The sequence below is a fragment of the Aristolochia californica genome, unplaced genomic scaffold (genome assembly GCF_029961685.1).
Source record: "Aristolochia californica isolate CCGP_79_NKW_82.1479 unplaced genomic scaffold, dmAriCali1.0.hap1 SCAF_2, whole genome shotgun sequence".
Lineage (NCBI taxonomy): Eukaryota > Viridiplantae > Streptophyta > Magnoliopsida > Piperales > Aristolochiaceae > Aristolochia > Aristolochia californica.
In genome coordinates, this window is record NW_027181881.1 from 43,025,965 (window position 1) to 43,148,839 (window position 122,875).

At 38.5% G+C, this 122,875-nt stretch overlaps 9 protein-coding genes and 1 non-coding gene across 13 annotated transcripts; 4 read left to right on the forward strand and 6 right to left on the reverse strand.

Annotated features, from left to right (window-relative positions):
- Nucleotides 1-2,715: 2,715 nt before the first annotated feature.
- On the reverse strand, nt 2,716-4,227 carry LOC137956567 (glutathione S-transferase F13-like). Its single transcript, XM_068804110.1, has 3 exons — nt 3,923-4,227; nt 3,704-3,752; nt 2,716-3,358 (listed from the first exon to the last, which is right to left on the reverse strand). Exons 1-3 carry the CDS (start codon nt 4,070-4,072, stop codon nt 2,907-2,909), a joined length of 651 nt encoding a protein of 216 aa, XP_068660211.1. The 5' UTR covers nt 4,073-4,227; the 3' UTR covers nt 2,716-2,906.
- Nucleotides 4,228-7,313: 3,086 nt separating this feature from the next.
- On the reverse strand, nt 7,314-9,032 carry LOC137955658 (glutathione S-transferase F13-like). Its single transcript, XM_068802698.1, has 3 exons — nt 8,793-9,032; nt 8,593-8,641; nt 7,314-7,907 (listed from the first exon to the last, which is right to left on the reverse strand). The coding sequence occupies exons 1-3, from the start codon at nt 8,940-8,942 to the stop codon at nt 7,456-7,458; spliced, it is 651 nt and encodes a 216-aa protein (XP_068658799.1). The 5' UTR covers nt 8,943-9,032; the 3' UTR covers nt 7,314-7,455.
- A 449-nt stretch (nt 9,033-9,481) lies between these two features.
- Nucleotides 9,482-9,553, forward strand: TRNAD-GUC (transfer RNA aspartic acid (anticodon GUC)). Its single transcript has one exon. It is a non-coding gene; the product is annotated as a tRNA-Asp (tRNA).
- Nucleotides 9,554-13,000: 3,447 nt separating this feature from the next.
- LOC137955427 (uncharacterized) lies at nt 13,001-32,545 on the forward strand. 2 transcript variants are annotated; one of them, XM_068802360.1, is made up of 26 exons: nt 13,001-13,485; nt 14,738-14,797; nt 14,903-14,995; nt 15,191-15,419; nt 15,671-15,777; nt 15,955-16,017; nt 17,626-17,726; nt 19,063-19,157; nt 23,343-23,363; nt 25,711-25,806; nt 25,900-26,020; nt 26,111-26,293; nt 26,423-26,616; nt 27,673-27,944; nt 28,067-28,168; nt 28,832-29,008; nt 29,131-29,319; nt 29,456-29,697; nt 29,789-29,935; nt 30,151-30,364; nt 30,758-30,886; nt 30,989-31,132; nt 31,358-31,444; nt 31,606-31,788; nt 32,055-32,114; nt 32,219-32,545. In XM_068802360.1, the coding sequence occupies exons 1-26, from the start codon at nt 13,243-13,245 to the stop codon at nt 32,291-32,293; spliced, it is 3,627 nt and encodes a 1,208-aa protein (XP_068658461.1). In that variant the 5' UTR covers nt 13,001-13,242; the 3' UTR covers nt 32,294-32,545. The 2 variants fall into 2 exon arrangements, with proteins under 2 accessions (XP_068658461.1, XP_068658462.1); XM_068802361.1 differs by lacking the exon at nt 31,358-31,444.
- Nucleotides 32,546-33,041: 496 nt separating this feature from the next.
- Nucleotides 33,042-36,568, forward strand: LOC137956771 (serine/arginine-rich splicing factor SR45a-like). 3 transcript variants are annotated; one of them, XM_068804390.1, is made up of 7 exons: nt 33,049-33,141; nt 33,638-33,660; nt 33,744-33,839; nt 33,918-34,023; nt 35,096-35,245; nt 35,695-35,758; nt 35,848-36,568. In XM_068804390.1, the coding sequence occupies exons 1-7, from the start codon at nt 33,139-33,141 to the stop codon at nt 36,318-36,320; spliced, it is 915 nt and encodes a 304-aa protein (XP_068660491.1). In that variant the 5' UTR covers nt 33,049-33,138; the 3' UTR covers nt 36,321-36,568. The 3 variants fall into 3 exon arrangements, with proteins under 3 accessions (XP_068660492.1, XP_068660493.1, XP_068660491.1); XM_068804391.1 differs by lacking the exon at nt 35,848-36,568 and having other exon boundaries at nt 33,042-33,141; nt 35,396-35,752; XM_068804392.1 differs by lacking the exon at nt 35,848-36,568 and having other exon boundaries at nt 33,043-33,141; nt 35,360-35,752.
- Nucleotides 36,569-36,854: 286 nt separating this feature from the next.
- LOC137955752 (autophagy-related protein 18a-like) lies at nt 36,855-44,572 on the reverse strand. The gene is made up of 4 exons (XM_068802862.1): nt 43,590-44,572; nt 37,820-38,027; nt 37,449-37,575; nt 36,855-37,353 (listed from the first exon to the last, which is right to left on the reverse strand). The coding sequence occupies exons 1-4, from the start codon at nt 44,502-44,504 to the stop codon at nt 37,263-37,265; spliced, it is 1,341 nt and encodes a 446-aa protein (XP_068658963.1). The 5' UTR covers nt 44,505-44,572; the 3' UTR covers nt 36,855-37,262.
- A 1,341-nt stretch (nt 44,573-45,913) lies between these two features.
- LOC137956718 (protein SRC2-like) lies at nt 45,914-47,071 on the reverse strand. The gene has a single exon (XM_068804310.1). It carries the CDS (start codon nt 46,913-46,915, stop codon nt 46,097-46,099), a length of 819 nt encoding a protein of 272 aa, XP_068660411.1. The 5' UTR covers nt 46,916-47,071; the 3' UTR covers nt 45,914-46,096.
- Nucleotides 47,072-47,893: 822 nt separating this feature from the next.
- LOC137955829 (PWWP domain-containing protein 1-like) lies at nt 47,894-60,376 on the reverse strand. The gene is made up of 3 exons (XM_068802995.1): nt 60,234-60,376; nt 58,863-60,112; nt 47,894-50,402 (listed from the first exon to the last, which is right to left on the reverse strand). The coding sequence occupies exons 2-3, from the start codon at nt 59,947-59,949 to the stop codon at nt 48,181-48,183; spliced, it is 3,309 nt and encodes a 1,102-aa protein (XP_068659096.1). The 5' UTR covers nt 59,950-60,112; nt 60,234-60,376; the 3' UTR covers nt 47,894-48,180.
- An 11,727-nt stretch (nt 60,377-72,103) lies between these two features.
- On the reverse strand, nt 72,104-95,809 carry LOC137955531 (acyl-CoA-binding domain-containing protein 4-like). Its single transcript, XM_068802515.1, has 18 exons — nt 95,533-95,809; nt 95,061-95,131; nt 93,589-93,652; nt 93,390-93,461; nt 92,953-93,141; nt 92,781-92,858; nt 92,402-92,512; nt 92,182-92,248; nt 91,815-91,876; nt 87,904-88,043; nt 78,948-79,074; nt 78,715-78,829; nt 78,332-78,420; nt 77,476-77,559; nt 77,221-77,406; nt 76,776-76,931; nt 75,747-75,806; nt 72,104-72,588 (listed from the first exon to the last, which is right to left on the reverse strand). The coding sequence occupies exons 1-18, from the start codon at nt 95,707-95,709 to the stop codon at nt 72,418-72,420; spliced, it is 2,019 nt and encodes a 672-aa protein (XP_068658616.1). The 5' UTR covers nt 95,710-95,809; the 3' UTR covers nt 72,104-72,417.
- Nucleotides 95,810-100,679: 4,870 nt separating this feature from the next.
- LOC137955626 (E3 ubiquitin-protein ligase JMJ24-like) lies at nt 100,680-113,646 on the forward strand. The gene is made up of 13 exons (XM_068802646.1): nt 100,680-101,384; nt 101,540-101,682; nt 101,781-101,880; nt 101,984-102,116; nt 102,254-102,308; nt 102,414-103,155; nt 109,530-109,859; nt 111,136-111,609; nt 111,698-111,770; nt 112,748-112,833; nt 112,938-113,057; nt 113,146-113,216; nt 113,395-113,646. Exons 1-13 carry the CDS (start codon nt 100,857-100,859, stop codon nt 113,486-113,488), a joined length of 2,949 nt encoding a protein of 982 aa, XP_068658747.1. The 5' UTR covers nt 100,680-100,856; the 3' UTR covers nt 113,489-113,646.
- The last annotated feature ends 9,229 nt before the right edge of the window (nt 113,647-122,875 follow it).

Here is a 122,875-nt window from a genome sequence, read left to right on the forward strand (position 1 = left end):
CCAACTTGATCTTGAACCTACTTCCATGACTCAAACCCTCAAAGATCATAATTAGCGTCAAGTTATGTTTAAAGAATATGATGCACTTGCTCGTAATGGGATGTGAGAGCTAGTTCCTCGTGATGGTATCACTAATCTTATTGGTTGTAAGTGGATTTTTTGAATCAAAAGACAATCTTATGGGTTTATTAACAGATTCAAAGCTCGTCTTGTGGCCAAAGGATTTCATCAACGACCAGGTGTGGATTACCATGAGACTTTTAGTTCAGTTGTTAAGCCCGCCATCGTGAGATTTGTACTTAATATTGTAGTTAGCAATGGTTGGTCCCTTCGTATACTTGATATTAACAATGTCTTTTTTCAAGGCTAGCTCTCATAAAATGTTTATATGGCACAATCTCCAAGCTTTGTTGATTCAGATCATCCAACTTATGTATGCAAACTTCATAAATCTATCTATGGTTTTAAACAAGCTCCACGAGCTTGGTATCATGAATCGCTTCAATTTCTTGTGGGTTCAGGTTTTCAGAATTCTCACTCTGATACTTCCCTAGTTACTCACAATACTAGCAAGCATGTTCTATTTCTACTTGGTTTATGTCGATGATATTATTATTACTGGTAATAGAAATTACTTTATTTCTCAATTTGTTGATTGTTTGCTCAACATTTGTCTTTGAAATATCTTGGCTTTCCTTCCTACTTCCTTGGAGTTGAGGTTGATCTGCATCGCAATGACATATTACTCTCTCAATGTAAATACATCCAAGACCTGCTCAAATCACTCATATGGAAAATGTTAAACCTATTCTCACCCCATTTCCGATGAACTCTTCATCACTCACCATGACGTCAAGTTTTCCTCTTTCTAATCCATCCTAGTTTCGTGAAATAGTTGGTAGCTTGCAATATCTCTCTCTCACTCAGCCTGATATTTTCTTTGCTGTTAATAAGTTGTCCCAGTTTATACATCAACCGACTGACGAGCATTGGGTACTTCTTAAAAGAAATTTATGGTAGTTGTGTGGCACATTGGATAAAGGGTTTCCTCTACATCGTAAGTCTCTTATATCTATACATGGGTTCTCGGATGTCGATTGGGCTGGCAATAAAGACGATTACTCTTCCACTAGTGCCTACCTTATCTATCTTGGGCATAATCTCATTACTTGGAGTTCAAAGAAGCAACACATTGTTGCTCGTTCTTCTACTGAGACTGAGTATCGATTAGTTGTTGCTACTACTGCTGAACTTCGATGGGTGTACACTTTACTTACTAAACTTCTATAACTTTGTAGTGTTCTCTTGTTGTCTATTGTGATAATATTGGTACCTCTCAGTTAAGCTCCAATCACGTGTTTCACTCCATAAGAAAACATGTAGCAATTGATTATCACTTCATCCCTGATTAGGTTCAATTTGGCTTACGTTGTGTTGCTCATGTTGCTTCTATTGACCAACTTGTTGATCTCCTTACCAAGTCATTGACACGTTTACAGTTTCAGTTGCTAAGAGACAAGATTAGCCTCTATAACCATGGTCTATCTTGAGGAGGCATAAAGAACAAAATACTTTTGACTCTATAAATATTGATCTACTAATTAGTTGAGTCATCCATAAGCATAAGATTTTTTTGACTCCTCCAAATCACCCTAATCACCCTGTTGCTTAGGTGATTTTTGTTGTAAAATTGTATATAAATATCACTCTAAATCAATACAAAATTGTGGTTCAATTCAATCTCTCATAGCTTCCTCCCCGGACTCCTCATTCTATTTTGGGAGGTAGCTCCATTTGACGACCTTTGTTAAATTGGGTAATTATCATTTTCATAAGTTTCATCCATAAAAAGTTTTAATTAGACCGATCAAAACCTCATAAAGAAATCTTAAACGACGTATATGCAGATCAGAATCTAAACAATATGACTTAACATGGGATTGCAAAATCTAATCCAATTAAAGAATAAGAAATGCTTATTCGTAGTCTTTTCTCGACCTTGAAGTCACCCGAAACCTATATAATATGGCCTCCAACGGTGAATCAAACTCACCAAAAAGAGTGAAATCACAGTCTTCGATGACGGGGAACTGACGGAATGGCTGCAAACACAAAAACTGAAGAAATAAAAGTGAAAAATCTCTCTTACAGCACAATTTACTGGCAAATATAGCTAAAGCGTTTACATTTTTGGTGGCGAGGTAGAGAGGCTGCTTATGTTCTTGAGCCTGGACGTTAAGTTGGATGAACTCATAATGTGCAGCCAACTCGCGGAGGCAGACGAGCACCTGCGCCGTGCACGTCGACATGGGAAGGCCATACACCTTCAATCCCATGACTCGGGTAGGTATAGCGGAAAGACATCCGCTGCCAGTGAATTCTTAACTGAGAAAACCTTCATTGGAGAATTCATCGTAATGTGCCAGCCGTAGTTGCTTCTTTGAACTGTAGTAGGTGGAGACTAGTCTAGAACCGAAGCAGGCAGCTCTGATGACTTGGCCTTTTCGACTGGACAATTCATCCGCGAGAAAATTCGCTGCTTCTCGTTCGCCGAACTTGCGCTTAGAATGTTTCGCCGGAAAATTTACACAGAGTAAAAAGAAAAGGGCGGAGATTTAAGAAAAACTAATAACAATATGTTAAATACCCCTTCACTTGATGATAATAAAACGATTGTTCAGTACGCGTAGATACTTCGTAGAACAGCAATTTAATTAAGTAACAACGGAAGCACCGGTATATTTATTTAAATTTTTCCATGCAAAAACAAGTACACGAGCTATAATACAAGCAAATCACTCCTCCAGTCCTTCCCCCTCGACTATCTCCGCCCTCAAAGTTCTCAACTATAGTATATAGAAATATAGATAGAATTTTTTTTTAAGGAAAACCCATTGAAGACTAGTCTAGCCGAGTATCATGCCGGCGACGGCCTTCTGGACGGCAGGCCTGGAGGAGATATCCTCCCACCATGCCTTAACATGGGGGCGAGAGTTGAAGACATGCGCCTTGGATGTCTTCAAGAAGTAGTTGGTGTAGCCCACATGGTGGAGATCCGCCAAGCTGATGAAGTTCCCGGCCAAGTACTTGTACTTGGACAGCCTCGCCTCGTACACGTCCAGCACCTTCTCCAGCTTCTCCGTTTGGGCTTTCACCACCTCCTCGTCGGGGGATCCCCCGTACAAAGGCTTGAACAGCAGCTCGTTCACCAAAGCACCAATCGGCGGGTTGTAGTTCTGGCTTTCCACTTCCGTCCACACCCCAACAACCGCTGCTTCCTTGATGTTATCTTTCCTCAGCAGATCGGTGCCCTGTCCCTTGTATTTGGTCGCTATGTACCTTGTAATCGCCCGGGATTCTGCTCAGTCCATTCGTTTCATAAATCCATGTTAATTTCCCAGTGATTGATAAATAAAAGTAGTTTAACAGTAGACTTCATAGATTTTAAAGAAGGATTTTTGCGTAAAAAGACTTTTTTTAGAAGGCGAAGCAAGTTCCGCCATGGATTTGAGCTGATTCTCTGCACTGGACCACAGAAGACGATGGTGCTATGAAGAAAAGTGGGTTGACAGTCTTGACTTCTAAAGAGGTAAATGGAGTCCAGTGGTCGAAGCACATCAATGGGGATGTCAGCTCAAGTCACTAACCTAACAACTGGTAAAAGATGAAAAGCAAAGAGAAAAGTTAGGTGAGAGATTCCAACCAAAGAGAGATAAATCTCCGTCCTCGAGCACTGGGATCAGACCAAACGGCTGTAAGAAAACAACAAAGAGGGGAATATCAGTGGGACAAAATCAAGATGATTGAGTGGCCGGACAAAAATCAACAAACGGAATAAAGGAGAAGCAAAATCCAGAAAACCAAGATCCAAGAAAACAACCAAATGAACGTAATCGAGAAGGAGCGCTCAAGATGTTATTACATTCTTAGTGGCGAGATAAGCGGGGCTCTTGTGCTCGCCGGCTTGGAGGTCGACGGGGACGACCTCGATATCAGCGGCCTTCTCGTAGGCACAAGCCAGAACACGAGATGTGCAGGTGGATATGGGACTACCGTGCAATTTCAAAGCCATTTTGCTTGGACAAAAGTATGACAAAACTTGATTCTACAGTGGAATCTCTCGCTCTGAGCAGGTCGACTGAAAGGATGATGTTCGGATAAGAAGAGGTGGAGGGTATTAATAGGAGGAGCTCTTCCTTCTCTGTAGATTCTAAAATTGCGAAAAATATTTGGTTGCCATTATTGACCTGTCGGTTCTGCCTCAAGAACAAGCGTCTCTTTTACATCAAATTCTTCGCACGAGAAGGTTCTAGCGAGATCTAAGGAGCCGACGCGTGCCATACTTTTTGCCCGTTGAAAGAAGGGTAGGCGGAGGAGCCAATTGTATGGGATTCATCTCAACTTGCTTTATTTGGAACAGATCATGGGGTGGCTTCGAACCACCGGCTCGCGAGTGGCTCGACCGAATTAAGGTTACGGCCGAGTCACGGGATGGGGGAGGGGGAACGCCAAGCCTCTGGCGCCGCGCCTTAGCTCCCCGTCGTCACGATGGAAAATCGGAGAATAATTAGAGTTTCATAAATCGAAAAAACTCACCCCCCCCTGTCGATTACGCATGTGTGAGAATTTCACAAGTGCGAAACCATAAATAAATAAAAATATATATTTTATCCATTCCTCGTGACTATTGAAAAAATTGAAAAGATATTTTAATATAAATACGTTTCTAAAGACTATTAGTGGTTTTGTCAATAAATGTTGAAAATACATTTTTAGTAGAAATATAGAGACCATTAGTGCCTCATGTTTTTTAAAAATATTTTTCTAAGTATAATTTTTTGTTAAAAAATCATATAATTTTCTAAGTAAAATTTTCTTGCCAAGATGGGCTAGAAAACCGTATAGAAAAATTTTGAATAAGTATTTGACAGTTGATGATATAATACTTTTAGCATGAGGCACTTTTGTGTTTGATATTTTATTTGATTAAAATTTTATCGATAAGTATAGTAATATATTAGATTAATTATTATTTTTTATTTATTTCCTTAGAAGAGGCAATAAATTAAAATATTTCTTGTAATTTTCTAGTAAGTCTCTAATAGTAATAAGATTTTATTTAAAGGATTTATAGTTTTTATTTGGGTGATTGTAAATTGATAGTGATATTTCATTTAATTTTGTTGTGTTTGATTATTGTATAGAGTTTATTCATAATGTTATGTAGTGTATGGAGTGTTTAGACTATTTTATGTAGTATTTATGCAAGTATTATATATATAGAGTATGCCCAATTTTAAGTAGATATCATGCCGAATTTTATATAGGTATTATATACATAGATTATGCTCAATTTTAAGTAGAGGTTATGTCCAATTTTATACATGTATTATATATATAGGTTATGCCCAAATTTATGTAAAATGTATACATAATTTTATATATAATTTATTTTATATATATTTTTTGAAAAGTTTTAAATATATGTTGAAGCTCGAACTCGATTAAAATTTTTAGGCTAAAACTCGGTTCAGCTTGATGTCACCCCTAAATTGGTTACTATGGAACGCTTATGTGGTGAAATGTGAAGAAAATTATTTTTATTTAGTCCAATCAAAGCTCAAAATCTACTTTATGTCATGTTTCTAATAACATTTGAACACAAGGGTAGCATATGAATGTTGGGGTTTCTTGGTAGTTTATGTTTTCACCATTCATCAATTAAAATGGATTTTAATTTGAAACAGAATATAAATTGCTCTTCAAACAATCAAAATTCAACAAAAGAACCGAAAAACCTCTCGACTCACAGGGAAGAATGAAAGATAATCACAAAATAAAGTCATTAATTGCATAATCACAAAATTTACCCTAGGGGGTTAGTCAACAAACTTAAAATTTAAACTTCGCCTTTATCTCCTATTTCAAATTCATTTAATTCATCTACATAAAATTCAACTTCAAACTTGGTGATAGCGTGGATGTTACTACATGAATAAGTAATTTAATATATAATTAAAATATATTAATGAATTAAATTAGATATTATATTATTAAATTATTACAATTTATTATACATTAATATAGTAATTACATGAGCCAATTAACTGTGCACATGATTAGTTAAAAAAAATAACGTCAAAAATAACATAGATAAATATAATAAATTAATTAATTTATTAATAACATATGATATACTTTAACATAAAAATTTGATTAAACAAAAAAAATTGATCAAATACTACTTTTAACACATTATATATTTTTACGTATTATTATATTATTCGGAGGAAAAACAATACTAGAGGCGACTGGGGTAGACGAAATTGCATAGTCGGAAAGAAAAACAGTCGTTGAGAATAAGATATGTAAGTTTTTTTTTTTAATAAAAAACCACACGTATGAAAGTTGCATGTGTGAACTGCACGTGCGACGAGTTATTTCCCCCCCTCAATTTAGGTGTCCAGGGGTGGTTATGTGTGGCCCTGGCGAGAGCGATGGCTGGCAGATCTGACAACGGCAGCAGGCAGTGGTAGGGGGTGACGACGACGGGAGAGGGTTTGAAGCAACTGCTGGTTGGGCTACGACGAGGCGAGGGTTAGGCTCGGGGAGTCTATTGAAACCAGTTGCACTAAAACCTTGAGTCAATAGTGAAAGCGCAATATGAATATAAAAGGGATCGGACCGATCGATATTAAATTTTCTAACACTCTCCCGTACGTTGCCATTTGTGGCTCGTGGGAGCGAGAGTCAATGGCGACAACGATGGGCAATAGAGAAGGCGATGTGAGGCATTGCCATTTGTGGCTCGTGGGAGCGAGAGTCAATGGCGACAATGATGGGCAATAGAGAAGGCGATGTGAGGGGAAAAGGATTAGGTGCAGCAGCTGCAGGGATAGTGGTGGCGATGGCGCTGTACTGATGTGTGGCGTCGGGCGATGGGAACAGAACGATGGAAGAGGGGCACATCGAGCGTTGGTGAGGGAGAAGCAAAGGCTGTGAGGGGCAAAGAGATGAGCACGAGAAGGAAAAACAAAAATTAGTGGAAGAAAAACGAGAGAAGAAGGAGACCGAGACAGCGAAGACAGTGGGAGAGAGCCAAAAAAAAATTTAAAATCTACACAGATTTAATGGGCGGTGCCCCTCGTTGATTCCCAAAATTAAAACGTAAAAGATAATTTTTAGATTTATCTTATTCATCTAAAAGTTGGTGCTCCACCTGAACTGAATAATAGGGCATCATTTCGTTGATTGCTTTATAGATTAACATTGACTTTAAAAGAATACAGACAAGGGAAAAAAAAGTACAAATGTGATCGCAAACCAGCTGATTCATCAAATTCTATTCTAGAGTTACAAAATAACTCCTTTTATTCGTCTCTCTCGACTCTCCAGTTTCAGATTCTCAACGATGGATAGAAAAGTAAAATAAGGAAAACCCATTAAAGAGTTGGCCTAAACGAGTGTCATGCCGGCGAGGCCCTCCTGGACAGCAGGCCTGGAGGTGATATCCTCCCACCATGCCTTGACGTGGGGGCGAGAGTTGATGAGCTCAGCTTTGGGTGTCTTCAAGAGGTACTTAGTGTAGGGCAGGTGGTGGAGATCGGCCAAGCTGAAGAAATCCCCGGCCAAGTACTTGCTCTTCGACAGCCTCTGCTCGTACACGTCCAGCACCTTCTCCAGCTTCTCCGAATGGGTTTTCACCATCTCCTCTCTAGGGGAATCGCCGTGCAGGGGCCTGATCACCAGTTCGTACACCAAAGCAGAGATCGCAGGGTTGTAGTTCTGGGACTCCACCTCCAGCCACACCCCAACGAGAGCTGCTTCCTTCAGGTTGCCTTCCCTCAGCAGATCGGTTCCCTGTCCCTTGTATTTGGTCGCTATGTACCTGTTGATGGCCCTCGACTCTGCCCATCCAAGGCAATTTCTCAGTGATTGATAAACACTTTGACAGTAAGGCTTAACAGTTTCATAGAATCTACCACTACTCTTTGCTTAATAGCAGAAAAGTCCCATCAGATTTCTAAGAAAGATTTGAAAATGAGAATACGGTAAAGTTTAGCCATGGATTTGGACTGAACCACCGAAGATGTTGATGGGCTGAAGAAAATGGTTTCTGAACCTGACTTCCACAAAATGAAAGGTACCCAAGTGGTTGAACCACATCAATGGGGTCTCACTTGTCAGTTGCCACCAGACTCGGAGATTCAGTAATAAGCGCCGCGTCATCTGGTTAGGTGAGATAGTTTATTATTTTCCTCCCAGGAAGCCAAGTCGCCAACAACTGATATGCAGTAGATCAAACGAAGGAAGATACTTTGCTTCATCGTTTCAGCTTGTAGTATCAGATAATAGAAACGTTGAACAAATGCAAACCGGAACTATTCAGTAACCGATATGAGATGGGCTGATGAGTGAAGAACAAACAGAATTACTTGTAAACCGTCGAGAGTATGGATTTCATGTAATAATTATCTTAGAAGACAAACTCAAAATTCTCGATTAGGAGGATTTTGAGTGAGCCCATCGTCACCCAGAAAGAATGGGAAAGACATACAAGAAAAAAAGGAAACGCAGGTGAGAGTTACTAACCAAAGAGAGTAAGATCTCCGTCCTCCAGTACTGGGATCTCAGCAAACGGCTGCGAATCAACAAAGAGGGAAACACTAGTGCCTCAGTGGAAGAACAAAATCAAGATAAGTGGACATAGAAACGAGAAGCTAAATACTAAAATCCAAGTAAACAAACAAATAAGCATATTAATCGAGAGGCGGTGCTGAAGAAGAAATTACATTTTTGGTGGCGAGATACTCAGGGGTCTTGTGCTCGCCGGCCAGTAGATTAACGGGGATGATCTCGACATCAGCACCCTTCTCGTAGGCACAAGCCAGGACACGCGATGTGCAGGTGGAGATGGGAATACCGTACAATTTCAACGCCATCTTCCTCAACAGAAAGAAGTACGATAAAACCAAATATGTTAAAGAAATCTCTCGCTCCGAGCAGAGAGACAGAGACTAGGATGCTGTTTGGAGAAGAACAGGAGGAGGTATTAATAGGAGGAAGGAGGTTAGTTGCCATTATTGACCCGTCTTGTAGAACCCAAAAGCAAGGATCAAATTTCTTGCTTTTATTCTTCATACGAGAAGGTTCTAGGCTTCCAGCGATATCTACGGAGCCTACGAGTTCGGTGGACTTTGTGCCATTGATTTTTCTGCTGAAAGAGTAGTAAGCGGCATGGATGCTGGAGAAGGGTCGCCATTTGCTTATCATATTTTGTAAGGAGATGTGATAAATTTTGTATGGTTTTATTTTATTGTGACGATGCCAACAGTCTATAGAAAGAGAAATGTACCTAAAACGAATTAAAAATTATACATAACCCTGTCATTATTTTTCTCTGTATTTAAATTACTTATTTTCATGTTTATTAATATTAAATAGGAAATAAAATTAAAGAGGTTTTAAAAAATAACAAGAGGTCGTTGTAGTATAGTGGTAAGTATTCCCGCCTGTCACGCGGGTGACCCGGGTTCGATCCCCGGCAACGGCGATTTTTTTAGACTCTTACATTTTCCCTTCGAGAAGGGAGCTGCAGACGATTTCTAAGGCCACTGGACGGGAAAATTCTAATTCGTAGAGGAAATTTTATGCTTTGAAGATTGAATTTTGCACTTTACGACTGGGGAAGAGCAACTTGTTCGATGATTTGGCCGTTCTAAATTCAGAATGTAAACGCCAAGACGATTCCAAGTCCACTGGACGGAAAATTCTACATTTTCATCTTTTTCCCAATCGAGAGGAATTTCCGCAGCAACAGGTAGTCTGGATAACGCGTCTAGCGAACCCCGTTCAGACCTCTCACAATGTCTAAAAGAGATAGCTTTAGAAGAAAGCGGAAAATGGAAACTGAACCGAAGACAAACGCCATTGAGCTTGCAGAAATTAAATTTCATTCGATAGGGAAATGGGTAGTGCAATTTGCGAGACGATTGACGAATTTTACACCAGAAAATCGAAGGAGGGTGCTAGATCGCCAAGCTCTTCAATGGTCATTTACGGAAAGAGAATGATAAAAACAAATGGTGGCCAGAATAAAAAACCTCAGTCCTCGATGGACACAAAGGGATGGTTGGTCTTTTAAACTTCACAATCGAAAACAAACTAGAAACCCTTCTTATAGAGGTCTAACTGAACTAAATCCTCCTGGTGGCTCCAAACTCCTTGCAATAAGCTAGTGATGACACAGCTCAGCACCGTCGCGAGCAGTACGAGGATGTAACTCACTCATTCTTGTATTCATGTATCTGAAGTTTAACACATCTCGGATGCATCCCACTAACAGAAAATACTTGTCATTAACGGAACCCTCCTCTTGCCCGTCTTATTGAAGATCCCCGGTTCGCCGGAAACGCAACCTGGAGGTCTTAGAAAGCAGGGTAGGAATACGAAGTGGATAGCGGCTTAAGCGAAGCAGTAATTTTCCAATTAACAAATATGGCTCAAGGGAAGTAGGACATTTATGGCTACTCTCCCTTGTCACAGAAAACAAAAACGAACGGAGAAAAGGATAGGCAAGGAAAGGGTGGCCTCGAACCGCTGGTTTGCGAGTAGCTCGAACTTAGCTTACTGCGAGCTCAGTTCGGTTCGAATAAACCTGATCTTGAATCGAATTTAAGATTGGGTTTCTGCGAGGCTCATGAGCTTGTGAACTGGCTCATTTACTTAAAACTCAAGGAGTCGACAGTCGAGAGTGGGGATTCAGGACCAAATGAGGAAAGGTGAACGCCGAAACCTCTCCAGTCGGGACCGAAGGAGGACAGGCGAATGCCGAAACCTCTCCATCTCCAGGAATTAGAGGGGCCGAGAAGCCCGGGCCAATGGGACAATTGTGCGTGTCTTCTCCGGTTACGGGTACTCTCTCCGCTCTTCCCTACCTCTATCTCTTTTTCTTTCTTCCTATACTCGCTTATTGGAGCATCGCCGACTTTTTCATTGTTTTCTGGCTCATACAACGTCTCTGTTTTAGAGAAAATCGCCATCATTTTTCTTGAAGTCTCTTCAATGTATCTCACTCACCTAAAAAAAATCATATTTGAGATCTTACTTTCATGTTTTGTTCTGGTTGGCAAAATTTATTTATTTAAAATGATGTATGAAGTTCTGCTTGGGAGCTTGTTCCTACTCAAACTAAATTTTGAACGGTAAGGAGGAAACCCATTTCCATATTATGGTTGATTATGTATCACAGGCATTCAAAAAGCAATAACTAATAAGTCGTATGACGATATTGCAATTTCTTCGGCCTGTTTTTCCACCCTGAGAAAGCATCACTGATTGACCTTCATTTTTTTATCTCTTGTTTTTCCCTCAAGCTACCACCTTCTCCGTTACTTTAATTTTCACCTTGATTTTCAAGCAGCAAACTTTGTTTCTGGAGATACAAAGAAAAAAGAGAAGTAATACAGAACTTTAGACGTTTGTTGACAAGACAATCTTCTTGTTCTCTTCTTCTTCCTCATCTGAGAAATCTTTTCGCCGTTTCGAACAACACCATAAACGACGATCTAAAAAATTAAGCCATGTACTAAAATGCCAACCTTTTCAGTGTTCTTAATTGACCTTCGACAAGACTATGTCTATTGATCGTATTTTCTTCATTTCAAGTGTTAGTCGAAGTAAAACTACTTCGAGAACTACAATTCTCAATAGGACTTATGTTCAAAATGCTTTCACTACTGTTATGGCAAGTCTTTTTTGCATACTTTTATCTCTTCTTCCTATTTTTATTTATCATAATTCTTTTCTATTTCTTCATATTGGGAATTGATTATTTTGGAAAATGATGTAGGGTGCTCTGTTGAAGAAGCTATATGAATCATGGGAAGTATATCCTCTCTCTAAGTACTGCAATTTAGTATAACAAATAGTATTGCCTACTCACGCCAGTAAACTAGCTTCACCCCATCCTACTGCAAGAAGGTCTTTAAGACATAAATGTATACTGGATTTATAGTTTTTGTTTGGTGATTGTAAATTTGATATTAATATTTTATTTTAATTTTGTATGTTTGATTATTGAATAAAGTTTATGCATACTATTATACAGTGTTTATGAACAATTTTATGCAGAATGTATGTATAGAGGTCATGCCCAATTTTAAGTAAAATTTATATACAATTTATTTGATATGTATTTTATGCAAAATTTTAAATGTATGTTGAAGCTCAAATTCAGGTCGAACTCAAGCTTGAACTCGGTTAAAATTCTTGGGCTCGACTCGAGCTTGAGTTCAAAATATTTAAATAAAACCCAACTCGAACATATGCAAGTTTGACACGACTCGATGCCACCCCTACGCAAGGTGACTAAGCTAAACAATCATCAAGAGCCTATCTTAGCTAATCAATTCAAACAAGGTTACGAAACTAACAAATAAGATATTTTTAGACTCATTGAACAACTTGAAATGGTTATTCAACTAACCATTGCTAGAAGATGAGGAAAATGTAAAATTCATAATTTTTTTAAAATATAAATAATATATTTAGACATATATAAAAATTATTATATTACAAATATTTATGTCATTTTCGACATTATGTTAACTATCACTAATAGTGTGTCTATTAGATCTTAAAAAATATGATAATTATAATGTTATAGTCTTGGAGTTAAGTACCCATGCCTTCCGTTCCTAACAGGTCAGTCTTTTGGATATTATTAACTAGGTACTTAACATTTGGTAAGGCGTCCATGTCGCAAGTTTGAATCCCGGCCTGAGCAAACTTAGTTGGAGGAGGTGATTAAGCACGTATAAATAATAAATACAGTTCATATGGAAACTATCAATCTAATATGACCTTTATAGCAAGGTGTTACAAATACGTATCGGATATAAGAAACCCGATACGGCACGGTTATTTTTCGGAATTGGGATTGCAGCGAACACAAGAATTAGACCGCTGAATCGAGAGATGCCTGGCTGCTTACATTTCTCTCTTGTTGCCGGATCCATGCGGAGCTTGCTGTTGCGACTGACAGATTACAGGAACATTACGAAAAAGAGTCAACTCTGAAGCACGACTCAAAGAGAAAAACTTCGTTCTCTCCGTCAGCTCCTCCCTCTCCATCTCGTTCCTTCTCTGTACCCGCTGTTCTCTGGATCAGTAACGCGAAAAAATCTCAATTCAGCCGCTGTTAGACTACCATCAATTAAACCTTGGTGTTTCCTTTGCACCATGGCGTCGGGTCCAGATTCCGCCGGCATAACGCTCATGGATCTAATCACCTCTGATCCTCCTTCAACTGTCCCTCAATCAACTCCTCCTCAATCATCTACTTCAACGTTGGGACAGCCTGTACAGGCAGAACGGAAGTCGAGAAAAACGACATTGATGCAGATCCAAAACGACACCATTGCTGTAGCAAAAGCCCTTAATCCTGTCAGGACAAACATCATACAACAGAGGCAGAAGAGAAAGGTTTTCCTTTACCGATTACTGGTTCTACTTGCTGTGAATTATTTCATTTCTATTAAATATATTTAACTAGTTTCAGGGCTCTCCGCTGTCGAATATTTGTAACCAAGCGCATGTTGCTTTTTGAGTTTTTAGTTATTTGAATACGCTGAAGTTAGATGCCGAGGTCGTGTATTAAATTTTCAGTTCTCTGTTTTTCTTTCGAATAGCAATTTAGTTCTGTTCTGGTTTTGTCTAAACTCCAAATTTGGTTGAGGGTCGTTACAGTAACGTAAAGAAGAACCATGATTCATCAAATGTTATACTCATTGAACCGGAAGTAGGTCAAAATGTTAAACTTAATGCTGAAGTGTAATCGTTAGGTTCTTCGAGAACTTTGTTGCATGGATGTGAGCTCTTCAATATTTGACAATGCATAGCATACACTGTTTTATGTTATTTTGAGCCTCTTAATTGTCTTCCTTTTATTGGAAAGTTTATTCATCATCATGAATGAATTGAAAGAATACTCACTTTTTTATCTCGAGGTGCTTAATTCTGACTTGTCATTCTCAATCGCATGGTTTTTGAAAAAGAGGATAATTAATGGCTGATGGAAATGCTTACGTTGCTTATCAGTATCCACTATGTAGAAGTACTTTAAACAGTTTCCTACTGAATCTTTGACACCATTATGAAACTAAGCTATATGAAGTTTCTTGAAACTTCTGTTCCTCCTGTATGTCACTCTTAACGTTATTTTACTTTTTTATAGTGTTCCTTTCTGGATCTTTTTTTGGTTGACTCCTCTAAAGTTCACACAAAAAAATCATAAATTAAATTTTCTCAAAAAAAAAGAAGCAAAATCATAAATAGAGATTCTCTGGATTCAACCATCTTGGCCATATTAAATTCAAAATAATCCTAAATTATTCTATCATAATTTTTTTATGGGCCTTAGAAGCTGCATTCTTTTGTCTAGGAGTTCTTGCACTTTTCTTTTACCTGCTTTGCATTGTTCTCCGTCTTCTGGATCTGGCAGCAATATTTAATTTGATTGGAGAGCTGAATGGAACAATTTTTTTTTAAAAGAACGATCATCAAGATTACTTAGTCCATTTCTCTCTTTTGATGTGCTTGTTGGTACTAGTGGTAAACACAGCTCTTTTCATTTCAGTGAACTATAAGGATTCATGTGCTTCTGAGTTACATTATGGTCCTTTTGCAGACTCCATTCAACAAGTCTAATGTTCTTTTCTTCACTCAATGTATGCAGCCTATTTCATACTCACAACTTGCGCGAAGCATCCATGAACTGGCAGCAGCCTCCGATCAGGTTTTTCATTTTTGAATTTCAAGTCTAATTCTGTTGTGAAAGAAATTGACCATAGTTCATATATTTAATGAAAACCTAAAGCCTGTCCTTTTTGTGTGTGTGTAGAAAAGTTCCCAGAAACAGTTGGTGCATCATGTCTTCCCGAAACTTGCTGTTTACAATTCGGTCGATCCTTCTTTGGCTCCATCCCTTATCATGGTATTTTAATTGCAGTTTCGCCTCTTTTCTTCATATTACTATCGTATTATTTTTCTTGTTTGAATCTTCCAGTTGAAGTTGACATTTTAATGATGTTATGCAACATTTTGATAACTATAGAAGTTTTTAAATTTTAGCTAGATATTGGGAGCATAAATTCAATATTGTCTGACACTAGTGTTTTGACTTTTACAGCTTCATCAACAATGTGAAGATAGGAGTGTCCTACGATATGTTTACTATTACTTAGCTAGGATCCTTGCAGATAGTGGTGGTCAAGGTGTTGGTGCTGGTGGTGGGATACCCACACCAAACTGGGATGCGCTTGCTGACATTGATGCTGTTGGTGGTGTGACAAGAGCAGATGTAGTTCCCCGTATAGTAGAGAGACTTAATTCAGAGGCTTCTGACGCTAGTATTGAAGGTATATGTCCTGGATTTTATTATTTATCAAGGCAGAGTGTTTTCACGTGTTCCGGTCCTTTTTTTTTTTTTTGAGAATGGCTAGATTTTATTAAAGGGTGAGGCAAAAAACTACAAATAGGAAGGGTCCCTAACAATGAGAGATTGGAGGGAGACCCCTTCCAATGTTGTTGTTGCTCTTCAAGCATTTGATTTTATCTTCTTAAACAACAAGAGATGGTGTTTGACTTTTGTTTTGTTTATCTTCTCAAGTTCATGCGAGAAGACTGGCTGCTTTGAAGGCCCTTACTTTTGCTCCAACAAGCAACTCTGAAATGTTAGCTAAGTTATATGAAATAGTGTTTGGTATTCTTGACAAGGTTTGTGCTCTATCAGATGCTTTCCTTTTGTGATATACCTTTGCTACTTTCCACAATAGTATGGATCAAGTTCAGGATATTTTTCCTCTCATCTTTGTTACTTTTTATTTTTGAAATCCTTCTTGGGGAACAAAAAAGCTGAAGGATTATTTTCTTCCCATATTTTATGCACCTTAGGTTGCTGACAACAAACAAAAACGCAAGAAGGGCATTTTTGGTAAATCGGGTGGTGATAAAGAGGTGAGTCCATAAAACTCCATCTTGGTTTTTAATACATTATCTATGCAATTTAAATCATATGGGTTTATCTTATAAAGCATACTTATTCACTATAGAAAATTTGTCAGCCTTTGAGTATATCATTGCATTGATCAAAAGGAGGAACATGAAGCTATTATCAAAAGAATAAACTAATGTATACATGTTATAAAAGATTTCTATTCACTCTAGTTAGATCTAATTACATACCTCACAATACTTTAATCTATTGTTTAGGGAGATCTTGGATTCAGGAGTAATCAATTGATTTAATTGATCTGGGAAGTTGTGGTGTGTAGTTGTTGACTTTAAAACATCATGTGGATGTAGATAATTAAGGTGGGATTGGCCTTATTATCTCTATGAGTCTCACTTGATAAAGAAGCAGATTTGGGAGCAAACTTGTATTGAATTAGGACCTTGTGGATAGGGGTGGGCACCTGGTCGAGTTTTGTGGGGAACCTGACCCTATCCAATTTGGGGACGGGTTTTAAGCTTCACCCTGCAGGTCGGGATGGGGTTGAGGAAAAAAACTGTGGGTTTGGTGCGTGGACATGTTTTACCAAATCCCATCCGAACCACACTATATTGTTACCTAATTAACTTATATATTCTTTTTCAAAGTGGTAGATTATATATATAAATAAAAATAAATGCTTTAATTTTTTAGTATAATTAACTTTTATATAGATCAATTTTTTAGAATTTTTATAATAGTAAATGAATGGTAGATTGGACCATGGGCTGAAGCGGGGATGGGTTGAGGATATAGGGTCGGGGATACAGGAATGGGGTAGGGATGGGTCAAGGATGGGGTTGCAGGGTTAGGTTTTTTTAGGGTTTTTCACGTTTTAGGGGTAGGGGTTCAGGGTCAGTTTCAGGTTTTCAATACCCGAACCCAATCAGACTTGTGCCAATCCCTACTTGTGGATAAATGAATATCCATGATCAAGCTGTCTTGCTTACTCGATTGCTTTGTATCTGCATTATTTCAACGAATCATGCACCATTCGAGGAAAAAAAGGTATGTAGAAATCTTCTGTATAATCTCTAAGTCAAGAACGAAAATAATTGAACGTAGCTTGAGAGGTTCTTTATTTGTTTTAGTCCGACTCATTAACTTTTTTTTTTTGAAAAGTAATTGTATTCTCTTTTATTAGAGAGAAAAAGAGAGGGGGAGGAACCCCCTACAGGCTGGTGAGTCCTCTAATATACAACAATAATGCCAAAATAAACTTAGGAGGATCGGGTAACTTTAAGTGGGGGAGGACAGTTCCCTCTTCTGCTAACTTGCCCTGCCGCCGGATTTCTCTGATCCAGGAAAGTGGGTCCATGAGAGAGAGATTATCTAACCAATTCCATTCAATTCTTTCCTTGGTTGTGTTTTATAAGCCAGTTGTTTGGCGCAAGCGTCACTTAGTTCTCCAAAAGATTTCATTATATTCTCACAGTTAATCTGTGTTCCAACTGTCACAACCACATATCTAATTATGTTCCTAATCATGTTCTGAAAGAGATTCAGGCAGTTATTCTCTATCTTTAATTTTGTTCCTTTCGTACTACTTTACTTGTTATTATAATATTTGGCAGTCTATTATACGGAGCAATTTACAATATGCAGCACTAAGTGCTTTGCAAAGACTTCCATTAGATCCTGGGAATCCGGCATTTCTTCATCGATCAATACAGGGGTAAGTGATATTTTTTGCTTTGTCCAAATAATGACTCCCAAGAATTAGTCATAAAAATTTAATCTACTTGATCATTTTCTGGAAAGAAAAATAAACCTAATCTGTCTGATGATTCACTTAGAGACTTGTTACGGGGTTTCTCTCATTCTATCTGCTGCAAACTGAGAAAAGATATCTGCAACTTAAATGGTTGCAGATTGTTTTTGAAAAATTAAGATAATGGAAGCTATAGAAGTAATAATAAAATGAACTAGGAGTTTTTTCCAACTATTTGGAGTCATGTAATAATCATGTGACACATATGTAGTCTATTTTGTCATGTTCTGATCTTTGCCTCATTTTCTTCTGTGCCACCTGCACTCAGTCTGCACTCAATCAGGTCTTCTCAATTTTTGTAGTGTATCTTCATAGCAGAGTAGTTCCTTTGCTAGTTTTTAGCTCTTGTAGCTTGCAGCCTCCTCTCTCTTGTCAGGGACAGTCACATACCCCATTTTTATAAAATCACTTTTGCTTTTCAAAAAAATGTTCGTAGTAGAGTAGCATGCCATTTCAAGTGCCATCTTATTTCTTATGCAAATAATCCTAATTTTTCTGGGACTAGTTTTCCAATTTGTATTTCAATTTTATTTTTTATTTTTTTGTATTCCAAATATTTTTATTATTTTTTCGTATTTACAACTTCTGGAAGGAACATGGGTTCTTAACTTCTGGCATGCTGATGCATTTTATTTATTTATTATTGCATGTTCTTTCTAAGCCCTTAATTTTGCCCCATAAAATATGTCTGTTATTATTATCTTTTAAAGAAGAAAAGTATATTATTGTTTTTAAGACTTTTTCTTAAGTTGAAGTGCTAATATACGAAACACATGGCACAGAGCACTTATCATTATCCCCTTTGTACAGCTTGCCAGCTTTGATTAAAGAATTTTCTTTTATATTCTGTCCTTCATAGAGAGAAGAATGTATTTCAAAAAGGAAGAGACGTTAACTAAATAGTTTTCCTACTCCTGCAGTTTGTGTTCATTATGGTAATCTGCTGTCAAGTATGAGTTTTATGTCATATCCAAGTGATTTTGTTTTGGCCTCACCCTTTCTGGACATTCTTGTGGTATATTAATTTGAAATAAAAATGTCTTATGTCAAAATAAAAATGGCTTCACCTATTTGGTTTCTTGGTTCTAAGGTGGTTTCATGTCATGCTATAAAACCTGTTATCTACTATTGTATTTGAGTTAAACGTCTAGGAATTATTAATGTCAGTTATTTGTTCCTGTCATGACATTTTACGGTAGCTTTTGAGTAATTCAACTTAAAAACTTATTTGTGGCTGCAGCATTTCCTTTGCTGATCCGGTAGCTGTGAGGCATGCACTGGCTATCCTTTCTGAATTAGCTACAAAGGATCCCTATTCTGTTGCAATGGCCTTAGGTTAGTTTGTAGCTTAAAAACATTTACACTTCAGTGGCTTCTATCTGCTAAAAAAGTTCCTTTCCAGAATCTATGCAGTCATAGCATTCACTAGAAAAAAGAGTTAATTACTCTCAAGCCCTGAGAAATGATCAAATTATTTTCACCCCCCTGAGAATTGGTAAATTACTTTCACTCCTTGCTTTCAATTTTTTTTCTCTTACACCCTTTTCTTCTTCTTCTTCTTCTCTTCTTCTTCTTCTTTTTTATTGTTTCATGTGAAAAGGTTTATTTATTTTTAATATGGGACCGACCACAGGTAGGCCCTACCCCTGATTTGCTGGGGGGAGGAGCCACCGGGGGTCTCCTTCCTGGTCACACGGTAGTTGAAGGTGGTCTTCTTCTCTTGCTCTCTTCTAAAGTAAGAGGGATGGGAGTCTCTTCTCTTCACTCGGCGACAGGGGTGGAGGTGCCCAACTGGGTCCTTCCTCCCTTTAGTGAGGTGCCACTCCCCTTTACAGGATCTGCCCTTCACTGAAAGGCAGGCCCTACCTCTTACTTTAGATGGGTAAACAGAAGAATAATTAGAGGGTGATTAATGGGTCAGGGGCATTTTGGGAATTTGATAATGTTACGTGGTTTCGGGAGGGAATTTAGAGAGGGAGCCGAGGGAGAGGAAGGGTCGTCGTTTTGAGTATTCAGAGGAGCATGGCTCAGGGAGAGTACTGGTCTCTCGAATACCAGGGTTATCAGTGACTATTTCCGGCGAGTCTTATATCGATTTCGACAGAGGAGTTCCCGTTTCTTGTCGTGGGTTGTATTCGCATCAGGAGTCATATCTATCGGGGGGTCTTCTCGTCGATTTGGGTGATTTCGGCAAGGAAGGGAAGGTTCGTTGTTCCTTCTTTTATTTTCTTTTGCTTCAAAATCTTTATTTCTGTTTTGGGGTATATCATTTGGTATCAGAGCGAGGTTGGGTTCGCATCTAGAGTTTGGTAGTGAAACGGAGTTTCCGTTTTTCGATTTCGGTTGCATTCAAGGCATTGTCTTATTGAATCGGAAGTATATCAGAGGTTTCGGGAGCGTCATCTGCTCGAAGGTGGTTTCTGTACGATTTTGGTAGTAAGGATATTGGAGCGTCGTCTGTCGGGAGTTGAGGGTGAGTCAAGGGTGAGTTTGGACTTCGACGATTGGTAGAAAAGAAGAAGAGTAAAAAAAAAAAAAAAATCTCATGGCGACTACTAGAATGAAGTCGAGGGTGGAATCGGTGGAAGGAATTGTGAGCTCTGTAAGGGAGGAGGTGAACTCGATGAAGGAAGAGGTTCGGAAGATTCCGGCCATGGAACAAGGGTTGACGACACTGATTGGGCGGGTTGAACAACTCTTGCGTACCCAGGAGGAACTCAACCGAAATCTGAATGTACAGAGTAGGACGGTGACGGCGAGACAGGGGCTGGACTCGGCAGTGGGCGATAACTCGATCTAGAGAGGTATCGGACATGAAAGAGACGGTGGCGAGGTTGATCGGAATAGGCAGAGTCGATATGAAGTGTGACCCAGAAAGTTAGAGTTGCCAATTTTTGAGGGAGAAGACCCAGATGACTGGATTTACAGAGCTGAACGCTATTTCTCCCTTAACCGGGTATCTAACGGTGAAAAACTGGAAGCCGCCGTAGTATGTCTGGAAGGGGAGGCATTAAAATGGTTCAAGTAGGAAAATAACAGGAGGGAGATCATGAACTGGGAAGAATTTCAGTCCTTATTGCTAAAACGATTCCAAAGTTCCGAGGACGGCTCTCCTTATGAGAAATTTCTAGCGTTGCAGCAAGAGACCACCGTGAGATATTACAAAAGGTGATTTGAGGATTTGGCTTCCACGTTGGAAGATATTCCAAAAAAGGTGTTGGAGTCCACCTTTGTTAATGGGCTCAAGCCTGAAATTCGGGCCGAGGTGAGGGTGTTGGAGCCCAATGGGTTGCGAAGGACCATGGAGTTGGCCCAAAAGTTGGAAGAAAAAAATAAAGTTATTAAGCAGACTTGGTTTGGGCTAGGTACTCCTAACCCAGCGGGGACCACTAGTTGAGAGTAATGGCAACACTACGGCCATGGCAAAAATGACGAAACATGGGAGGAGAAGAGCATGCCATTCAGGAAACTCACGGAAGCCGAAATTCAACACCGGAGAGAGCGGGGTTTGTGCTACTGTTGTGATGAAAAATTCTCAGCTGGGCATAGATGTAAAAACAAGGACCTACAAGTGCTGGAAGATGAAGTTCTGGAGGATAGTGATGACGGCAAGTGTGAACAGTAGGAGGACGAGGTTCGAGCGGCTGCTCAAATAGTGGAGGTGTCGTTGAATACGGTAGTTGGATTAACACTTCCGCAGACTATCAAGATTACGGGAAGCATCGGAGAACAGCCACTCGTCGTACTTATTGATGGAGGAGCAACTCATAATTTCATTTCCACCACAATGGTCACGAAACTGCACTTGCCTTTATCTCCAACAACAAAGTATGGAGTTCAATTGGGTACAAGTGCGGCACTGCCCCGGGAAAGAATTTGTAAGGGGGTTCGATTAACTCTTCAAGGAATAGAGATTGTAGACCATTTTTTGCCTTTGGAATTGGGAAACACCGATGTAATTTTAGGTGTACAATGGTTGGCGACCTTAGGCGGAACATATACGAATTGGAAAACACAGATTATGAAGTTTCGATTGGGTAATGAGACGGTGGTGTTACAGGGAGATCCCTCCTTGCACAAAACTTTGGTTTCACTCAAAGCGATGATGCGAACTATCACGCATGAGGGACATGGGGTTCTTGTGGAGTTGGGCAGTACCATAGTGGCAACATCACAACCTGATGCTATTCTGAATATCCGAAGAGTGAAAAAAAAAAGGAGCCGTGGCAATTGGAGGTTTTGGTGCAATGGAAAGACCTCCCGAGTTTGAATCCACTTGGGAGGCTTTTGAGGCCATGAGGCTCCAGTTTCCAGCTTTTCACCTTGTTCGAGCGGGGGGTAATGATAGACCCCAAATTAGGCATTAGGCTACTTACTTTAGACGGGTAAACAGAAGGATAATTAGAGGGTGATCAATGGGTCAAGGTCATTTTTGGAATTTAACAATGTTACGTGATTTCGGGAGGGAATTTAGAGAGGGAGCCGATGGAGAGGAAGGGTCGTCGTTTTGAGTATTCAGAGGAGCGTGGTTCAGGGAAAGTATTGGTCTCTCGAATACCAGGGTTATCGGTGACTATTTCCGGCGAGTCTTACATCGATTTCGACAGAGGAGTTCCTATTTCTTGTCGTGGATCGTATTCGCATCAGGAGTCGTATCTATCGGGGGGTCTTCTCGTCGATTTGGGTGATTTCGGCAAGGAAGGGAAGGTTCGTCGTTCCTTCTTTTATTTTGTTTTGCTTGAGAATCTTTATTTCTGTTTTGGGGTATATCAGGGCCATAGGGAGCCTCCTCCCTGTCAAACAGCAGTGGAAGGTGGCCCTCTTCTCTTGCTCTCTTCTAGAGGTAAGAGGGATGGGGACATCTTCTCTTCACTAGGTGACAGGGGGTGGAGGTGCCCAACTGCCACCTTCCTCCCTTCAATGAGGTGCCACTCCCATGTACTCTTCACTGGATCTGCCTGCCAGTGAAGCACTTGTAGGACAGGATCCGACCCCCCCACCCCAACCAAACAAAAGTTGCTGAGAGAGATTTCAGCTGGAGGCGGGGAAGGCAGGGGGCAGAGTCCCCATACCCATGTGGGGTTCAGAAGAGGTAAACTCCTTGTTCCCCTCCTTTCCTTCTCTAGTGAAGGCTGGGAGGGGGGGCTGGGGGCTCCCATCCCTTGCTGGTTCCCTGACAGGGGGAGGAAAAAAGGGTGTGGTGGGCCTCACATGAAAATCAATTCAATTAAGTTTTAAAAATTAAGGCCAAGTTTGTTTTTTGTGTTTTTGTTGCTTTAAAAAGAAGCGGGGTGAGAGTAACTCTCCTCTTTCTCAGAAAAAAAAAAGAAATCTGTTTCTTGGGGGTTGAGAGAAATTTAGCATTCCTTGAGAGGTGAGAATACAGGGGTGAACCTAACTTACCTGGACTTGAGTCAATGTTTCCATGTTTCTTCAGTTTCTGTCCCTCTCCTCTGCTCGCTCCATATATATTCCATATATTTTACTAATGGTTATTTTTGTTAACCTTCTCTTTTTCAGGAAAACACGCGCTTCCTGGAGGTATGGTTGTTTATGAGCACAATTGGCTTTTTGGATCAACTTCTTGCTGTATTAGTATTAGAAAACATATTCTTTCTCAAGTTTGGTCATGTCTCTGGTTTTTTGGTTTACCATCTAGTGGTTGCATGCTTTTAGACCTTGTCACTTACACGCAAGCTTGAATTTATAAATGGGAAAACATTGTAGAGGGCAAAAATTTTGTGATGTCACTATTCCCCCATCTTGCTGCGATGAGGAATTCAAATTTATTATTTAATGAACTTTGATCTTCTAGCCTATGGACTTCTAGGGCAAGGATCAAGAATTGGTCCTAATATTTTGTTGGAAAAGAGGAAAGAAGACTGTGACCTTGTATGTGCATTTTATAGCATATTGTTTTGAACAATACTTGGAAGTTAGTTTCTTCTTTGGGCCTCCTCTTGTTACTGAAATCGTTATTATATTTTAGCATTTGTAAGGGTGAAATAATGATTATCCTTGCATTTAATGTGTCTAATCTGTACATGATAATCAATACCCATCATGTTATCCTTTTCCTTTACTTACCCGAAACTTACTTGGTACTCTTTAACAACCTTGTAAGGAACTCTCTTTCAACTTTTATGATGCTTAAGGGGCCTATTAGTAACCTTTCTAGGAAAACATGGACATCTTCAAGCATGTGGCATTTTTTTTCTAAAAGAAAATGCAAGCTTGTCAAGAGGGAGATTTTTCAAGGAGCAGCAATACTTTTCCCCCATTCTTATGCCAAAATGCTGTGCCTGCCAATGTCGTCTTCCAGGGAGATGCCTTCTCTAGATTAGGTACTCAAAAGGATTTGCAATGATTGTGGATCTATTCAGGAGAATAAAAATTCATCACGACTGTATCAGAGTTCTACTATTGTTAGAGCTCATTTAATCTTTCTTTAAAATAATATAATTTTTTTCTAGTACTTACTCTTTCCATTTTGCATCCTTTCTATGTGATACAATTGTGAAGTTTTTTGTTTGTCATTTGTGCCTATAATATATGCTTTTACCATCAGTGCGTGAGTTGTTCAGTGATTGCATGTACCTTATTGACTCAGCACTGATGATCCAGAACCTGTCTTGGCAACCTTTTTTTCTTTTCTTTTTTCTGTCTTTGTCGTTTCTTATAACAAAGAGAACTTCATTGAAAAGAAAAGAAGGAGATTACAATGAATGAGAGAGCCAAGAAAGAATCATCTGAAAGAAAAATGCATAAAACCATGAATTAAAGAAATATAATAAATGGACATCAAAGGGGAGAGTCTCCTGTAGTAAGATCATGCAAAGAAACATTGTTGAGCTAATGAATCCACCATGGAGTTAGCACTGTAAAATGTGAATCCATTGGTACTGGATATGTTAACATATTCCAACAATCTCATCATAAATGGGAAAAAACCGCAAGTGATGAATTTTGTCAAAAGAGATGGGTCTTGGACCCAACTTTACATTGCTAGTGTCCCTTCCAATCACTTGGTGACAAGAGTAGCTTTGTCAAAAAAAATAGACCACAGAGAAGAGCATGAAGCTCTGCCTCAAATGACTCACATTGCTCACATGCAGTAGCGTAAACCCGATTGATCTGTCTTGAATGGTCTTGTATGACAACCCTACCTGCAATGGGTCTAGGACTCCCACTAGAGCTCCCACCAAATTCAGATTAGGCCAGCCCTTGGAAAGGAATTCCTTAGGAACCACATTAGGAATCTTTGAGTCATAGGAGCAGCTAAATCTTTCCAGTGCACTTTGAAGACAAAACTGGATAAAAATGCAAGGTATTTTTTTTTTCTTTAACACCTCTTCCACATTGAGACTTGAACCCAAAAGCTCACACTAAAACTCCCCTATTGAGCCAAAGGCCTAATCCACTGGCAGTTCTTTTTTTAGTTATATTTAAGGTGCATATATTCAATTTTTGCTGTACTACCTAGATATTTTGACAAAGTTATAGAAGGAATGGACAATCAATGCAATTAATGTCATAGTGCTGGACATATGCATATGTTAGAAGATATTCTGCAGTGTTGACTGGATTTCCTATTCCATGTTAACATTAAAAAATACCAGATTTACTGTTGGCTTTAATTCCAACTTAAGTGTAACACGTATTATGGCAGCATGTCCGACTCCTGGAATTTTGATATGACATGTATGATCTCATTAATGGTTCAGGATTTAATTGATCTCTGTCTTGTTTTGGTATCTGTTAATTCTTCTTGTTGAGGACATTTTATATAACTGCATTATAAGAGTTTCTATTGTCTAGAGCTATTGCTAAAAGAGTCAATGTGTAGTACTATTACTAAGCAAAAGAAGTTTTTCCTCAAATGGATCAGGTGCTTTACAGGATGTTCTCCATTTGCATGATGTTCTTGCCAGGGTTTCTCTAGCTAGATTATGCTATTCTTTATCAACAGCTCGTGCATTAGATGGTATTGTGTGCATTTACTCCGTTTTATCTTTATAAACAACTGATATGATTGAACCTTATTATTGGATTCTGACTTAAGTTTTGGCCAATGCAGAAAGGCCTGATATTAAAGCTCAGTTCAACTCTGTGCTCTACCATCTTCTTCTTGATCCTAGTGAAAGAGTTTGTTTTGAAGCAATATTGTGTGTTTTGGGAAAATTTGATAACACAGAGAGGTTATTTTGTTCCTTTGTGGTGATGATTTATTTATTACAAATGAGTTTATATCATTCTGAATTGGTTTGTCTTATATGCATTTATTATAGGACTGAAGAACGAGCTTATGGATGGGTTAGATTGACAAGGGAAATTCTGAAATTGCCAGAAGCTCCATCTGTAGTGCTGAAGGAAGCACAATCGAAAGATGGCCTCTCACCTAAAGCTGCTAATGACAAACCATCTTCAAAAATAAGGCGTCCTCAACCTCTTATTAAACTAGTAATGAGAAGGTCCACTATGTTTATTGCTTGTCATTATTGTTTCTTCACTGTTTTATTTTAATTTGTTCTGTCTCTAATGTGCTATACAGTACTCTATCTTTATGTTAATTTAATATTTTATTTGTCATTTGTTCTTAGGTTGGAAAGTTCCTTCCGTAGTTTCTCTAGACCTGTACTTCATGCAGCTGCTCGAGTTGTTCAGGAGATGGGAAAAAGCAGGGCTGCTGTGTATTCACTAGGTTATGATGTTGATGAAGGAATACAACTTCAACCATACTCTGAAAATGTTGAGTCAGTGGATCAAGATCTCAATGAGTCCTCACAGTCCGAAGGTACGTTTTCCAGATACATAAATGCCATACAGATTAATCTGTTCAGCAACTTCTAAATCTTTAAACCACTCATAATTGAGGAAGGGAACAAATGGATTTGGAGTTTGATTAGTAGAAGCCACCAGGTTCTTGATAATAATCCTTATGTTAAGGAATAATCCCATATGGATTAGTGAGTACAAAAATCTTGAGTTTATTAGTTGGGAAAGAGGTTTCCTAAGTTAGCTAGTCATTTTGGGATGGGCCTTGCACCCAACTTCACATGGTATTAGACAAGGTACTCATATGTGGGCCTACACCTAAACTATCCACTTATAGAGCCACAAAAGGGGGCCTACACCTAAACTATCCACTTGTAGAGCCACAAAAGAGGGCCTACCCCTAAAATTATCCACTTGTAGAGCCATGAAAGAGGGCCTACACCTAAATTATCCACTTGTAAAGCCACAAAAAAGGGCCTACATGTGAGGGGAAGTGTTAAGGAATAGTCCCACATGGATTAGTGAGTACAAAAATCTTGAGTTTATTAGTTTGGAAAGAGGTTTCCTAAGTTGGCTAGTCATTTTGGGATGGGTCTTGGACCCAACTTTACATGGTATCAGACAGGTACTCATATGTGGGCTTACACCTAAACTATCCACTTATAGAGCCACAAAAGAGGGTCTACACCTAAACTATCCACTTGTAGAGCCACAAAAGAGAGCCTACACCTAAAATTATTCACTTGTAGAGCCACAAAAGAGGGCCTACACCTAAATTATCCACTTGTAGAGCTACAAAAGAAGGCCTACACGTGAGGGGGAGTGTTAAGGAATAGTCCCACATAGATTAATGAGTACAAAGATCTTGAGTTTATTAGTTGGGAAAGAGGTTTTTTAAGTTGGCTAGTCATTTTGGGATGGCCTTTGGGCCCAACTTCACCCCTTCAATACTTGAAGTGCAGTATAATCCCTGTATCTTCTGTCATTCTTTTTTCTCTAAAATGTGAGGTTGTTGATGCTATAATATTCATCCAAAGTAATGTCTATTATTTTCTTTCTAACTTCTATTTTATAGCTACACGTTTGAAGTCATTGTCTAATGGGGCAACTGGTGGGAAGGATACCATTGCTAGCTTATTAGCATCACTGATGGAAGTAGTCAGGACAACAGTTGCATGTGAATGCGTTTATATTCGTGCCATGGTGATAAAGGCTTTGATATGGATGCAAAGTCCCCATGAATCATTTGAAGAACTTGAATCTATCATTGCTTGTGAACTGTCTGATCCAGCATGGCCATCAACATTATTGAATGATATTTTGCTGACATTACATGCTCGGTTCAAGGTATTTCTGTTCACCCAAAAGAATAGTTGCACTTTTAATTGTTTTTTTCTTTCTTAACCTCCTTTAAGTACTTTTTACTGTTATTCATTTTTATATGGGTGTTCTTTTAATGTTTTTTCCAGGCAACTCCAGATATGGCAGTCACTCTTCTTGAAATTGCAAGAATATTTGCAACTAAAGTTCCTGGGAAAATCGATGCAGATGTGTTACAGCTTCTCTGGAAAGTGTGTTCCACTTTGAAACTGTCTTTGTTTACTTTTATTTTGTTTGACCATTCTTTTGTCTTCATCTGGTTGCGACCTGGCATCATATCATCTGACTTTTGGTATAAAGACACCAGCTCTTGCTGGCAGCTATTTTATTTTCTGTTTCTCACAAAATTCTTTCATAATAGTATCTTTTTATTTACCTAAATTTATATTTTTGTTGTGGAATTCTGTCTTAATTAATGGTGGAAGAATTGAATAAAATACTGTGTGGGCAAGTTTGTCATCAGTGCTTCTTTGGTCCACCTGATGTTTATATAAGAGTGGAATTAAAAATCATTTTCTTCCTCATTAACATTGGAAATAGTGCATCCAAAAGGGATTTACATTTTTTCAGGAACTCTTGTCATCACTTTGAAATAATTTTTGACAATATTGGCTTTTAATTTGTTCACAATGATAATATGTTCCAAAATTTTATTTTGTTGTTTATGGTTACTATTTTTCTGCCTAACATTAATGATTTTGGAGCCTGAAAGATTGTTGGGCAACATTTTTTTGTCACCCATCTTGATTTTATATATATTTGTAGAGTTCTGGTTGCTCTGTTTATGCTTGTCTCTGCAAAAGGGGAAAAAGCGTCAACTTACCTGAGACATTTTTGTAATTCTCATGTTTAAGACATGCCTTGTTGGTGCTGGACCTGGAGGAAAGCACATGGCTCTGGAAGCTGTCACAATAGTTCTTGACCTACCTCCACCACAACCAGGATCCATGTCTGGACTTACATCAGTGGATAAGGTGTCAGCATCTGATCCAAAGTCTGCACTGGCATTACAAAGATTAGTTCAGGCAGCTGTAAGCATAACACTCTTAACTATTCACTTTTCATAAAAAAAAAAAAAGACTCAACTATTATGACAGCAGATAGTTGCACCTAAGTTCAACTAAACTAGGCTGTGCATTCCAATATTTAATAGGTATGGTTCCTGGGTGAAAATGCAAATTATGCTGCATCCGAATATGCTTGGGAATCCTCGACACCCCCTGGTACTGCACTCATGATGTTGGATGCAGACAAAATGGTGGCTGCTGCTAGTTCTCGGAATCCTACACTGGCTGGGGCTCTGACCAGGCTTCAAAGGTGTGCTTTCAATGGGAGTTGGGAGGTAAAGATTTCTTGTAATTTTCTTGTCCCTAACGGCAACTTACTTTATCCTATTTGAGTGAAATTATTGACTTCTGCTTATCTTTTATGCTTATATTTACTTCTTAATGTAGTGTTTTCTTGTTCATGTGCTCCAGGTACGAATTGTCGCTGCTCAGGCTCTTATTACTATGGCTATCAGGTCTGGTGAGCCCTTCAGGCTGCAGATTTATGAATTTTTACATGCATTGGCACTTGGTGGAGTGCAAACTCAATTTTCAGAGATGCAAATTAGTAATGGTGAAGATCAAGGTGCTAGTGGTACTGGTCTTGGGTCATTGTTAAGTCCCATGTTAAATGTTCTTGATGAAATGTACCAAGCACAGGATGATTTAATCAAGTAAGAGGAATATTTTGGTTTTTGTGGTTGCTTTTGATGTAGTGTGATTATTTTCTGTTAATAGAATGGTTTTAATTTTTTATGAGTGCAGAGATATCCGTAATCATGATAACAACAAACAAGAATGGTCTGATGAGGAGCTTAAGAAACTCTATGAAACCCATGAGAGGCTTCTGGATCAGGTTTCACTCTTTTGTTTTGTTCCACGAGCAAAATACCTCCCATTTGGGCCAATAAGGTACCTTTTATCTTTTGCATGAAGTAGTGTGGTTAGAGTTCTTAGAGTGTATCCATTTCATCACCTACTGATCTTAACACACTGATATTTTGGCATTATACTTAAAAATAACAGAACACAGAAGGTTAAGTTGAAGATTGTCTTGTGATATTTTGATTATATCTTGGTACTCACTCCCCGTATCTGATTCCCATTTGATTCATGTTGTAATCCAGTGCAAAACTTATTGACATCTACCGTAACCGGCACAATATAAGTGCATCAGCTGGTTTGAGTGATCCTGCTGTTGCAACAGGAATTTCTGACCTTATATATGAATCTAAGGCACAACCAGCAGAGCCTGATACTCTTGACCCTGACCTTGTGAATGCCTGGGCAGCAGGCCTAGATGATGGCCAGTGGGGAAGCAATGCACCAGCTATGAATCGGGTTTGAAACTTCAGATCTTGGAGCTTATTGGTCCTTTTCATTTGTATTAGTTTTTATTTTAATTCAATGCTTTGATACATATGAACATATGTGACAACAGTTAGTGTTCTTCTGTCTTTTTTTTTCCTTTTTTTTTTTTTTTTTTTTTTGAGAAAATCTCTCTTCTCTTTTGAAAATGAAGAGATGCCATCTAGTGTTATTCTTAGGAAGAACAGTGTAATTATGCAAAATTTTCTCAGAAATTCTTTTAGAAAAAGACTCTGAATAAAGGCGTTTATGCCTTTGGGAGCAACATTGAAACCTGGTTGAATTCTGAGTTTGTCAATGCGCCTTTCTCCTCATGGCTTAGTTACCATTACAGTCTGACTGAATTAACTTGGTTTGTTCTTGTAGGTAAATGAGTTTCTTGCTGGCGTGGGAACTGATGCTCCTGATGTTGAAGAGGAGAACATAACCTCTAGACCGTCTGTAAGCTATGATGATATGTGGGCCAAGACACTTTTAGAAACTTATGAAGTGGAGGTGTGATTAAGAATTCCTAAGCTGCCCCTTTGCTATTGGAGATAAGTGTGTTAGAAGATAAGTGAAAATTAATCTGTTTATACTGCCACTGGTGTTTTGCAGGAAGATGGTGGCAGATCTTCTGGTAGTTCTTCTCCTGAATCAACTGGTTCAGTTGAAACTTCCATATCATCCCATTTTGGTGGCACGAATTACCCGTCATTGTTCAGTTCACAACCCTCAGGCTATGGGGTTTCTCAACAAGTGGTAATATAGAGCAAGCCCTAACAAACAATCTTTTGGTTTGATTTGCTGTAAACAATGGGAGTAAAGGATTAAAACAGTGCTTTTGAGTTTGAAGTTATTATTTGAGTTTCTGGTGATTAGAGAACTCTATATCGGCCACTTATTCATCTCTCTATTGATTGTGTATCTGGTGTCCTTGTTCTTCTTACATGAAAGTAAAATGCTGATAAAACTGGAAAAAAACAGGGCACTCGGACACCTCCGGCTGCAAGTAGGTTTAATGACACTTCATTCGGTGGCTTATCTTCAACTTATGAAGGGCCCGAATCTCCGGTTAGATTTGTTCTTAAGATCTGTTTTTCCTATATGTTTTTCTTGCCTTACTTGCAAGGAAAGAAAATAGTCTTTCTTTGTTATGAATTTCGGAATCTGTTTGTTCTCAAAAAGTAAGAGAAACAAATACTATGGAGGGCCTGACTGGATTACCTGTTCAGGTGAGAGAGGACCCACCATCGTATAGAGCATCTATGCAGAGATTTGAGTCATTCGAAAATCCTATGGCTGGCCGTGGTGATCAGAGTTTTGGATCCCGCTCACAGGATGAGGAGGAAACAACTTCTGGAAGTCCTCAGTTTGGAAAAGCTCTTTACGACTTCACTGCTGGTGGGGATGACGAGGTAAAGTTTTCAGGACAATAGTGACTAAACTTAATGGCTAGTAATGTCTCTTTGGTTGGATGTCTATATACCTGGTTCCTTATATTTGCCCCAACAAAATACAATTGGAGGATTCCTCTTACAGTTATGACAATGGCCAGCATTGTAAACAGTATATGTTTTAAGCTGTAGACATGTATTACGTTTCAGAACTGGAGAAATAGGCATTATCTATATATGTTTATCCACATGTATATGCACCTCAACTGCTATTTACCCTTTTGTAGTTAAACCTGACAGCGGGAGAAGAAGTTGAAATTGATTATGAAGTAGACGGCTGGTACTATGTAAGTAAACAGATCTATTTCCTGAAATTTTGGTCACAATGAAACACTTTTCTGGAGTTTTACATCTGATTTTGATTGACGTTGGATATTCAATTCTGTTTCAGGTGAAGAAAAAGCGGCCTGGACGTGATGGAAAAATGGCTGGATTGGTCCCTGTTCTCTATGTCAGCTCATCGTGATAGCATCTTCCCAAAAATCATCTTATTCTTTTCTTGCATCAGTATCACATCTATGCCCTTGAAGGATTTCCACTTGTTGGTAGAAGAGTAAAGTTCCTGTGAAATGTTTGCTGGAACTTAATTGTTTTGTTTTTGTGTCCTTTGGGGTTTTTTCTTCACTGTATCATATACGTCCTACTCTGCCTTCATTTGTGGCAGCTTGTAATTCCATCCTGGCTTGCCGCTACTACAGTAACAACTTCTGATTGGCCATTTTCTGCATCATCTAGGGTTTTGTAATGTAATATGTATTATTTGTGTGTTTAATCGATTTTTGTTCTAACTTCTAACGTATATCTGGTTGTAACTTTTGGGATGTAATATTTGATTTTTTTTTATAGATTTTGTAACAATTTAGTCATTTTAGGATAGATCTATGTAAGGTTACACTTCAGTAGCTGATTGTTACAATTCAGATCTTTTGGGAAAATTGACTTCGGGCAGCCGCATAGCGATACTTCACTTGTAGAATCACAAAATAAGACTTATATATAGATTAGTGAATATAAAATTATTAAATTTATTAGTTAAAAAAAAGTTTATTAAGGTCATTAAGAAAAATCAAAATCACTGGTTATTACAATTCAAATCTTAAGGGAAAACCGACTCCAGGCACCCGCTATAAAGTCCGGACTTGGATGGATCCAATGAACGGGATTTTAACAAGCTTCTCGCGTCCGCAGCTCCAGAAGCTTCTGCTCAGCCCTCGCTTTTTATTCCTTATCCTCTAAGTCTTCTTCTCGTACCCCTAATTTGCCTTGGCAGAGAAAAAAGAGAGCGGGAGATAGAGTCGTCCTTCGGAACTTATGGTAAGATGTCTTTCTCGTACTTTCGTTTCGGTGTACTGATCGTTTTTAGCGCTTGGGTTTCTTGATGAGTTTTCCTTAAGCATTTGGTATCTGTTGAGATCGTCTGTAAGCTTCGTCTCTGTACCCTTATGAACGCTGGTATTGTTGTATGTTTTCATTAGAATCTTATCACGTTTCGGCTTCACAAAGAAAATTTATATTCAATTGCGTCTTGTCTTTCAAAATTAAAAAAAAGAAAAGAAAAACATATTTCTCTTTTAAAATTTTGGGGCGAGGGAGGAGCAGTTCCTGTTGAGTTGTCATTGCATATGTTCACAGTTTTTCGGAATGATTGGTAAATTGGATTACATGTAGGATTTTCGGGGTTAGTTCGAAAGAAATTGAGATCTTATAATTACCTGTCGTGCTGCAATTCAAAGTGAGGATTAATTGTGAGTTACAATTGTTTATGCCATTCATTATTGATTTATTACTTTTTTGTGCTGTGGCCTCGCAGATGTCGTATTCCAGGAGATCAAGGTGAGTTTTCTCTACTTCGTTGCTTATAGTAGACCCAGCGGCCAGTTATTGTTTTTTTTGTTTTAATTGCTCTTGCCTTTCAGGTCCTCCTACTCTCCTTTCTCTTGTCGGGATAGCAGGTCTCGCTCGAGGTCCAGGTCCAGGTCCAGGTCCAGTTCTAGATCAAGGAGCCCTTCTAGGTAAAACATTTTTGCCTTTTAATGTTTTAGTGCTTTGTGTCCTGTTTAATTCTAATAAGTAATGACTGACTGGAGTAGGGAATCTGTTGACGTGGAAAATCCTGGGAATAACTTGTACGTGACGGGATTATCCCCTCGTCTTACAAAGAAGGATCTTGAGAAACATTTTTCTAGTGAGGGAACTGTAAGTCATCTTTTTAACTTATTTTTTACTTGTAACACATATTTGCCTCTAGCATTTGTTCGTTGTGACAAATTCCGATTCCAGTATTTAGTATTATGACTCTACTTGTCTTAGCTCGGGAGCTTTTTCATAAGCTGGAAGAAAGCCAAAATGGTGGATTCAGTGAACTAGTTGTTTACTTGGGGCTTTTAAAATTTTAAAAACATGTCAAAGTAAAGGTTATACGTATCCCACCTATATTCTAGTCATTCATTTACCTGTTTCATTTGGAAGGGGTTAGAGGTGTTTTGTTGGGCTAAGGAGTTAAGTAAAAGGTGAGTAAAAAATAAGTGACAAATACTGAAAATTATTTGAACCCATAAATTTTTTAAATAAACCCTGGTTAACTATTTTCTAAAATATATGTCATGGTGACAAAGGCTAGAGACTGCTATCTTATTGAACCATTAAACATGTAAGGCGTTTGATTTGTACCCTATTATAATTGGACAAGTTTAGTGGTAGAATAGGTGTACGGTTGAGATGGAATTGGTTTATTATATTTTCCTTCCGAATTGTTCTCTTTGTCTATCACATCTTGATTGTTTCTGATTTTCAAATTCCAAGCCACCCCTGATCTAGGTTTAGTTCTGAAAGTGGTACCGAAATATTAGGTTTATTTGATTTGTGGGAATGATAGCTAGGAATATCCATTAAGTTACTTCATCCAAGTGATGAGCAGTTTATAGGTTAGTGCAACGACTTTTATGTAATTTGCTGTGTTTTCCTTTTTTTTTTTTTGGTGGTTAAGTATTAGTTTTAGCCACAGGATATGACTTATCATATGTTACCTATGCATTTTTTTCTCTGATTTTATTTGCTGACAAAAGAGAGGAGCTGATCTTCAAGATCTTGTTGTGTAGGATCATCTACTCCTATTCGGTTGTGTTGGTTTTTACTAAAATCTCTCACAATTCCTTCTCAAATTTTTGTTCCACCAAGGAAAAAATGAATCCTGCTTGTATTGATCCTTTGATTCATATAGAGGTGTTTTTCACCTTCTCTCTTTGTCCTGGATGTTTGTTGTGTGCAGGTGATTGATGTTCACTTGGTGGTTGATCCATGGACAAGAGAATCTCGGGGATTTGGGTTTGTGACTATGGACACTGTTGAAGATGCAGACCGATGCATCAAATATTTGAATCGATCTGTATTAGAAGGTCGTGTTATCGCTGTAGAGAAGGTAAAGCATATTTTTTCTTGCTACATGGTTTCCATTTGTTAGGCATATTACTCAGTTCGTTGGATGAGCTCTCTATTACATTTTGAGCCAGTTTACCTTGTTGATATCTTTTAGCTCTATATTGTTCGCCTGAAGTGTTCTTGACGTCAGGGTAGCTGTGAGCAGCATCTCTTCACCAAACGCCTTACCACAACCTAAACAAATCAAACTTCAAGCAACATATATCAGACCATTTAACCAGAGGGTTGTATGCCCTGCATTTCTCTTCTCAAGCAAATGTTAACATGTTCCGTTTTATTTATATTTCCCGTTTGTGTGAAATCTCAACTTATTTTCTACTTCCATTGCTATATGCCAAGTTTCAGTTAAATGTTTTTTCCCTAGTAGGACCATCTACCTTCTTGATTACTGCTCGAGCATCTTAGACACTGTTTTCTGTCTTGGCGCAGGCAAAGAGGCGGAGGGGTCGGACACCCACCCCTGGTAGATACCTAGGTGTGAAAACTATTCGTGGTAAGAGTTTTGTGAGTATTTTAACTTAGTTACGGTCCTCAGGGCATGCTGATGTTCAACGAAATCATTCTTGATATCTTCTGTGGCAGTGCGGCGGCGTTCTCGGAGCCGTTACAGCTCTCCTCGCTACTCTTCCGAGAGGGATCGATCTTACTCTCCTTACTATAGGAGACGGGGAAGGTCCAGATCAAGGACCCCATCTCGCTACAGCCATTCACCGTACTCCAGGAAGCGATACAGGTCATATTCTAGATCTCGTTCTCGCACCTACTCCCGGTGTAGCAGGTCACCACCATACTACAGGCGGCGAGATCGATCATACTCTCCATACCATTTTAGGTCTTATTCTAGATCACCATCACTGCACTACCATCGGGGTAAGCGATACCGCTCACACTCACGTAGTGCGTCTCCGAGGGGGAGAAGCTACTCAAGGAGTGTGTCTTGTAGCTCTTCTCCTGTACGCAGCAGACGACGTTCTCGGAGGAGCTATTCTCGGAGTCGCAGTGCTAGCTACTCGGGATCTAGATCTAGATCGAGGTCAGTCTCTCTTTCGAGGTGATGTAGATACTAGCGAGTCTGCGTCTGCACAAACAGAGGTTGGTGTCAATGCGGCTTTTGGCACTTGGATCATCTTTCTACTATTTGTATTTCACCCCAAAATATTTCACCGAATTCTGAACATGTACGGTATCATTTGACATTTTCTGGCCATCTGTGGTTGAGGGGTAAATGCACTTTCGACAGACTGGTCCATTTTATTTTTATTTTTTGGTGAAAGATAGATTTGCAAGATTAAGGGTGGTTAAATTATTGTGGTTTGCTAGAAAACGGAGGTTAAATGGTGATTTTAGTGGAATTTGCTTCATAGGGGGCTAGGGGAGCCCAGGAATCTTATCCGTTTTTCTGTGAAGAAACAAATGGCCAGGGGGGAGGCTCTCTCATCCCCTTCGGAGGAGATCATATTAATTTAAATGTTTCAAAGTAAACAAAGTGCCATACTTCAGTTTATAACACCATATAAATCCAAATTAACTACAAGAAAAAACTTTTAACAAAATGAAAATTAGTAGTGGTGTTTCTTATGGAGAGGAATTTTTTTTTTTTTGCCTTCCCTTGCATATCTAGCCAAGCTAGTCAAGGGAAGAGAGGTGAAACCCTACTTTTTAATACATCCGGCAGTTGGATCTGTGTCTCCATTAAAGGACACCCGAGCATTAGGCTTGCAATCTCAACCTCACATTCTGGCAGCACTCACGCTTCTCCAGCCGTATACCCACAGAATATACACTTCAAACAGACCGCGCCAGCTTCAACTTACAGGAAACAAAAGGAAGATCTAACCCAGATCAGTAACAGGTTCCATTATTTGCATATTCACAGTTGTATCTACAACAAACCAACAAGGAAGTTAACTGCAAAGCTTAAAACTTCTACGCATATTTACATAAAGTTCAAAGAATATAAAATTGATAATCGATTGTCATCCTCAATAATCCAGCTTCTAGAAAGTTTCTTCGGGCTTCAAAAAGTTGTAGAATTCCAATTGGCTCATTTCTCCCCCATTCACTGGATCAAATTGACAACGGTGGAAGCTGCAGATAGTGGCATTCAAAAATGATTAGAATTTTAGGGATATCAATAGAAACAAATTATTCTACCATCTCCAACCAAGGAAAGGAAAACATACCTTCCGTCCACGCCGAGTATTACGACAGTATTCTTCTGGTGCCCAAACGCAACAACGTATTGAGCACCTTCCTGCAACCGAAACTGAGCAACTGACCATTCTGAACTGAAGTACTTTGGTAGCACGCCTGCAAGAGGATAAAAGGTGTGAGCAAAGTTCAAGGATTTTTTTTTCTAGAAATAAATGTTAGAGGGCAGCTCTGGGCTAGTCTGGTAGTACCAGCTTACAGCTGCAAAACCAATATCTAACCAATCTTGTAACTTACACGAAATTTGCTTGGTCTTTACCCAATATGTAAGCAGAAGCCTCATTACTTTCCCTCAAGAAACACAAAAGCAATGACAACTCTTTATCCACTTAACAGTAAATACCTTTAATAAATGAGAGAGATGAACTAGCTGATGTCACTTGGAGATTGGGGTTGGAAGAAGTGCGGGTTTTGTCAATTCCTGGTAATTCCTGGTTAACCTTGAGATTAAAAACATGGACTGTGCCCTTGTCACTTGATACTGCTAGCCACTGTGCATTAATAGAAAATGCAAGACTGTGTATCTCAGCCCTGTCAGCACCTCTTCTTACCTGTATAAAATGTCCAGAAAATGTTCAAGATATCATCTGAAATTCATATTTTAAAACCATATCCAGATTATTTTGTCCAAAAACGCCAGAAGTTCACTAGTAAATCAGTGTATCAGATTGGTTAGGTTTTTCCCTTTCTCCTCCTTTATGCTTGAAATTATTTTTTTTCTTTTCTAATAGATTTTTTTCTCAACTTACTCTAATATGATGTACTCAAGATCTTAAACTTTTGAAAGTTTTCTTTCTAGGGAGCGGCTCAAAAGTCAACAAAAAGTATAGTTCAAAATATAGCTTCATTTGTGCATGTTCTGCTAAATTGTAACACCATGATGATAGAAATCTAGAAAAAGCATGTATCAAGAATAAAGGCCAATTCCTATCTCTGTAGACTTCAGCTGGATTGTTCCCACAAAACACATTACGACTGTAAAAGTGCAAATAGAATGGATTGAAAAAGAAAAAGGGAAAAATAAGAAGAGAAGAGGAATAGAGAAGCAGTAGTGTGTTGCATTGAGTGAGGGCTCTGAATCTCGTATATCTTCTTGACTTAAGCGAAGGATTACATGAAAGGAACAATTCTGTCCCTCATTACAAACATCCTAATATCTTCATAAATACAAGTCAGAATCTAAAGAAATTTCAAAACTAGAATGCTGACATGAAATGTAACTTGCTGTAACTTGCTGAGATTCATATTAGACTGAAATGACCAAAATACTCCTGTACCAGTATTTCAATACCCCCCTCAAGCCGGAGAGTAAATATCAAATAGACCAGTTTGTCATAAAACACCAAATGTTCACTCTTCCCAGGGGGCTTTGTAAACACATCACCTAGCTGTTATGAGGATTTTACATATGGAGTAACTATCTTCCCTTGCATAACAACATCTCTAATGGAGTGACAATCGACCTCTGTGTTTAATCCTCTCATGGAATACTTGGATACAGGCTAGGAATAGGGCAGCCTGATTGTCACACATAACCATAGGTTCTGGAATATAAACTCCAAATTCAATAAGAACTAATTTCACCCATATAAGCTCACTACTGTATGAGCCATCGGCTTATACTCTGCCTCGACGCTAGATCTGACTACTATAGTTTTTTTTTTTCCTTTTCCAACTCATTAAATTAGTTCCAATAAAACAACAATACCCAGTGGTAGACCTCCTATCCATCGTGCAACCAGCATAATCTGCATCTGAATATCCCAACACACCAATCTTCTCATTACGTGTGTACAAAAGGCCTTTCCCAACTACACCTTTCAAATACTTTAGAGCCGATTCTAAATGTATTTTCCTTGGATTTTTTTCCATAAATTAACTCACCACTCCCATTGGAAATGATATATCAGGCCTGGTAATAGTAGCATAAATTCACTTACCATTAGACAACTATATTGTGTCTTGTTCTTAGCTATAGGACTCTTAAAATCATGAAGGCTATCATTGACTTCTGTGGTAGTATCTACAAGTCGAGCTCCCAAGAGACCATACACTTGCAGCATATCTAAGATGCACTTCCTCTGAGATAGAACAACACCTGTTTGCTTCAAGCCACCTCAATCCCAAGGAAATATTTCAATTATCCTAAAACCTATGTTTGAAAATGTGTGGCCAAATACGTTTTTATCTACTCAGTCGCTTCGAGGTCACTCCCAAACAAAATAATGCCATCAACAATCTTAGTTTTCCTTTCTAGAAAAAAACATAGAGTGATCACAATGGCTACTATAAAAACCAAACTGTATTACCACATTGATCAATTTTTCAAACCATGCTCTAAGACTTCGTTTAAGTCCATAAATGGCCTTCTTTGACCGTGACACCTTCTCTATTTCCCTTTGAGCAACATACCCAATATGTTGCTTCATATGAACCTCCTCCTACAGATTACCATACAAGAAGGCCTTTTCAAAATCTAGTTGAAACAATGGCCATCCTTTATTAACAGCTATAGAAACCAAAATACAAACCAAGGTGAGTTTAGCAACTGGAGAGAATGTGTTAAAGAACAAGTATGAAATAGTCTTATATGACTCTCACAACAAGAAGTCTCACAAGAGCCAAAATTAATATGGCTTATCTTTGTTACTCTTCTATTTATGATCAGTTGTTCAATTGTTCTAGGACTTATCTTTAAGTGTTTAACTTTGGATGTAATTGGGACAAAGATAGTTTAATTGTAATTGAATTCTACTTGTTTCTTCTATTATATCTAGAGGCTCATGTACTCAAATTACATCAAGTCAATGAAGTTTTTCTTTTTTTCAAAAAATCAACAGAATGTTTCAAATACATCAACCCCAAAGGTTTGTGTATAGCCCTTGGCCACCGATCTAGCCTTGTAACGCTCAATAGTCCCTTCAACTTTGTATTTAATTGTGTACACCTAACAACACCCCATGATAGCAGCCCCAATTGGAGGATCACAAAGACTCCATGTCCCCCTAGATCCTTTTTTTTTGAGATAAATGTCCCCCTAGATACTAAAGCATCCATCTCCTCATCCATATCTCGTCTCCACTTAGGTGAAGCTATAGCATCTTGCACTGAACAAGGAATAGTAAACATAGATAAAACAAAGCAAAGGACTTGTAGGAGGGTGACAAGAAATCAAGAGACATATTTGGAGATGGAATGAGAAGTACATGACCTTTTACCTTAAGAAGATATTTGTTTTTATGTTCAGAAACTCCATTTTGTTGGGGAGAATATATATAGGAAGTCTAATAAGTAATGCCATGTAAACCACAAAAAGAAGTAAACTTATGATTGAGAAACTCAAGGCCATCGTCGGTATGAAAAATATGAACATTAGCACCAAATTGATTTTATTTCATTGAATTGAAAAATTACACACATACATCAAAAACTTTGAATTTCTTTCATCGGAGATACACCCAAGTGACTCTACTAAAATCGTCAATAAAAAAAAGTACTTAAAACCAAATGGACAAGAGACTCAACACGGGCGCCATACATCTGAGTGAATTAATTCAAAAAATTGAAAGATATGACTAGAATTAGCTGGGAAACTAGCCCGACGATGTTTCCCAAGTACTCAAAATCAAAGGTAAGATCAACTGCTGACGAAGTTTGACTAGTGATGGATGTCCGAGATACAAGTACCATAGACATGGAGAATTTTTAGTTGTAAGTGTCATCGCCTTCGGAATTAATACATCATCCAATAAGAAGAGCCATCCTTTCTCATGCTCGAAACCAATCATCCTCTTTTTCTGCAAGTCCTAAAATACACATGCATTAGAAAATAATATTACAAAAGAATGTAGGGCTTTGGTGATATGACTGATAGACAAAAGATTCTTGGAAGTTTGGAACAAATAAAATAGAACTACAGGATAACTGAGGTGTAGTGTGCACAGTGCCCTCCCCCTGAATGGGGGAAGTAGATCCATCGGCTAAATTAACATGTCAATAGGACTTTGAAGAAGTGATAGATTGAAACAACGAAACCATATTTGACATTTATGTGGATGTTCTTGAATCGATGATCCGAAGGAGAGGGAGGCACATTCAGTGTCGGCATACCTATGCCCACCACTGTGACACTTGTTGAGGAAGAGGAATTTGGTTCAGTGGTAGCAGTAGTGGTAGGCATGGAAGTCAATTGACCAAGTCTCTAGAATGGTTGTTGTATTTCCTATTGTGGGCCAGTGTGCGACGTATAGTCTATGTTTGCCCTAGTGGAGCTTGCCCATGCTGGCTTCCCAAACTCTTCCCCACATTTATAAGAAAAGTGATTTGTTCGGCCACAATGAACACACTTTTTATCCCCTCTGTCACCACATCGATGGCCTCCAGTACAAGAGTCTCTACCATACCCTCTACTACTCTCCCCGCGACCTCGCCTCTTAGACTTACTAAATGATGAGTGGAGATTGAGACAAGTTGCATCATTGAGTATCCTTTTCAATTTTACCTATCACTACTCCTGCTCAAATTACATGGTTAAATGCTTGTTTCAGTGTAATCACATCATTATTAGCTAACAGTTGCAGCCAAAGAGTGTCATACTAAGGTCCAAGACTATCTAGAAACCTTGCCACCTGAATGTGATTCTTCTCCTTATGAATATCATCTGTATTCGTAGTAAAGGGGTGAAAGGTGCTGAATTCCTATAAAACACCCCTCATTTCTGAAATAATCAGTGACTAATTTGTCACCCCTCTGCATATTAAAATATCGGACATACAATTCAGATATTCTAAGACAGATTGCTCTCCTAGGATAAAATTGAGGCCAGTGTATTCTACATCTCTTTTGAAATCCCAAAACTCAAGATATGATCACTGAATCGTGACTCCACGCTATTGACCAACTAAGTCGTCACTCTCCTAATCTTCAGTTATGGGATTGGGAGGATCATCCTTTATATATTTGGTTTTGCTTTTGGCCTTTAAGAACATAAGAATATTCAAGACCAATTCATGTAATGGGACCCATTCAACTTTATGGAAGTAATCTGAATAGAAAGGAAGTCTTCATTATCTAAACTCTCATACGGCTTAATTACAGTAATATGTTTGTTTGATGCAACCATTTCAGTCCTAGAAATTCACTCCAAATGTATCCAATATGATACAGTTAACTCAAATATCCAATAAGTACAGACTCCAACCAGCACCTATCACGTGGGCCCCACACTTCCAAATTAGGGCACAACCACAAATTCACAATGAGTAATAGCAATCACAACATCCCAATTAGCTATCAAGCCTGATACATATCAATCTAAATCATCGACAACCAGGCTAACAGAGGCATGGTAAAGAAGATGTAGGCATGAAATGGAGTAGGAAATCCAATAAAGTGCCCTCTAGGGGCAGTGAAGCATAATAACTGCTCAATTAGCAGTAGAGGCCATCAGCTAAAAGGTTATGGCAGGAAAAAAGAGGAAATTTTTTTTATCTTTACAAGTAGAGAAATTGGTTGAAGCACCTTCCATATTGATGAGAAAACTGTAGATAGAACTACAAAAATTGTAGAATAATCAGCATAAAGTCCTCAAAATGCTTCACATTCTAATCATTCTTAACGGTTATTATTAGAGTCAAGTTGGTATCTGACCAGTATCTTATACTTACATGGAGAAGGAAATTAAAGAAAAAAGGAAATCAAAGCTAGTTCTATTTCCTAAGATGCTTTTAAAGAGGCATTATTTTTCAAATATTTATTACACACACAAATGCTAGTCACACTCGTGATTTGAGCCCCAAAACTCGCATAAAGAAAGACCCCTACTGGACCAATGAGCCAAAGAACTAAATTCACAGAAAGCATCAATTTCCTTTTTGACTTCATCCCTTAAAGAGGACCTTCAGTACCAATCAATTGTTAGTTGGATTTGCAATATGTTTGATGGGGGGGGGGGGGGGGGTGTTGTGGAAATTATAAATGTATAAACAGGAGGGAAATAATATGACCTTAACAAGCAAGTAGCCCAGAACTCCACTTTTGAATTTATATTTAACTTCTAATGACAAGATTGTAAAGACAAAAAAGTGTATAAACGAGCTGGAATATCTTCATACCTCTTGCAGCAGCGCCCCATCGAGAGTATTGAAGACCCTAATCAAAGTGCCTTTGGTGCTTGCCGTCGCAAGCAGTTTGCCATCCTGCGTGAGGGCAAAACATGCAATCCTAGAATCATGGGCCATAATAAATTTGGCCCTCCTCAACCCGTAATGTTCCACCCTAACCTGCCCTTTCTGCATCCCAGGGCAAACCAGCACGAGCGACCCAGAAGCCTGGGAAATAGCGCAGAGCCCCTTGGGATTTGGAATGGTCTCAATTTGGTGCAAGAGCTTCAAATCCGCAAAATTGTAGACAAAAATCTTCTGCTCAAGAACAACAATTATGCGGTCCCGCCGCAATCTCACAGCCCGAACCTCAGAGCGGAAAGACAGCTCCCCGATGCATCGGCTTTGGTGGTCGTCCCAAATCATGACCTTATTAAGAGGGTATTGCGGGTCGGGCCCACCTCCCACAAGTGCTAGGATATTACACCGGAAGAGCATCTCGACCACCCCGATACCCCCGCCGCGGTGGTCAAAGTCTCGACGGAAGATCTCGCGGAAGGGGTCGCAATTGTAGATGCGGAAACCGTGATCGGTGCCCGCCGCAAAACATCCCTGATCCTGATTGAAGGAGAGATAAAGAAGAGTCGTAACCAACGAAGAAGACGAGGGAGAATTATGCGAAGTAGGGTTACGAGTATCGGGTTCGAAGGGAGACGTTCGGATAGGTGGTGGCAAAGGAATATTAGACGGCGCGGATTCAGACTCCTCGTCCGCGGGGTCCTCCTTCGTTGCAACAGCCGAGTGCGTAGATTGAGGTTGGTGATCGAGGTGAGGATCGGAAACGAAACTGGGGGTGGGACTAGGGTTAGCGTCCGGGTGGGGCCACGAGAGCTGAGGAGAGGAGGAGGGCATGGAGAGGGCAGCCATAGGAGGGAGAAGGAGCTTTCAGGGAATTCCACGGGCGTTAACGACCATCGGAAGAAATTGCAGGGAACGATTTATAAGTGGATGGAAGAAGGGCCCTAGAGGTGGATGGGAAGCGCATAAATATGTTGGAGTCAATGACAAGGGATGTCCCTCTTGATCAGGCAAGTTGGGTACGGGAAGAAAGCTCTTTTGGTCATTTCCTGCTCCAGTTGCTTCAGGCCTGAGTCGAGTGCAAAGTGCAAATCATGAAGGGTTTTCGTGCTTATCAAGGAAGAGATTGAAGTTGACACCGGATCAAAGAAAAGGCGGGTAAGTGGAGTTCTTATCAAACTCTAACTCAACGCACGAACCCAGAGTGAACCACTCGCCGGTCTCCGAGCCGCGCCGCCTTTAAGATCAGCTAGTTGTCGTTAAAACTGTAATTGTCCCTATATAAAAGGAAAAAAAGAGGAAAAATCGGAGAAAAAGTTATTTCTAGAAAAAATAGCACTTTCGATATTTGAGATGAATTATTTTACACAAACTAACGTTATATACGTATGAAATAAATATTCAGGTTTATTATCGTCTAACAACATTATATACCTTTGTCATTTTCTTCCCCCTTCTTTATCGACTTCTATTTTTTCTCCTGCTTCATTTTATTCTTCATCGTGCTCATCCTTTAGTAGAACTTTGTCTTCTTTGCTTATATCTTATTCGTTGTTTTCATCCTCAACCACTAATATACCGAAACAATCTTGAGGAGCATTTAACCTTGTCAATGAGCCAACATCAATGTCCACTTAGTCAATATGGAGATTAACATTTGACAACTCTTTTTAGTAAACAATTGTTTCATCGGATACAAATAATTGTTGCTCTAACACATCAAACGCATTCCTCATATCCACACTCTAAACTACACGTAACAAACCATTATTTTTTGTGTATTCCATATAATGCACTTGTTCAATTTGAAACGTTTATGCAAAATGGTTATTATTGCACCAAGTAAATGAGATATTAACATCGGTAAATCACTCATTTATCTTATTACAATACTATTGTTTATATTAAACCACTTACACTTGAGCACATAAATAATTTTTTTTGTCCAAATACCATAATTATATTATATTAGTTACGTTCTCATAATAATCAAGGCAATTAGTTTTGTTATACCCCTTTACAACTACACTATTATTTTGAGTTCTACGATTTGCCTCAAATTGCTCGGGGTGAATGCGATACAATCTTGAGAAACATCTAATCTTGTCAATAAGCCAACATCAATGTCCATTTAGTTAACATGGAGATTAGCATTTGGCATCAATCGATTCATCGGGTGCGAATAATTGTTGCTCTAACACATTAAACACATTCCTCATAACCAATTGCACCAAGTCCACAAGGGATGACAAAGAAGATTCGAGGAAACTATATGTTACATTCATTGAAAAGTAAAATAAACTCCAGTGGTATACAGCAATCACATAAAAAGAAGTCAACCAAGGTATACTTCGCTTCGCCAAACCGATGGCAACAGAACTCAACATTATCTGTCAAGGTTTACAAGTAAATGAAGCAAATTAAAGAACAAGGAGACTCGATCAGAAATCAAATCCTCCGGCATCATAGTCCGCGGCGTCGGACACCATGTCACCGATAATCAAACCACCCAAGGCGCCACCCAGTAATCCCGCACCAAGCCCCATCCCAAATTTGTTCTTCTTCGGGGCAGCCTGAGGTTGCACCACGGGACCTGGGTACCCGTATCCATACCCTGCTTGAGGCGGCGGATACCCGTAACCATACGCCGGAGGAGGAGCCCCATAGTTGTTCCCGTAAGGATGATGCGGCAGCGGCGGGGGATAGTTGCCGGACGGAGGATAGGCGCCGGCAGCAGGCGGAGGGTAGGGGTACGCGGTACTGGGACCAGGCGGGTAGGCCATAACGGGCTCGTCGGACTTCGAGAAATGGGCGGCGGCGGTAGGCGGCTTAGACACCGGAGCGGTGATCTTCTCGCCGAACTTGTACGATAAATTCAAAATCCCTTTGGACCTGCCGGAGGGGCGCCTGACCTGATAACTAACGAACTGCGGAGCCTTGCCGTCGCCCGGAGAATCAAGAAGCTCTTTGATCGGAATATGAACCTCACCGACGTCGCGATCGCCAAGACCCCGCTCAGCCCGGACCAATATACGGAGACTGAGGCGGTTCTGCTGTGCGGCGATCTCGTCAACAGAGAACTTCAAGGGGAAGTTCCATGTAGGATTCTTGCCGGCTTCTTTATCGGTGCGCGTCCGCTGAGTGGTGCGAGGATCGCCGCCGAGCGAAACGACGGCATAGACATCCATCTTGGAGAATAGGTTGACATCTTTGAGATCTTTGGCGGAGACAAGGGTGATGTCCAGCGGCCTGTATTCCATGGTCCGAATAGTAAGTCAAATCACAGCTTACCAATTACAACAGAATCGCTTGCGAGAGGGGAGAAAAGAGGAGGCAGAAAGAATGGGGTTTGGGAGTTGACAAGCAAAGCTGGAGAAGCTGAAAGGGTAATTTTATAGGCTGTGGCCGTTGGGGGTGAAGGAAAAGGGGAGGAAGTTTCTGCGGTTATTGAAACCGACCTGCGATTCTGGGAACGCGTTTCTCGTCTTCTTCTTCAATCTTCTCGAGAATTTGTTTTACTTTAAACCGCGGCGTCGGGTTTGAAATCCCCAAAAAGCCCTCGTTTGATTCTTTCCGACTAAGCACCCAATGCCGTTATGACGCCACCCTTCCCAGACCAAACCAAGTTCATTTAATTCGTGATACGATTCACGAGAAAAACCAGAACCGACCCGGAAACTTAACCCGACCATATCACGGCGAATCTTGCTATTTAAACTTCTTCCCTGTCCTCTCGTCTGTGAATTGGAAAGTGTGCCTAATTGATGCTTTGGTCGGTGAAAAGTGATCAGGCCTGCTCCCCTGTGATACACAAACTTCACATCTGTCAAATGACAAACATTCCCAATCAAGAATTGAAAAAGCATTAACTTTTATTCGCACTTAAGAGCTCCCACTGAGCAGATTCCCCATCACATCTCCAAGTCAAAAGGACGCAAGCCGTGGCAGCTGCGTTCAGTCAACGACGGTAACCTGATCTCATAGAATCAAAATTTATTTCTCGGCCGGAAGGCCGCAGCTGGAGTAGACGACCGAATTTTTTTTCTGGGTTTGGCATTGCTATTAAGTCGACTTCATTAGGATATCGAGTCATCTGGCGAGATTTATACACCTTCGCCGTAGACAGATACGATGGGAATAAGATGGATGAATAGGGATGTAGCCTGTACACAGGTAAGAGATACTATATTACCCGTTTTAATTACCAATATCAATTTCATACCCTAAATGCTTCAATGTCAAAACTGGAAAAAATTGATGGAGTATGAACAGCTTTAAAGCCAATTACCTGTCACATGTGCCTTCCCCAGGCTTAGTTTTCTTGTCTCATACACAAACTACAACAACAATAACAACAACGAAAGGGAAATTCTCGGCCGTCGTTTCAATTTACCGCACAAATCGGTTTTGTCCTCCAATCCAGACACCACCAGAGCAGCCAGGCATCCGCATTTCTGCGACGTCTGGATTCTCACAAACATTTTTTTGGATTCAACAACCAAATCACATTTCCTATCCAACTTCATTACAAAGGGTGGTAAGGTGCGTATCCGAGCTTATGCTTGACATTACTTACAATATCACTGCACCTCATCATAAGACTCAACATCTGGTAAGAAAAGTCCTCTTTATTTCCAGCATCCATAATAACAGTAGGCCCTCGTACGTGTGCTTTACTGTATTGAAAGGAGGCAATAGCAGTCTCAGGTGGCACTCGAGGAGCATTAGGATTTTGATACGGAGGATTTGCTGCTGATGTTTTCGTACTTTTACTACTACCGGTATTATCTAACAAACTGGTAGAGGGTATCCTTGCTTCACTACTACCACTACCCACCACCGTGGGGTCTCCCCTACTGCTACTGTCTTCACCACCTAATAAGAACTTTACACGGGGGCTCTCCTTCACCATGGAAGGTGTTGTGTCATCCCCAGGCTTCTTTAGGCATGATTTCAACTGCAACACTGGACCTCGTTGTTGATATCCCATAGGCCTTGCCTCTACAGAAAAATCATCGTCACGAGCATCACTAGCACTATCCTCTATCCGCTGTTTGCCTACTTGAGGTGGTTCAACAGCCGAGGCTTGTCCTGGCACCTCATACTCTTTCAGATTGTAGGTTACTTTCATATGGCCAAAGAGAGTATTGTTTCTGGTAGCATAGTTGAATGCTGCTTGGGCGTCAGACTTGTGCTTGAAAACTACACGACAGGATGAAGATTTCCAGAAGATGCGGGTCCCAGATAGATCCAGAGGCCCAAAACGAGCAAACCTTGCCTTCAGCTGTGGGACTGATGGAAGTGTTGTTCGAGGGGGGAATTTCATCACCAACAATGTGGGATCTGCTGGTCTCACAGGGGCAGGATCTTGCTTCCTAATCGAATCCTTCACAGGCTTCACAACAGTTGGAGTTGTTGTCTCTTTCCTTTCAACTTTCTGCCCATCCATCACCTTCAGGCCAGATGCCTTCTTTTCAGAGGCCAATGCCTTCACTTCATTGAGTTTCTTCAACCTCTTTGCTGACATTTCTTCTTGACGATCAGAGGGGCCTCGCTTCCGACCCATTTTGGTAGGGTCATCAGGCCTCAAACCTTGCTTCAATGGCTTGGAAGCAGAAGATGGCTCTTGCTCTTCTTCAATTCCAACAGCAGACTCCTGTTCCACTTTCTCTGATGTTTCATATTCACCAGCTGGTTGTAGAACTAAACTTTTCTGATAAACAAGTGATCGGAATTTAAGAAAAATGCGGCGAACAATAGTGGGGCTATTACATTCAACACCGTGGAAAGGGTCAAGAGCAAGGGCTAACAGGTCTTCGACTAGTTGTGGAAGATCTAGATGCCCCATATCTGGTACCAGCTGTGGGAGGTGAGGACTGGCAGAGCTTGAAGTACTGACAACTTCATCTTCTTTCCTCAATAAGTCCATCTGAAAATGCGCCACACTGTCTAAACCAATACCAATAGACTTCCCTGCTCTTTTCTTCAATGATTTCCCATCTAACATTTTGAGTTGCTTATGAGGATGATCCATGTCTGCTTCGGACCCTTGATTTTTCTTTTTCTTTTTTTTCTTCTTCTCCCCCAGTGAAACACTCTCAGAAGCGGAATTCTCCAGAGGGCGTTTAAGTGCTTTCTTGGTCAAAACATGCCCATCCATGGTTGCCACCGCCAGGGATTTCTGTGCCAGATCGCTTGATGTTTCAGGTACCTTAGTTCCATCCCTTTCTTTTGGCTCAGCTATGTTATTTGCAGTACCAGATGATTCTGATGGACCCACAATTGAAGAGTCACTTTTCACTCCAACCTTTAATGGGTCCATTGACTCCAGCTTCAAATTCACATCCACTAAGCTTCCTTGCACTATAGAATCACCAGCATAAGGCAATTCCTGATTTGTCTGAAGACCACCCACATATACACCAGGAGTGTTCACCTGAGACGTGTGCAGGTGATCTGAAGAATTGACACTAGAAGCAACCAATTCATTTCCAACAGTTTGAATTTTTTGCACTGTTTCTACTTTAACCAATACATTACTTTCGTGATTGATAGGAGCTCTCTTCTGCAGAACATAATCATTATATGGCACAATATTGTCTTGAACCACTCCCAGGCCATTTGGCACATCTCTACGTTTAAGCAAGTATTTGTCTTTCTTCGAAGAATCCTTCACTTTTGCAGGCTTCAAAGAATTTCTCCTCTCGTTCAATGCTTCAGCAATTACCAGAGGACCACTTAAAGGAGCTGCAGAAGACAATATGAAACGTACTGAGTAGTGAACAAGATTTTTTTTTTTCATGTTCAACATTTTGAAGCTACAAGAGCTCGATAACAGTTAAACATGAACAAGAAATTAAGTTACAAGGACTAATAACCTAAGTCTTCAAGATAAAGCTGAACAACCCTCACCCCAAATAAATTAGGTTCAAATAAACCATTTAAAAAAAAAGAAAAATCAAAGAGAGCCACGTATAGCTTCTAAGCAGTAACTTTAACTGCACTGCCTTCTTAACCTTACAAAGGCAGTACAAGGGGACAAGGACAGATTGTTTTCGCATCCAAAAGCCAAGAACATAATGCACTCAGAGATCTTAGAAAACTATAAATTTCTTGCCACCATTATGGGTGATATAAAATGTAAAAGATGACTTTAATCCATCAACTCAAGCCACATGTCGATCAGGTTGGTTGGGCATATTACAGTTTATGCAGTGTACGCATAAAAAACATGCAAATAATAATTGTACTAATAATAAAAATAACAAGAATAATAAGAATATCATCGCTTTCTAAAACTAGCAATCATGTTACTTTCTTGATGAAATTAAAGTGACATCTAATTCAACTTGTTAAGGACAGCAAAACCCTAGTCATCCTCAATCTCAAGTGCCTCATTGACTATCAGCTTCCATTTCAAAAGATGTTTTCTAGCCACACAAGCAAAGAAAACACATCCAGCAAAGTCTTCTACACATGCAAGTAATGAAAACAAATCAGCCAGCAATACCTCTCAAGCACAACTATGCCTGATGCCATTAAATCTCAAGAATAATTGAATGGGATATACACCAGATCTGGCCAAAACTTGAGAACAAATCTATATACTATATATCTGTATATATATAATCTGAATATGTATAGAGATATATCTACATATATATAAAGAGAGATCAAACAAGTGGTCACAATAGAGTTTTAAAGCATTCAATAATTTCTTAGATAAAAAACACTTGGATCATCTAAATGAAGATAAATAAAAGGGTAATAGCTGTCTAAATTGCTTGAAACATCATTTTGATGGTATAGTTAAGTTAGTGTTGTCATTGTATCTTGTACTACCATCGATGGTTTAACAAACTCCGATGGCACATAAGAGCCTCATTTACAGCCTGCAAGGGTGGAACCCTTAACGATAGCATGACATAAGGTTAACCAAGTTAGTGAGATCATTGTAAACAACAATGTAAAACATGCAAAGCCTTTAGGATGGTAACCGCAGAAACTTTGGGGTCGAGGAGAGGAAAAGGTCCAAACCTGGACCCTCACCCATTTTCTTTCTGAATGATCCTTGACACATGTTAGAATATGGGCCCAAGCCCACGCGACGGCCACATATCCAAGTGTGTTGGACGATGGGCCCAAACCCATAAGACCAAGGAAGATCCACATATCCAAGTGATGTAGAAGATGGGCTCAAGGCCCATAGGTCAAGGAGAAGGCCCATAGGCCCGCATACAATGATGGCAGGATGGTAAATAAAGAATCATCTCATAGAGATGGCATTTATGTAATTAGGTTAAAGTTCTAGGGTTAAACCATAAACCCTAAGTTCAGGGGTATTATTGTAATACAATAGTTTCATTAATCTATATATTGAGCTTCAGAGGGAGGGTTAGGACATCAAGCCTATAACTTCTTCTTCCTCTGGTTTTCTCCCAATGAGTCCCTTTCTCTTTTTCTCCATGAACTAAATCCATGGAGTTCTGAAAATCAACATGGTATCAGAGCATTGATTTTCAAGACTCGTAATATGGTTTTCACAATTCCACAAACCAATTTTTTATTTTTTCTTTGCTCATATTGTTGTTAGTTTTTTTTATCCATCATATTATTGTTATTGTTTTTTTTCTCAGCTTCGTTAAGTCTGGTTTTGGTTCGTGAAGCCTCAATTTTCTCTGCCATCCTACTATTCAATCTTCCCACCGTTTGTTGCAACCGACTAAACAACCGAACTGGTTCACAGAGGTACAGAGTTTTTTTTTGCACCGTTGAGATGGCTTCGATGTTTTTGACGAATTCTGTGAGATTTGCCTGCGTCAAGATATCTGCAACTTGCCTGATTTCGCTTCTGGAATGCATTTCCGCACTGTTGGCATCTCTCATATTTTTGGAATGAAGCTGCTGGCTCGTCTCCTTAGCTGGCGTGAATATTTTCTGCTGGTTCATCGCCAGCTATGCTCTCTGGTTGTTGCCGTTGCCGAAGAAGCAGAAGAAGAAGACGACTGCGATTAAATTTTATCGCCCCCCCCCCCCCCCCCCCCCCCCCCCCCCCCCCCGCGTTCCAGCCCACTCTGTTCGGAAAGCTCGTTGCTGATTCCGGAAGTGTCTACCGCTTTGCTGGTAAACAACAGAATTCGGAAATTTCCTGTTTGAAAAGTTTTCGTTTCCGTATTCAAGATATCTCTGTTGGCTCACGGAGGACGAAGGTGCTGGCTAATTTCTGGACGACGAACCAGCCACTCTGCTGTTCGGGGAAGAAGAACGCAGTTGCCAAATTAATTTTTTTGTTTCCTAAGTTAGGAAACAGAATCCAGTGCATCAACATGGTCTTGCTGTCTTCGTGCCGTTGCTGCTTGATTTTCTGGAATTTTGATCTAAATCTTGCTGCTGTTTTTTCCGGAAACTCGGTTTATTGCTGTCCCGTGCTTCTCGGCTGCCTTGCTGTTTCCACTCTGTTCAGCGTCGGGGAAGAAGAAGGCACTGTTGCCTTATTAATGTTTCCTAAGTTAGGAAACCAGAATTAATCAGTGCCGGGCCGGGCTGTTCTGCCGCAATCCGGACCGGATGAGTTAACCCAGCGAACCCGCCGAGCCGAGGATGCTTACGTTCCAGGTCAACCTGACTCGGGCCACTTATTTTCTGCCTTGGTATATGTCTCCAAGTTCTATACATATTCATTCCATGACTCGGATATATTGGTCTACTATTTGACTCAGCGCGACTCGGTATTTTTTCTATGGCTGGATTATTATTTTGAAGTATTGGCAGATTATTGCTTGGTTAACATATTATTTGGTACAAATACTTGCATTAGATTATTTCATGGGTCAATTTTACAAGGATTATTTTGGTTCATGTTATAATGGCCCAAGCCTATTTCAGCTGTTGCTATTGTGTCTCTTTGGATGAGACATTATTATTGAAGAAGAGGTGGTCTCAATATCTATGACCCACTACCCTCATAAATGGAAATTTGAGGAGTTTTTATTACACTTCCGAACAACGTATAGATCCACTACCTAAATTAATAGGAGTGACACTACCTACAGAAGATAGGAGTGTGTCGAACATCCAGCATGACTTATTTGACTGGGTTATGGAGCAATGTCATACGACTTGAAGTGATTTTACTCTCACTTTTATTATGCCAATTGGGCCTCATGAACGAGAGCACCAGCGTGAGAGGGAGTGTTGGAAGATGTGTCATATTATACAAAAAGATTTTATACACCATTTGCAGCAAGATGGGAGTTCATGATGTTCTCTCACCTCCAGCTTGAGGGGGAGTGTTGGAATATGGGCCCAAGCCCACACGACCAAGGAATGCCCACATATCCAAGTGTGTTGGAAGATGGGCCCAAGCCCATAAGACCAAGGAAGATCTACATATCCAAGTGATATAGAAGATGGACTCCAGGCCCACATATCAAGGAGAAAGCCCATAGGCCCACATACAATGATGGCAGGATGGTAAATAAAGAGTCATCTCATAGAGATGGCATTGATGTAATTAGGTTAAAGTTTAGGGGTTAAATCCCTAAACCCTAAATTCAGGAGTATTATTGTAATACAGTAGTTTCATTAATCTATAAATTGAGCTTCAAGGGGAGGGTTAGGACATCAAATCCATAGCCTCTTCTTCATCTGGTTTTCTCCCAATGAGTCCCTTTCTCTTTTTCTTCATGAGCTAAATCCATGAAGTCTTGAAAATTAACAACACATATTATCACCTTGAAAATCGAATGCAACTCCGGGAATATGCTTTCTATAACATCCGAGTCTACAAACCATAATAACCACCAAAAACTTGGGTGCTATGAAAAGGGTCCAAACTTTGAACTACATAGGCTCGGATAACTCAGTGTTTAGATATGCTTGAATGAAAGGATGGCATTGCCTTCATTCATTTTTTTTTTTTGGGGGGGTGTGCTCTATAACAAGCCCCAAGGCAGGAACAAAATCAAAGTGACAGGGACAGTATGATCAGAACTTCTGCAAAAATCAGACAAGGGTGGCGGTTTGAGAGATGTGATTTAAAACAAAATGGTAATTTCACAAAGATATTGACCTATACCATAGAATTTTTGTTGTTGTAATCATCATTATAACCATATCACAAAAATGTTGAACACTAAATAAATCCTCCAGTGTATTCAATAACTCCAACACTAACTTGTCCTTTCCATCTTAACTCCCCATCCGGCCAATGCCACTCAGCTTTTCTCTGTCTTATCAGTTCCTCAAGTGACAATGACATGAATATCCTCATAAATAATAAAAAACCTAGAAGCTTAATAAATAATACAGGACATGGCATTGGAAAGGCATATAGTAAAATAACTCTAACTTCTGTCTATTACACTACAATAAGTCATAATATTTCATAGCTCTTGTATGAGGTTCAAACAACAACTCTACCTGATGATATCATACCACATAAAGGTAATGATTGGCCAGACATGGAAAAGAAAACATTAATTTTTTTAACTTGTAAGAATATATTAAATAAAAAAAACAAGTTTGTGATACATGAAACATGAATATCCTGCCTGGATTCTTTAAAAAAAAAAAAATAATAACCAGTCTGAACCCCTTAATAGTTGCAGTGGCCCAGATAAATAAAACAGCTCTATTTTTAGATTGGTTCCATGTTGTTTATAATGTACCTAAACCCACGAAACATGACAGCCTTCTTATTCACACTACATACCACCACTAAACAAAAGGGCCCATAATCATGGGGAATTGGTTTCCATCATGCTACTCAAGTCCAAAACACCCAGCTCCACCAGACTTGGGTTAAGGAAGAAGACAAAGGTTGATGACATAAAAAATAGGAAAACTAGATAAATCAAGTTACTGATCGCTCAAAAAAAAAAAAAAAATGAATAAATAAGAACAAATTCAACTGGATAAAAAAGTCACCTATATCAATGTTGTATTATGACATCGGTTGATTACATCTCAGCACTATTCAAAACCATAGCAAAGCCCAATTAATGGGGAGAGAATTTTTCATTTACATTCATTCTTACCCACTTATGCCAGACAATTCCTAAAAGATCTGACATAGTTTTTAAGTCCATAAAGAAAGAAGTTTTTCTACTTGCAATGTAACACCAAAAGCTTTCTAGATCCATTTGCCATAGAGGTCATGCCATATAATATGTTTTGTTTCAACAAAGTGCATCACTCATTAACTTAGTAGATGACAATAAATGAACAAAACATACTTTGTTAGATCAGTATCCAGAACCCAAAAATCTGACATGAAAAGAGGATACCAGATTTTACATATAAAAACTGAGCACTGCAAAAAAAAAAAAAAAAAAGAACCTGACCTATAGACACAATAAATAGCAATTGGGTTCTGCAATAATGCTTACAAAGATACACACCCCGGGACACCTGATTGTACAAATTAAACCAAAGCCCAGCATATTAAAAAACACCCCCATCCTAATGGGGCCATACCAAAATTAATATCATGTGGAATGAACAGTAAAATAAAACCTAGTGTAAGAATTTGGGTTGGGCCTCTTTGCTCAAGCTTAAGATTTTAAGTTGGATCCTACTCAAAAAATAATAATAAATAAACAAAAGGATTAAGATTTAAGGTGGATTCCCTCTTCATGGTGTCAAAGCACATTTAAAGGGCCTACAATGTTAGTTGGTTCTCCACCCAAATTTATCCACAAGTCCAAATCCATAAAAATGGACTCATGTGTGCAGCATAAGAACTTGGGCTGGATCTGTCCACTCTAAGCCGCTTTTAAGTTAAATGGTCTTCTTCAAGGACAATTACATTGTTTCTACTACTGTCATAGAAGTTTTTTTGACAAAGTACTGTCATAGAAGTTATTAGTCAAAGTACAATAGGAAGCAAAACAAACACATTGACCGAGTTCAGAGCACTTAATCTTTTAGATCCAATCAATCCCTACAATCTGAGAATTTTCACCTTCTTTATTTGGAAAAAAAAAATTCTCATTTAATTGAAGCTAAAACTATAGTAACTAGCAGTACAGATTGTTTAACTTTTCTTCTGATCAATTTGGGTTAAATGACATCACCCTTGTCGGTCTAGTATCTTTAGTAAATCTAAACAATAAATAATATTTTTTTAAACAGAAAATTGAATAATCTAAGTGAACATTATTAAAAAATAGTAGTAGTTTGGAACATGTAATTCATTTAACTATTTCTTTATATGTTTACACAGAACGTGTAATTCAGAGACCTCATCTCAGCCACCATAGACAAAAATTTGACATACTAGTAGTAAGTTTTTACCATGTAAGCTAATCAATTAAAAATGAAATAATACAGGCATAGACTCAAGCTTCTAATGTGCTCCATAATAAATAGCTATTACATAGGCAAACCAACCTGTACACGTAATGCCTGATTCACCTTTTTTTCACAGATGACCTAGGCTAATAGATGCTGATCATCAGCAAAAACAAATGTACATGCAAAAAGATATATGATGACAAGCAGCATGAAGAGAAAGAAGGCCACCGAGCAGCATCAAAATAAAAGTACCTACAGCATCCAAAATCATTTAGGTTCCTTATTTGGCTAATGTTAACGACAGTATGCATCTATTGAAGTACGTGAGCTTCTTCTCTTTTTTGACACAAGAACACCTCAGTTCATAAAACCAAAAAACAGAAATGACTTGGCTACTATTATCAACAAATATCAGATTAGATACATGTACAGAGAATAAATGGGCAATGTACTCATGCATTACAAGAAGGAACCAATTAAAAAAATGAAAACAAGAAAACATAACCAACATGGGCATGTGAAGGGAAGAAGGGGAGGAGAAGGGGAGGAGAAGGGGAGTTGGCCACCAATATATTACCAGGATATTTGCCAGTCCCAAACCAGAAAACTTTATTATCTCCAAGCACCCTCCTGAATCATACCTGCTTAAATCGCTCACATTTAAACATAATCTTCAACTATCAGCATTGATCATTTTGGGAATGCCTGAGGTCACCTAAGCAAAGATCTTTACCGAAGAACCTAAATATCTGTGTTAATATGAGGTACATAACACAGAACTAGTAACCGTTCAGAGTTCAAAGAGAAGCTTATCACTATGTTATGATCCAGCAATGTGTATATCTCAACCCAACAGCAATACGAGGAAGATTGTTATGTCACTTCGATTGCAAGGATGGAACTATATTTCATAAGTGAGAAATAAAATAATAACCTCCTACAATGACATTTTCTGTGTTCAGCTAGATCAAGGAATATCACTGCCTTTGCAGCCTCTACAGTTCTAGCTGCTCCTTGCCCACATAACATAACAGACAATATAATAAACTCATGGTCAATCATTTTTACTTGACAAGCTAGAGGCCTTGTCCACGAAGTCAGTGGCTGTATTCACAAAAGTTGGCATACAACAGGAATGTTATCATTTCAGGATGGGAAGAAGTTTGTCATTAAACCTGTAGCACAAAGAGTTCATGGAGCTAATTCCATCCTTTGGTAGTTTAACATACTTGTCGCATAATAAGGATCAGACCAATTTAAGTAGGGCAAACTTTAGAGATGCTTTTTAGTTTTTGCTATTTTTTTATAAGGCAGAAAATGAACATTGCATTGAGAGGCCTCAAAGCAAAAGAACATAAACAAGACTAGCACAAAATTGTTTGCTGAAAAAGACTTAACTTTCTGGAAAAGATGAGCCACAAAAGACATCCACATTTTTCATGGAGTCTCATCACAGAATTTGGATATAGTTTTAAAAAAATGAAGTTACAGATATGCTACAAAATAACCCCACACAAGGACATCTATCATCCTCTCCCTACAACAAAAAAAAAAAAAAACACAGTGCATTGAGTACTTCAATGTGTCTTCATATACATGTCTTGGTGTACCAGAGAGAGAGAGAGAGAGATTCCACAAACTTCCCAGAGAAATCTAATAGCTACAGACAAAGTACAAGACATGAAAAGAAGCAAGCAAACTTCTAAATCAAGTTTGATCATATCACGAATTTCTTAGTCCAGATCATACTAAAAATTTCTCTTGTCAAAGTCATCCAATTTGAAGTGCAGTAAGATCAGAAAAAAGATCTATTGTACTAAAGCAAGTAAAACTACGCCTTCCAGGTAATCCATTATAAAGTGCAGTAAAATGATAAAAAGAACTATTGGAGTAATGCAAGTAAAACTATACCTCGAGTTGGTGCTTTGACAGGATGTTCCAACACCCCCAGTGAATTGCGAGGAGGACGAACTGGCTCCATCCCAAATGCCTGGGCATAGGTTTCATCAAACTCCTCAAAAACAGCCTTACGATATGCACAAAGTCTGGCCATATTCTTTATCCAATCAATACTCCTTTCCTCGGTATTTCGAGGACACAAAGCCAGATCTTGCACAAAAGCAAGTGTTTCACTGGGACGAAAACTGTCTCTGGCCTTCTGGATTTGTTCAGATGAGTAGATTCCACCAGGTTCATAGTCATCCACATCAACAACAACGTACTCATTAACATTAGTAGGTCTAAAATTGAAGGGCTTTTGACATCGACAAGCCAACCCAAGAGCTTGTCTTCTACATGTCTCATCCATAGCCTCTTCGACAGCCTTCAAGAAGTTCCTAGAGTTCATTTGGTGAGACTTTTCAGCATAGTGGGGCTCAAAAGGGATAAGCTCTGCTGGGTCAAACCAACCATAACTACTATCACCAAAGAACGCAACCAAGACATGACCTGCTCGTTTCGTACGACGCACAGAACTAGAAGCAAAAGCTTCATTGAAGATGTGACCAGGCCACCAGGGGTGCGATTTTACCTTGCCCCACACCATATCACCAGGTTGAAACCCATGGGTCCAGAAGTTAGAGCCCGTAGCACTTCCATCAAACAAGGAGCTCGACTGATAGGAACAAGTTGTTGCTGTTTCCATATCAGTCTCCATTCTGTATACCCTCCTTTCCACATTTCTGGATTCATGGTTAGTATCCGCATCTTCCACTATATGTCCAGTTTCAACATTTTCATGGCTATAACTAACATCCACATCCTTCATCTCGGAAACGGTACCTTCAGGTTTCATGAAAGAACCTCTCACATCGAGTTCCGTAGCTACCACAACCTGATTAGGTACTTCCCCCTCGTTTTCTGGAGCTATGGCCTTCATGTCCCTTACGGATGAAGCCCTAACTCCTCCCGTTTCCATTGTAGAGCTCACACACTCAGTTTGACCTCTTTCCAACCTGAGTTTGCTCTTTTCGAGCCCCATGACACCCTCCGACATCATTTTATCAGAAATAGAAGACTTCTCAAGTGTCTCAATTCCAAACAGTGGGGATCAGCTGCACCGCCAGATTTTCTTTCGATTTGGCAGTCATTCATCACCGACATCATGGCGATGCAGAGGTAGGCATTAAAACCCTAGGAAACAATGGGCCAGCGAAGCCCACCTATCTCAAACAAGATGGAAAGGAGGGAACAAAAGAAATTTATCTAACTTGCAGACTTGTCTGATCAAACGAAATGGAAAACCTCGCGCAATTCAAAAGGGAACAGGAAAATGGAGCTTACCGGGAAAAAAAACGGATAATTTGATATCTTAGAGTGGAGACTCATGGGGGTTTTCCTCCGCGAGGGTTTGGGACCATGATAGGTGAAATTACAGGAGGAAGCAGAGGAGTTTATCCGCTTGAGGCCGCCCACACCGGAGGTGGAAGTTGAGTACTAGACTCAATAGGCACGGGCCGTAGCCATAAACCTCGTCGGTGCCCCGTTCGCATTTTCATTCTCGCAAATGACTGGCTCACCCCTATGCACGTGACCATAGTAACACGACCGGTATCAGGAATCGGTACACGGAAAGATCTGGTTCATTAACCTGTGAGATCCGATTAGGTTGATCCACTTCGATTCAAGTAAAACCCGCAGACCAACTCACACCCAAAACGAGTTGGATCCTATTCAAGCTCATATCAAACCATCCACTCAATTCTGACCTAGAAGACCGGTTCCCCACCCCCAAGCCAAACCGCCTTTTTGCAAGATACGACCATTTCACAGATTCTATCCCAATGATGAGACAATTACCTTTTTGTGAAGATGCCCTAACATTGCTATATTATCGCCATTGGAATTTAATTATAAGCTTTTATTTGATTATTATCGATTGAATTTTAATCATATAATTTTATTTGATTATTACCCATTGGATTTTAATTATAAAGTTGTATTTGGATAATCGAGTTTAGGCTACAGTTAGGATAAAACATCTAAGAGGGACATATTTGAAAGTTACATACATTAAATTTTAGAAAATGAGAATTTTAAAAAGAGAAACAAGAGAGAGAAAATGGAAAAATGGATAGGATATTAGATTTATCCGTTTTCTCGTTCTATTTATATAGACAAATTATACTTAAACTAGATTACCCTTGTCCCAATTACATTCATAATTAACTTACTAAAACTAAAACATAGAGAGAGATAAATATAACTAATAACTAGGAGAAAATCTTGTGGACATCCTCTTTTATCTTGATCAAGAAAAGTCCAGGAGTTGCTTAATCAAATCAACCTCCTTTGCCTAATAAACATGTCTTCCACTTTCTAATTTTTTGTTTTTTTCACTTGTGAGACTTATTTTCCTTAAGATTCGCCTTAAACTCTACAAAAAACAGCTTCTTTCACACTCCAACTTTAACTGCAATTTTTTTTAAAATAAAATAAAATCCTAATCTTTAATCTTTCCCGTCTTTAATACCTTTGGCTACAAATTATTCAACTTCTATTCTCCACCTTACTTGGAAGTTTTCGTCACAATCTTTGATTTAAAAATAAATAAAAAATACTTCCACTTGTGAAACTCTTTAATGTAGTTTTTTTTCAAACACTTGTTTTGTATTTCTTCTTCTACTTCTCTCCCTCAAAGTAGGGATCCATAACACCAAAGAACAAGAACCAGCTTACCCATAACAAATATGAGGGAAGAAACATTATCCTTAACCACTCGGTAAGACTCCAAACACCTGTGGAACAGAGTTAAGAGACGCCAAGCTATCCGTGTTTAAAGATAACACCGTATTCACCCACTTTTGAGTGTAGCACCACATTCACCTACTTTCAAGGATATAAAACAACCTAACTTGAATTGACTCGAGCTAGACTTGGGCACACTCTTGCTTCACCAAGTAGTGGGTTTATGGTATTGCTCCAAAGTAATAAAAAATATAATCAATCGAAAAATACAACTCAAGGATTCAAAGCCTACCCTTTTGTCCATAAACTTGGATGTTGCCTCTTCCGTGAAACACATCCATACATATACCATTCAACCATGGCTATGGATAGGGATGCCAACAAGTAATGGATTAAACGGGTTACCCGTTCAATTTGCCTTTCATTCATTCCCTTACCCATGTCATTCAATTAGTAGAGAGAGTATTCCAGTTTTACTCATTTTCGTGTTTACCCATGGGCAAATGGGTAAATGGGTAAACAGGTGCATGAACGGGCAATTCAAAAGATAAAGTATATGAAATTTCTAAAAAATAAAAAATAAAACTCTTAGAAACAAAAGCAAAATTGTTGCCTTCAGTCATCCTTAGTAGATAAGAATAGAAAGCAGTCTGAAAAGTAAATTCAATCAAATGATTTATTAACAAAAAAAAAATATGAGAGGCTAATTTAGGGGTATGGGAGTGAGTGTGGAAAAAGGATGAGAAGAGAAGATTTAAAAAAAAATGGCCTTAAAGGGAATCTTGATTCATGGTAGGATAGGGGCCTCTGGCCCTCTTTAACATTGAAGACTTTTTAGATACAGTGCGTGCAAATAAACAAAAAAAAAAAATAAAGAGAAAAACTTAGAGATTAAATAGACACTTCCAAAAAAAGCCACTTCCAAAGCAAGGAATATAATCATCAACTTCTTATTTAGAATGGACAAAAAACTCATCCATTAACTATCCTTCAAAGATATATAAAAAAAATCTATCAGCAATAATTTCATAAAGGAGAAGAACTTATCTTGGTGGAGCACAAATTTTGCTTCATCAACAAGGAGAACTCCACATGAAGTTTGATCAATGAAACTTTTTTAATTTTCACTTAACATGGGGACCTTAAATTCATTGCTCTGATACCATGTTGGATTTAGGATCCCATGATAATAAAGTAGTTAATCGCACAAGGAGAAAGAGAGAGAGAGAGAAATGAGGTTGAAGTTCTAAGAGAGAAGAAGAATGAGAGAGCAAGAGTGTGAGAGAGAAGAAGAGACGAAAGGAGATTGAGAGAGGAGGAAGGAGGATTGGGTTAAGTGACGTTCCTAATACTCCCCTCAAAGTGTATTTATAATAATGAGAATATCCATAATTCCGTCATTACCCTTTACCCTAAGAAGGGAGAGAAAAGGACAAAAATCAAAGAAAAATTACATCATGCCACTATACTACGATCTTAACTTCTAACAAACCTTTGGTAGGGAATTGACTGAAGAATTCATGGGTACCTCGCATACTACCTCTGAAAAAATTGCAAACTCACACAGTATTTCATGTTTCAAATCCTTGGGGACTAATGAAGTGCAAGGTTTTGTTTTGAGAGTTCGATTGTGATTTACCTTGCGTAATAGGTTTTGGTGGTAGTGGTTTAAGGTGGATGGTCTTTCCTTTGAACAAGGAGCAAATATTAGAGTGTCCATAAATGGTAACATCTCAATCATACAACCAAGTCTTGCCCAAAATGATATGACCCACATCCATAGTAATTACATCACACCAAATGTCTTCCTTGTATTCGAGGAATTGAATGGGAACCAGACAACCACCCTCAACTGAAATGGAAGTGTCACCAACACATGTAACTCGATAAGATATGGGATGTGGGACAGTCTTAAGGCCAAGGTTGGCAACATTGTGGGATGAGATGATATTAATGCAACTGCCACTATCAATGATGAGTTTGCAGCCCTTATCTCCACACTTGATATAAGTGTGAAAGATAGTAGTCAAACTCCAGTCTTCAGACTCCTTGGGTTGAGTCAGCACACACTGGACAACATTCAGCTTATGGACAGAAGTGTAAGAAGGTCTGAGGCAATTCAAAGTGATTATGTTTTCCTCACCTATCTCATCTAAGAGATCAAAGTCGGCGAGGTTAGGCTCGTACTCCACATTTTCCTGGTCTTCATATGGGTACTCCTGATCCTCGATAAGAAGGGCCAATCTTCCAATTGGACGTGACATACCCAAATCCTTGGCACTTATGACATTGAATCCTTGAATTAAATTTTGACATCTCTTTCCATGCCCCTGATGTAGGGAGGTTCACATTGTGATTCATTCTTTGAGGGGGAACTCCTAAAATTGAATTTCTTGGGGCTTGAAGACTAATAGCGGGAGACATAAAAGGTGTTGTACGGGTGTCTAGCCCACTTGTTGGCTGAAACTTGGAGGCCAACTCGTAATTATGGGCTAGTGCATAAGCATCCTCCATAGTGGTGACACCGTAAAGCATCACCTCCCGCCTAAGGTCGTCATTCAAGCCCTTTCAGAACCTGCTCAAAGTGATCACCTCTTCTATGACAAAATACCACATTTGAAACTCATCAAATTAAGCAATGTACTTGGCGATCAACTTATTTCCCTGTCTAAGATTGTATCACTGGTCTAAAAGAGTGCTCCTATAGGAAGGGGGAAAATATTCTGTTTTGAGCTTGAGTTTCATTTCTTCCCGATGGGTAATAAGCGGTTCATGTTCTTCTCGTAATATTCTTCTCAACGTTTTTCCAAGAATTTAACAATGTCTATTAATTTCCTTTTTGAACCTGACTTTTCTATCCTTGGATAGCTCATACCACTCGAAAATTTTGTTCATCTCACAAACCCCTGTGGAGAATACCCAGGGGTCTAAGCGACCATCAAATGTAGGGGCCTCGACCTTTATATGTTTTAGCATTTTGTCTTTAGGCCCCTCGTGGCAAGGGATATAGGGTGTGTGGTTCCTAGAAGGAGAAGATATGTGAGGACACGTATGGGCAAATTCCCCATCTTTAGTGTCATAACCCCTAGACCTAACTTCTATTGGACATTACCCTTTTGAGGATTGAACTTCTAGGGCAGTGAGTCTATCATTTATGGTGTCTAGTTGTTCTAGGATTTACTTGAGTGTGTCATATCTGTTGTCTACAACAGACGATGAAGCAACATTTGACATGATGCAACCACTACGCAAATGCATGCACTAGTGGATCCTAACATGTCAAGCCCAAACAAACTCAATGCACGTTAAGGTTATCTATTTATTAGCTTGTTGGTGACTAGTCAAGATTCAAATAAATGAAATTGTAAATTAAGAGTGTTGACACCATTAAAGTTAAAAAAAGGTTAGTCCTAGGCAATGATGCAGATTGCACCGATGGGCTAAGTTCTAAAAATAACACCAAAGATTGACCATACACATGTTACAATCACTTGAATGAGTTTTTTTTTGGCATGGATCTTGAAGTCAAATTCGGCTCAAGCGGGCCCTAATAATGAAGAAGCTAACTACCAACACAAAATAGATATTGATGCAATTTAAGGCAAATAGTAGAGTACCAAGGAGGGGTAGGAACAATGTCACCTTGTAAATCGATTTAGAACTGATTGAGTAGACGTATGAAAAATAAGCGATGAAACTGGAGCTAAAACACTGAGTAGGCAGTCTTCAAATGCAAGTGTTTTTTTTGGTACCCTTTTTTTTTAAACCCTTTTTTGCTCGTGTAAAATTCACACGTGTCACTTAGTCTCACTTACACATGTGAAATTCACATGTGGGGGGACCTTCTCCTTCACGTGTGATTATTCAAAAGCTCAATGGTCGATGGAGGTTCGACGTTGAGGAGGGGAGTCTGGTGATGGCTACTAGTGATGACGATAGCGATAGATGGCTCTCGGTGGCTCTACTCTTGACGACAACAGTTGGCGATGGTTGAGGCAAGCTCTTCAATGGTTGTTGCGGATGTTGGCGTGAGATCCTCCAGAGGAGGACTTCTTCCTCCATCGAACTGTCTTCCAGATCCATAAAAACGAAGGAAAAAGTCCTCTATAACAATAGCTTCGGAAATGATCCAAGAGACCAGTTTAATTCACCTGTAATCTTTGTATAAAAATATGGATGTATTTGTATGAAATGAGGTAGAAGAAAGAAAGATTTTACCGAAAGTTAACATGGTATCAGAGCGAGAATAACCAGGGGTTGGTGACGTAGCGGGGAGAAGCTCTCCCATTCGACGACGATTGCTTCCCCTTTGCCGATGATGCATGGAGAAATTCTCCATCCTTTTTTCAAAAGTTTCTGTCGTTGGCCGCCGCGTGCGAGTCTAGCCAAGCCTCTGACCTATGGAACGTCGTTCCTTTGACGAACCCTCGTCTCTCGACGTCAAACCTCCCATCCCACGCTGTTTAGAAACTAGTGTCGCAGGGACGACGAAGGTTTGGAATTAAATCCTCCCTAAGTTAGGGAGCGGAAATTTTTTAGCCTGGTGTCCTGGATCGGACCGAACGGGACTCAAAGCTAGTCAACCCAGTGACCCAGACCGGACTCGGACCAATACTTGAAGTTGAGTCAACCCAGTGACTCGAACTGAACCGGATTCGAACCAGACCAGATAAAAAGAAACTCGACCTGGACCAGATTCAGACTGGACTCAAATCAGAGCATGCTTAGATCAAGACTCGACCTGGACTAGATTCAGACCAGACTCGAGTTGAACCAGACCAAATCAAACCAGACTCGGACCTATCTCAGGTTGTCGAGATGTATATCTCAGGCAAAGACAAGCTGGGGTATTTGGACAACAATCTCCCTCAACCTCCTCAAACGGATGCGGACTCAGGTAATGCTCTCCTAGGATCTACTAGAGAAGTTGATTATAGAGGGTGGATACTTGATTCTGGAGCAACAAACCATATGACATTTGATGCAAATGATTTTTCTCAGCGCTCTGCTCCTCCGCAAACTAGCATTGCCAATGCTAATGAAATTATCTCTCGATAACAGGGGCTGGAACAGTGATATTATCACCAACCCTATCATTATCTAATACAATACTCGTGCCCTCTTTTTCTCACAAGTTGCTATCAGTGAGTAAAGTTATCGACAACCTGAATTGTGTTGTTCTAATTTACCCTACATTTTGTCTTATTCAGGATATTCTCACTAAAGATATCATTGGGCATGGTACTAAGAGGAGGGGGCTCTATTACATGGAAGATTTCAGTGTAGGTTGTGCATATCACATGTGGCATCCGAACGACCTCAAAGTGGAACAGATTCTGTTGTGGCACCGTCGGTTAGGCCATCCTTCATTTGGGTATTTGAAACATATGTTTCCTGATCTATTTTTGAATTTGTCAAATTATGGATTTTAACTATGTGACTTGCATTATAACTAAAAGTCATCGGGTTAATTATTTGTTAAGTATGAATAAGAGCGATGATCCTTTTGCTTTAATTCACTTTGATGTGTGGGGTCCTTCCCCCAAAAATTCTAGGTCTGGTGTTCGTGGGTTTGTCATATTTGTTGATGCATGCACATGAATTATTTGTTGAAACACAAAGATGATGTCTTTCCTACCTTTCATTCCTTTCATAAGATTATCCAAACTCAGTTATTTGCCAACATACAAATTCTTCGATCTGGTAATGGTGGAGAATATGTGAATCATCAGTTCCATGATTATTTCCAATACCATGGACTGATTCATGAAACCTCATGCCCCCAGACTCCTCAGCAAAATAGTATTGTAGAGAAAAAAATCGCCACATTCTTGAAACAGCTCAGGCTCTTTTACTTGGGGCTCAAGTGCCTAGTCATCATTGGCCTGATGCTGTTACTATGGCCACCCACCTCATTAACCTCATGCCTTCTAAAATTCTTGAGTTTAAGACTCCCCTGCAGGCCCTATCAAACTATTTTTCATTACCCATGGTGCTGATGCTCCCCCCTCGAATTTTTGGCTGCGTTATGTTCGTTAATCTCCACAAAAACTAGAGCTCGAAGTTTGATTCGTGTGTCGTTCGGTGTCTGTTTTTGGGATATGTGGTCCATAAAAAAGGGTACCACTGCTACGATCCAACTACTCAGCACACATATGTAACTATGGATGTTAGGTTTCTTGAATCTGAAACTTTCTACTCGTCCGCTACATCCAATTTTTCTCTTCAAGGGGAGACACGAGAAGAAGAGCTGAATTGGATGACTTTTGACTGGTTCAAAGACACTAATATAGCGACCACTGTAGAACTAGATCCAGAGAAGATATCCTCATAAATGGATGAAGCAGTACCTCTCTTCACCTCAGTATCCAATGACCCATCTCCTAAGAATATCATTGAGGAAAGTAATTATGTCACACCTCAAAATTCTAATGATATGGCTACTCTTGTTAGCTATGAATTACCTGTGAGGCGCAATCGGGGTAAACCACCAAACAAATATTCTCCCAAAGTGAAGGGAAACAAATCAAAATATCTTATTGCCAATTATTTGTCGACAAAAGAATTGTCTGAACCCCTCAAGAAGTTTGTAAATAAACTCTCCTCACACCATGTTCCCACAAGTGTTGATGAAGCTCTAACAAACCCTAGGTGGAGTCAAACCATGAAGGAAGAAATAGATACATTAATGAAAAATGAGACCTGGAGTCTTGTTCTTTTACCTGAAGGTAAAAGAACAGTGGGGGTGTAAATGGGTATTCTCCATCAAATACAAATCCGATGGAGCAGTTGAACAGTACAAGGCAAGGCTAGTTTCAAAAGGATATACACAGACATATAGAGTAGATTATCAAGAGACATTCTCACCAGTAGCCAAATTGAATACTATTACAGTTTTATTATCTCTTGTAGCTAATCTTGATTAGCCATTGCACCAATTTGATGTTAAAATGCCTTTCTCCATGGAGAACTTGAAGAAGAAATCTACATGGATGTTCATTCAGGATATATAGCAAATTCTGAAGCAAAGATGGTGTGCAAACTCTACCGAACTATATATGGTTTGAAACAATCTCCTAGAGTGTGGTTTGGGAGGTTAAGTTTGGCAATGCGAAAATGTGGTTTTAAACAAAATAACTGAGATCATACACTATTCTTAAAACATTGATGATTTAAAGTAATAATTTTAATAGCATATGTAGACGATATGATTATTAAAAGAGATGATCCAAAAGAAATAGCAAGACATCAAGAGCAATTGGCAACATAATTTGTGATAAAAAATCTAGGAGGACTCAAATATGTTTTGGGAATCGAAGTTGCCAGGTCCAAGCAAGTCATATTCTTTTCCCAATGAAAATATATCTTAGATCTATTATCAAAAGTTGGACTATTGGAGTATAAGCCTGGAAATACCCCAATAATCCTAAATCACAAGCTTGAAAAATACCCAGACCAAGTGCGAACAGACAAAGGAAGATACCAGAGGTTAGTTGGGAAACTTATTTATCTCTCCCATACATGACCTGATATCGCATATGCAGTAAGTGTAGTAAGTCAATTCATGCATTGTCCAAGTGAAGATCATATGAATGCTGTGAATCAAATTCTTCAATACCTAAAGTCATCCCCTGGGAAAGGACTCATGTTGTCAAGAAACCATCACCTAATGGTTGAAAGTTATATAGATGCTGACTGGTCATGGAATATTTCAGATAGAAAATTCACCTCAGGCTATTTTACGTTGGTTGGAGGGAACCTAGTTACCTGGAGAAGTAATAAACAAAAGGTGGTAGCGTTATCAAGTGTTGAAGTTGAGTTTTGTGGGATGACTAAGGGTCCTTGTGAGCTTCTCTGGCTTCAGAGATTATTAACCGAAATTGGTTTTGGCCCAAACTGTGAGATGAACTTATTCTGCGATAATAAGGCAGCTATTGATATTTCACATAACCCGGTTCAACATGATCGGACTAAACATGTAGAAATAGATCGACACTTCATCAAGCAAAACCTTAAGGCAAAGATAATTTGATTTAGGTTTGTTAACTTTGAAGACTAGTTGGCAGACATGCTTATAAAAACAGTATGCAGTAAGAACTTCTACAACTCACTTGGCAAGTTGGGCATTAGAGATCTATATGCACCAACTTGAGGGGGACTGTTGGCGTGAGATCCTCCAGAGGAGGACTTCTTCCTCCATCAAATTGTCTTCCAGATCCGTAAAAATGGAGGAAGAAGTCCTCCATAACAATAGCTTCGGAGATGATCCGAGAGACCAGTTTAATTCACATGTAATCTTTGTATATAAATATTGATGTATTTGAATGAAATGAGGTAGAAGAAAGAAAGATTTTACCAAAATTTAACAATGAAGTCTTCTATTGAGCGACGAAGGTTGGATGGTGTCAACATGCTATGAGTGTTGCAAACGATGGGTTGGATGACAGAGGACTGGTTGTCGACGATAGTTATGGATGTCAGTGATGGAAAGAAGGGAGAGAAAGGAGGGATGCTCGTCGATGATGTTGTGTGTACTTGGAGCCTCGATGAGTTGTTTTTGAAGGATTTCGGTGATGCAGTAGACTTCGACGCTAACGAAGCTTAGGCTCAGGGATGTATGCGACTATCGTCGGTCGAATATAGGTGCATGACTACAAGCCTACTGCTCAATCCCTTTTCTCTTTGATGACGGCAACAACGAGCTGGAGTCTCGAAGGTCGAATGAGTTGAATGAAAGGACTTAGGTGAGTTATGACAATGGTGGAGGAAGATGGTAGGTTTAATTGTACAGATGGGTCTTCGGCGATGAGAACATTTGCTCTAATGTCATACTTGATGCGGTATGCTAGTGTTATGTTGTCGTGAGGGAGAAGAGAGAAAGTAGAAGGAGAAGAGGAGGAAAGGAGGAAGAGAGGAAGAAGAATGGAAGTAGGGAATTGAGAACAAGGAGGGAAGAAAAAAGAGAAGTGTCGGGGGAGGAAAATTTTCAACTTCATTCAATGATATTGATTTTCAAACATGGGTTTAAATAGAGACCAAAATATCCTTGTGACAAAATAACCAAAATACCCTTGTGACAAAATAACCAAAATACCCTTAATGATAAAATACCCCTAAAGACCAAAATACCCCTGAATAGATAAAATAATTACTTTTAAGGATGATATAAAATATAAATAAATAAACTAACAACTAATTTATTTGAAATGTCTCACTCTGCAACCACAAAGTGGTGGGTCTTGTTGTAATTTGGTGTCTTCAAATATAGACTCGTGTAATTGGTGGCACACAAAAGGGTGTCCTCACCAAGCTTCCTAGTTATATGAGCACTCATGATGTTTTTTTTGTCAAACATCTTATACCTTAGCATGGGAATGATTTAAAGGAAGATGAATGTTTTACCTTGAGGACAAGTTCTTACCTTTCTTTGAAGACTATTGTAAAGAATATAGACAAAAATTTTAAAAAAGGGTTCAATTTTATTTTATTTAGATGTATTTTCTACAAAAATCTTGTCTCAATGCTGTTAATTAATTCATCAATGTTAATGGGTAACTGTAATGAAAAAACCTGTTCTTGGAGGTTATAAAGAAGGGTTGAAGGAGTATTTCCTTCTATGTTTTTCTTAGTTTTTTTCTGCAATATTTATTTCACACCCAACTCTAGCTTCTAGACTGTCTGTGAGAGAGCATCTATATCTTCTAAGATTGGATTTTCTGATACCTGGTACTGACGACGTACCAGGTATCAGTATAGTCATCCTTGGTTTTACTACCAAATGGCCTGTGGTTACTAGAAAAAAAATCGGTCATGTTTATTTAGTACATAAGTGGGGTATTAGCTGGTTGTGCTGCAACATTGGATCATATCCATTTGATCTTTTGAGAACTATTTTAGCATCACAAGGTGAGCGTATGACTTTCAAAATCTCTGCTCAGTGATTCATTCCGGATTGCTGTTCTGTTCGGACTCACAATATGATAATTATTTGTGTGTTTATTTCTTCAATAACTAAGAATCGGAGACACAATGATTGATAGTCATGCTCACGTTTGAATTCAACATCAGAAGCTTGTTCGAAGATCATAGACATAATGATGCAGTACATTAATAGAGACGAGTATAAAGAAACCTGTAGTTCCTATTTTAAAATCAAGTTCTAAGAAAAGAACTTCTTAGTCCTTCTCTTTGGAGGAGCAATGTTAAACGTTAATTCTTTAAGCTTCCTTGTATTTTAGCCTGTGGAAACAAATTTTGGTTAAATCTTCTTTTTCTTTCGAGTATTTATTTTGGAAACCCATTCTTTCAGAAGCCGATTATTTTGTGGAACAAACGTGCTGAATTGATTGTCATTTTAACCGTTCCATTTTAGCTGTGGGGGTCTTTTTCCAAAGCCATGTGCGATTGAAAATTGTTGTCTTCAACTAGTGGCCATTAATGTTGAAAGCTTCTATAGAAACGCATCATAAGATCAATTGTATTTATAGAAAGAAATATGTGAGACATAAGCCAAATTCTCAAGCGGGGCCCCAAAAAGAATGATATTTCACACACAAAAGCTTTAATACAATGACATTGGCGCACTGATAGAAATAATACCTGAAAATTACAAAATACTATATACTTCATGGCTTCAAAAACAGACATTATCGATCTCTTATTTGCCATCATGTGAAAGAACTGAATAAATGGAGATGAGAAAAGGGAAGAAAGCTACTTATCGGTTAATAGTAGGGCAACATATGCTGGTGGTCTACTAAATTTTTCGAGGTTCCGGCTTCTAGGAAGGTGGTGTTCCTGCAAGCCAACCCCACACACCACCAGAACTCTGCTTCTGATTTGCCGTCAAAGCAGCTTGTTCAGAAGCAGCTTTTTGTCGCTGCAGCAGCTCTAGTTCCTTTTGCAAAGTCTCCATATTCTGTAGCTTCTGTCTCAGCTCTGCAACATCAACCTGAATGGGGAAACTTTTAAGTTTCAGTTGTATGTAGCAAAATCATTTTTGGGGAAGGCAGCATTAGATCTTATACGTGTAGTAACAATTAGGTGTGTCCAAATGGAAGCATGAATCGCTAGTATTAGAACAGAGAAAGGGAAAACAGAAATGGACACACACATACAAGAACTGAAGGCTTTGATATTCAGAGCAAAACTATTAATGATAGACTCACGAAAACAGATTTTGCAGGTGGATTATAGAACGTTTCTTTCATGGACAAAAAGATTGTCAGAGACTCGTGATAACTGGCATAACCTAATGCAACTTTGTAGGCACAACAGCATACACAGTTCTACGAAGATCTATCAGTGGGTAACACAAAGCAACCTTACAGAAAAGGATGACAAACCTAAATTTAACATATTAACCTCTTCGACATGTGTGCAAGTGCATTATTCTGTTGCAAAAATGGGTATAATGTATCAACTAGGGATTGCCTTCGATTTCTTGATTATAATATGCATTACAAGTCCAACTGGCATTATTACATTTACCCAGTCTGAGAGAACCACAAGCAGTGAAAAAAAAATACAACCAATAGACACAGTAAATATCATGACATGCTCTCCATGTGCAAAGAAAGTTAAACTTCCAAGGACCTAAGAAAGGAGGGGGGTTATATGTATGAGAAATAAACTAAATCAAAGCAAAGCCAGGCCACAAATCAATTGAACTTGGACCAAAATTTGTCTAGTTGTGTAAGCAGGCTTCTTTTCTGTTTATTTGCCTTCTATAAATCTTGCTATTTGCCTACTTCAAGTGAGCTAAAAATCAACAACCTTTGAAGCATACCAGCTTCCAGAGACATTCCCTACATGCTTTCTTTAACTTCACCTTTTGTGATTTTGAACTTTATTTGAATTGAATTGAGCTAGCCCATCTCCAAAAGCTCTATCTATGACTGTGTAATTGACATCAGTCTTTCATATCTATTACCTCCTTGGAACAGGCTTCTTCAAATTAGTAATCTTCATACTAGAGGGCAGGATGCTCTGTCTGAGATGACCGCAGGAAGTCTTGTGGAAAGGCAGGTTAAATGTCAGGGAAATTCATAACCAACTGAAGCAATTCCAAGGTGTTGAGTTAGATTTGTTCCTCAGAGAAGTCACTTGACAAGGAAGTGAAAAGGCTTTCAAATTGGAACAAGCCTATGTTGATATTTTAAGTATCAAGGATGAATCATCAGCACAACTGATGATGGGAACATAAGAGAGCACAAACCCCAATTCCATTCCATAGTACAAACTCTGATTACATTTTATAGACAAAGCCAGCATAAGAGGCACTCCCAGCTCCATATAATGAAATAACATCCACTGACAGTCAGTCACTTGTAGAAGTGACATAGAACTGCCAAAAAGAAGCAATAAAGTGTTAGGTTTCTTGTGGGGTCCAGCACTAGGGGTGAGCACAAGTCAGGCCGGAGGCTGGTTAACCAACCTTTTCCCTGTTCCAGCCCCACTCATCCCCATATCCCCCCACTATTCCCCCATCCCCATAACCCCGCCTCGTCCCAAACCTGGGTTTTCCGGGTCGGGTCAAGGCCTCTGCAAACCCAACCCAATGCCCACTCCTATCCAGCCCCTCATGATGGAACACCACACTATCCCCCCATCCCTGTAACCCCGCCTCGTCCCCAACCCTGGGTTTTCTGGGTCGGGTCAGGGTCTTCGCAAACCCAACCCGATGTCCACTCCTATCCCCACAATAGAAAGGACCCAGCCCTTCTTTAAGTAAAGAGGAGCAAAATAGGAATAAAGGGCAAAAGTTACCTTTTTGAAAAGAAGAGTTTAAAGGGCAAAAGAGAAAAAAGTGGAATGAGAGTTTTCCCAAGATAAAGAGGGCAGTAACATTGGGGAAGAGGGGAGAGGAAAAGAAAAAGAGGAGAAAAGAAGAAAGAAGAAAAGATGGTTCTTTTTGTTAGATTTCTTGAAGGGAAAGGTACTTCGCACTATTTTCTACCATTTTGAGGTAGGTTTCTCAATTAAATAATCATTCTATTTGCATTTGGGGGCTGGATTAGTGTTCTATTTCATCCGGTTGGGCATACCCTAAGCCATTGGAAGAAGTTCTTGAAGGTTTGAAGGGGGATTAGAAGTGGTTTAGCTGGTGTGAAGTATCTAGTGATTCCTATTTCAATTTTACATCTTCTGTCCTAGAAATTGTCAACCTCAAGTTTTAGAGGAAAACTTAAGAATGATACTTTTTTTATCTCTTCAATTGATATAGTGGATGCTCACAAAGTTGCCCCCTGTTTTTTCCCATAACTTTGAAGGATTTTCCACATAAAGGTTTTTTTGATTGACTGTATGCTATTTTTATAGTTTGACATTACTAAATGTCCAGCTCATTAAAATTTGGGTTTGAACATTATTGGTAATATTATGGGTTGTTAGATATTAGATCCAATTCACGCATAAAGAGGAAATTGGTCCCTTTTTTCCCATCAAGGAGGATCCTACATACCTACCAGGAATTTCTCCCTTTTGACTTTTCAGGAGGATGTGGGATCTCAAGTAGGAATATACACCTTGCCAATGGCAATATGACCAAATTTTACACAAGGATATGAACAGGATCAAGAAGAGAAAAGGTAAACTGACAGCAAGAAAAGTCATTAGATAAACAAATGGGGCATGATTATGAGGACATGTTAAACAAACGAGAATTTTACTACCAAAGCAAGGGTTTGTATGAGATTATCAGTGACATAACCCCACCATCTACAGCACTGCAAGAGTTTGTATGAGACTAGCAGTGATGTATCCCCCACCATCTACAGCACTGCAAGGGTTTGTTTGAGAGTAGCAGTGATATACCCCAACCATCTACAGCACTATGTAATGGACTAAGGAGACTTAAATAGGATACCCATCAGTATCCTGCCAAATCTACATTTGTCAGGCTTCTTTCACTATTTGGAAGCTCAGTTACCAATCAAAGAACACACACACAAACAAAAAAAAAACTGCAAACTGAGAGTTGCACATATCCAAATCAATCCAGCTTAATTTAGTTTCCTCGAGAGAAATGGCCATGAGAGAATACTAAGTCAACACAATTATATATTAGAGGATTAACCAAGGAATCATAATGAGGTCTAAAGTGCAAACCTCAAGCTTGAAACACCTTGACTGCTCTGCTGCAAGCTGACCACGTACAGATTGGAGCTCCTAGAAGAAACCATAAAAAGGTGAAAATATCAGATAGGAGGACAAACGGGGAGTAATTAAATCTGTATGTGGCTTATGTCCATAAAATTGAGAATCCAGTTGTCTTTTCCAGAATAAAGATACAAAGTGCTCAATTGGTGAATGCTGCCTAACTCTAACCTACACAGAATGACTAGAAACAAAAGAGAGACACTGCTAGTCAGGAAAACAAACACAGGAAACACAGCATCAAGATTGAGGAAGGATGTATAATGCAGGCACCACCAGATTCTCAATAATACTAACCCAGAGACGTACTCTCAATGTTGCTACTGACAAATGATGGAAGAATTCATATAATGCTTGCTGAAGGCAATCAACATTCTCATCCAGTAACAGGAATTGTAGTCATTCATTGATCCATGCCAAAAGTTTTTTAGGTTCCTATGCCATGCTCAAACCCACAAAACTCCATTTCAAGGGATTATTAAAGCTTCAGTAATCAAAATTTAGAGCTAATAGAGATCTTTCCTACCTTTCGATGGTTGATCACCCCTCAAAATCATTAACCAAATGATCATGAGATCTATAAGAAGAATTTCCATGTTACAAGCTAACTCATGTATCCAACCTGCTGAACAGTGTGCTTTCAAATCTAAGAAATGCATCTTCATGAAGTATGTCTATGACTCAAATACCATTATGTTCCAATCCTGCTTGGATATAAAAGAACAAAAAAGGAATATACATAACACATAAGAGATAAACAGAAAGAAAAAGGAAATTAACATTATCAGACTTAAAAAGGGGGAAAAAGGAGCAGAAAGGCAATTGCAAGTGATGACATTGGACTGAGGGAATTACATGAATGATGCATTAGAGAAACTCCTGGATACACTTAAATGCCTTAGCAAACAAGATAAAAATCACTCATTTGATAGGATAGCTTGCATCATATGCAAATGCAGTTTAAAAGCAAATGGTGCTTACCTTGGTAAGATCTGTATTCCGTGCCTCAGCTTCAGTAAGCTCCTGCCTCAGCTGAAGGGACTGCATCTGCTCTTTGGTTAGTACTGCTTCCAGCTCCTCTTTTGCAGCTTTAAGGGAAGATATAAGTCTCTCACCGCTTTCCTCACTTTTTATGTTCTGAAAAAGAAAATATTTTTCAGTGAGCATTAAAGATTAGAAATTTCTGACCAAGAAGCAAGCAAAGCCACTTATCTTCAATAATATGGAAAACCTTTATTACATCATCATGAATTTTGCCTATGCTTGTACAAGCTTCAACTAAACATCTTACACAGATCAACAGTGTCCAAATCTAGATTTGTAGTTTATGTTTTATGTCCCACTTCTGAAAATTTTGTTAAACCAATAACAAGAAAAAGAGAAGAATAAAAAAAGAAAGAAAGAAAGAAATAATATTAATCCATACCACAGGTTCTGAGTCGACGTTGTCCATTACAATTTCCCTGATCTTTCCATCATGGCCTGCTTCGAACTCAGACTCCATATCCCTTGTGTTTGCTGTGGGAAGAAGTGCAGCAACACTATCAGGTATAGGTCTCTCCATCATATTTGATTGTAAGGTTGATTTGTGACTTGGTTTCAGAACATTAACCTGCTCAAAAGGGAAGAACATCAACAAAGAAACTATTAGAGAAAGAGAAAGTATAAAGTTGTCACTCACCTCATTGGTGTACCTCCCATTATATCCTCCAAATGAGACAAGAACATCTTCACCATTATAGGAGCTCACAACCAAACTCAGACCCTATAATAAGCAGTTCTGCTGCATTAGCTACAAATAGGAAGGATACTTACATGTAGCTCAACAGATTGAACTGATTATTTCTCTTTATGAATCATAGAAAGGTCTTTAAAATGATAAGTGTTTTCTACAAAAATCAAGGTGAGCCAATGACCATGCAATGCAAGGTTTCCTTCCTCAAATAGAAACGTTATAACAGTTCGACTTTGATTTTCAAGGATGTCTCTGAGTTAGTTCCTAACAACGAGTTCAGATTCCTTAGAAATGTAAGATGCCAAGGACCAACTCTCAAATCAAATTGGATCAGTTTTCCACTCACATTATTATTCTTATGGTTCATAATTAATAACCAACAAAAATTATAACTTGGCCAATGGGTTTGCTAATACTGCAATACAACTTGCAAATTTCATGAGTCTCATCAGATTTCAGAAAGGTCAATACAGTCTATACTGAACCTTTGTATTGGATTTCTGGAGATCTCCTGATATGGAAAACCAGGATTTGGCCACTGAAAAATGGAAATTAACACAATTTTGCACTTTCTGAACCCAGGCAACCACGAGCTTGGTAAGAATTCAATGCCCAATCTGCAACATGCTCTCTAGCAGAATGGCTAACTTCAACTGCTTAAAAGAACTTCTTAAATTGATCAACTAACATTGTTACTCACAAATGCTTCCCTAAACACCTGCCACACAATTCCTTACTTAAAGAAGTGAAACTTCACAATTGTCCTTGTTGAATATGATAAACTTTAAGAGGAAGATGATACCTCACTAGCAGCCGGTACACGTCCTTGGACAGTGGTCACAACTGACCAAACCAACGTTGACATGTTAAGAACTACAGTTTCAGATACACCTGCAAAAAAAGGAATGTATTACCACTCTGAAGGGCAGCAAGTAGGCAAAATTACAGTGCTAACACAGCTGATATCAACAAAAGTTTACTGACATATATACACTTTTATCTGTAATGGATACTACCGCAGGAAGGAATACAAACACGTCCCTTTCAATCTTGCTGAAGAATGCTTTTTAGTTGAAATTTTACAATTTCTGACTCCAATCCGCAGAATTGAAGTGTAGTTCAGAAAAAAAAAGGAAAATAAGAAAATAAAAAACACAGTTAAAAATACTATGTTTAAAATGTTACCACTCTTATTATCACCCCCTCCCACAATGAACCAGTTCTCGCCTATCGTGACACCAGCATGTCCAGCCCTGGGTGATGGAATCTCACCCTGCAGTGCTGGTCTTGTCCATTCCATCTACAATAAAACCATTTCCATTTAGAGTTTTACTAGTATAGCTTTTCTCTCCAGTTTGACATTTAAATAAATATACTTTGAGTAATTTCAAAAATATAATTTGAGAAAGGTCACTTACACTCTGTAGATCAAGTACATGGAGATCATTAAAGCATGTTGCATGTGAACCACCACCAAATATTAGAAGGTATCTCTCTACATGTACTGCAGCGGCATGATCAGACCTTGGAGAAGGCGGTACTCCACTAGGAAATAATCAAAGAAAAATAGGATCAGATAAAAGCAATGATAAACATCATGTGCTAATAGTACCCGTAACCTATTGCTACTTAGAAATATCTACATAAAGGTTTGGCTTTAAAAAATTTTGTGCCAGACATGATGAACTTCCAAATGCTAAAAGTTTTTATCATTTTCAATAAGCCCAGATAATAAAAATTGGCTCCAACAAAGGCTGTTTCAGACAAGGAGAATTTGTATAATTTGATGTGGTGTGTGTGTGTGTGAGAGAGAGAGAGAGAGAGAGCAAAGCAGAGGGTAGTAAGACCAAATTATTCTTATATACAACACTTCTACTACTACATAATACAATGCTGTAATTATTACTTAAACATATCAATTCCACAGTTTGAAACCAAGTCGAATTGTTAAAATACCAGTTCAGGGGTATTTGGATTATTTCTTATATTATGTTTTATCCTAGCTTATGTCTGTTAGATAGATAATGTTTTCATATGCCAGTGGTTCAAGTTTCATTCAAATCAGAGGTGTATTTTAGAAGATAGATAATATTTTGTATCTAAGGGCATTTTTGTCCTTTTGTAGTTATCATCACTTAAACCCTGAAATAAAAACAAGAATATCATGCGTTTCTGGCATGAACTTCAATGCAGCCAAGGTTGCTTGCTGTCCTCTTCTTCTCTGTTTTATCCTAGCTTATGTCTGTTAGATAGATAATGTTTTCATATGCCAGTGGTTCAAGTTTCATTCAAATCAGAGGTGTATTTTAGAAGATAGATAGTATTTTGTATCTAAGGGCATTTTTCTCCTTCTGTAGTTATCATCACTTAAACCCTGAAATAAAAACAATAATATCATGCGTTTCTGGCATGAACTTCAATGCAGCCAAGGTTGCTTGCTGTCCTCTTCTTCTCCTCTCTTAGTTTTCTCATTTTCTTCCCCAAATCTCTTAATTTTCATGATATGAGAACAGTTAACATCAATCTTGGGTAGATTTCTTCCAGTTTTGTGGCTCTTTTCTCAATCTTCAGCAACTCCATTGAAGATTCTTCCCAGAGATTTGGACAGGTAAGGTAAAGATCTCATCTTTCCCCTTTTCTGCCTGCCATAACCTCTTGGTTAGGGGCTACTACTTTTAATTGAATGATTATTGAGATTTTTTTTGAAATGAGACTATTGAGATTTGAAGCCATTCAATGCTCTCTACTGGAAGCATTGCTTCATTCCTGCCCACGTCATACCCAATACTGCCTCTATCATCAACCCAAAAGCCTGCATCATCTTAATTTCAGGTAATTGGATCATTCTTCATTCAATTTGCAGTCTAAATTGCTGAGTATGAGTACTCTGGATTGCTAATTGGATACATTGATTGTTGTTTTGCCCTAATTGAGTTGATTGTGGGGCCCACTTGCCAGCGCAAACAAGTTAATTCGGGGAAAGTGATTGTATTTGGTTATCGATGCCATATTGGGTTGAATTGTGATTATTTGTTGAATTGAATGACTGAATCTAGCACACAAATTGTTGTCCAAAGGACTACTGAGAGCTTAGATAGAAAACACTCTCAGCTTATTCAAATAACTACAATCCGATAGAATGGATCAAACTATGTGAATTAGTCAAGGTCTGTTTTGATGTTTTTGACGGCTAGAAGGATAACCAAATACGTTACAGATGATGCCCCTATACCAATTACTGAAGACTAGGAAGCAGAAGACAATCTAGTTATGACCTGGTTGGTGAACAATATGGGGTCACAATTTAGTGACCAGATTTTGAGTTGTGGTATAGCAAAGGCAATGTGGAGTACCCTGAGTCTATTTTATCTCAAGAAAGTAATTTGTCTCAGATCCATAATTATACATCAGGTACTTCATTATGAAGCGTGGGAATAGATTATTGATAGATTATTTCACTGAGATGAGAGGGATGCTACAAGAAATTAGCATCTTTCATCCATTAATGGCAAATTTTGAAAACATCCGTAAGAAGGAGAATTAGATTCAGGTAACCAGGTTTTTAGATGGGTTAGGCTCTGAGTATGACGCCACTAGAGCCCAATTATTGGCCATTGAGGATGTGACCACCTTAGAGCAAGTCTTTAATAGAATTCTTCGGGCATAAGTTGTGGTAGTGAATAAAAATGACACAGGTCTATCAGATGTTGCTGCTTTTAACCTTCAGTCATACTGATAAGCCTGATGGTCAGTTTTGTATTGGTAATAATAGAGGTAGAGGTCGCTCTTTGTCTACCCGTGGCCGTGACCAAGACGATAGAGGGGATCGCAAATGCATTCATTGTGGTAGGTCAAACCATATTTCTGATTAGTGTTTGGAGAAATTTTGTAAACCTACCTGGGTCAATTCCGTAGTCACGGAAAAATATGTTTCTTCTCATATTGGGTCTTATAAAGAGATTTAGTAGTTACAATGATTGGGCCAGTTGACTGCACCATCTATTACTTCTCTTACCATTGAGTCTCATCCTTCATCCTTTGCAAGTGCCACAATGGGAGTACAGGTGTGACTGAACTGAATATGTCTCATTCTCCCTCCTAGATCATTGGTTCAAGAGCCTCTACACGCATGTCAGGAATGTCCTCCTTATTTCAATCTATTAATCCATCTCCTTCGTATTGTCGAGTTACTTTAGTTGATAGGTCCACCTTTCCATTTAAGGGGAGGAAACTATTTAATTTTTTTTTAATTTTTTTTTTTGAAAAGGATGTGTATATATATAAACAAGAGAATTACAAAAATTACAAAGAGGAGAGCACGTCCCTGACAACCATGGATTGCCATGGATTGTAGGGTAGCTCCGTTTTTAGCAAGCGCATCGGCTGCCGAATTAGCGGATCTCGGAATGTGAGACCAAAGTTCTGTTTGTTCCAAAGTTTTCAATCAACACTAAGTCTTTAAACTGTTCAATAACATTTTATCCTACTACCTGCGTTTTCGGGATTTGCAAACGAAGAGGAAGGGAGGGCTCTACCTGTTGGATGATGTTTATGTTCCTCGAGATGTGGCACTTACTACTGTTGATTCCTCCTACTTAAGACATCTATCCTCTGTTAAGCTACGTCAATCTTTCCCTTGTTTGCCAGCAGATATTTCCTTTGATTATGAGTCTTGTCAATTGGAAAATCATCGTCGAGCAAGTTTCCCAGTTAGTTCTAGTCATAACACCAAATTGTTTGAATTAATCCATTATGATGAATAGGGTCCATGACGGATTCCTAGTCCATTTGGTTTCAAGTATTTTATGTTGAATATAGATGATTTCAGTAGAGTAACTTGGTGTATCTCTAACTCGAGAAATCTAAAGTGTTTGATGTATTTCATAATTTTTTAATGAAATAAAGAATCAGTTTAGTGTTTGTGTTCATGTTCTTCGTACTGATAATGGATTAGAATATCTTAATCACTTCATCGTTTTGTGCCTCACATGGTATTACCCATCATATGTCTTGTCCTTATACTCCTCAACAAAATGGGGTGGCAGAACATAAAAAACAGACACCTTTTTGAGGTTACTCGAACGTTGTTATAGCACATGAATGTACCTAAATCTCTTTGGGGGGATGTAGCTTTGACTTCTTGTTTCTTAATTAATCACATGCCCTCTTTTGTTTTGCATGGTCGGGTTATTGTACAGGTTTTGAAACCAAATTGTAAATTATGTTTGGGACTTCACTTGATAAGTTGTCACCTTGGTTTGTCAAATGTGTCTTTTTGGGATATTCTCGTCAACAAAAGAAGTACAAATGTTATGACCCTGTTCGAAGAAGACATTAGCTGATGTGACTTTCTTTTAGCATACTTCATATTTTGCATCGTTTGTTGAACTTCCTGTGTCTTCTAAATCATCTTTGGACAGTCCAATTCTTATAGCTGTTTTGAACATACCTGCTCCATCAGGTTCTTCTTTGCCTCTTCGTCTCTATAGCCAACGTCCTCGTGCTCCAGCAGTGCCTCCAGTAGATACTACTATTGAGCTTTCTCCTCTCGATCAATCGTTTTCCTCTTTGCCTACAAGTCCCATTCTATCAGATTTAGACTTTCCTATTAGTCTTTGGAAAGATAAACAATCTTGTACTTCTCATCTCATCTCAAAATATGTGTCTCTTGATTTCTTGTCCTCATCCTTTAAATCCTTTGCTATGTCATTGTCTATTTCCACTGTCCCTTATTCAGTGCAGGATGTTTTGTGTTCTCTTGAGTGAAAACGGGCTATAGATGATTAAATGAGTGCTTTAATGTCTATGGAAACATGACATCTATGTGATCCACCGGCAGGGGCAGCTATTGTGGGGTGTCGTTGGGTATATACCATAAAATATAATGTCAATGTCTCTATTGAACGACAGAAGGCACGACTGGTGGCACAAGGATATATACAAACCTTCGGTGTTGATGTGTTTGAGTCATTCTCACCTATGGCCAAACTTACATTTGTATATATCTTGGTTTCTGTGGCAATTAATAGAAGATGGCCTCGCTTTCAACTTGATGTGAAAAATGGTGATTTACATGAGAAAGTCTATATGGAGTAACCTCCTAGGTACATTGCTCAGGGGGAGATGGAGAAGGTATGTAAGCTACAAAAGACTATTTATGGACTTAAACAGAGTCCACGAGCATGGTTCAAGAAGCCATTGACCATTCTATGTTCCTATTCAAGTGGTAAATTGGTGTTATTATCTCGGTGGTCTATGTAGGTGATATTGTACTATATGGTGATGATCTCGAAGGTATTGCAGAAGTTAAAAAGTACTTGGCCACACATTTTACGACAAAAGATTTGGGCTCCCTAAAGTACTTTCTTGGCATTGAAGTTGCTCAAAATAAATGAGGTATTGTTCTCTCACAGAGAAAATATGTATTAGATATGCTACAGGAACATGGTTTGTACCTACAGATACTCCAATTCCTACTCTCAAGAACAACTCGGTAGATACGCTTGGTAGTTAAATTGATTTATGCTATGGTACCAGGCTGAATATATCTTTTGTTGTGGGAGTTGCAAGCCAGTTTAGAAAAAATCCTCAGAAAGTGCATTTAGAAGCTGCCCAAAGGATTTTAAATTACTTAAAGGGTTCACTTGGAAAAGGTCTATTTTATACTCAGGATGGAAAGATAGATGTGCTTGGATATTTTGATGCAGATTATGTTGGGAATAAGATGGATAGATGCTCTACATCAGGCTATTGTTGTTTTGTTGGAGGTAACCTGGTAAACTGAAAAAGTAAGAAACAGACAATTGTGGCTAGGTCAAGTGCAGAGGACAAATATAGAGCAATAGCTCACATAGTTAGTGAGTTTATGTGGATTAAGTCTATTTTTCTAGAATTTGGTTTCCATATACCAGAACTTATGGTTATGAAGTGTGACAATTAGGTTGCCATCTTCATTGCTAGCAACCTTGTATTCCATGAGAGAACTAAACATATAGAGGTCGATTGCCATTATGCAAGGGAAGGTGGTAACTCCATATGTGAAGTCTTCAGACCAGATGGGAAATGTGTTTACTAAGTCTTTGGCAAGATGTGAACATGCATCCTTCTTTGCCATGCTAGGTTTGATTGGTATCTATTCTCCACTTGGAGGGAGAGCATAAAATAGCAGTTTAGGATTATTTTGGTCATTTTATATATTTACTTTATTCCAGCTTATGTCTGTTTTTTTTTTATGAAAAGTGAATTTATTAAGAGAACAAAAGGAGCTAACTCCTGACAACAAGAGATTGCAAGGAGGCTCCTTGCTTGGCTAGGGCATCAGCCACAAAATTTGCTGATCTCAGGATGAGAGACCAGAAACAATTAACTCCAGCTTATGTCTGTTAGATAAGTAATGTTTTCATTAGTTATTCACAAAGGGCAAGGGGCTTTTTTGAAGGGGAGGGAGATTCTGGACTCTACTATGGCTGCTCACGAACTTATTGATCATTTTCAGTGCAACAAGGATCCTAGAATTGCCCTAAAGTTAGATCTTGAAAAGGCTTTTGACAAAATAAATTGGATCCTGTTAGATGAGATCATGGAAAAGATGGGTTTTGGCAACAGATGGAGATTCTGGATAAGAAGTTGCGTGGGCTCGACTTCATATTCGCTCCTCATCAATGGCTCTGTATGTGGTTATTTCAAAGGGACCAGAGGTATTAGGTAGGGAGATCCCCTCTCCCCGCTTTTATTCAATATGATTGGTGAATTTCTATCTGCTATGTTCTATTCGGTAGGTAATCTTGGGTGACTCCCCCCTACTAGTTCCAGTTCAGCTTATAATATTCCCATCCTTCAGTATGCAGATGATACCATAATTTTCAGAGTCGGCACCACTGATTGTGCAAAAAAGATTAAAGCTGTGTTGGGGCTTTTTGAGGTAGCCTCTGGTCGGAAAGTAAATTGGGGAAAAACTTTCTTAATGGGCTTCAATGTTAGCCCTGAGCTTCTTAGTGAGATGACAAGTATATTTGGATGCACAATAAGTCACTTACCTGGAACATATCTTAGTATACCACTTTTCAATGGTCGTATATGCAAGAGGCTTTGGAATCCGGTGGTGGAAAAAATGGAATCACGCTTTGCATCATGGAAGGGATGTCTTCTTAGTAAAGCAGGGAGGCTCATCCTTCTCAAATCCTGCATAGCCGGTATCCCCAATTATACCCTATCTTTCATGTCTTGCCCTGTTGCAATTTGTAAGATTATAGATAGGCTGAAAAGACGATTCCTATGGAGGGGATCGAGTGATGCTTTCAAGTACCATCTGGTTAGCTGGGATGAAGTATGCATGCCAAAGAATATGGGTGGCCTGGGAATCTGGAAAACTAGAGATATGAATCAAGCTTTGTTGCTGAAATGGCTATGGAAGTTTAATACTCACTCCTCAAATCTTTGGAAGGAAATGGTTCTCACAAAGGTGGGTGGGGATCCTCATTGGTGGATGTCTGGTGGGAATCATAGAGCCCTCTCCCCAATATGGAGGGCTTTATACCTCTGCTTCCAAAATTTCATTCGGCTAGTAGATTCTATGCAGGCAATGGTAGATCGCTCAAGTTTTGGGATGATTTGTGGATTGGGCAGGAGCCTCTGCAGGCTGCATTCAGGAGTCTTTATCTTCTCACGACTCATAGAGAGATATCAGTAGCAGAAGCTTTTGAGGGGGGGGGATATGAATCTCCATCCTAGAAGAAGTCTCTCGGATAGTGAGGCTCTGGAGGCTCGTCGATTGATGGACCTTGTTGCTTCATTTAAAATCCGTCCTTTGGAGGCTAACAAGCTCATTTGGTGGCCAGACAAAAAGGGTTCCTTCACGGTCTCATCAGCATACGACTTTTTAAACAGCAATAACCCAGCTTGGAGGGTGAATGAAATCAAATTTGTATGGCATTTATGTGCCCCTCCAAAGGTAAAGTTGTTCATGTGGAGTGCCTGTCAAGGTAAAATTCTCTCGGCAGCTGTATTGCGAAGAAGAGGTCACCCCTCAGTGGATCCTATATGTCCATTCTACAACTCTGAAAATGAAACTACCAGCCATATTCTTCGCCATTGCAGCTTTTCTTGGAAGGTGTGAATCAACATTCTTGGAAAGTTTGGTTTTCAGTTCTGCATGGCGGCTGGTCTGCTTTCGTTCAGTAAATCTCTCATGGGTACCCCTATGCTGAGTCTTGGAAAGATGACACTCTCTGCATGTGCCAGTTTTATGCCGTGGGGTCTTTGGAATGAGCGAAATAGAAGACGTTTTGATGCAAAAAGTGAATCTTTAGACCGAGTTGCGGACAGAGTGGTTGGGAAAATATCAACTTGGCTATTAACCAAGAAAGCTTTCTTTCCTTATCTGGGTTCCTCCATTCGTGAAAATTGGAGAAACTTGGCATTGATGCACATTGGGAAAAAGCCTCCGGTCATGAAAGAATGGACTCCTCTTGATCCTAGTTTCCTAAAGTTAAATTTTGACGGTTCGTCTCTTGGCAACCCTAATATTTCTGGTTTCGGAGGAGTTATTTCAAACCATTCCAGTAATCAGCTCTTCACTTATGCCGGCCCCCTTGGTATATCAGACTCTACGTCTGCTGAGTTGTATGGTCTCCTCTCCGGTCTTTGTGTCTTCAAAGATAAATGTAGGGGGCCTCTCCATGTTGAAGGGGACTCCAAAGTGATGATAGGTTGGTGTGAGAATGCGTCTTCTCCTCCGTGGAGGCACTGGGATACTTTTAAAGAAATTTTAGTTATTACCTCAATTGTTCCTTGTATTTGGTCTCACATACCGAGATCCGCTAATTCGGCGGCTGATGTGCTTGCCAGGCAGGGAGCTACCCTACAATCGTTGGTTGTAAGGGATGTGCTCCCACAAATTTTGTAATTCTCTTCTGGTTTATTAATACATCTTCATAAAAAAAAAATGTTTTCATATGCATGTGGTTCAAGATTCATTCAAATCAGAGGTGTATTTTAGGAGATATGTGATTTTTTGTATTTAGAGGCATTTTAGCCCTTTTGTAATATCAATTAAATCCTGAAATAAAAAGAAACCCATGCCTCAGGCACGAACTTCCACACAGCCAAGGTTGCTTGCTGTCCTCTTCTTCTCCTCTTTTATTTCTCTCATTTTCTTCCCCAAATCTCTTAATATTCACAAATAAAAAACTAAACAACTCTAAGAGAAAACAGGCATTTTTCAGTAAAAACCAAGCTCATGAGAAGTATTTCCTTGTGTAGCAAAACTGTTTAATTAATCTTTTCAAGTTGCATAGTTCAGGCAGGCACCTAAAGAGGTAAAAGAGTTTTCTGTTTTGGGATAAAAAAAGCTCAAAGCTTTCCGGAAAGACTCACATGGCATCAATATCATCCCATGTCATTGTTTCCAGGTCAAGAATGTGTAGATCATTTAAGAGAGATCTCTTGGCATCTTGACCACCAAACATGACTAAACTTGTACCAACTAGTGTGATTGACTGACCACCTCGAGACACCTGAAATAAAAGTAAGCAACTAATGGGTACCATAACTCTTATATTTCAGAAGTTTACTACAAAATGCAGTTAAGAGATTCCAGACCAAGAGATGCTGAAAATTTGAGAAAAACTAAGAATAACTAGACGTACAAAAATTAAATCAAATGAATTATATATAAACAAGAAACACCAAAGATGATTCACAGATATAAGAGAAAATGTAATTTATTCCCAATCATTCATTCTTCTCATAAGTGCTCTCAGGCCTGGTTCACACTGTTACCATATTTTGGAATTCATATAAGTTAGAAGTTATATTAATGTTAGTTGTTTAGATATTTACATGTATGGTGTCCAATTGACATCCACTTTCAGAGGACCTTTGGGTGGGAAGTCACACAATCACCTTGAATTCCCCCCTCTATCGACCATCAGGAATGTAAGGAGGTTATAGTTAGTCAATTTTTTAACCAACGGATGGCAGCAGCTGGAACCTCAGTATTAGGAGAGTGCTATTTGACCGTGAAATTCACAAGTAAAACTTTTGCTTAGCAAACTAAAGAACTTATACATCTGTACCTTTGGGTCTGACCATCTTATCTGGACTGCAACTTTAACAAGGCTATCATTGGTTGCCTCGTGCCATCACCGTCTGGTGGTGGTGATTAAGCTACCAACCTTGCTAACCCAGTGCCAACTTAGAAGATCCTTGCCCCCCAGAAAGTGAAATTTTTCTCATGGTGGCTCATGAGGGATATGTTCTCACTTGTGACCAACTGCTTCGCAAAGGTGTGGCCATCCCAAACCCCCATTATTAAAACTGTAATTCTGAAGCTGAGACCATTGATCACTTATTCCTTCTCTGTCTCTTTGCACACAAGGTCTAGTCCTCCTTCCTGAGGAGTTTCAGTCTGTCTTTCTGCCTGTCCACCAGCATCTCTGAGTTCTTGGCCAGCATCTACCTCATTCCTCTCCAAAGATGGGAATGCTTCTCTGGTGCATGACTACCTCCACCCCCCCCTGGTGGGACATCTGCAATTACACTTTGCCTTGACAACCCGAGACCTGCTAGTTTTGGAGGTGTTAATCGTGACCACGAGGGAGCCACTCGCCTGTCTTACTGCAATCCCATTGGCATTTCCGATTCCAACTCTGCAGAGGTCCATGGTCTCCTTAGTAACCTCCAAATTTACCATAATCATTTCTTCCTTCCAATAATTGTGGAAGTAGATCCGAAGACTGTTATTGCTTGGGCTCAAGGGTCTTCCCCTGCTAATTGGAGATTTGATCAGCAATTCACGGGTATTGAAGATCTGGCAGAGGCTCCTAATGTCAGATGGATGCATGTTCCCTGGGATGCGAATTCTCTAGCCGATCACTTTGCTTGTCTTGTGAATGCTCGACTTGCTCTAGTAGTGAATTTAGGGAGCTAGTGTTTGTATTTAGGTTTTGTTTGCCCTTGGCTTTGTTTGCCAGTTTTGCACTTATATTATTTTCATAATAAAATTTCAGCCCTTTCCATTATATTTATATATATATATATAGATGCAGTGTCTCTTTCTCAAGAGGAATATCATGCCTTTCAAGAATTCTCTGCTTCTCACTCTTCTTCCACGACTACTAAGTCACATCATATACAAGTTTTTAACTTCTACTTTTTTTAAACTCTTGGATTGTTGATTCTGGTGCCACTGGCCAGATGACAACATCAGCTCTGAACTAAATGGTCTGATGCCTATTCATAGATCTCAATCAGTGCCCTTGGCTGATAGATCTTTATCAACAAGAGCAGGAATACATGCCTATTAAATGTGTTATGGTGTCTATTAACACATGAATGCCCCTAAATAATTTGGAGTTTTACAATTCTTATTGCTTGCTTAGCAATTAACAAAATTCTTTCTTTCTCTTTTACAACATAAATTCTTTTACAGTTTTATACCCCCCAGTTTCACCTCATTCTATTCCTCTTGTGAATTTGGTTTACATTTTTTTTCCTAAATAGCTAGTGATAGGCTTTTCCTTGAAATCAATTACTATATAAAAGAGGGAGTGCAGCATTGCCCTTGGATTACTGACGAAATGCATTCCCAACAACAAGATTTTGTCAAGAAACACCTTCTTTGGCTAACTGATCAGTATTGAAGAGTATGTCTTCATGAGAAAGGCCAACCCAAGGTGATGGAGACAATTTTCTCAAACTTATTCACCAATTGTCAGGGGAAGGGGGTGTGGATGAGCCTTGTGAACCCTGAGATTGCTGTTACTAAGCCATCTTCAATCACCACAAGAGCGCTATACATTATCCTTATTGCCATAAAAAAATAGCGGTCACTTAAAAAAAAGGCCTACGATGCATAAAATCAGAAGTTATCAATAAATTTTTGTTCCAATAACTACTTGTAATATAAAAGTACCTACATTGGCTTATTTTGCTTTTTATTCACTTTATAGACTGTTATCATCCACTAATGGTTCTTCAAGGTTTCACAAAAGTTTCCTTTGGTTTCTCAATTTTTAAGTCTCTTGTGGCTCTTTGGTTGTGCTTCAATTTTCCATTTCTTTTCCCACTTTGATCGCCTATTCTAGTTACTGTTGGATGACTAATAAAGCTAAGGCTGAAGCAACTCTGTCATCAATAAATTAACTCATTAAAACTGCTGAAGAATCTGTCATAATTCAACTCATCCAAGGAGGTCAGTTGCTCCTTGGAACACATAAAGGAGTTCATTTTGAAGGTTGACGATGTCATCATGATCAAGCACCATGAAACTATTAATTGAGGAAAACAGAAATGGTAGGCGCTGAACACGTTTAAGGTTTTTGCTGGATTTTAATGGTGGGAAGATGAAAAGAGAAAGTGGGTTGGGTGGAGAAAATGAAAGATAGGGAAATATTTAGGCACGAAAATGGGGATAACTTGATTTCTCTTTGAGGGCAATCTGATCTCCAAAACCTCGATGAACAAGACAACTGATTTGGGTTGAAGTGGGACTGACCTACTCCTTGACCATCCTTCTCATACAAGCAGTTCATAACAAGAGGTGAGTGGGACTCCCTTAAAATGATTCTTAAATCACACAAATGTCTTTATCCCCTCCTAACAAACGCCAACTAAGTTTCTCTCTTAAGCCCATGCAGATGCTTAATCATTCTGTCCCAGGGCCATGCAGGGGCCAAGGACACTTAAACCCATTCTCATTACGATATAAACCTAATTGCAGTAAAACATCAAAAGTTCCCAGGGCCATGCAGGGGCCAAGGACACTTAAACATTCTCATTACGATATAAACCTAATTGCAATAAAACATTAAAAGTTCCTACCAACAAGAGTCCTAACAAGAGATTGAAGAGCTTATAGAAGACAAGAAAACCATCCATCCTCCCAAGATATCTTTCATGTGATTTTCCTCAATCTAGTGAAGGATTTACTCATGCACTTGTACACTTGTCTCCTTTTCTTAGAGAGAGAGAGAGAGAGAGAGAGAGAGAGAGAGAGAGAGAGAGAGAGAGAGTTGAAGGATTAAACTTTTCTCATCCTTTTTGAAGGTAGTAGATTTGTATTATAACACAAAAGTACCAGTGAGGAAAGCTGCAAGACTGACAGAACCATTTAAACGGAAGGTCTATGCATGCATTCAAAGAGGGGGATCACAATATAGAGTGCTTAAACCTTTTTCAACATTAAAAATCAATGCCTATTTTCTAGGTCTTTTCTCATTCGAACAGGAAATTAAAATGATTGAGCATGCCAGTTTTCACAAAGAAAATCAAGTGGCAAAAAATACCGGTGCCTCTCCGTATGTCTTTAAGTTGGACCAAGTACCACTGTGGGGGTCAAATTCCTTCACTGCAAGGGTAAAATACAAAACACAACAAACTTGAATAACAGCAATGTACCATAAAGCAACAAATTATACTGTAGAAGCACAGGTGACTTCGGAATGCTGTGACTACTTTCCAGAGAAAACCACTCCATAGCAGAAGATGATCAAATTAATTGTTCATGGGCATCTGAATGAATGTCTGAGAGGCTAGAAAATGGTTTCCACCAACAGAAAAAAACAATCTCCAGAATTCAACATAAACATCAGTAATCATTTCCAGCCAGAACAAGTCCTGACTGAATGAATTATAGTGAAAACAAGTCAAAACCTGTAACAGTCTCAGAAGGATCTTTTGTGTGTCCAGCAATAGAAAGAAGCTTACTTCCCCATGCTACCTGCATAAAATATGAAATAATTAGACAAACCAGTAAAAAAATGGAACAAGATTATGTAGTAGCATTATACCTAGATGCATATGCTAGTAACTATCAGGACTTGCTCCTGCAAAAAGACCACAACTGAAAAAGAGAAGGTCATTCCATCCCTACCAAAGAGTGGCCAGCACAGGGAGCCAATGACACTGGGGATGACAACTCTGAAGGCTCAGCAGCAACCTTTGCTTCCACTTTGGACCATGTCAAGGTTTTCAAATCCAGAACCTGAAATCATCAAAAAGAATGTAAGACTTCACCTAATAGCAAGAAAAGAATGTAGTTTAATATGGAGGATTAGGCATAAATTTTTTTAAAAAAAATGCCAGAGATTTTGTCATATAGTTTAACCTTTTTCCATTGTTCCAGATTTTTTTTTAGAAAAATATTTTTTATTTTTCAACACTATCCTACTTTTTGGATCCAAATGGACTCAGCTAGCATAAGCTAAATACCACAGGAGCAAAGGATAAAGAGGCCTACTGTGAAAACATACCTGGAGGTCATTAAGGTAGCGACCATTGTGGTTTCCCCCAAAAACATACATCTTATCCTGAATTACGGCTGCCCCGTGCTACAAACATGTGAAGTCTCAGTAAAGTGCACAACAAAATAATAACCACTCAGAGTGGGAAAAAATTCCAAGTAAATGGACAAAAATCAAGTACTTCATATCGTGCTTTAGGCTGCTGGCCTGATACAGATGGTGCAATCCACTGATCGTATATTTCAACTGAAACCAATCCCTCCAAGACAACATCTTTGTCCTGGGTCTCCAGACTCCCATTTTCTTCAGAAATAGTCTTTGGCTCAGGAAGTGAGTTTCCATTTGGGGTGACAGATTCCAGTCTTGAGTGCTGTAACAGAGCATAAACGTGCCCATTAAAGAGCTTCAATATGCTAAGAAAACAGGTGTGCTAAACTTTCACTTACCAAACAAGTTAAGAAGAGTATATTCCTATGCATGAGATACACCAAAGCTAATTCTTTTCATAGCTTTTAGAACAACATGGTCACACACTGATTGGACATCCAGAGATACAGGCTTGCATGAATAAATCAACCAATTCTAGATCTTTACAGAAAACAGAAACATGCTACTCACATTCATCTCCACATCTACAACAGGCTCCGCAACAAACTCAGGAACTCTTGAGTACCAGGCAGGATCTTCTTCCTATTGGAACACAAGCACAAAAAACAACAAAATATAAGATAAATTTATAGTCATAAAAATACAAAAATGAAGTAAATATATTAACATCAAATTTTACAATACAGATGGACCATCTACTTAATAATACCTCTAAGATTTTCACAAAGAGGCGCATAGCTTCTGTTGAAGCCATGTTTCCAAGTCCATGCCAACTGAAAAAAAAAAAATAATAATAATAATAGAAATGACAACTCTGAAGAGTGTAAATGAGGCTACATTAGAGGGAAGTGAAATATAATCACTAGAACTTTAAAAAATGACATAAAATTCCAGATGTAGCTAATTTCTATTATGCCCTTTTCCAAAATAAATTTGTTTCATGTAATCTATCAATTTCTTTCATACATAGTTGTCAGCATTTTTGTCCCTTAAGGGCAAAAATATTTCAGCATTCCAATGACATCAGACCAAGAAAGATAAAATACTAGAAACAATGGAGTAATGAGCAAAGAACTTAACTGTTCAAATCAATAAAAAGCACAGAATCTGTTTTGATATACTAATACTTAATCTTATTATTGCCCAAAAAGAAATTTTTTCAGGTCTGGAAGCTAGATACTGAAGCAGGGTATACAGTCACTTAGTTATTCTTGATGAAAAGTTGCTCATATGTTGTATGGCCAACAAACATGAACTACAATGCACCAAGAGGTTCAATAGGAAATTGGTAGTTATATAACTAGAAGAATACTTCAGATGGTGAGAAATGGGGAAGGATAATCAAATTCAGAAGTACGATTATTCAGAGAGCATGAATTTGGTCTAATCGTCTGGCAAAATAATGACTGAGATAAAAATAAAAATAAAATCCTTTTAACAGGCCCAAGTAATAACAATATTATTAAACTAAATACAGGGGTCTGAATCCTAGGCTTGATAGACTACCTCAGACTGACAAAGCACTTCTAAGGAAGCTGAGCCAATGGCATTGTTCATAAAATGCTACGGAGATGTGCTTGATTCTCTAGTTCAATGGTAAAGGTAAGGTGGAGGGGAAGGGGAGGCTCTAAGACATGCATAGGACAGATGAATATTAGCAGGAGGTCAAAAAATGGTGGTCTCACAGCATGAATTTAGCTAGTCTAGGAACAGGAGCATTGGCCAAATGCTCAAAATGCTGATTTCCAGGATCCTATGATGACCATTACTAATTGATATTATGATGAAGACACGAGACGTATAATGCAAAGCTCATCAAGCTGCATTAAATTTTCCTCATAATGAGAACAGCCAGACACTCGTTGCTAATAATACTTGAAGCTTCTTAAATCATTTTAACATGTGGAAATCAGAAGAAAGCTCAAAACCTCGTTGCATGAGGCAAAGGTGTAAGTGTCAGTTGATGTTATGCTAAATGTTCCATATGCCCTGAAACTAAATGGGTATCGTTCAAGGCATAGCAGACCCTCTTTCTTCTTTCAGACAGGAAAAAGGATTCAGAACAGGTGCCTTCATTATACTGTAAAAGCAAAGATAATGATGATAACGATCTTAACAGAAAAGATACTAATAAGGTTGCGATCATTCATTCTATATAGAGTCACTAAATTTACGGTATACCTTGTCCATTTGCTGTGCTCCACAGGATTCCAAGCACGAGGTTTCGGAACAGTACAAGGTCCTACTATCGCCTGCACCACATAAATGCGACTTATCAGATTGGATGTTCAACAATTCACGAAAGTCCAATTACATGACAAGTCTCCAACTCAAGGCCTCAATGCATACTCAAGGAGGTTGAATTTTTTGTTCGATCACCGGCCAAAAGAGAACAGACGAAAAGGACTCGCCATTCGTCAAACGAACTTTACATAATTATTCGTAGATCTACCATCAGATGAAGCGGATCAATTTCCTCCGGTAATAATCACGTCATTAAAGCCCCAGCCTGACCTCAATTTTTAGATGACGCTCAAAACATTTAAGATCTCAGCTGTTGTTTAAATGAGGACACCGAAACCTCATGAATTTACAAAAACAAAGGACATCATATCTGTGAAGGATTCGAATGAATCACGGTTCACGTGCTTACTTGCTGATGCAACCCGTAAAGCAAGAGTGCTACATCGTTGTTGAATTTCGAAATCGCGCCTTTGCTGGAATTCGGAGATCCACCAAAGCCAGCGTATGATGCGGCAGCATAGAATCTTTCTGGATAAGCGAGGCCAGAGCTTGTCCTCGCCATCGCCATCGCCATCGCCATCGCCATGAACTGAAAAAAGAACGCGGAGAGAAGAACACGACTTCAAGAGGAAAAGAACCCCGTGCGTATGGACACGTCAATGGAAGTGTTAGCTCTGTTACTTCCCGGGCTGTGAACCGTGCAGAACGAAACTGCCGAGGAACCGACGACGATACTAAATGACTAAACCGGGGGCAGCACAGTCTGACCCGGGTCCTCGTGTCTTCGTGCTCGCAAGGTTGACCCTGTCGGGTCATGCGCTGAGCGAACAGCGTAATGGTCCCTTGGTTCCATTTGGAACCTACCGGTTTCTCTAATTGAGGACCCATGGGCGAGAGGCCCGGGAGAAAATAAAAGGATAAAACATGGTACAAGATAAGAAGAAATTATTTATTAACACTATATGTTTGTTATTTGAATAATAATGTAACAAAAATTAAATATAACTTTTGTTGGTTTCTTCAAAATAAATCAAAAGAAGAAATAATAATAAATCAAATAATACAACTAAATTTATTGGAATAAATAATCAGATTCATTAGTGAGAATTAAAATAAATTTTATAAAAAATAAGCTTATAACTAGGAAACCAAAAATTGAAAATAAAATAGCAAGTAAAAATCAAGGAATTTTTAAATAAAAAAACATTATTTATCAATGTTTTAAGAAAATAAAATGATAAGTTCTCAATTAAATAATAAATAAATTTGAATCTTAATATGCTTTTAATAAATAAATAAAATAAAATTTCTCAAGAACATAAAAAAACATAAAAGTAATATTTCAATACATACAAATATAAGACAATAAATTTTAAAAAAATGAATAAAAATAATAACAAATTACAAATTTTATACACAAATAGTAACAAATAGTATAAATAATTATAAAAATAAATAAATATAAAAAATAATTCTAAATTTTTTAAAAATAATATTACATTTAAAATTAAAAGAAAAAAGTAACTTTAGATTAATTTTTACTATAAAATGATAATAATGTTGCAAATTTACATCACATATTTGGTATATACTAAAAGCAAATTAATTTAAAAAAGTATATAAGCACTGAATTATATAACCATAAATTACGTTTAAACCATATAGTCATTGAAAAAATTAAAGATACAAATTATAATCCTAAATCTTAAACCCTACCTCCAACCCTAAACCATAAACCCTAGTTACTCATATTCTTTAAATTATCATTATACGAAAATAAGATGAAGCATAATATGAAACTTGTGCGAATGATGCTGTTATTTTTTTTTTGTCTGGGTAGAACATAAGCTCCTAGGTGTTTTAGAAACGTTTGTGAAGGACAGAATCGGTAGGAAAAGGGCGTGCTGAATTTCTTTTTTTATTTCAGTGATTGCGGAAAAAACACATATTTTCGTCCTGATTTCAACCTCCCCGTTGAATTAGATTGGAGGTGGGAACCACAGTGAGATAGGTTTCGATTCAATCGATGGGAAACGATCCGGAAAGTGCATTGAACCATCGACTCGTTGCCGTTGAACCGCTCGTCGGTTTAAGTCTTCTACTCCTCCCACTGCCATCCACGGTCGTTGCATTGAACGCCCAGGTAACCTTCTCCATCCTCACTCTCCGCTCTCTCTTTTCTCCCTATCACGGGATCGCGTTCTTCTCGCAAATTGATGATGCAAGGCCCTTCCCTGTAGCTTTTTTTTTTTGTTTTTAATGCCTTTAGAAGTCGGACAGTACAGCCTGCCTCGAAGCTGTTCCCAGCTCCAATACTATAACTTTTCAACGATTTGGAGGGTGTCGTAATAAACGATAAGTGGTAAAATGTTCTAATTGTTCAGTTTATGGGGAAGGTGTCTCAATGAGCAGTAGGTACCAATGGATTTGTATGTGCTGCCTTTGAGGTTAAACACGAATGCATAACTCTAGCAAGGTACTACAATGGGGTGAAAGACTTGATTGACATTTTTTAGTGAAGCTTGTGCTGTTTTGATGCTTTGTGTAGTATAATTGTCTCTTGTTTATTTTCTTTTTTTTTCAGATGGTTCACCAATGTATTTTTATTCATAAGTTTCTGGTCTGTGATCCTTCTTATTTCCTGCTAATGATTTCATGTGCTGAGATGTGTTTTTTTCATATTACAATTTGCAAATTTCAAGCTTATTTGTTTTAACCAATCTATAAATTGAAAAATTGAGGCATTTTTGCTAGAAGCACATACCTAACAGGCTGATGGATCTGGTTCAACTGGTAACAGTGTCATAAGTAAGTATTTTATTGTATGATTTAAAGAATAATGGGTATAAAGGTGATAAGCGCAAGTAAATTAAACAAGCGTATGGAAGAAAAGTGCATACTACTTTGTACGTAAATGTGGTTACTTGTATATTTTAAAAATAACTTACAGTAAGAATTTCTTTAAATATTACACAGTTAATTTGAAGTATTTGCACTGGCATGCATTGAAGTTCAGTGGTTGAAATCCTTTTGCACTTGCATTTCCAATGCCCTCCAAAACATGAATGTAATCCTGGTGTATGAAGGAGCTTTATTTCTTGATTTTCCTACATTATTTTAAAACTATTTGGAAGCTCTCTTGAGAGAGGATTCTTATATAATTCTACCTGTCTTGTACCCTTCAAATTAGAAAGTGTAATGGCCAAGACCATATCTCAGATTTTGGCAAAGTTAGAGCTACATCAATCTCAGAGATGTTATTTCTAAGTATCTTCTCGGTATCACCTATATATGGGCTGTCCAGTTGGTTTCATGGGAATGTACCGATATTCCTGAATGCTATAGCTGGGGTATCGGGTTTCTTGTACTTTATCTTTCAGCTCCAACACTAGTGGACTAGTAATTTCATCTTCTTTTCAGCTGAAGCAAGAACACTGATCTTTTGAAACTCCAATCAATCAGCTCTTTTAACTTGTAGCTCTTTTTTGACCTCTTAAGCTACTTTGGTTGCTTTGGCTTTTTCATATTACTTCTTTCAACTTCTTTTTCATATCAGTTAAAAAATATTACTTCCTTCGACTTCTTGAGACACACTGAAAAGCTTTCACTAGAATCGTTCTGTGTTGATTGACCTCTTATCCGAAGGATGTCCCGCCCAGTTTGTGTGAGAATATGCAACCATGTCATCATGGCCTTTGGTATTTGTAGAATATACCTTAACTTGTTGCTTTTTTCAACCATTTAATTATGATGAATAGATCCTTCTAATGTGAGCTTCTTTGGGAATTTGTAGGCTGATTAATTGCACTGCAATGAAAATCATGTCTGTTCTAGTTGCGATAAGATAACTCGTCAACTCACCTTTCATTTCTTCTTGGATGATCAATGAAATCTTGTGGGTGTGTCAAGCCATTGGTTCCATGGTTCATTATGGGCTTCTTAATCTGAGGTTGACAAGTTCATGGTTACTGGGGTTTTACTCGAAGGTAAAAGAGGTTGTTTTGGCATGTGAACTTGGCATGCAATGTAGGGGATAGAGAGTGAGAATGTGAAGGAAGAGAGAATTCAATGGAGAAGTCAGGTCGGTTGGAAGAAAAAGAGAGGGAAAGATTTGGTGCTATAGGGATGGTAGAAGTTGAGAGGGAGTTAGGGAAGTGGACATAGGGTCATGGGGGAGAGGGAGACTGGAGGGTGGGAGAAATAGTATGGGCATGTGGGATAACTTGACCTTTATGGACCGGGTTTCAATCGCCTCAAGGCTAAGAACCCAGTTTGTGTCAGCATTGCTTAATTTTAATTTCAAGAGAACGCATGTATTTGTAGCCCGCATAGGCTTACCCCAATTCCCTTATTTCCTAGATTCCAAAACTGTCCCTGCTTAACCTACTGTCTAAATGACTTCTCTAAATCCCTTGTTGACCCCTACTAAACTACTAAAAATACTCTTGTTACTTCTCTACACATTGACCTGCACAGAGGTCTTATTAAGTGGACCAGACTGGTTTGTCTATGACCCAAAAAACTAAACCGACTCAGTTACAAAATCTAGCCCTGCTCCTAACACTGTCATGGTTCATAACACTTGGGTTCAGTTTGATGGGTATTTGGAGTATCTTGCATGTGCCTTGTGTTAGCTGATATTTAGAAATTGAAAGTGATTGATCCAGTCTTTTTGTATACCAAAAGACCCCACAATCAATATGAATGTAAATATATCTAGAAAGGACATTGCACTTTCTCAAATCATGTTTGAGGAAACTATTTTATCTTCTTTTTTTTCTTTTTTTTGATAAAGAGGAAACTATTTTATCTCATAATTGGCCTTTTCCAGTTTGCAAAACTTTGCTGATTCCTTTTGATCAACAAAACCTAGAGATGCTCCATAGTAACCTCTTCAGTATAGCACTATCTAGAAGAGCATTTTTGACATCCAACTATTATAATAAGTTATCTTATAAGTTGCTGATAAGGATAACATATAAGAATTTAATTGGTGCAGTGGAGAAAAGCATTGGCTATTCTTTTCACAGAACAAAAGCATTGGTAGTCGTAGATAATGTTTGGTATTTTAAACTTGTGAATAGTTATTTGCATTTTAAAGACATTTCTTGTCCTTTCTGATTTACTTCGTTCGTCTTTGAAAGTAATTTTTATGTAAATATTTTTCTCTATATATATTTTTTTTTAAATAATGCTGAATTTTATTAAGAGAAAGCTCAAACGAGCAGATTACAAGGGGGGAAGCCTTCCCAAACAATGAAAAAAGAAAGAAGACACTCTACACGAATGTGGATGAGCATAGAACATTGTGGTATCTGATTCTACTTTCTGAACAAAAGTTGGTATCAAAATCTTTTTATTGGTACTTGCAGATAGTTTCCATTAACTTGCTCGATTATCAGCATTTGCCATATTTTTAATTTTTCTAGAAGGTTTCTTGTTTCATTTGTTCTTTCTTTAAACTGAGTTCTATATTATTTTTTATGTTTTCTTGAATTTGATTCTCTAGCATATTGACAAAATTAACTTCTCACTGTTGATCTGCAGGTTTATCTGTAATAAAATTATAGCAATATGAAGACAGTTGGGTCAAAGTTGAACTCATAATGAGGGCCTGCTGAGCTCAGATGAGGCTAAGTTACGCATGCTTATTTTTATATTTCTTCCAGTGACCTGATTACTTTGAATTAATCTGGTTTATTTGGAATAAGCTCGTTATTGCTTTCAAGTGTAATGGAGTTTTCAAGATCAAATAATATCGATGATAATGTGGGAATTCCTGAAGATTTGCGTTGCAAAAGGTCTGATGGAAAGCAATGGAGATGCAGTGCTTTATCTATGCCCGATAAGACAGTGTGTGAGAAGCATTACATTCAGGCAAAGAAGAGGGCTGCAAATTCTGCAATGAGAGCCAGTCTCAAGAAGACCAAGAGAAAATCAATAGACGAAGGTGATATGTATTTGGAGAGCAAGACTGACGAAGGTGATGTATCCCTTGGGAATAGCGATGATGGAGAATATCAGACTTCTGTGTCCATTAAGAAGCACAAGGAGAAGTCTTCCACAAGGCAGCCATTGTATTCTCCCGGAAGAGTTGCTATGAAAAGCTTATCTAATCAAAATTTTCAAAAGGTTACTGATGACTCATCTAGAGATATTCATGGTGAAAACCATCCAAATTTTGCTTATCGGGAGCCTACTTCAGCTACAGGTTCATTAAGAGGCAAAAGCCAGAAGAAATCTTGTGGCAGCAATCTAGGGGTTAGTGGTGTGATCTCCATGTCTTTACAGTTTGGTTGTCCTTGTATGTATCTAGGGGAGTTGATGCCTCTTCTTCTAGATGTTTGTGTTTTTTTCCCCTCCTATTCCAGCAGATATTCTTAAAAGAAGTTATACAAAACTGATCTGCATCGCAGGATCAATCTAGCAAAAGTAGTGGTTCGTCTGCTGAAACCGGTACACAAACTTGTCATCAGTGTCGGAGGACTGATAGAGCAACAGTTATCTGGTGTCTGGAATGCGATAAAAGAGGTTACTGTGATGGCTGCATTTCTAAACGGTATTGTTGTAGATGTGTAGGTTTTGGTAGTTAGTAACATAGATACACTAGCATAAGACTGGGTCAGTAGCATACCCATTATGTTGCTGTGTTTTCAGGTACCCCGACATCTCCATGGAGGAGATCCAAAGGGCCTGCCCTGCATGCCGTGGTGCTTGTACTTGCAAAGCCTGCTTCCATCCAGACAGTTTGATTAAGGTTTTTCTATGAACAAAATTAAGCACCTAGTAACAATTTATTGCTAATGCTTATCACGAACTTAAGCTGTTAATCTGTTGTTTATTAAGTAAATGTTTCACAGTTAAGGATACGAGAGATTGCTCCCAGAGATAAACTTCAGTATCTGCATCGTCTACTGTCCTTAGTTCTTCCTGTCATCAAACAAATTCACTTAGAGCAGTCCTTTGAATTGGAGCTTGAGACTAGGGCTCGTGGTAAGTGTTTCCGATGGTCCTGTTGCTGTTAGTGTTTCTTTGTTATACTGCATATTCATGGGTGAAGATTCTGGAGGGGTTTGAACATCTAGTTTAGAAGTCTGCATCTGGTTTTTTCACTTATTGCATCCTTTCAGGTGTCAAGACAGATATTCCCAGGGCAAAGATACATCCCGATGAGCAGATGTGCTGGTATTCTTCCCAAATATTGTTGTGCCTTTGTGTCTATTTATTTGACAGTCAGAGCATGAGGTTTTGCATTCTTTGCTAACAGTCCATCATCCACTTTGTTTGCAGCGACTGTTGTAAAGTGCCGATTATTGATTATCATCGTCACTGTCCAAGTTGCGTATATGATTTGTGTCTCACTTGTTGCCATGATCTCCGACAAGCTTCTCTTGCAAGTGAGATGGCAGAACTATCAGAAAGTCAGAAAATAGTAAAAGATGAAGTTGAACCTGCGGCAGCAACACTGCCACAGTTACCTGAAACCGTTAGATCAGCAGATGCAATTGAGTTGTCACATGCCTTTCCTGACTGGAAGCCCGATAGTGATGGTAGTATCCCATGTCCTCCAAAAGAGTCTGGTGGCTGTGGATGCCAGTCATTGTTGTTGCGGCGAATTTTCAAAATGAACTGGGTTGCCAAGTTGGTTAAAAATGCGGAGGAAATGGTTAATGGCTGTAGCATCTGTAGTATGACTGGGCCCCAATCATGCTTTGCATGCAGTGGGGCAATGGCTTCTGGGTTGTCAGAAATATCTGATACTAAATTTCTCAAAGCTGCTCTTAGAAAGGATAGCAATGATAATTATGTGTATTGCCCTGCACCTCAAGATATCAAACTTGATGGCATCAGTCATTTTCAGACACACTGGCATAGAGGTGAACCAATTCTTGTGAAGCATATGGCCGACTTTTTGTTGACTTCTAGTTGGGAACCAACAGTTCTATGGAGAGGAATCCAGGAAACAGTGCAGGATTATATTAAAGAAGGCAATGGCATTCCGAAGGTCGTTGACTGCTTAGACAGGTCAGAGGTAGGCTTCTGAGATCCTGATGGTCATCATACACTAACTCATTGTGATAACCTTTTATTCATAACATCTTCAAAAAACAAATTGTGATAACCTTTTATATGTCTACAAGGCTGAAGGAAGTTGTGCTAGCTGTGTAGAGCAGCATTCGCAAAATAGGACCCTTAACTGGGATCTGAAATTGAGTTGTATTCTCTGTTTGACATTGTTTTGGATAATCCGGAGAGGCTAACTTATTACTAAGTTCAGGTGGCTTCAACATACCTAAAAAAATGAAAAAATTATAAAAACATTGAAAAAAGTAAATCTAAACTAATAATGCAATATTTTCCCTCTTTTATTGACTATACTGGTAAAATAGCAATACTGAGCAAAGCAAATATATCTATCATGTTCATTTCAAAAGAAAAAAAATCTATCATGTTGAAAAAGTAGTAAATCCTATAAATTCTATCTATTTATTCAATCTGGATAAGTTACAATGTGATGCTGAAATTAAATGAGCTAGTGGCTTTCATGACTTAGAGATCATTGTTTGCTCATCAATTTAAATTATGTGGATCCATTAGATTAAAGATTTTCAGTTCTTTTCTTCGATTTGAAGCTTGGGTCCCTTCATGACTCAAAGGGTAATTAATGGTTTGAATTACTTAAAGAAAATCATACTAATGGTATTAATAAATGTTATTGTTTTCTTGTGTGTTATAGGGTATTAGTGGTTTGAGTCACTTAAAAGAAATCATACTAAAGGTAGTAACAATGTCATTATTTTTTTGTGTATTATATTATAAAGACAATTGACAAACACATGGTCATGTTAGTAGTGTCTAAGAAAGATCAGTGTCTGTTAGTTGTAACTTTCCCATGATAGTATCATATACAGTTTTTGCTAAATTAGCTACATCTTCTGAAAGAAGTAATTACAGCCTGTAACATGAATCTCACAGTAAATGATTGTTATACAGGTGAACTAGCTGAACTATAGGTGAGTAGGTGAACCAGGCTGTCTGATTTGGTTAATTTCCTGGTTAGCATTTTCTGTCTGGCTTGGGGGTCCACTCGGGCTTTCAGCCTCACTATAATCCATGTAGGATGACTCAGACAATGCTTGACATCATTGAGTGGTGAATCATAGCACATGACTTTATTTTTCCATTATACTATATATTGTAAAATCAGGAAATGAAGGAAGAGGAAGACAGAAAATTGATAGAGTGTGCGGTAAAAGAGAAACAAGAAAGGGAAAAATAGAGAGAGGGGAGAAGAAGAAATCTGCGGCAACCATTGGAGAGGATTCCTGCAAGCTAAAAGCTGACCCCCCAACATATCGATTATCTATTAAAACAGTCTTCATAAAAAATTCAGTCACTTGACCTCCCACATCAGATTCTTTCCTGGAGATGGCTCTTGTCTACGTTTTTGGCTAGATACTTGGTCTTGTGACGCACCTCTAAAAGATCAATTTCCATTACTCTTCAATCTCGCAGGATGCTCTCCTATCCAATATTCTCATCAATGCTTCATTCAACATCTCTAAGTGGAGCCAGCTCTTCAGATGTGAGCTAGACGGTAGGGAGGTTGTTGAAGTAAGTAATTTGATGAAGCAACTATGCTAAGAATTTATAATGCATAATCATCTTGATAGGCTTATCTGGCGTCCGGATTCCCACTGTTCATCCACTGTTGCTTCATGCTATGCAACACTAACATCAGCGAATGCTTTTCCATGTTTTGCCGTGTCTTCTTGGACACTTGTCCTCCCAAGGCTAAATTCTTCATTTGAAGTGCTCTTTTCACTGAAAAATTCTCAACAAGGATAATTTTATTCATTGCGGAATTCAAGTCCCTAGCCGGATGCCTCGTTTGCCAACTAGATCTATTAAGACAAGCCAAAGAAAAGATACAACCTAAGAGAGGAGGGGTGGGGATGTTCCCAACACATCAAAGGGTTTGGAGGGATGTGCCTCATCTAGCTTGAGAATCCACAAGGTGGTTGGCTGATCTGGGCACATGTGCCCAAGTACAATCTAGGGAAGAGGTAATGGTACAAATATCAAAGAAAATATCCCAATGTCTCCACGTGCGAGTTTGGACTTTGCGCACCAGTCAATGATCACCTGAGGGAACCTGAGAAACGGTCACGGAAAATGACGAGGACGTGGTAGAGGCTAGCAAGTTCAGCCGAGGTAGAGTCCAAAATGCCAAGGGGGCCAACGGATAAGAGAAGGAGTTTGCCATCACCAGAATAAATGATACCACTAAAATTGGCAAGACCTAGGCATCCAATTGCATTGCCATCAAAATTCAACTTAAAGAAGTTGGCAGGGGGACGTGTGGTGCCAAACATGGCAGCAACAAGTTGCCAATTTCCACGAAGATGAGTGTTGCGAAGGTGGAGGAATTCTTTCTTCATGAGGAGTCAAAAGGAGATCTGGCCAGCAATAGAATCAGCGAGCACAGGGGCGCTGAAAGTTTTAAGCTGAAATTTCTTTTTGTTTCTCCAGAGAGCCCAAGGGATGTGCCCGGTGTAGCTGGAGATCAGCATTCAGCCAAGCTTTGGAAGCGGAGAGCCAATGAGGGAGCTGATCATAGAAGTGAAGTCACTAGTGATGCAGTGTTGGATACCATCCCTGTTTAGGAGGTTGGTCTAGATTTCGTGGGCGAGGTGGCAGTGAAGGAGCACATGGTTGGTAGATTATGGAGAGGTGTGGCCAAAGGGGCAGGAAAGATCCAAAATTGGAGCTCCGTGCTTGAGCAAGTTGTCACTAGTAAGGATCTTGTTTCTGCAAGCACACTAGGTGAAGAACTTGGTTCAAGGAGCAGCATAGAGGGACCAAACTAAGGCTGCAGGGTGGCTGGAGCGAGTGGAATTGTCATCACGGAGATAGTTGTAGGCAGCAGCCACTGAGAAGGAACTCTTTGGGCAAGGAATCCAAATAAGCTGATCCGGAATTGAGGTTTTGCGTTTGACGCTCGCAAGGTTTGATAGCAGACGAGAGGCTTCCATAGCTTCGGCATCCGTGAGACCCCTCTGGAAATGTAAGTTCCAATTTCCGGAATGCTGCCAAACATCAGCAGCTGATGCCGTGGGGAGGTTAGAGAGACCAGAAAGCGTGTTGAAGGAGACCATCAACATTTTATCGCCTAGCCACCAGTCAATCAAATTTTTTGTCTAAAGACCATTTCCAACAAAGCATTTAACAGCAGCGGAGAACCAGGAAGGAAGAGAAACATCTTTCTCCAAATCGGCGAGAGAAGATACCTGCTGCCCCCCTCTAACCACCATCCCTCTCACTGGCAGGCTTTGGTAGCAACCAGAGAACGCCGTATCAGTGAGGGGGAAGTATTGAATCTCAACAGCCATTTGAGTAGGAGAGCAGAGTTGGTACCCGAGATACTTCTTATGCCGAGACCGCCGAGGTGAGATGGTTAGCAAACATCAACATCTTTCTCCGTTGGGGCCACCCCAAAGGAATCTTTTCTTCAAAAACTCTAACCGTTTGGCAACAACAACTGGACAATGGAAGAGGGATAAAAAATAGCTGGAATTCCATGGAGGCAGGATTTAATAAGAGTTTGCCTACCATAGATAGAAACTTGCCTCGCCAGGTTGCTAGGCGACGCTCCATTCTTTCAATGACTGGATTCCAGCAATGCTTATTTGGGGAGCAATCTAATAGCGGGAGACCGAGATAGGTGCTGGGCAAATTAGCGATTTTATAGCTAAGATAGGAAGCCATGCTGTGAAGGTTGTTTAGCGTAATGTTGTAACCAATGATTGAGGATTTAGCCCAATTGACTTTTTGGCCAGAGGAGAGATCGAAGAGGTTTAACAACACTTTAAATTTGATAATTTGCTCCTTGGTGCCTTCCCCGAAAAGGATCATATCATCAACATATTATAGAATAGCAATTTCTTGATGTAGCTGATTTGAGATTGGTGAGAGCTAGCCAATGTGCTTGGCGTGATGGACCATCATGGAGAGGTGTTCAACAACGATAGTGAAAAGAAAAGGCGAAAGGGGATCCCCCTGACGGATCCCACGGGTGCTTTGAAATTGGCCATAAGAGACGTCATTCGCCAAAACCGAGTAGGAGGTGGAAGATATACAACTGTGCATCCAAAATCGCCAACAAGTACTAAAGCCCATTTTATCGAGGAGAGTTAAGGAGCTTCCAATTGACATGATCAAATGTCTTCTCAAAGTTGAGTTTGAGAGCAAATCTGGGCAACTTGGAGTGCTTGAAAGTGTCGAGTGCACAACCTTTGCTAAATCAAGGATGTTTCGTCCACGAATGAAGACACTCTGGCATGAGGTGAATAATTTGAGGTAGGACACTTTAAAATTAGTTGGTCAACAGTCGGGCAATGATTTCATAAGTGCTGGTGGTGAGGTTAATGGGTCTAAAGTCTTGAGGGTACTTAGTGTTGACCTTCTTAGGCACCAAAGCGATGAATGAAGCTCCCAAGGCCCGGTAAGTAATGTCACATTGATGGAAGTTGTTGATGAGATCGTACACATCTTCGTGGATAGTCTACCAGCAATGGCGGTAAAATTCTCCATTGAAGCCATCAGGCCCAGGGGCACAGTCTGTAGGCATCCTGAGAGCAGCAATATCAATCTCGGTAAGGGAGAAGGGAAGTTTGAGCTTGACAGCAGTCTAGTTGTTGATATGTTGGTATCAAAGGTCATGAACAGTAGGACGACTAAATCGCTCCTTGGTGTTTAGTTCTGCAAAAAAAATCACAATGGCATTAGTGATCAAGAGTCTATCCGATCTCACCTGGTCCTCAATGTTGAGGGAGGTGATACGGTTAGCTCTCCTCTTGGCAGAAGCGCTGGAGTGGGAGAATTTTGTATTTCCATCTCCATCAACCAACCAACGAAACCTGGTCTGTTGCTTCCAGTGGATGGTTTCATTGTAGGACAATGTTTGGAATTCACAGGAAAGTTCATTGTGAAGAGAGAGTTCTGGGATAGAGTGAGACCTTTGCTCCTCAAGGAGGTCGAGCTTGGAGATTCGGTTGAGGAGGGAATCCTTTAGACTAGCAGCAACAGTCCGATGATTAGAAGACTAGCTTGCATCAAAATTTAGGTCCCATAGCCAACTGTTCTCGAACTGGAAGGGCTAGCGACCACAAGATTGGGATTGGTGTCAATAACGATTGGCCAGTGGGCTGAGCATGCTCAATTGAGAACTCTACCGGAGGTATTTATGCGGATTTGGAGCCATCTCGAAATTAGCAAAAAACTGATCAAGTTTGGAGAGAATAGGAGGTTGTCACCCATTCGTCCAAGTAAAGGTTCCATGTCAGGGTGCAGGTTTCAGATTCCAGTTTGTTTGCCTGCTTATCTCTCAATCGCATTCAGCTTGGTGCCGGCCACAAACTCCCTACTTTTCGTTAGATCATGTCTCAAGCTTGTCTTGCTAGTATTCCCTGAAGTATATGGAATGAGAGGAATAGGAGGGTTTGCCGGAACGATGGGTCTCCATGGCTGAGAGCTGCTGAAAAACTCTATACTAGGTTGTTACTTGGCTTGGTACTCTTTCCATTTTCTATGTGGTCAAGAGTGATCTTGTTAGGCGCACCTGGTATCAAATTTCTTGCTTATCTCACTTCAGTCCTCCCTGGTTGAAGCCTGGAAACCAGAGCCTAACATTGCAAAACTAAAATTGGACGACTCCTCTTGGAAATTGGGACCTGTAGGGTTTAGGGGTGTTTTTAGAAATTACTTGGGTGTCATCTTGGCTTCTTATGCGGGTCCCCTTGGTGTTACTGATTCCACAATTGTTGAGCTTTAGGCATTACAGTATGGGCTTTTGGTATTCAGACACAAATTTCAGGGCTCTCTCTCATTGAGGGTGTTGCAAAATGTGCGATCAATTCGTGCTTTGTAGAGAAAGAGCCTCCCTGGTGATGCTAGTCTTGTTATTTTGAAATCTTGGAGCTTGTAAATTCTTGTGTTTGTAATTGGAATCATATTTGCTAGAGCAGCCAACAGCTTGGTTGACTCCCTTGCTAAAAAGGGGTCTCCCTCCAATCCCTCATTATTAGTGACTCCCCTGTTTTGTAGTCCTTGCTTTTGGGCTTAATGAAATCATCCTTTCCTAAAAAAGATGTATTTAGTTATGAAAGTACCCCCAGCATATAACTGAAAATTAGGACTTCAGAGTTCACTGACAAAAAGCTCCCAACATACAAACTAATGTTTCTTGACATATATAATGTGGCGGTGATCTTGTCATGAAATGAGTACGCTCATTCAGGAAAGCTTGAGACTGAAAGAGAATCACTTTAGAAGTGATGGGGAAACTTTTTTTGAATCCTTTGTGGGTCTTCTTGTGATCTATTGATGGTACATTGTACTTGTCAGGTTGATATTGAAGTTGATCAATTCATTGAAGGATATTCTGAAGGATGCTTAGGCCGAGATGGTGAACGTCATATGTTGAAATTGAAAGACTGGCCTCACCCACGTGCCCTGGAAGAGTTCTTGTACTACCAGAGACCTGAATTTTTAAGCAAATTACCTTTGCTTGAGTACATCCATTCCAAATGGGGTCTTCTAAACCTTGCTGCAAAATTGCCTCATGATTCTTTGCAAGCTGATGTGGGACCTAAACTCTTTATTGCGTATGGGGCATCAGAAGAACTTGGTAGAGGTGATTCTGTGATCAACCTCCATGTGAATATGGGTGATGTGGTAAGTGCATGTTTGATATTTATTTCTCTGTTTTTCTTGTCCTCAAAATTCGAAGGCTAAAAGATTCGAAGCTATTGCACGGAATATTATCCTTGTCTAAAATAAATAAAAAATGTATGGAACATTATCAAACATTGGCTATTCTATGGTTTTCTTTAACCAGTTTTACTGCCTAGATAAGGTACTTTGTGAAAATGTTGAGCAAAATGAAATCTTGGAACGCATTGTTCTCTGAAGTAATCCTCTGTGTATATTAATGATTACAAGAAGATTTGCTGTACAAAATGATGAACTATAGTACATTTCTTTTATCTGAATTCATCAAAACAGCATCTTACTTTTTTAAGCACAAAATCACAAAATAGAAGCATCATGTTTGAAGAACCAAATCTGATAGTGCTGATTGTTCAAATGTGTTCGTCTATTTGAACTTCTCTCCTTGTTTGCTCTTTGAGAGATGAATGCTTGATGGAATTTCATTTTCATCCAACAGAGGTGTGTCATAAATCATTTATTCATCTTCTGGGAACTCTGCTAATATATTCGTGGATGTCATCTGTGAATTCTTGTTTGCATCTCTACTACTGAGTGCTGAAGAAAAAGAAATTTTCTAAGTGATACTTTATCTGTATGTTATTTTTTTTCTCTTCTGAAAGTTACTGCATTTATATGCTAGTTCATTATAACTTTTTCTATTTCTTTCATCAGCAATATAAAATGTGGTTGCATATATCTAGAAGCTGATGAGTTGAGATTATGTTCAATATGTCAATGGAATTCATTCTTTCCTTCTAGTTATGTTTCTGCGTCTCTGTGGATTGTCATGCATTTGGGACGTCTTGGGTTCAAGTCACATGAGGTTTAGGGATGTCATGCATGTCTAATCAACATTAAAAAAAGTGATAGTTAAGTTTAAATTTGGCTCACCATAAGTATAATGCCCATAAAAAAACATTTTGTCAAGAATCAGTCATCCAAAATTTCACAGCTTTAGATAACCTTAAAAGTGATTTGTTGTGACTGAACTAGAGTAGGATGTTTATGACAACCGAGTGGTGTCATAATCTATCTAGGATAAATTTAAGTTGGGGAGAAGGGGAAGGAGAGGGAGAGAATGATATTTCTTTTCCTTTGCTAAATTTGTACTAAGTCTTGCTTTTCTTTGTAAAGGCTTCATTTATAATGGAGTTTTCTTTTATTAGATTTTTTTTTTTTTTGTTCCTTAGTCATTCCAAATTTACCATTTACTATTGTATAGCTTTGTATGTCTGTCTAGGTTTGCCTATTGATGCACACATCTGGAATAAAGTCACAAGGTTGGAGCCAGGCAAGGTTCAAGAGTCAGGAGACTTTAAGGGAAACCAATGAACCAGAATCAATCAATGAACAAGAATTACTTGAAGGCGGGCATACAGGAGATTCTGGCCAAACTGTGGAAGAGAAGGGTAAATCACTAGATGTGGCTTCAAATGAATACTATAAAGAAGTTGAATGTGGGCTGGAGTTGAATGCCAAAAAAGATGATATCATGGAAGGCGAAATGTGTAACATAACTGCCATCACTTCAGACGAAATGCAGGAAATTGATATTTCCCATAAAGAGAATGACAATGACGCTATCGATTCAAAGAAAAATCATGCAGGAGCTCTTTGGGATATTTTCCGTCGTCAGGATATTCCAAAGCTAAATGAGTATTTGAGAATCCACTGGGGAGATTTTGAAGTTGCAGGACTCTCTGTGGATGCTTCTGTGAGTTTTCTGCTATCATTTGGTATATCTGTCTTCTTAGGTGGTTCACTCAACTGTTTGCTATGTTATTGTATTGTTTGGATCTCAGGGTGTGCATCCTGTTCATGATCAAGCTGTTTTCCTGAATAGAGATCATATACAGCGACTGAAGGTGGAATATGGTAAGGAGCTGTTGTTGTCTTTTGCTTGTTCAATGTCTTCTTTGACTGATAAGCATGTGTTCTTTTGTTTTGAATTGTACATGAAAAATTGGTGTTTTCTTTTTCTTTGTTTAAGTATGCAGACTATGCTGTTAAGAAAAGTGTGTTATTTTTCAGTACTGATTGTGTCACATGATGTGGCATGACATGACAACCATGTGCCATGACATGTCATCGGATATCCCTGTTGAAAAAGCCTAAACCTTTCTCCTTTCTCCTTCTGCCCTCTTCTCTTGCAATTGGCTTCTTTGTCTATTTCTGTCTTCTCCTTGTTTATTTTTAATTTTTCCTTTTATTTTTTTCCTTCCCCATGTCCATTATCCCTGCCACCAGGATCCACTGTGGTGCATGCTAGAGAACAGCCACTCTGCCACTGGAGATAGATCCTGAAATGCAGCTGCATCTCCGTAAAAACATATGGAGAAGAAAGGAGGTAAATAGAAAAAAAAAGGAAAGAGAAGAGTAAGAGAAGTGCAAGGAGGGTGGGACAGTGGGAGGAAGGGAGGGGATTTGGAGGGGGGGTGAGAGGGGAGGGGGAGGATAAAACACTGTTTTATAATGATTTGGCTTGACACTATATGGGTGGAACAACAGTCTGTACATGTGTAGTTAGCAATTTCCTTTTTCTTTAGGATTTTATGTTAACCTTTTTGGCTACAATGTAGTGAAATAAAATCATGTCATTTAGAAATTATAAAGCCATCATGTGCACAAACTCATAATGGTTGTATGCACAAACTTCAACACTTGGTTGCTTAGACAAAAATGTACTGGTTATTGATCTTGGCTAGTGATGCTTTTTAAAATTCTTCAATACTGGGGAATGATTTTGAACTGTCCAATATCTTTCTTTATTCCTGGACCTGTATTATTTTTTATTTGTATTTCTTTGTAGTTATTTATGTCTAGTCAGAAGTAATGGTACAATATCTCTCCAGAAATAGAGCCATGGACATTTCATCAAGATATATGTGACGCTGTTTTTATCCCTGCTGGATGTGCTTTCCAGATGAGAAATCTCAGGGTGAGGATTTAGTGATTGTGGTCCTCTCATGTATTGTTATTGTTGAATTACTTTTCCGGAAGTTACTTCCCCTGGAATTTAATGTCCCTTGTTTGTGTTTTCAGTCTAATGTTCAACTGGGTCTTGATTTCCTGTCTCCTGAGAGCTTGGGAGAATCTGTACGCCTGGCTCAAGATATCCGTCGCCTCCCAAATGATCATGAAGCTAAGCTCCAAATGTTGGAGGTTGGCCTTTTCAAGTTTATTGTTGTCAATTTAATCTTTAATTTTAACTCTGTATAGGAGCTGTACAAACTTATGAATTTCCACGCAGGTGGGCAAAATGTCTCTATATGCAGCGAGTTCAGCCATAAGAGAAATTCAAAAACTAGCACTTGACAGCAGGTGAGAGCATAGACATAAGAATTTACTTTATGCTGGGGATTTAATTTTTGTTTCTTTCCAGCTTTTACATTCCTAATCCCCCCTTCCCCTATATTCACTTGAGCTTTTAAATCTGAGATACTTAGGTTGATTGTTTTCTTCATTGAGCTTCTGACTCATTATGTCTATGCCATTTCAGAATTGGGCCGGACCTTGGATGCGAGGATCGAAATTTAACTGTGCTAGTTTCTGAGAATATTGAAAAGATTATAAAGTGGAGAAGAACCATTTGAAATAGATTCAACTAGGACATTTCTCTTTGTACAGTCAGACCATGTTCTTGGGCTTTGAAGAAATCTTGTTTTTCATAAGTTACATAAGAAAATTGGGCTCGGGTACATGAATATTGTAAATATGAAAAAAAATTAAAATGGAAATATTATTTTATGATTCGTGGTAAGTTCTGGTGCCTCCATTTTCCCGCTATATGATGTCTTTTTTGTTTCTTACATTGTAATTAATTCAGAGCTGCATTGGTGTGGAAGCGTACTTCCTGCCATGTTTGCAGAAATACAAAACAAAGCTTTGGCCCTCTCTCCCCTCCCACTTTCTGCCATGTTTGCAGAAATACAAAGCAAAGCTTCAGCCCTCTCTCCTCTCCAAACAAAGAAGGGGAGAGCCAACTTTCCTCTACTACTCTTCCCGTGCATGTGCAAGAGAGAGCACAAGGGGGAGGTGGGCTTTCACTGCTTTGTGTTTGTATCCTCTCTTTTGCTTATACACTAGGGTGAAACATGGGTTTGGTTCAAGTCAGATTTTTAGTTTTTTTGGGTTTGATCAGATTTGTCATTTAACTTGGCTCGATGCCTGCCTCCACTCATGCAAAGATGCTCCTCCTTGCTTGAGCGAAAGGGATTTGGTGGCATCTTTCACGGATAGAGGATAACTACAGTCTCCTTCAGTTGATGTGGAGTTGCCAAGTCAGCTCCATGTAAATCTTCAATGTAAAAAAGAGTAATTGATGGCTCTTTTTATGTGTGTTTTTAATCACTCATTCCACATTGATTTATACAACACATATTAACACATTTAGTAACCATATATTATAATAGTCCAAAATTTTATGGTAAGGGAGGTGGGTGTTACTTTTGTTGTTTACAACTGATTAGTCTTATTGTATATGGGCTTGATCTGATGCTTTACTGGAGGATTGACCCAAAATTAGATGAATTGTTGGAAGATAAAATGACTCGATATGAAAATTAATTTAAGGACTCTTTGTGCTATGATGAAAAGTTCATTTGTTTCTTCACTATTTTTTTCATGGGAAATTTTTGTTGACAAATTGTGTTCTTACAATCACATGGACTTGAAAGTCTCACACCCAAGTTCCAAGTGCCTTTTCTGATTAACACAAAATGATAGGATAGTAAAATGATATAGGCAAGTGGAACACTTAGAGATCAAACACAAAAAATCAATACTAACATTAAACCCTAGTGATAATTGGATAACTAAAAAGAGAATGATCATTTAGAACATTTGATTTTATAAACCGCAAGTTGTGACACTTTGATTCGAGGTCGATATCACTTTTGAGTACTTATGGGTTGGAGAAACAATCAAATGAAATAAATGTCCAATAATTTATTTATAGATTTTAAAGAAAAAACTAACTTCTCTTGGTTTGTTAGTACATTATATCGACTTGATAGAATATGAAGTTGACTGAATTGGCCAAAAACTAATTGAATTGCTAACCCCAAAATTTTGGTTCAACCTATTAAACGTCGATCAACCTAATAAAACCCCAAGGGTTATTGGAATTCATGTGGTCAACCTATTGCTTAGTGTGTTGATGTAATATTTTTCATAACCCTTCTAAAATGCTTTTTGAAGAATTCGAGTGAGTAAGAAATTTTTTGAATTTGCCCATTAGCTCTTTCTAAATTTAAGTTTTTTTATTAAATAAAACCTACATGCTTCTTAGATTTGTCCAATATGGAGGACATATGAAATAAAATTTTGGTGAAAAATCTGACCTTTACATAAAAATGGGAAAATTACAACTTCATAGTTTTCTACTTTTGTTTGTCTTCGTGTAACACACTTTTTTACTTTGAGTTCTTCAATCTTGGAAGAGCTTCATGAATCTTCCATGGTTCTTTCCCCAAAATGGTTATGTCGAATCTCACTAAATAATGTGTTACTAGTACAGGTCCAAGCTACATATTTTATTGTCAATAAAACCAAAAGGATTAAATTTAATATCAACCATTGCCCTAACAATCAATCTTCTTTATGATAATAAAGTCTAGCTTGATTCAATTCCACTTTTTAAGCTCATGTTGTGAAGTTTGGAAGATTAGAATTGCCATTTAGCCTATAGCTTCCAAAATTTTCATGAAAAGTTTTAAAAGTATACCATTGAAGTAAGGTTTCTTTTAGACAAACTTAACAAACTTTCCCTAAACCTATGCTTCCCTTGCAACTTGATTCCTAATCCTCAAAAAATTTTCTACACGACATGCTTTGCCTTTTTTTTTTTTTTTTTATGTGGAGGAATTGGCCTCCTTAGAACCTTTTTCATTGGCCTTTTTTGTTTTCATAATTTTTGGACTAATCCACAACTCTGGGAAGGAAAAATGATAAACCACCTTCCTGATGCTAAAAATCATTCAATGGAAGTGGACAGGGAATGCTCAAAATTGCTTGAATTTGAGAGTTCCGTATGAGATTGCTTAAATTTGAGATTTTCACTCAATTCAAAAACAAGTTTTTTTTAAAAAAAATTGGGTGTTTTGTGCGTAATGTAAATTTATCGCTCAGGTTATCTAGTTGACTTAATGAGCATTCGATCGACTTGATTATAAGGTGTAGAAGGTTTCTATTTTGAGTTTTAGTCAACTTGATACCTTATTCGGTCGAATTGTAAACTCGTAGGAGTTGCTATTTTGCATCCAATTAACCTAGTACATATTTGATTGACCCAATAAGGTCCCCTTTTTTCATTTTATGATTTTGTTCTTAATTTGAAAAACTTATTCAAGTGAAATTAACCATACATACCCCTTCAAAATCATTCAAAAATCATGTTAGCACACCAAATTTTCATAGTTTTCAAACTTACTAAATTTTATGTAGAATTTATAAATAGAAACTAAGGAAGATTACTCATATCTAGTTCTATTCCTACTAAATTTTATGTAGAATTTATAAATAGAAACTAAGGGCTTTAGTGAAGATGTCAACTGGCTGTTTTTCAATGCCTCAAATTCTAGTTGCACCTCACCTCATCGAACCAATTCCCTTATGAAATGTAGCCTAATTTTAATGTGTTTGGTTCTAGAGAGATGAATTAGAATTTTACTTTAGTTGATGGTACTCAAATTGTCACATCAGATTGAGACTTTTCCATTTCACTCTATAGTGCACAAGTTGTTATATATCCAAAGGATTTGAGCACACCATCTTCTAGTAGAAATGTACTCAACCTCCATAGTGGAAGAGCAACAAAATGTTGTTTGTTAAAAACCCAATTAAATCAACATATTTCCTAGAAAAAGGCAGTTCCCACTAGTGCATTTGACATAGTCAACATCGACATAGCCAAATAAGTCAAATCTTGAGTCACTAGATCAATACAAAATGCCTTAGTTGGATGTATCTAGAAGTTATTTAAATATTTTTTGACCACTTATAGGTAAGACTTTTTAGGATTTGACTGAAATCTAGCACATAGGCATATAACAAACATAATATCTAGTCTGCGTATAGTTAGGTAAAGGAGACACCCCATCATACTTCTATAAAATTGTTCTACTGATTTGCCCAATGCATTAGCATCCAACTTCAAAGTCACCACCATTGAGTGCTAATAAGTTTGGGTTTACCCATTTCAAATATCTTTATCGATTCCCTAAATATTTAGATTGGTTGATGAAAATATCATTTCTAAATTGTTTACCTTATAATCCAAGGAAAAATTTAAGTTCATCCATCATACTCATCTCAAATTTTCCTTGGATTACGTTAGTTACCTCTTTGCAAACTTGTTTATTTGTTAACTGAAAATGATGTCATCAACATAAATCCGAACCATAATTGAATCATTTTGAGGTTATTAGAAGATAAGGTATTGTCAACTTTGCCACATGTATCAGTTTTTTTTGTGCTGAATTTTATAACCACTCTTACCAATCACGAGGTGCTTGTTTTAAACCATATATAGTTCTATGGAGTTTATATTCATGGTTTGTTTACTCTCATACCATAAAACAAGAGGTTATTCGACATAGAATCCACTTAAGAGTACTCTGAACAACCTTCTGAAATAATTTAAAACCTTTGTGACATGTGATAAGAGGATTTTAATGGCTTCTAATCTAGAAAAGTTTCATAAAACTCAATTCTAATAACTTGATTATAAGCATTTGCTACCAATCTTTTCTTATTTTTCATAACTACACCAAATTCATCTTGCTTCTTAAAAACCCATATTGTGCCAATGATTTTTTGTTTTTTGGGTCTAGATATAAGAGACCAAACACCACTTCTTCTTACATAGCTAGAATAAAACTTGCATTAGTTTCTTCTTTGGAGAATGATTTATTTTAATTTTGTAAGACAAAGTCTGAGTGGCTCATAAAGTCTTGGAGGCCCTTTTAGGTTTTAACTCTTTGACTTGGATGACCAATGATTTCTTCATTGGGTTGGTTGGAGAAAACCAATAATCTTTAGGTAATTTGGAACATAATTTCAACTTCACCTTCTCAAGGTTCAAGCTGAAGTTTGGCCTTGTTTTTTAACACTTGATTTGTTTATTTTTCAATGTTGTACTCATCAAAATTATTATGAGCAACTTGATTACTTGATGAGGACACATTTGACTTGTTAAAGTTAATGTTGAATGATTCCTTTATTTTCATAGTCATCTTGTTATAGACTAATAATTTTATTATAAGTTGGGCACTTGACAAATATATCTTCATTGGATCGACCATCAAGCTTTCCAAAAACTTTACAATGAAGTGCCCTAAAATATTAAGCATTCGGCGTCTTACCATAATAAAGTTCATCAAGAGTTTTCTTAAGAATTGGCGGTAGACATACCTTAATGGCTACATAACATGTGATAGCCATGACTTTTGTTGTACAGAGATATAGCTCATCAGAAGTTTTCTTAAGACTTGGCCTTAAACACATCCTATTGGCTACATAGCATGCTTTAGCTATGACTTCATACCAAAAATCCTTTAGTGGGTTTTAATCATAAATGATGGCCCCAGACCTCTTAATTAATATTATATTATTTTGTTAAGATTTTTTTGGGCCCAACCGAGTGTATGAGTGTTAGGTTAGACCAACCTAGCCAGTATAGATAGGTTTAAGAGCCAAATTTTTATATTTCATCGACTCTAAAGCTTTTGGTAATAGTGGTATCGAAGCAAGCACTATGTCTCATATTTGAATCTTAGTGGAGCAACCTATGAGAAGGACCACTTGATACCAAAGTGTAGCCTATCACAAAGTATATGAAAAGGGCTACTCGATTTAGAGTGAGTATTGTGACCAACCACACAAAGGCATGGTGGATTGTTGTGGTCTGGTGGAGTCCTTCCTATTGTATGAGTGTTAGTTGGTTCATTACCTCTTAACCTTTTGGACTATTAGCTAGATACCTAACATCCTTTCCACGATACCATTTTATTTTGAAGTTTAGTGTGCCAAAAGAGAATCAATAACCCTTAGTTTATCGAAAACTCCTCAAAAAGATTGTTCTCAAATTTCTAGAGTTATTCTTGATCTTGGTGATGCAACAACCTTCTTCTTTGTTAACCTTAGAACAATTTGTAAAGGCTTCAAATGTATCATCCTTGTTGAACACCCATGTGAATCTGTTTATAGTAGCTATCTACTTCAACTAGGGTGAATTTATTTTTGGCAAGGGTAGTTTACCCTTCATGGACCTACTAGGTCTACGTGAATCAATTGTAGATGTCTAGTGGTTGTACTATTTTTTTTTGTTTTCTAACTTGACCACTGACACATAATATATCTTCTGAGTTATTCAAGCTAGGGTGACCTTTAACTAACTCTTTCCTAACTAAATTTTCATGAGATCCATGCAGATGTGGACTTACCACTTGTGCCACCACTATCTATTCTTAGATCGGGTACTGAGGCACTTGGTGTAGGAGGAGTTTAAAGATTATCAACTACATAAATATTTCTACTTTTATGGTTATTTCTTGTAAGAGTAATTTTATCACATTCTTTCTCTGTAACAAAACGTGTGTCCTTTTCAAACAATACACTATTCCCTTTCTCACAAATTGGCTCACACTAAATAAATTATTTGAGCCCTTCTACATAATAGTACACAAATTGGGGATGAAGGGTTGACTTCTTTTGCAGATCCTCATAATTATACTAATGGTATTGCCTCTATAATGGACACTAATCGTTGGCCATATGTCTTGAACATCCACTATCTAGTATCTATTGCATCCTAATTGTCTGGGCATAGAGGCACACCAACACTCACAAGATCAAACATTTCCTTTGGGTCCCATTAATACCACATTGGGGGTTAAGTTTAAGGTTCCCTTGGTACCCAAACTCAACTAACACTATGGGCGCGACATAGCCTAGATCTACATGCATATGCATAATGAGCAAATTTATTACAATAACGGCAAACCACATTGGAGTATACTCTTGTTCTAGGTTGTAATTTTCCTTTTTGTTATTTCTTTCCATTTTCCTCATAGATTTTTTAGATGAAATCCTCCAAATTGCATCACCCAAATCAGAATTTTTCCTCTCATGAATCCACTCCTCATCCCTTAGGCTCTTGATCTCATCTTTACACCCAACATTTTCTTTCTCAAGTTTTATTATTTCCTCATCTTTGGTTTTCAAAATTTTCTCTAGCTCAAGATTTATCTTCTTCGAAGCTTTAAGATTGTCTACCCACATCATTAAATAAAATAGTTAATTCACTACAGTCGGATAGACTTATCTCATCTTCTTCATTTTGAGGAAGATATGACTCTTTTATAGCCATAAAGCATATGTTTGCTTCCTCTTTCACCGAATTTTATAAATCATTTGAGCTTGATTCCTCATCGGACCTAACAAATGATGATGCTTTCTTTTAGTTCTTGTCCTTGGAGGATCTCTGCAATTTGAAGTACTTGGTATGGTAATGAATTGGTTTTTGACATTCATAAATAACTATGGGGTCCATCTTATTAGTATCAAAAGAATTTTCTTTGAAATTCTACTTTTTCATTTTTTTTGTTTGGGTTACACATGAATTCTCTTAGTCTCTTAGCTATCATATATAACAATCTCATTTGCTTTCAATTTGACATCCTCTTCAATTGACCCTATTGTTTTGAGCTAATGATTTGGATTAGGGTCAATTTTAATTTCAACCTTCTTGGAGGCCATCCCTTAGGTTAGTAGAATCCCAAGAAGCTCATCCATTCTCATAGCATCTAAATCTTGACCTTAATTGCATTAGATCAACTAGATTCTAGAAGAGAGAGAATGATCTTATCAGTTAAGAGAGATTTCTTACGCAAATTATTCAACCTATGAATAATGATAGTCAACTGGGAATGCTTATCAATTGTATCACTAGTCTCCTCTCAAAATTTTCACAGGTTGTGTAATCTCTAATTTTTCTCAAACCTTTTTGTGTAGTTCTGCAAGAGGATACTCTAGTGAGCTCTTTTTTATTCAAGACACAAAACATGTTAATGGCTTTGGAGTTAACCTTTAATAGGGTTCTTTCATTTAATGTCATCTCCTTAACTATATTAGTCACTTTTTTCCACTCTTCCATTTTCATGGGAACAAAGGGGCCATCCTCTACATACATCCAACATAATCTTGAGCTTTTATGAAATATGTCATCGTAATATTCCGATAGGCATAGTCATTGCCATTGAAGAATGGAGGGCGATTGGTAGACTGCCCTTAGCCATATGAACCTTTTCAGTAGCCATGTAATCTTTCTATTCTTGTATGTTAGAGTACCAGCTTTAATATGACTTTTTGGCCCAAGTTGGCACTGAAGAGGGAGGTGAATTGAGTTTGTAAAAATGTAAAATAGTAAGGTAAATTCACAACAACTAAAAAATATTTAAAAATATAAAAAATAACATCATATAACAATATATACCTTATATATATATATATATATATATATATATATATATATATGTCCATTTCATTTGATTGGTGGCACAACAATAAATAATATTGGATACACATAGAAAATGATTTTTCTAACTCACATGTACAAAATGTTCCAATAAATACACACAAAAACTTTTATTTAATTAATATTGGATAGAGAAGGTTCTCTAATTTGTTGTTTTCCAATCTCATGATCAAGTGAAAACGTGATTTTTGATACTCATTTGATATATTTTTTTGCATGTTGCAAGTACTAAAGAAGCTTATCAAAGAAGAAAAAAGAAAAAAAAATCATGCAGAAGGAATGGGGAGAAAAAGGAGATAGTAGAGAAAAGGGGGAGGTGGTAGAGCCTTCCTCCATTTCTATTTGATCAAGAAAAGGAGGGACAAGGTCTTTCCCCTGGCTTCACATACAAAAGGCATCATGTCAGACAAAGCACCACCTTGACACCCTCCTCTTTCTAGCCATTAACATAAAAAGATAATATTGACATGCCTGCTTGGGAGAGAATATGGAAGATAAGAAGATAATTAGGATGGCAACAAGTTGGTCTGGGTTAGGTTTTGGGAAACCCAGTATTGCCTCTCTAACTTGCCCTACTAATCCTTCACCCTAACAATCCATCCCCATTTAACTCCATCACGGGGTTAGATTTCCAATCTCATACACATCTCTTCAAATCCGTCCTTGAATGGTCTTGTAGCAACGAAAACTCACCCTATCCTTGTCAAAAGTACCCCTTTTACCAGGCTGAGACACGCCTCAGGAAATCTCATGGAGTCCAATGCTTTATTCTAAAAGGTTTTGGTTTCTATTAGTTCGCCTCTGAGAGCCAAATTGTTGGAATTTTCCGTTGCTGAAATTTCTTGGGTGGGTACTCAGAATGTCTAGGCAACATCTTATATCTTAAGAAATAAACATAGTGGTAATGAAGGGTGAGTTCTGTGAGTATAAATATGAATTTCATGAAATAAAAGGAAGCGTGAAAGAACGGTTACCTCCCGCCAATGTCGATCAAATTCCTGAAGCAGAAGATTATCTCGTTGGAAGAAGAGCAGGCAACTAGACCAGATCCGTTGTTCTTAAATACACCTTTTCTCTTAAAGGGGTAAAGTCATCCCTGAAAAGTAGTAATTGTTAACAAGTTCATCCATAAGCCAGTGTGAGCCTCAAGGGACATTTGATATGAGTGTGCCGAATCATTTACTCTTTAAAGACACAAGATAGGATACCCTACAAACCAGCTTTATGTGGAACTCGATTCAGACTTTTTTTCAAAAAAACAATATAAAAATTATTTAACTATGTTCTTCTTCTCCCCCATTCGAGGCCCTTAAAAAGAATCCAAAAAAGTGCAATGCAGACAAATGCTATGGTTAGCCTTCGCAATGAGAGAGGGAGAAGCTCCCACTTTGCCTCCTAGCAGAAAATTAAATGAAAACCAGAGAAAGCACAGGAATCAGTAATA

What these genes read in the sequence shown, in the direction of transcription:
- LOC137955427 (XM_068802360.1), top strand. Translation starts at nt 13,243, where the DNA reads ATGGCGTCGGGTCCAGATTCCGCCGGCATAACGCTCATGGATCTAATC. An exon ending in TGGCAGCAGCCTCCGATCAG is followed by an intron (nt 14,798 to 14,902) that starts GTTTTTCATTTT and finishes GTGTGTGTGTAG; the next exon opens with AAAAGTTCCCAGAAACAGTT. An exon ending in CATTACATGCTCGGTTCAAG is followed by an intron (nt 27,945 to 28,066) that starts GTATTTCTGTTC and finishes TGTTTTTTCCAG; the next exon opens with GCAACTCCAGATATGGCAGT.
- LOC137955626 (XM_068802646.1), top strand. Translation starts at nt 100,857, where the DNA reads ATGGAGTTTTCAAGATCAAATAATATCGATGATAATGTGGGAATTCCT. An exon ending in ATCCAGACAGTTTGATTAAG is followed by an intron (nt 101,881 to 101,983) that starts GTTTTTCTATGA and finishes AATGTTTCACAG; the next exon opens with TTAAGGATACGAGAGATTGC. An exon ending in AAACTAGCACTTGACAGCAG is followed by an intron (nt 113,217 to 113,394) that starts GTGAGAGCATAG and finishes ATGCCATTTCAG; the next exon opens with AATTGGGCCGGACCTTGGAT.
- LOC137956567 (XM_068804110.1), bottom strand. Translation starts at nt 4,072, where the DNA reads ATGGCTTTGAAATTGCACGGTAGTCCCATATCCACCTGCACATCTCGT. An exon ending in CTTATCTCGCCACTAAGAAT is followed by an intron (nt 3,753 to 3,922) that starts GTAATAACATCT and finishes GTTTTCTTACAG; the next exon opens with CCGTTTGGTCTGATCCCAGT. An exon ending in CGGAGATTTATCTCTCTTTG is followed by an intron (nt 3,359 to 3,703) that starts GTTGGAATCTCT and finishes TGGACTGAGCAG; the next exon opens with AATCCCGGGCGATTACAAGG.
- LOC137955531 (XM_068802515.1), bottom strand. Translation starts at nt 95,709, where the DNA reads ATGGCGATGGCGATGGCGATGGCGATGGCGAGGACAAGCTCTGGCCTC. An exon ending in TGGGATGATATTGATGCCAT is followed by an intron (nt 79,075 to 87,903) that starts GTGAGTCTTTCC and finishes ATTATTTCCTAG; the next exon opens with TGGAGTACCGCCTTCTCCAA. An exon ending in AGGGGGTGATAATAAGAGTG is followed by an intron (nt 78,421 to 78,714) that starts GTAACATTTTAA and finishes CTTTTTTTGCAG; the next exon opens with GTGTATCTGAAACTGTAGTT.
- LOC137956718 (XM_068804310.1), bottom strand. Translation starts at nt 46,915, where the DNA reads ATGGAATACAGGCCGCTGGACATCACCCTTGTCTCCGCCAAAGATCTC.
- LOC137955829 (XM_068802995.1), bottom strand. Translation starts at nt 59,949, where the DNA reads ATGATGTCGGAGGGTGTCATGGGGCTCGAAAAGAGCAAACTCAGGTTG. An exon ending in TGTCAAAGCACCAACTCGAG is followed by an intron (nt 50,403 to 58,862) that starts GTATAGTTTTAC and finishes TGTCTTCTGCAG; the next exon opens with CTCCTTTAAGTGGTCCTCTG.
- LOC137956771 (XM_068804390.1), top strand. An exon ending in TCGTATTCCAGGAGATCAAG is followed by an intron (nt 33,661 to 33,743) that starts GTGAGTTTTCTC and finishes CTTGCCTTTCAG; the next exon opens with GTCCTCCTACTCTCCTTTCT. An exon ending in GTGTTATCGCTGTAGAGAAG is followed by an intron (nt 35,246 to 35,694) that starts GTAAAGCATATT and finishes GTCTTGGCGCAG; the next exon opens with GCAAAGAGGCGGAGGGGTCG.
- LOC137955752 (XM_068802862.1), bottom strand. Translation starts at nt 44,504, where the DNA reads ATGGCTGCCCTCTCCATGCCCTCCTCCTCTCCTCAGCTCTCGTGGCCC. An exon ending in ATGGGGCGCTGCTGCAAGAG is followed by an intron (nt 38,028 to 43,589) that starts GTATGAAGATAT and finishes CATTTTATACAG; the next exon opens with GTAAGAAGAGGTGCTGACAG. An exon ending in ATCTCTCTCATTTATTAAAG is followed by an intron (nt 37,576 to 37,819) that starts GTATTTACTGTT and finishes ATCCTCTTGCAG; the next exon opens with GCGTGCTACCAAAGTACTTC.
- LOC137955658 (XM_068802698.1), bottom strand. Translation starts at nt 8,942, where the DNA reads ATGGCGTTGAAATTGTACGGTATTCCCATCTCCACCTGCACATCGCGT. An exon ending in AGTATCTCGCCACCAAAAAT is followed by an intron (nt 8,642 to 8,792) that starts GTAATTTCTTCT and finishes GTTGATTCGCAG; the next exon opens with CCGTTTGCTGAGATCCCAGT. An exon ending in CGGAGATCTTACTCTCTTTG is followed by an intron (nt 7,908 to 8,592) that starts GTTAGTAACTCT and finishes TTGGATGGGCAG; the next exon opens with AGTCGAGGGCCATCAACAGG.